The sequence below is a fragment of the Perognathus longimembris genome, chromosome 28 (genome assembly GCF_023159225.1).
Source record: "Perognathus longimembris pacificus isolate PPM17 chromosome 28, ASM2315922v1, whole genome shotgun sequence".
In the NCBI taxonomy this organism is placed as follows: Eukaryota; Metazoa; Chordata; class Mammalia; order Rodentia; family Heteromyidae; genus Perognathus; species Perognathus longimembris.
Genome location: NC_063188.1, coordinates 55460317 through 55569050, shown reverse-complemented (window position 1 = coordinate 55569050; position 108734 = coordinate 55460317). Strand labels below are relative to the sequence as shown.

General features: G+C 37.3%; 2 protein-coding genes and 1 pseudogene across 4 annotated transcripts in view; 2 read left to right on the top strand and 1 right to left on the bottom strand.

The window, feature by feature from the left end:
* Positions 1-3267, top strand: part of LOC125343477 (putative P2Y purinoceptor 10) — a 10348-nt gene extending 7081 nt beyond the window's left edge. The window contains exon 2 of the mRNA XM_048335929.1: positions 2129-3267. Within this exon, the coding sequence (XP_048191886.1) occupies positions 2181-3167 (987 nt within the window). The 5' untranslated portion in view covers positions 2129-2180 and the 3' untranslated portion in view covers positions 3168-3267. The remainder of the gene's footprint in view (positions 1-2128) is intronic.
* Positions 3268-45123: 41856 nt separating this feature from the next.
* On the top strand, positions 45124-84597 carry LOC125343495 (putative P2Y purinoceptor 10). Of its 3 annotated transcripts, none has more exons than XM_048335960.1 (2): positions 45124-45253; positions 83262-84597. In XM_048335960.1, exon 2 carries the CDS (start codon positions 83311-83313, stop codon positions 84352-84354), a length of 1044 nt encoding a protein of 347 aa, XP_048191917.1. In that variant the 5' UTR covers positions 45124-45253; positions 83262-83310; the 3' UTR covers positions 84355-84597. The 3 variants fall into 3 exon arrangements, with proteins under 3 accessions (XP_048191917.1, XP_048191918.1, XP_048191919.1); XM_048335961.1 differs by lacking the exon at positions 45124-45253 and adding an exon at positions 45806-45904; XM_048335962.1 differs by lacking the exon at positions 45124-45253 and adding an exon at positions 79973-80027.
* An 18068-nt stretch (positions 84598-102665) lies between these two features.
* On the bottom strand, positions 102666-105068 carry LOC125343545 (annotated as a pseudogene).
* Between the last annotated feature and the right edge of the window lie 3666 nt (positions 105069-108734).

Genomic DNA, 108734 nt, shown 5'->3' with positions numbered 1-108734 from the left:
AAGTTAGGTGAGTAGAAGAGGAGGAAAAATGAAAGTGCCTTTTAGAGTAACAGAAGCTTATCAAGACTAACAATTTTCTATCTGTGAACACACTGAGGGTTTTTATTTTTAATACACCATTATGCATTGGTGTAGGATTAGAGATTCTGTCACTAATAAGGATCATCTAATACCACTACAGTTTCAAAACAGGAAAGAAAACACAATAGAAACCATAAGAACATTTTGTCCCACCTGAAGTGGAAAAGAAAACCTCTCACTTCCTTTTCTATGTCTGAATAAAATAAGAATCATCCCTGTATTATAACAGAAGCGTTCTTGCACAATTTCCACTTGCAAGAAGGGTGCATATGGAGATTAGGCACTTGTCCTTCTATTTGAGACCCCAATGTTCCATGTAGTACACATGTGACTGGAATGAACTCTCTGGAAGCAGAATTGATGATTACCAAAAGTTGTTCCCATTCTGAAATTTTCCAGACTAGTTAAAGTAAAATAGACTGTTGTTCTGTCATTGTTTTGTGCAGGCAATGTGCACAACTATGTGAGCAAGCCTTTAAAAGCTCTAGATTATCTTTCTTTAACTCTACTCTGATATAAAGCATAATAAACAACTGTACTAATGTCATATAAGTATGACTTTAAAAGTCCTAGTAGGATGCTGGTCTTCATAAAAGGATTGATTAATACATTAAATAATAAATTATATGAAACATAGTTTTGTGCTGAATGCCAGTGACTCATGTGTATAGTTCTAGCTACTCAGGAGGCTGAGATCTAAGGATTATAGTTCAAAGCCAACTTTGGCAGGAAATTTCTTAAGATTCTCATGTCCAATTCAGCACCAAAAATAGAAGTGGAACTGTGGCTCAAGTGGTAGAGCTATAGCCTTAAGCACAAAAGCTCAGGGACAGTGCCCAGGCCCCGAGTTTGAGCCCAGGACCTAACCAAAAAAAGTTTTTGTGGTCTTGTTTTGGTGGTGGCTTACACAATGTTCACATGTGGCTGTTAAATAATGTGACATTATTTCACACAAGTACCAGATTCCTCTTTGAGGGAGAACTGGTCTCTTCCAAGATTCTGTGAGTACAAGTCCTAGTTTACCCTTTAAATTAATACATTAGTGAAATCTTGCACATAAACACGCAATGGTTTTTTTTTTTTTTCTGTTCCTGAGGCTGGCTTCTTTTTGCTCAAGGCTAGCACTCTACCTCTTGAGCCACATCACCACTTCTGGCTTTTTCTGTTTATGTGGTGCTGGGGAATCAAACCCAGGGCTTTGCGCATACTAGGTAAGCACTATACCACTAAACCACATTTCAAGCCCCAGCAATGGTTCTTAATCCAAGGCAAGTAGACAAACTGCGGGAGAACCTCAGAATACTAAGTTGTTAAGATAGAATAATAAGGTCTTGAAAATCAGTCAGCACCATATTCTAATTGCTGGGGTGCTACGATAATAAGCCAGGACTGGGTAGACAGGATGTTAGATGAAGGGGAGATAAGGCAACTTAAAAGATGAAGCTGAATTTCTACCATTAAGATTGGGAGTAGTGATGTATTTGCTCTAACTAGGGCTTTTGGAAAGATAAATTTGGGCAAAAGAAATATGCTCTGATGTTATACTGTTTTTGTCATGCTGATAATAATAGACTGAATATTTCAAGGCTTCAGTGCTTTCGAGGAATAGTTTACAGAATCTGAGAAGACAGTTGTGGGATAATGCTGTCCTTTAATTGATTCACTGAGTGACTTTGGACCAAATAAGCATATCTTTCCTAAACCTATACTACTACTACTTCTTTTTTTGCCAGTGCTGGGGCTTGGGACTCAGGGCCTGAGTACTGTCCCTGGCTTCTTTTTGGTCAAGGCTAGCACTCTACCGCTGGAGCCACGGTGCCATTTCTGGCTTTTTCTGTGTATGTGGTGCTGAGGAATCAAACCCAGGGCTTTATGCCTGCTAGGCAAGCACTCTACCACTAAGCCACATTCCCAGCCCCCTCTACTTCTTTATTTATAATTAGGTCCTTCTAATTCTATAGTGTATGTCTCTCAAGGCATAAGAGATCTTGGTGTTGGCTAAAGAATTAGTTAACTATTACATTCTTGTTTTTGCTTTTGCTTTCAGCTGGGATAATCAATTTGCGGCTTTTCTTGATGAATATACAGACACATTCAAGATGGAGAGTAGCAGTACCAGCAGTGCTGAGACCAACTGCAATATCAGCAGTATGTCATTTCAGTACTCCCTCTATGCGACCACCTACATTATCATCTTCATCCCTGGTCTTCTGGCCAACAGTGCAGCCTTGTGGGTTCTCTGCCGCTTCATCAGCAAGAGAAACAAAGCCATCATTTTCATGATCAACCTCTCTGTGGCTGACCTTGCTCACGTGCTGTCTTTACCCCTCCGGATCTACTATTACATCAGCCACCACTGGCCTTTCCAGAGGGCCCTGTGCCTGCTGTGCTTCTATTTGAAGTATCTCAACATGTATGCCAGCATTTGCTTCCTGACATGCATTAGCCTTCAGAGGTGCCTCTTTCTCCTCAAGCCATTCAGGGCCAGGAACTGGAAGCGTAGGTATGATGTGGGCATCAGTGCTGCCATCTGGGTCATCGTGGGGACTGCCTGTTTGCCATTTCCTATCCTGAGAAGTGCTGGGTTACGCAACAACACTGACTCCTGCTTTGCTGATCTTGGTTATAAGAAAACGAATGCAGTGGTTTTGGTTACAATGGTTACAATTGCAGAGCTAGCTGGCTTTGTGATCCCAGTGATCATCATTGCATGTTGTACCTGGAAAACCACGATATCCTTGAGTCAGCCACCGATAGCTTTCCAAGGGATGAGTGAGCGGCGAAAAGCATTGAGGATGGTTTTTATGTGTGCTGCAGTCTTCTTCATTTGCTTCACTCCCTATCACATTAACTTTGTTTTTTACACAATGGTAAAGGAAACCGTTATTAGTAGCTGTCCCATTGCCGAAAGCACTCTGTATTTTCATCCTTTTTGTCTGTGCCTTGCAAGCCTCTGCTGCCTTTTGGATCCAATTCTTTATTATTTCATGGCCTCAGAATTCCGTGACCAGCTATCTCGTCATGGCAGCTCTGTGACCCGTTCTCGTCTCATGAGCAAGGAGAGTGGTTCATCAATGGCTGGCTAAAATGAAATGACTCTTCAAGTATGACTTTGTTTACCTATGTTTTTTGACTTTTTTCAAAGACCACAATTACCAGACAATTTCTTTAATTGCACTTAGGAAACAACAGAATAAAATGTTTTCTTATATGTCAGTTGTCACAGGAGTGTAATGATGCAGATAGAATATGAGAAATGTGAGAGAACAGGGAAGATGGGACTCAGGTTTCCTCTTTAAAATTCAAGGCACTTCATTAGTTAGGAGACTTTTATTCCTGTCCTGGAGTTTGAACTCAGGATCTGGGTACTATCCCTGAACTTCTTTTGTTCAAGGTTAGCACTCTACAACTTGAGTCACAGCTCCATTTCCAACTTTTTGGGCAATTTTTTTTATTGGAGATAAAAGAGTTTTGTGGATATTCTTTCCTGAGCTGGCCTGGACCATGATCCTCAGATCTCAGCCTCCTGAATAAGTAGGATTACAGATGTGAGCCACCAGTGCCTAGCCTAAATCAATTTTTGACAGATTTTTCCTACCAATTGAAGTAGAATATTTAAACATACCAATTTCTTCATTAAAGAGGATTTTATTAGTAAGATATAATGCATGCAGCAATCTTTTCATACATAAAAACAATCTCTTTTATAAGAACTTATTTCTGAATAAGATTAAAATTCTTCAATCTTTCTAAGACATAAAAACAAAAATCAAACTGACAGAAATAATTGAGGCCACAAACCTGTTACTGAATAAACTACATGGATATTTACTTATTGAAAATTTCTTAGTGTCAATTGTGTTCTGGGTTGGTCCTTTGTTAGATATTTTCATATATAGCATTTCATCTAGAGCTACAAATACAAATGGTTTCATGGGGAAACTTTCAGTAAATGAGAAAAAGGAATCTCAAGGATTTGTGGTAATGTGGCTCAGGATTGAGGTGGTAGGCCAACATTTATCTAGTATGCATCACATATGTATGTTATTCTCTTTGTTTATGTTATTACATTTATTAGGTCAATTCAAAACTTGATTTGTATTAGGTCAATAGTGAACTTGATTTCAGTAGTGAAGAAACAAAAACTAAGCCATATGAGATAAAGGCCATTTTGATATTATTTTCTTGCATTATCTAAAAGTATATGGTTGGAGCGTTAGACTTTCAGTCTTCAGGCTACAAAAGCTACCATGATAGATTTATTGTCCTAAAACTGTTTCATCTGTGGACCTCCAATGATAGTAGGCCCAAATAGTTCACTTTTTCCCACAAAATCCATCTTAAGTCTTAATATAAGTCACACAAATACAATAAGTAGATGAAAGAAAGAAAGCTGTTAAATTGAGTGAAGATCATTCCATAAAAATTAGATTTTTTTCATGTTGCAGTGTTTTTAAAATTTTTTATTACAATCCAGTGTGTTTACTTGTAGATTTACAGACAGTCTTGCTACCACAAATGAGGAAAACCATACAACCTATATTCCTCTGAGTCTGACTTATTTCTCTTAATATATTTTTTTTCCAAGTCTTTCCATTTCCTTATGAGTGGTACAATATCATTCCTTCTGATGGAAGCATAGAATTCCATTGTGTATATGTATATATACCACATTTTCTTGATCCATTTGCCCACTGCAGGGTATCTGGGCTGATTCCATATCTTTGCTATGGTGAAAAAAATGCTGCAATGAACGTCCTTGCGCTGGTAGGTCTAGTGTGCTGTTTGTAGTCCCAGAAGTGGGATTTCCAGGTCATAGGGGAACTCTATGTTTAGTCTTTTAAGGACCCTTCATATTGCTTTCAAAAGTGTCTGAACAAGTTAACATTTCCACTAAGAGTAGTAGCATCCCCTTTTGGCTATATCCCCACTAGCATTTGTTATTGTTAGTTTTCTTGATAATGGCAATTCTAACTGGGGTCAGGTGGAAATCTCAGTGTTGTTTTGATTTGCATTTCCTTTATGGCCAAACATGTTGAAAGGCATTCACACATAGTGAGATATTAACACAGTGAGATATTCAAAAACAGGAAGATATTCTTAGGAGAAGAACACAAAGGCATAATACCTATCTGCATCTGATCATATAAAATAATATTTATCAAAATTAATTCCAGGAAATGGAAACCAGAGTTTTTCTTTGTTGCTGCTTTTTTCTTTTGGTGTTGTGTGTTTATCTGTCTTTGGGATTGTGGGGAGCACAGAAATGGAGGTAGAAGGGTGAACAAATGCAGCAGTGGTACTCACTAGACACTATGTTGAGAATGTACTGCACAACTTATGGGTAGGGATGGAAGGAAAAAATGTGGAAAAGAGCAAGGGAATGGGTGACATTGTTCAAAAAGAAATGTTCCTATTATCTGAGTTATATATTTGTAACCATTCTATGTATCACCTTTATAATAACAATAAAAGGTATGGAAATAATATTAGATTTTTGTTAAACATTGTGGCCTAACTGCATTTTCTTGAAAATTACCACACATCAGACTGAACTAATTTTAGAAGAGTTTTAAGAAAATTTGCTGTGATTAGAATTCACTGAATTCCATTAGAAACAAAATACAGTTGCATAATAAAGGAATATGAGGAAAATCTGCATCCTTCTGGAAATTCTTCTTGTTTTACTTTTTAATTTATTTTTTTACTATTATTATCTGTAGGTAGCTGTACAAAGGAGTTACCATTTAGCCAAGCAGTTTAGGAATACAACACATCTTGGTCAATGTCACCCCTTTCAATATTCTCATGTTAATTTTTCCAACGATTATGAATATTGGTTCGGCATTGTTATGAAACATTTGAACACATGCTGTGCCAGCTATTCCAGTTGCTCTGCTGACCATTTGGGATGATCAGTCCTATCACTGCTGACTTTTGAGACTGGCAAAGCATCAGCTTAGACATATGGTGTGCAGGGAGGAGAAGGGAAGTGGTTGGCCTGAGAATAGCCCTTTGAGCAGATTGGATAAGGAAGAGGAAGAAGCACCTAGAAAAAGGAATTAAAAACACACAACAGGGATTCGGGGTGGGGGGGGGGGGCGAGAATTCTGATTTATGAAGCAATCAAACTCTTCTTGCATATGTGTGTATGTACTTTAAATCTAAGGCTCCTGCCTCACAAGGATCTACAGATGTGCTTGGAATTAATTACAGAACTATCAGAATCTCTTATGTATGTGTTCTTACCTTAAAGAGTAGCTTTTAAATTAACTCATTTGAAACCACAAATTCTGCTATGTTTGTGGAGCAAAAGGAACCTTAGCTTTCTGGAGCCACATCTCATATTTCCTCCTTGCAACTGCTGCATGCAAAGGGCTGTTGTATTCGTCGGAAATTTACATAATGAGTATTTCATTTTGGGCATCATTTAAGTGAAATCTTTCAACCTTATCTGATATACGCATCACTAACATGGGACACAACATAACACACAACCTTCAACTGGCTTTGTAAAAATGCAAGGCTAAAGGCTTATACTGCCACTCTGTACAACACCTGTCAAAATCCACTTAGAAACTATTCAGAATCCCATAGCACCAATGGAATTAGATTCAACCTGCAGATAGTTTTAGTAAAGTATGGTTTCTAAGAATGCAAGACCTTTTTATAACAACTTATATGACCTTAAATATAGTTTATTCCTGCTTGGGTATGCTCTTTACCTTTCAAAAGTATTGTATACTAGTAAAGTGTATAGGTATAGTATTCATTCCTGAAAATAGATTTCACATAGAAAGATGTTGTCATTCTATAAAAATATTAAGTATCAGTTTATTTTTTGAAAATTTAACTCTCTATTATAAAATTTCTTCAGTGAGAAAAAAGTAGTTTCTCCTTACATCATATTCTCCAGGAATATGGTATGCAACAAGGGAAGATTAATGCTGACAATAGGTATTTAAACTCATACTCCCTTTTTTGATAGTAAGAAGTATGGCTATCATACTAACAACTTTGAGCTAACACTCCACATTTAAGTATGTTTCAAGTGTAATATGAAATGATAAGTAAAAGTATGCTATTATTCTCTATGGCTATGGAAAGTTAAATTTCCAAAATCTGAAAATTACTAGTAATTCATCAAGACTTTTGATTCTTTTGACATTTTAGTTATTAAACGCAATTTTATTTTAGGAAGGGAAAATTACTTTCCATTATTCATCTACACATTCCTTTGTGCAAGTAGATTATATATACAATTTTTTGAATGGCCAGAATTGATAAAATATGTAGCAACGGCTTTTACAGGAGTTTAATTTCAATTTTGGATAATAAGGAAGGAGGGTAGCAGAATTCTGGGAGCTTGAGAACAGATTTCTTTAGCCTGAAAAATTACACTTGAACTAGGTCTTGCATGGTGAGAAAGATTTTTTTTTTTTTTTTTTTTTTTTGGCCAGTCCTGGGCCTTGGACTCAGGGCCTGAGCACTGTCCCTGGCTTCTTCCCGCTCAAGGCTAGCACTCTGCCACTTGAGCCACAGCGCCGCTTCTGGCCGTTTTCTGTATATGTAGTGCTGGGGAATCGAACCTAGGGCCTCGTGTATCCGAGGCAGGCACTCTTGCCACTAGGCTATATCCCCAGCCCGAAAGATTTTTTTTTTAGTTGACACTAAATACATAGGATGCCCTGTTGTGATAAGGGTAGAAAGAAAAAAAGATGAAATGTGATTAGCACTGGATTCCATATTTTGGTTGGAAATGTAAAAGGGAGAAGTAACAAGGCCATCAAATTGAAATAGAAAGAACATGAAAGACCTTGGATGCCAAATATAGAATGTAGTTTGAGGGGCAGAATAAATCAAGGTGAATGATAAAATCTGTGGAAATTAAAAATGGTCTTGAAGACAAAAAGGTTGAACATAAGAATGAATATAAAGAAAAACCCAGTAGGAAGTATACATCATTACTTGTTCATTCTGAGGCTTAGGTTATAGAGATAATTTCATACATATACACATGAATAGTCAGGAATAAAAGCAGCCAGGCCTTGGTGTCTCACATCTATAATTCTAGCTACTCAGGAGGTTAAGATCTGAAGGCTTGTGGTTCAAAGTCAACCCAGGCAGACAAGTCAGCTAGACTCCATTTCCCCATCAAGGAAAATTTAAAAAATTTAACACACCTGATTTTTTCACATTCCCATTTCTGAATGTTTATGCTAATCTTTTACATTGCAACAGATTTTGAGGGTTAGTGTGAATGCACATACATACACAGATACACACACACACACACACACACACACACACAGGATTCTTAGATGGCCTCAGCTGTTAAGCATACACAATTGTTTAAAAATTTAAATACACTAAAATGTTAATCTTTGGTGGATTCAGTTATGAATAATTATTAATTTCTACTTTATATTTTTTCTGGTTTCTAGAGGTTCTTTGGCAAGCATGTTATCTTTCCTTACATCAAGTCAGGGACTCACTGTATATTCCAGGCTGACCCTAACTTGCAATTCTTTCTTAGTATTCTGGTGGATTCCCCATCACACCCGGAATCTTTTTTCTTCTGTCTTCCTTCTTCCTTCTTTTTCTCCTTCTCCTTTTTCTCCTCCCCCGGCCCTCCTCCTCCCCTTCTCCCTCCCCCCTCCTGCTCCCCCTCCTCCCTTTTCTCCTCCCCTTCTTCTTCCTTATATGTAAGTAGCAGTCCAGGGGGTTGAACTCAGGGCCTGGGTACTGCCTCTGAGCTTCTTTTCCTTAACGTGAGCCAATGCTCCACTTCCCTACCCAGGCTGGTTCAAACTGTGAACCACAGTTCTAAGTATCCTGAACAGCTAGGATCACAAGCATGACACATCTGTATCCTATCAGAATGTACTCTTTTATGGAAGGATTTAAATAAAAAATGAGGCACTATAGTTTGTAGACATCAAATCACAAAAAATATTGTAAGTTCTGAAACATCCATGGAATGTTATAAAAAGTCTTTTATGTACGAGATCATAATTACTCAGATGCAAAGATCAGCAATGATGCCAACATATTGTATGACCAATATTAGATTTATTAAGAATGCATGGATTTCCTTTCCCCCCATTTTCCACTCATTCTGTGCCATCCTCACAGCTTCTTTCAGATGTGCACGTGTATACACCATGTGTGAGGTAAAGATTATTCCATTATATATACACCTAATGAAATAAAAATTTCCTTCAAACTGAAAATAAAATTAGGTCCAAATACCCCTCAGTCTTTGAAGATTGAGTGAATAAGGCATCAAGAAGCTGTGGCTTTTGCCTGTGATTCTAGTAATTCAGGAGGCTGAGATCTGAGGATTGAGGTTCGAAGTCAGCCAGGGCAGAAAAACCCTTGGGACTCTTCTCTTGTTAATGATCAAAAAAACAGGAATGGAGATGTGGCTTAGGCAGTGGAGTGCCAAATTTGAGCAAAAATGATAACGGACAGTGCCCAGGCTCTGTGTTCAAGCCTTAGAGCTGGCACACATACAAAAACAAACAATTTCTGGCAGTTTTAACTGACTATCGTTGAATAGTCTGAGGAATTTATACGGCACATTGATGTCACTTGATTATTGCCATATGTTCAGAAATATAATCCAATCGTGAGTTTTGATTATTAAACATAAGAGAAATTGATCATCAGAAGGTCTTAAGCTACTAGCTGCCAATAAATGCTTGATGCATGAAATAGATTTCACTTTGCAATGTACAGTCAGTCTCACCTGGGTTTGGCAAAGAGGAACTATTTCTTCACTATTTCTACAGCCAGTCTCTGTCCATGTTCAAGGAAAAGACAGGTATGTGTATAGACAGGCACAATTCAGCAGACATTTTAAAACATGGGCCAACACTGCATTTTAGGGGTCATCTGGCAAAGTTTTAAAACTAAGAACTTTGTTTTCTGGATAGGTAACTATGAATACTTTTGTGAGATAATTAGTAGGCCACCAAGAAATACAAGTCCTTATTTCACTGCATGAAAAAAACACAACAACTTTCTTCTAAGCTACTGAAGACACATGAAGTGTTTGAGGGAGAGGAAATGGCCTTTGTTTTTCTTTGGAAAATGGAACTTTCTTTAAACAAATATTACTGAGCTTCTTTCTATGTCATCTGCAAGCCACAGCAATGAATCACCAGTTCCCGATACACAGGCTATACTTGGATTTTTTTTCATATATGAGAAGATGCCATAGACACAGATTCCTTCCAACCACAGACCAAAGCAGTGTGGCCAAGTCCTCCTTGTGATGGAAAATACACAGGCAAACCATAGGAGAGATACAGCAGAGTAATAATAAGTTTGAAAACCATGTCAGGAAGAGGGAGAGACAGCAGGATAGTCTGGGAAGAAGTGGGCCTTAGCTTTGCTTTGATTGTTTTTCTTTTTGGCTTCTACTTCCATTAGATGTGTGTTTCAGTTCTCTAGTCTGGTTTCATAGGAGCTGCCTTACTTATCTCTGTTCTGAGAGTCTGTCCCCTTATTCTTTTGTTCAGTCACCCTGACAATTAACACAGTGAAGTAGAAGCATGGCTTTGAACTGAAACACACCCGTTTTTTTTTTCTAAGTTTTTATTATCAAACTGAATTACAGAGAGGTTACAGTTTCATACATTAGGCATTGGATACATTTCTTGTACTGTTTGTTACCTCCGTTTTTTAAAAGTGCTGGTACTGTACTACCTGGTTGAACTTTGCAAATTATTTTACCTCCTGTAACTAGGACTTTGTATTGGGAAAATATGACCTTCCAGTGTCAGAAAATGAATAGAATAGATTATATAATAGATATAGGAGATTTTAGTCAAGCATTTTACTTTTGTGCAAAAGGGTGCCCTGTTATTCTCCCTAGAGCTAGGCAGGCACACTGGGTCAGGGTAGTTTGCTTTGTTTCTATCTGAACCCAAGGGGTGACATCCCTATTCCCATTGTTAAGGAGTGGGCTCACATTTCCTTTTTTTTACAATTGGTTTCCAGGGTGATGGGGTAATACAAGGAAGCTAGTAAGTACTCTAACCAGTGAAAGGCTCTTACTTTGTGGATCTGTCCTTTTAGAGACATACATTCTTCTCTTCATGGCTGGCTGGGAATAGGGCTGCTGATGGTTTCAGCTGGAGAAAGCTGGTAAAGTCAGTGGAAAGTTCTTACTCAAGGTGGGGGTGGGGGATCTATTTATATTGGTAAGGACAGACTCACAGCTTTGACCTGCTTACTGGTTGCAAACAACACAGTTGATAGTTACAATTGAAGTCAAGAAGTAAATTCTAGGAAATATTAGTATTAGGAAATATCAATTCAGAATGGTGACTGGGTACAAAAAGGAGACATTTTAGTTTGACAATAAAGATATCCTTTTGTCACATTTCTGAGCCTTGCTTTTTCTCCTATGTAAAAGCATATTAATATTTTTCTCAAACCAGTCATGAAGATTAAATAAACAATGGCAATAGGAAGACTATAATGTACTATAATAATTTGTCTTATTGTTTACTATAAGTGGAAGACACTTTTCCAGATTTGTGATGGCATACTGTGAAATAAGACAATCTCTGCCTCAAAAGTGTTCACCAAGATCTATGTATTTTTATGTTCCACCTTCCCATATACATGAACTTATCAGAATCTACACGATCTATATCTCATTCCCACATGACCATGATTTAAGCTTTTCAAATTAATAAACCAATCACTGACAATGCATTTGTGTTTCCTGAGATTATTGTGAATTACTCCACAGGACATACACACACAAAGCTGTTGGAAACTATGTGACAAAGTAATGACTAATAGGATTTTCAAGTTCTCCACCCACTTGAAGTTCAACTTTCCACAAATCACTTGTGGAAGTGGTTCTGTGTACTGATATGTGTGGGTCTAGTCTTGCTCATATTTTAGTACAAGGAAAAATTATGATTGCTAAAAAGCAATTTGGCAATATGTTATAAAGAACTCTAAAAGTGTTCATGCACTTTGGCTTAGTATCTGGACTTTGAGGAATCCCTTGGTAAATTAACTGTATAAAAATGTTTAGGCAAAGGTTTGTTGTGCTGCTATTTATAGTGATAAACAATTGGAGACAGTGTAACAGAACCAGTAACAGAAGAGTGATGGTCAGATAAATCATAGTATATCTGTCCAATGTAATATTATGAGTGATTGAAATCTTACGAGTGTTTAAGGAAAAATTTGTTACAATATTGATTAAAATTAAATGAAAATTCACATTTACTTTCAATATGCAGTTATGTACATGATTGTGAGCTATGTGAAATAAATCTACAATACAAGATATATTCCAAAGAAAAGTATTTATTCTCACTGAATCTCTGTTGAATACTTACTGTTTATTAGGTGCTTCTCAGATACTGTGCGTATTCAAATGAGCAAGATACTCTCTGCTTTCATGGTGTGTGGGAAGCTGGATAATAGAGCTATTAATGAGTTTATGAAGTGCAGTAAATAAATGGTAGTGAATTGTGAAATCAAATAGCAGAGGAAAGTAAGAGTACATGGCCAATGAAAGATTTGATGAAGTGATATGAATGCAAAGTTGACCGTTACCAAAGGCCTTGGCTCTATACTTTTGCCAAAGAGAAAGGCATATTACCTGTGGATTACTGTGGAGTGTGGAGTCTGAAAGCACTGGAGGTCAAGCTATCCAATTGCCAGCTTATGCAGTGACATAATCACTGCCTATGGTTTGTTGGAGGCCCAGATATTAAGGTGATAAGACTTAGGCCAATAGTTTTCTCAGTTCCTCAGCTTCCTCTCTAGTATCTTTACCACAGTGCAATGGATCTGAAAGAATCAAGAGTAAGGTTTTAAGATTTCTCTGTTCCTATGGCTATCTTCCACCAGGACTCAGGAATCAGTGTTCTGTTTACTTCTCTGACTGGAATATGCCAGTCATGACGTGAGAATTATCATTTAAAGCCAGCCTGGGCAAGAAAACCTGTGCGACTCTTATCCCCAATTAACTGCCAAAAAAGTTGGAAGTAGAGCTATGGATCAAATGGTAGAGTGCTAGCCTTGAGCAAAACAGCTCAAGTTCAATTCCTGGATTCAAGTTCCAGGAGTGGAACACACACACACACACACACACACACACACACACACACACACACACACACACACACACTGAAGCTCCTTGAGCCTGGAAGTGGCTACCAGTTGCCTAAGAGGAGGGTGGGTACAGCCTTAATATCCTAGATCTGACCAGCTTGTATGGAGTCCCATGTTTGGTGAAGGAGAAAGGAATTAAGATAGGCCTCAAAATGTACTATACTACCTAAATACGTGGCAAATTGCAAAGTTGGAGGAACCAACAAAAAGCTTCCTCAGTTCAATTTGAGAACCTTGTCTAAGAGGGTTTTTTTTTTTTTTACTTCTTCTTCCCCATTTTTTTCCTTTGTGGTTTTAGAATCATTTACATTCATTACATTTCTTTTCTGTATTTTTATGTGCTGGTTACTGAGGCTTTGCTCTCACTTAAATTATTTGCTCAAGGTTAGTGCTCTACCACTTGAGCCACAGCTTCATTTCTGGCTTTTGGGAGGTTAATTGGAGATAAGAGTTTCTCTGGGCTGGCTTCAAACTTTGATCTTGATATCTGAGCCTTCTGAGATTTGCAGACATGAGGCACTAGCACATGGCTTTGTGAATTTTTTCCATACACAATTAATCCACTGAGAAAACTCAGGGAAACAATTCATTTATAAGAGGGTAAAATTCCTCAAAATAAAGATAACAAAAGAGGTGAAAAAGACCTCTATAGTGAAAGAAAATCAATAAAGTGGAAACAATAAGAACATCCATCTAAATAGTATCCATTTAGACTGAAGAAAGAAGTTCATAAAGACTATAGAAGGGGGAAGGTTCTTCTATGCTTATCAAGTGACTGAGTCAATATTGTTGAGAAGGCCTTATTATAAAAGCAGCATACCAATTCAAAATACTCACCAAAGTACTAATAAAATTCTTGACAGAACTAGAAAAGTAATCCTAAAATTCATATGGAGCAAAAAGAGCAATATAGAAGAATTACAATTCATGTACTAAAGAACTATAGTGAGCAAACATGGTACTGGTACAAAAAATGCATGAAATGAAGACTAATGGAGTCTACTATAGGACCCAGAAAGTGTATTTGTGTGTGCATGTGTGCTAGAGAAAGACAGAGGTAGAGACAAAGGCATTGTGGAATAAAATATAAGAGGAAAAGAGCATTAAAACAAGCTTTTAGAAATCCATGAAACTAAGTTAAAATTATGTGTATAGGGGTCCTCCCCCATGAATTGCATAAATTTGTTTGGGTTGCAAGTGCCTTTGTTAGGCAAAAGTTCTACCACTTGAAAAGCCAAGTGCAGATAGTTCAGGAAGCAGATGTGAGGACTGCAGTTCAAAGCCATCCCAGGAAGGAACATCTGGAGACTCTTCTGGTTAATCTTCAATTAACTAGAAAGGAAAACAGAAATAGAGCAATGGTTCAACTGGTAGCACACCATCCTCAAGCAAAAACCTATGGGACACTGCCTAGTCCTTGAGTTCAAGTCTAAGTACTGGTTCACACGTGTTCTCTCTTCTACCCCCCCCCCTCGCGAATTCTACCACTTGAAACAAGCCTTTAGTTCATTTGTCCCTTCAAGATTATTTTTCTTTGTATAATGTTTCACTTTTTTCCAGCACTAATCTGGTACTGACATTCTTCTATCTTCTCCTCGGTAGCTAAGATTATTGAAGTATGCTCCCATGCCAGGCTTATTTCGTGAGATATGTCTTACTGAATTGTCCATGTACCCTGGAAACATGATCTTCTTTCTTTCTGCCCCCTGAGTAGCATCATCATGTCCTTCTGTACAAGTTTTTAGAAGAAAAAAACATTAATGGTGAAATCATTGGCAGAGTGCAAATTGGTATACTCTTAGCAAATGAGATTTAAGGCTTTAATTATTAAGCAAGTTACTGTCAAGTTGGGAGCAAGACAAGATCTGACATATTGTATCATTCACATGCAGACATGATTAGGCATCACATGGTACATTTTGAGATAATTCAAAATAACCATGATGAGTATATACCATAGAATTGAAAAAATAAGGGAAAGGATAGGTTGAAAGGAGGGAATGATACAGATCAAGATGTATTGTATATATCTAAACTGCTTTGTTAAGTGGCATAAAAATTAAGAAAAGTGAGGGAAGGTGTGGGATAGGTAAGAATGTTGAAGAGGACATTGATCAAGAGGCATTGTATTTATAGACTGCTTTGTTGAATGTCAATTCCTTTGTACAACTAGTTAAAGATAATACAAATATCTTGAAAATAACCAGGATATTATGGAAAGAACATACAATTTGGAGTCAGATAGTATGAGAGTACTTATGATAATCTTGTGTTTTCTTTATTTCATCATTTCATGTCTTTACCTTTATCAGGAGCTTAGAAAGCCTTAAACGAGATTATATATAACCCTTTATAAGAGGTAAAGTGCTACAGAAATATCAGTCTTCAGAAGACAATATTCATCAAACATTTTACATAACATTTTTAATATTTAACCTTTCATTTTAAGTAGGAATGTAGACTAAAGTAGTTAAAGATACAAATTTAGCTGCATAAATACCACAGTACCATTAATGAGAATAAAATACTGGTGACAAAGAAAATAGTAACAAATATTTATTCATGCAATCAAAATATTAAAGACCATTTAAATAGTGCTGTAGGTTATTAATTACACAGGGAGGGATCATGACAGCTTACTTACATAGAGATAACTAAATTATAAAAGATGATATTAAATTTTTAAACATTTCCATGAATGTATAGATAATGAACGTATGGTTGATTGTCTCTGTCTCTCTTCTTTCTTCTTTTACTCCTTTTTATGTTCTTGTTTGCTCATTAGTGTCTGACAACTATTTTCTCATTGAAATGAACAAGTTTTGTAACCAGAAAGAGAAGGTATCTTCAAGCAAACAAAAGGAAATAGTAGAAAAAATCTTGGAAAACAAGAAGAAAAATTGATGAAAGATCATATTGAAGAAGATACTTGAAAAATATGTAATCACTTCTCACTCTCTAAAGCTTAAAATGTTCAATAAGAGTGTTGTGCTCATGAGAGTAATCAGAGAGACTTGTCAAAGGAAGTCTTCTTTCAAGATAATCTTTTCTATATTCACTTTATACATGAACACTTTAATTAATAGCTCAAGTCTGAAATGATTAACTGAAAGAGTCTTAACACACTATATAATCTAAGTAAGTGACATACTTTCTCTACTTCCCCGCCCCCCTTTCATAGCAACTACAAAGATTAGGCCTGATTGACTGGTATGATTTTATTTGTTAGTGGTAAAGTAAATAACTCAGATGAAGGATATAATTCTTCCACTCCTGTAAAATCTATTTTTCAATTTCAGGTATGAGCAAGGAGGTCCTTAAGGATGCTTCATTTTCACATGCTAAAATCTCCGTATGCCTTCCCTATTATCCTCTCAATTCAATGTTAAAACTCCAAATCATGGGTTCTTTCCTAAGACTCAAAGCAAACAGTGACCTTTAGCAAGTATTCTGTTGTATTCATGCCAAAATCACCAGGGATAATATCCCAGGACACTTTGATAAGAAACCAGTGTATGTTTGTGTGTTTGCCCACATATTTTATTTTATTGCCAGTTGTGAGGCTTGAACTCTGGGCCTGAGTGCTATTTGTGGGCTCCTCTTTGCTCAAGACTGGCACTCTACCACTTGAGCCACTGTACCACTTCTGGTTTTTTCTATGATTAATTGGGGATAAGAGTTACATAGACTTCTTGCTCGGGCTGGCTTCCAACCACAATCTTCAGATCTCAGTTTCCTGAGTAGCTAGGATTACAGGCTTGAGCCACCACACACACTTCATATTCCTGTCTCCATATCTATAGTCACAGATATGATCCTGCTATACTTTTCTGCTCATAATGTGCATTAAATTGTTAGACTATATGAAACATGAAATAATTAAATGAGGAATAACCAATGCAAGAGCAGTGTATTTAGTGAAGGATTGTGTGTGAAAGCTTATGGCTTTGTAGCTTTGGAATGTGTTGGCAAAAAAGGAGCAGAGTGTTTTAGGTATTGTATTGTAAATGTTGTATTGTAAATGGGGATGATTCTAATCATGATGGTGATGTGTGGTAATAGCAACTGGCTAGGGTTCTTCCAAGCTCCATCGAAACAGAACTAACAAGATATATGTGGATAAATGAGAGACTTATGTGAATTGGCTCAGGCAATGAATGAGGTTAAGATGTTGTATGATATTCTTTCTGCAAGCTAGAAAACTAGGAAAGATGATGATGTAATTTAGCACTGAGGCCTAAGAATAGGATGAAGGATGATAAGCAGTGTTGCTACATAATTCCTAGAGGTCAATGACCCATGAATCTTGATATCCAATATATATGGGCAGAGGAAGACTGAATGATACATGTATAACATAATAAAACCATTATTTTTATTTTTTTTGTAATTTCACTCATGGGGGAGGAAGGAAAGGAGGGAAGGCAGGGGGAAAATAAGGGAGGAGGTAACAAGTTGGATAAGAAATCTATGCACTACCTTTTGTATGAAACTCTAACCCCTCTGTAAATAACTTTGACAATAAAGAAATAAATTTAAATTTAAAAAAGAAATTTCAGAAATATGCAATAAGCTTTTTGGGTGTACTAATAGAAAAATTTCCAAACATGAGATACTTAAGGTCAGAATATATTTTGTAAGGGGGCAGCAGACAAATAGGCCAAAACAGCAGTGACAAACTTCCTGATCACAGCCTGTAGGCTCCCATCACTGGAGTGGTCAGATCCCACTGAATCTGTCTACTCCAAGCACAGTTCAAGAAGACTCACTTTTCACTCAAGATACAGGTCCTGGCATATACAGAACATAAGTCCACTTTTGGAACATCTGTTTATAGAGGTTCATTAATATGTGTCCAGAGATTTTTAGTTTCCCATCAAAACTGTACTTGATGTGACCATAAGTACCTAATGATTCCCTGTTGTGTCTCCTGGGACCCCACTTTTTTCTCAGTTCTAACAGTTTAAATCATAGCACATACTTTCTGGTGAAGAACATATAACAACACTATGGCCATCTTGGTAAAAAATTTTGAAAAGATGACCACTTAGAACAACTCTTCTGGGACTTCCGGGAAGACAGTGGAGGAGCAGCAGAGCCCTAGCTGAGCTCCCTCTGACATCACAGTTTTCTCACCCCATAGAAACTTTTACTCCTAGAAAGACAGCCAGAGTAAGTTCTAAAAGTACAGGGATTCTGGCCAGTAAGGAAAAATCGACTTTGCTCATGAGAAAACACAGATTTGAGCTCCAGGTGGCATCCTGCCATGGCGCCAGTGCCTGCGCCAGCACAGCACCTGGCATAGCAACCTGCACTCTGCGAGGCTAAAGCACACAGCGTACACAGGGAGAAATCCTCCAGATGGCGGCTGAGCACGGACGGGCTGAAATCGCAGAGAAAGTAAGAGTACCCCACTAAAGATATTCTCACTCATGCCCACAGAGCAGCTTCTGAAAGGTAGCCCTTCCCCCATCATCAGAGCAAAGCGCCATCTTTGACACTGGCATGGGGTCAGACCAGACTGGAACTAAAGCAGGCCTGGGGAAAGCGAGGACAAAAGAGCCATCTCTGAAAAGAGCAAGAGGGACTGACCAGTGAGAGCAAGCTCCACCCAGGAGAAGACCTCCTGCCCAGGCCAGAGGCTCGTCCTGGACCCCGGCTTAGCCAGAGGTGCCTCTCTCTGCCTGCTGGAATTTCTAAATTTAAAGTGAAAGCGGCGAGCAGCTACCAGCGGCATGGAAACACCAGACCGGGGAACAAACAGTTCCTGAGACAGGTAAATGGTCCCATCACAGAGGAAGCCCAATTCCTAGCCCGAAACGGAGCTGAATTGCATAGCCATCTCTGCCAGGCGGCTGCCCCGCCCAGGAGGGAGGAACCTCCCCCAGGCAAGCAACTCAGCCTGGTAAACCAGGCCAGAGGCGCCCCGCCCTACTGAGTACACAGCCTATTCAAAGCCAGGCTTTAAAGGCCCTGGCCCCACAGCACACATAGGAGCCACGGTTCCTGAGACTGCTCACATCCCCAACTACAGAGGACGCCCAAGGCCTACCTGCAAGCTGTGTGAACCACAGAGACCCAGGATTGCACCAACAGGGGAGAAGGGTCAGAACAGACCCACCCCCTGCAAACTGAAATCAAGTCAAACCAGCCAATCAGGAAAATAGACTGCAGACCATTGCAAAGAAACCAGACACTGGGGAAAGACCACAAAAACAAGGAGGACTCCATTTTTTTTTCTTTTCAAACATTTTTTAAACTTTTTAAAAAAATTTAAAAAAATTTTTTCATTTATGAAACTTTGTTGGTTTTTTGTTTTCCATTTTTACCTGTTTGTTTTATCAAGTTTTTTTTTTTTGGTTGTTCGTTTTTCTGGTTGTTTTCCTTTTTATTTTTTATTTTATTTTTTAAAATAATTTTTCTGTTTTGTGCATCTGTCTTCCAGTATTTTTTCTTTATTTCTCTCTTTGCATTCTCTTTCTCTAAAAATTACTTTCCTATGAATAACACCTCCACTCTTTTGTGCTAACTCTCCATTGTCTATCATTTTAACGTTATTCTTTCTTCTGATTCTACTCTTCTCCACATTCCCACGTCACTGAAACTAAACCAAAATCATCACCCCCCCAATACATTTTACTCTATTCTCTTCACTACCTCTAACTTTCCCTCCTGACTTACTGCCAGGACCTCCAGGTTCCATTGACTCCTGGTTATTGGATAGAGGGTATCCCTCCTTAATCTGAGTGAATAAGAGGGGTTCATAGAGAAAGCCAGTCCTAAAAGAACTTAATATAAGAACAAGAATTGCTCATAGGGTTGTAACAGTAAATAACTGTATTCTTTAGGAACACCAAATCTAATTTTATAGACAGGAATACAAGGTATCTGTATATAATTGTGAACATATAAAATTTACCCAACAGTGCTTGGTAAGGGCTGCTTTGGATTTTAAATAGTGCTCGAAGGTGCTTGTAGATTGGCATTCCCAATGCAAATGGGCAGAAGAAACGCAAGAAAGATGGCAAACAATGGAGTCTTTTCTCCCACTCAAAACAAGCAGGAAACAGAGCAGTCAATCAAAGACATTGAAGAGAACCCTCAAAATGCTCTACTAAGTCTACTGATAAACATGTTAAATGAAAAGTTTGGATCAATACAGCAAACCTTCCATAAAGTATTAGATGATTTCAAGGCCTCAACAAATAGAAAGATAAATGAACTTCAAGAGGCAAATGAAAAGATAGCTACCCAGGTAAAAGATTTGAGAGACAGCACTCAAAACCAAATTAATGAAGTAAAGAAGTCCATGCAAGACCTAAGAGATGACATGGATATCATCAGGAAAGACCAGTCAGAAGGAAAAGAGATTCGAATTCAAGTAGCTAGCCTACAGTCCCGACTATCTGAAGCAGAGGATCGAATCTCAGGAACTGAAGATTCCCTAGAATCTAGGGAGAAAGATCAAAAATCAATACAAATCCAGTCCAATCAAAAAAAAGATCGCTACAGAAGATTCAAGTCAAAATCAGGAAGCCCAATTTAAGGATAATAGGTATTGAGGAAAACTTGGAGAGAGAAATTAATGGGATAGGCAACCTACTTACCAGAATATTAGCTGAGAACTTCCCAAATATCCAGATGGAAAAGTCTACACAGACACAAGAAGCATTTAGAACCCGAAACCGACCAGACAAGAATAAGACATCCCACTGACACATTGTGATCAAAACAGGATCAGTGGAGTACAAGGAAAGAATCCTTAAAGCTGTTAGGGAGAAGTAAAAATCACTATAAAGGAAAAGCAATCAGAATTACCGCAGACATCTCAGCAGAGACCATAAAAGCAAGGACATCCTGGAATGAGGTATACCAAACACTAAATAAAAATAACTACCAACCAAGAATTCTGTACCCAACCAAACTCTCATTCATAGCCGAAGGTCAAATAAAAGTCTTCCACAGTAAGGAAAAACTGAAACAATATATATCTACCAAACCAACTTTACAGAAAATCTTCAAAGATGTACTATACAGGGAAAATAATCAAGATCCCAATACAGACAGAGAAATGAACCCTAAATAGTAAACATCAGATCAAGAAGAGGGAAGATACAGCTTTTAACAAGATATTGATAATGAAAGGAACAAATGACCATCTCTCAATCCTAACTGTCAACATTAATGGACTTAATTCTCCAATCAAACGACATAGGCTCATAAGTTGGATCAAATATCAAGATCCATCTTTCTGCTGCCTCCAAGAGACACATCTACCAAGCAAAAGTAAACATCTTCTAAAAGTGAAAGGCTATAATCAAATCTATCAAGCAAATGGCCACCATAAGCAGGCCAGAGTTGCAATCCTAATATCAGACAAAATTGACTTCAAATTAAAAAAGGTAAGAAGAGACAAAGAAGGTTACTACATACTAGTAAAGGGATCTCTCCTACAGGAAGACATAACCATTCTAAATATCGACACACCAAATGGATGAAGACCCAACTTCATCCAACAAACACTACTGAATCTAAAAACACTCACAGAACCAAACACATTGATAGTTGGGGACTTTAATACTCCACTATCACCCCTGGACAGATCAACACGCCAAAAACTGAACAAAGAAATCACAGAACAAAATAATTGCATAGACCAACTAGACTTAACCGACATTTACAGAATATTCCACCCAGCAAGGACAGAATACACATTCTTCTCAGCAGCACAAGGAACGTTCTCCAAAATAGATCACATCTTAGGGCACAAAAAAAATCTGTACAAATTCAGAAGTACCAAAACCATTCTCTGCATCGTCTCAGACCACAATGGAATAAAATTAGAGCTCAACTCAAACAGCCACCACAGAAAATCCTACAATTCATGGAGACTAAACAACACACTGCTGAACCATCAGTGGGTCATTGAAGAAATTAAATCGGAAGTTCAAATGTTTATGGAACTCAACCAAGTTTAGGACACAACGTACCAGCTCCTTTGGGACACAGCAAAGGCAGTACTCAGAGGAAAATTTATATCTCTGAGTGCATACACCAACAAACTAGAGAAACAGCAACTCAATAATTTAAGGTAGCACCTTCATTTCCTTGAAAGAGAACAATAAGCCAAACCCGAACTCAATAGACAGAAGCAAATAATTAAAATCAAATAAGAATTAAATCAGTTAGAGAAGAAAAATACCATCGAAAGAATCAACAAAACAAAGAGTTGGTTCTTTGAAAAAATCAACAAGATAGACAGAACGCTGGCAAACCTGACCGAAAAACAAAGGCAGCACACTCAAATAAACAAGATAAGAGAAGAAACAGGTAACATCAACACAGAAACAACCGAAATTCAGAAAATAATAAGGGACTATTTAGCAAAACTTTATGCCACCAAATTCAAAAACTTGGAAAATATGGATGATGTCCTACAAAAAATTCATATCCCCAAACTCAACCATGAAGATTTAAACCTTCTAAAATGACCCATATAAAGTAGTGAAATTGAAATGGCAATAAATGATCTCCCATCCAAGAAAAGCCCAGGTCCAGACAGATTCACTGCAGAATTCTACATGGCCTTCAAAACAGAGCTCACACCAATATTTCTCAAATTCTTCAATGAAACTGAAAGAGAACGTTCACTACCAGACACATTCTATGAAGCCAGTATAACCCTCATCCCAAAACAAGGCAGGGACTCATCATGGAAAGAGGACTATAGACAGATTTCCCTGATGAACATAGACGTAAAAATTCTCAGTATTATTCTGGCCAATCGACTTCAACAGGTCATAAAAAAAAGTTCATACACCACGATCAAACTGGATTCATCCCAGGGATCCAAATGTGGTTTAATATACACAAGTCAATTAATGTAATCTACCACATGAACCGGAGCAAAGTAAAGAACCATATGGTTTTATATCTGGACGCAGAAAAAGCATTCAATAAAATCCAGCATCCATTTATGCTATAAGCCCTGGAAATACTGGGATTCCAGGAAACATACCTGAATATAATCAAGGCAGTTTAGGACAATCCAACAGCAAGCATAACTCTAAATGGGGAAAAACCAAAGCCATTCCCTTTAAAATCAGGAACAAGGCAAGGATGTCCACTCTCTCACTTGCTCTTCAACATAGTACTAGAATTCCTAGCCAGAGCAATTAGGCAAGAAGAAAATATAAAGGGGATCCAAATAGGAACAGAAGAAGTTAAACTTTCTCTCTTTGCAGATGACATGATCCTATACGTAAAGAACCCCATAGACATTACATCCAAGATACTAGAGCTGATACAAAACTATGGCAAAGATGCAGGATATAAAATAAACCCTCAAAAATCAACGGCCTTTCTCTATGCTAATGACCCGAAGACCGAGCCTGAAATCAGCAAAACAACTTCTTTTGCAATAGTCCCCCAAAACATAAAATACCTAGGAATAACCTTAACCAAAGAAGTGAAAGACCTCTTTGATGAGAACTTTAAAAGCTTGAAAAAATGAAATTAAGTCAGAGCTAAGGAAATGGAAAAACCTCCCATGCTCCTGGATTGGGAGGATTAATATAATCAAAATGGCAATATTGCCAAAGGCTATCTGCAAATTCAGTGCAATACCCATTAATATCCCAAAACCATTTTTTAATGAAATAGAGGAAGCAATCCAGAAATTCATATGAAAAATAAAAGACCTAGAATAACAAAAACATTCCTAAGCATTAAGAACGGTGCTGGAGGAATGACAATACCCAACTTCAAGCTGTATTATAAAGCTATAGTAATAAAAACAGCTTGGTATTGGCACCGTAACAGGCCTGAAGACTAATGGAACAGAATTGAAGACCCAGAAATGAACCCACAGAACTACGCCTACTTAATCTTTGATAAAGGAGCTAAAACAATAGTTTGAAAAAAAGATAGCCTCTTTAACAAATGGTGAAGGCAAAGCTGTTTCAACACATGCAACAAACTAAAACTAGATCCTTATATATCACCCTGCACCAAAATCAATTCCAAATGGATTAAAGACCTCGAAATCAAAACAGACACCCTGAAAACACTAAAGGAAGGAGTAGGAGAAACACTTGGGCTCCTTTGCACAGGACGGAACATCCTTAACAAAGACCCAGAAAAGGCTACAAATCAAAGAAAGGTTGGACAAATGGGACTGCATCAAACTGCAGAGCTTCTGTCGGGCAAAGGACATAGCTCGCAATATAAACAGAAAGCCCACATACTGGGAGAAGATCTTTACCGGCCATTCAATGGACAAAGGCCTCATATCTAAAATATATGCAGAACTAAAAAAAAGTACCTTACTCCAAGACAAAACCTCAAAGAACCAGTAGCCCACTCATCAAGTGGGCTAAAGACTTACAAAGAGACTTCTCTGATGAGGAAATGAGAATGGCCAAGAGACATATGCAAAAGTGCTCTACATCACTGGCCATAAAAGAAATGCAAATCAAAACAACATTGAAATTCCATCTCACCCCAATAAGAATGTCCTATTTCAAGAAAACTAACAATTGTTGGAGGGGTTGTGGCCAAAAGGGAACCCTACTTCATTGTTGGTGGGAATGTAAACTGGTTCAGCCACTCTGGCAAGCAGTATGGAGATTCCTCAGGAGGCTAAATATAGAACTCCCCTATGAACCAGCAACCCCACTTTTGGGTATCTATCCAAAAGACCACAAACAAAATCATAGTAAAGCCACCAGCACAACAATGTTCATCGCAGTGCAATTTGTCATAGCTAGAATCTGGAACCAACCCAGATGCTCCTCAGTAGACGAATGGATCAGCAAAATGTGGTACATATACACAATGGAATTTTATGCCTCTATCAGAAAGAATGTCAGTGCCCCATTAGTAAGGAAATGGAAGGACTTGGAAAAAATTATACTAAGTGAAGTGAGCCAGATCCAAACAAATATGGACTCTATGGTCTCCCTTATTGGGAATAATTAGCACATGTTTAGGCAAGCCAAGCAGAGGATCACAAGAGCCCAGTCTCTATACCCTTATGAACACATACGATGATGCTAAGTGAAATGAACTCCTTGTTATGGAAACGGTTGTTATATCACAGTTGTAACTACTTTCAACGTGCCATGTGAATCTGTAGCTTCTACTATTGATGATCTTCTTGTATCACTTTCCTCTGGTTGTATCTACACTATCTCTGTAATCTTATCTGAGTATATTGTAAATCGTCTATACTGGTATTGGTTCTAGGAAATTGAAAGGAATACCAAAATCGAGAGACACAGGGTAAAAAAAGACATACAACTACAAAATCAATACTTGCAAAACTGTTTGGTGTAAGTGTACTGAACACCTCATGGGGGTGAGCTACGAGGTAACAAACAGTACAAGAAATGTATGCTATGCCTAACGTATGAAACTGTAACCTTTCTGTACATAAGTTTGATAATAAAAATTTGAAAAAAAAACTATAGCATAGCTAAAACAATACTATTTGTTATAAATAGCATAAGTTAATGTATAATATGAATGAGTATAATATACCTGATTTTAATGTACTATTCTGAGATAATAAAAATTTATACACATACACACATACACACACTTTACACTCTTCCTCTGCTTTCTCTCCTGTTCATATGATTTTGACTCATTTTAAAAATTGTGATAACAAAGGACTTCTGAAGTTTTGTACTTTGGTTTTTCCTACCCTTTTGCAAAGAAGCACAAGACATTATTAATGTCAACACCTGTTCATTAAGACTCAGCAGGACCTTCACCAGCTCATTCATTATAAGTGGCTCTGATAGTTTCCAGGCCCCAAACAGACTAACATTCTTATTAGGAATTAGGGTTTGGCCCTTAATATAGAAACATTCCTACCAAAACCAAGATCCTGAATAACACTCATTTTAAATATCAGAATTGTACAGATTTCAAAAACCAGGATCTTGGAGAGGTCTACAAAAAGTGCTGACATCTGTTTGGAGATTAAATGTGTGGAAACAGATCAAACCAAGTTAAGTCCTGTCAGAAGAACCCTATTATTATCACTTCCTTTCTCAACTTCCCTCTGGAGGAAATACTGAGTAGATTTCTCTGAAAGACAAACAGAACAAACACACATAATCCTTTTCCATTTTGTGAATTAGTTCTATGCTGGAGCCCTCTTAAACTGTGGCTACAGGATTCCAAACAATAGACTCAGTTTCAGGAACTTTATTTCCTTTCTTTAATTTATTTTGAGTACACAGTCACCCCTTTAGGTTCCTGAAGCAACATCCAGGTACAAACATGAAAATGTAAATGACAAACTCATTGTTTTCCAATTGCTGTAGTCTACTGGTGACCTTCCAGAATACATACTCTTTAGACAAGAGCAAAAGAAGCTGTCTTAAGAGGCAGTTGAAGGGGCTGAGAATATGGCCTAGGGCAAGAATGCTTGCCTTCTATAGATGAAGCCCTGGGTTCGATTACCCAGCACCACATATATAGAAAACGGCCAGAAGTGGCACTGTGGCTCAAGTGGTAGAGTGCTAGCCTTGAGCAAAAAGAAGCCAGGGACAGTGCTCAGGCCCTGAGTCCAAGCCCAGGACTGGCAAAAAAAAGAGACAGTTGAAGATTACTGGTGTACAGATCATGAACTCTTACAAGGCCACAAACAAAAAAGAAGTGTTAGCAGAGTTTAAAGAAGTTTAAAGAGGAGCTGGGAATATGGCCTAGTGGTAAAGTGTTCGCCTCGTATACATGAAGCCCTGGGTTCGATTCCCCAGCACCACATATATAGAAAATGGCCAGAAGTGGAGCTGTGGCTCAAGTGGCAGAGTGCTAGCCTTGAGCAAAAAGAAGCCAGGGACAGTGTTCAGGCCCTGAGTCCAAGGCCCAGGACTGGCCAAAAAAAACCACAAAAAAACAAAAGGAAGTTTAAAGAGACTTTGCAAACCAAAATTGCACTCTTGTGAAAATGTAAAATAGGCTATTTTTGTCAGAACTTCCTCTTAAAATTAGTTCTTCTCCATTGTATTCCCTAAAAGTGTTTGTTCATAGGCTATTTGTTCTCACATTCAAAACTTCTTTTCCTATATCAAGAAAACTAACAATAACAATTGTTGGAGGGGATGTGGCCAAAAGGGAACCCTACTTCATTGTTGGTGGGAATGTAAACTGGTTCAGCCATTCTGGCAAGCAGTATGGAGATTCCTCAGAAGGCTAAATGTAGAACTCCCCTATGACCCAGCAACCCCACTTTTGGATATCTATCCAAAATACCACAAACAAAATCTGACCTAGACTTGAGTTTTCTCAAAAGTTCTTTGTAGTATGTAATAGGTGTTTGATAAATTTTTGTAGAATTAATTAACAACTTAAGTAGATTTGAAAAAAAACTCAAATAAATAAATATGTATATAAGTAAACAATAAAGAAAGAAAAATGAAGGAGGGTGTAACAAATATGACAAGAAATGTTCTCACTACCTTATTATGTAACTATACCCTCTCTGCACATCATCTTATCAATAAAATTTAATAATAATAAAAAGAGAATAAAAAAACAAATTACCTTTTATTTTAAAAATTAGATTATATTAGTTATATAGGGACAAGATTTCATTGTTATAGGTTATCTCTGTTACTGTATTTCACTCAATCTCATTCCCTCTTACTCTTCCAGCCCCTCTATCCTGAACATACCAGCCCAAACAAGTTTCATTGCTCAATTTTCATAGTTAATGCTTACCTTTACTATGTAGAGATATGAGGGATTTGTTCGTTTATGCATTGCTTTCTTTCTATTGTATTTTATTTATTTAGCTAATTAATTTATTTTATTTATTTTTATTTTTTGGCCAGTCCTGGTCCTTGGACTCAGGGCCTGAGCACTGTCCCTGGCTTCTTCCCGCTCAAGGCTAGCACTATGCCACTTGAGCAACAGCGCCGCTTCTGGCCGTTTTCTGAATATGTGGTGCTGGGGAATCGAACCTAGGGCCTCGTGTATCCGAGGCAGGCACTCTTGCCACTAGGCTATATCCCCAGCCCTAATTAATTTATTTTTAAAAACTTCATTTTCAAGGTGATGTACAAAGGGGTTACTGTTACATGCATAAAGTAGTGAGTACATTTCTTCTCGAACATTGTTGCTTGCGCCCTTTTTTTTCCCCACTTTCCATTGTTCTCTTATTGAGTGCTTACTGGATTCAAACACTGAGCTGGGTGCTGGGGATGCAGAGATGTATTATTAGACAAATTTTCTGCTATCAAGAAACTTACAGGTTCCAACTTAAAATGATACTCTAGGCAAAATTGGTGACATTTTTATTCCAATTAATTTTCAGTTGAGGCACTGAAATCTTATGCAAATTTTGGCAACTTAGGTGTTACTGGGAAGTTTTGGGAGTATCATAAAATCACTTCCCAATTTTCTCTAATCCTAAAAATAGGTCCATATGGTGTCACTGGGTTGTCCAGATCATAAAGGTTTTCCATATCACAAATGGATTTTAATTGAATATCAATTGTTAACAATATAATCAAATTGCAAACTCTTCAAGCCAGAATCTATATTCTATGAATATTCATCATGTAACAGATGATGGTAACATAAGCTCAGTAAAAGCATTGACTTTTCTTTTTTTTAAAGTTTTTATTATCAAACTGAATTACAGAGGTTACAGTTTCATACATTAGGCAATGGATACATTTCTTGTACTGTCTGTTACCTCGTCCCTCATTCCCCCTCCCCTCCCCCTTCCCCCCCCCATGAGTTGTTCAGTTCATTTACACCAAACAGTTTTGCAGGTATTGTTTCTGTAGTTGTCTTTTTTACCTTGTGTCTCTCGATTTTGGTATTTCCTTTCAATTTCCTAGTTCTTATACCAGTATACACGGTTTCCAATATACTCAGATAAGATACAGAGATACTGTAGGTACAACCACAGGAAGGTGATACAAGAAGATCATCAATAATAGAAGCTACAGTTACACATGGCACATTGAAAGTAGTTACAACTGTGATATAGCAATCGTTTCCATAACATGGAGTTCATTTTACTTAGCATCATCTTATGTGTTCATAAAGGTATAGCTATTGGGCTCTTGTGATCCTCTGCTGTGGCTTGCCTAAACCTGTGCTAATTATTCCCAATAAGGGAGACCATAGAGTCCATGTTTCTTGGGGTCTGGTTCACTTCACTTAGTATAACTTTTTCCAAGTCCTTCTACTTCTTTACTAATGGGGCAATGTCATTCTTTCTGATAGAGGCATAAAATTCCATTGTGTATATGTGCCACATTTTCCTGATCCATTCATCTACTGAGGGGCATCTGGGTTGGTTCCAGATTCTAGCTATGACAAATTGTGCTGCGATGAACATTGCTGTGCTGGTGGCTTTAGTGTGTACTTGTTTGTGGTCTTTTGGATAAATACCCAAAAGTGGGGCTGCTGCGTCATAGGGAGCTCTATGTTTAGCCTTCTAGGGAATCTCCATACAGCTTGCCATAGTGGCTAAACCAGTTTACATTCCCACCAACAATGAAGTAGGGTTCTCTTTTGGCCACATCCCCTCCAACAATTGTTATTGTTAGATTTCTTGATATATGACATTCTTACTGGGGTGAGATAGAATCTCAATGTTGTTTTGATTTGCATTTCTTTTATGGCCCGTGATGTAGAGCACTTTTTCATATGTCTCTTGGCCATTCTCATTTCCTCAACGGAGAAGTCTCTTTTTAAGTCTTTAGCAAAAGCATTGACTTTTCAAGTGGATAAATAGGAGAAGATGGAGTAACTCTGCAGGTTAAATTTACTGCACTGTTAGTTTCAAACGTATGTGCTTAAGGGTACTGACAGACTGCTTTTCTCTTTCCTTTGTTGTTCAAGCCTTCAGTTTCCTATCATACTTTTTCCCCACCTGCAGGGAGATAGTTTCTCACCAAGAAGCTAAAGAGTATGTGTAGTTGATGTGCAATCAAAATGGACTGGACATACCAAAGTGAGATTATTTCACGTAACTTGGGAATAGTAATAAATGAATCACCATAAGCATATTTCTCTATGCAGAATTTCATGTTGATTATATAAAATGTGAAAAGGAAACAGAAGCCAAGTATCTTTCCTGTGAGAAAGGGAGCATGTAATTTAATGCAAATCAGGAGTCCTGGATGAACATACTGTGAAATCTGGCTTAAATTAGTTGTGATGTATTACTTTGGAGAAGTTTCTGAAGGAATTTTTTAAGTCTTTGGTAACTTATCTATAAAATAAATATACTAATACTTATTTAAGGTTGATTATAGCCTTATTTTCAGATATCTATGTAAATTCTGCTTTTGACCTAGACTTGAGTTTTCTCAAAAGTTCTTTGTAGTATGTAATAGGTGTTCAATGAATTTTGTAGAATTAATTAACAAATTAAGGAGATTTTTAAAAAACCTCAAATAAATAAATATGTATGTAAGTAAACAAAAAATCTTCCCTGGATGATTTTCTGAGGAACAAGATAAGAACAAATGATTAGCATTTATATTTTAATAGGCTTTACCACACCCTGGGCAAAAACTCTCATTCTAAGATAAATTTCTAAAAGACTAAATTAACTGACTTATATACATATATAAATGCTTTAGCATTCAACTAGCAAATGTGATTCCATTTTTAAAACTATTTGAAGCAATTTAAAGATAAAAGAAAATCTTGTCTCTGAGACAATGTGCTAAGTTTCAGAAACACCTTACAAGTGTCTTGAATATTCCTTAATAATTTTCATGAGTGTGAAAACAGTGCTCCCACAATTGAATTTCACAGAAATGTCTGACAGGGTTTAAAAGTCAATTAGCATGTTCTGGGCTGGTTAAAATACCAAGAAATTTAGGCCAATTGTTTCTAATCAACCGTTTCCACAAGCGTAATACAATGACACAGATTTCTCTGCAGTGATTCTCATGGTTTAATAGGACCATGAAGTAAAACATGTACAAAGGAAGTGAGAAGGCCTCCTCAGTCGCCTCAAACAGGTGAATGAGATTGGAATTTCTCAGACTACTTTTCAGGCAGAGGAATTTGCTAACACAGGGCAGAATGAGTTCAAATTAATGTGTGTGGAGGAGCATTTCGTACCAATCAGAGGAAAGATAATCACCTTAGTAAGTTTGCTTATATGTATCCAATGCATTTTTTAAAGTTTTTATTATAAAACTGATGTACAGAGAGGGTACAGTTTCATACGTTAGGCATTGGATACATTTCTTGTACTGTTTTTTACCTTGTCCCTCATACCCCCTCCCCCCTCACCCTTTCCCCCCCTGTGGTGTTCAGTTCACTTACACCAAACAGTTTTGCAAGTATTGCTTTTGTTGTTGTTTCTCTTATTTTACCCTTTGTCTCTCAATTTTGGTATTCCCTTTGAATTTCCTAATTCTAACACCAGTACACACTGTTTCCCATACACTCAGATAAGATTACAGAGATAGTGTAGATACAATCACAAGAAAGTGATAAACGAACATCATCACTAGTAGAAACGACAGATGCACATGGGATGTTGAAAGTAGTTACAACTGTGATATAACAATCATTTCCATAAAATGGAGTTCATTTCAGTAGCATCATCTTATGTGATCATAAGGGTATAGCTATTGGGCTCTTGTGATCCTCTGCTGTGACGTGCCTAAACCTGTGCTAATTATTCCCAATAAGGGAGACCATAGAGTCCATGTTTCTTTGGGTCTGGCTCACTTCACTTAGTATAACTTTTCCCAAGTCCTTCCATTTCCTTACAAATGGGGCAATGTCATTCTTTCTGATAGAGGCATAAAATTCCATTGTGTATATGTACCACATTTTCCTCATCCATTCGTCTACAGAGGGGCATCTGGGTTGGTTCCAGATTCTCGCTATGACAAATTGCGCTGCAATGAACATTGTTGTGCTGGTGGCTTTACTGTGATGTTGTTTGTGGTTTTTTGGATAAATACCCAAAAGTGGGGTTGCTGGGTCATAGGGGAGTTCTACATTTAGCCTTCTGAGGAATCCCCGTACTGCTTGCCAGAGTGGCTGAACCCGTTTACATTCCCAACAACAATGAAGTAGGGTTCCCTTTTGTCCACATCCCCTCCAACAACAGTTATTGTTAGTTTTCTTGATATATGACATTCTTACTGGGGTGAGATGGAATCTCAATGTTGTTTTGATTTGCATTTCCTTTATGGCCAGTGATGTAGAGCACTTCTTCATATGTCTCTTGGCCATTCTCATTTCCTCATCAGAGAAGTCTCTTTGTAGGTCTTTAGCCCGCTTGATGAGTGGGCTATTAGTTCTTTGCGGTTTTGTTTTGGAGGAAGGTAATTTTTTTAGTTCTGCATATATTTTAGAGATGAGGCCTTTGTCCATTGAATGGCCGGTAAAGATCTTATCCCAGTCTTCTGTCTTTCTGTCCCAGTCTTTCTGTTTATCTTGCAAGCTATGTCCTTTGCCATGCAGAAGCTCTGCAGTTTGATGCATTCCCATTTGTCCAACCTTTCTTTGATTTATAGCCTTTCTGGGTCTTTGTTCAGGAAGTTCCGTCCTGCGCCAAGGCGCCCAAGTGTTTCTCCTACTTCTTCCGTTAGTGTTTTCAGGGTGTCTGTTTTGATTTCGAGGTCTTTAATCCATTTGGAATTGATTTTGGTGCAGGGTGATATATAAGGATCTAGTTTTAGTTTGTTGCATGTTTTGAGCCAGTTTTTCCAGCACAATTTGTTAAAGAGGCTATCTTTCTTCCAAACTATTGTTTTAGCCCCTTTATCAAAGATTAAGTAGGTGTAGTTCTGTGGGTTCATTCCCGGGTCTTCAATTCTGTTCCATTGGTCTTCAGGCCTGTTCCGGGGCCAATACCAAGCTGTTTTTATTACTATAGCTTTATCATACAGCTTGAAGATTGGTATTGTAATTCCTCCAGCACTGTTCTTTCTGCTTAGGAGTGTTTTTGCTTTCTAGATCTTTTATTATTCCATATGAATTTCTGGGTTGCTTCCTCTATTTCATCAAAGAATGGTGTTGGGATATTAAAGGGTATTGCATTGAATTTGTAGATAGCCTTTGGCAATATTGCCATTTTGATTATATTAATCCTCCCAATCCAGGAGCATGGGAGGTTTTTCCATTTCCTTAGTTCTGACTTAATTTCGTTTTTCAAGCTTTTAAAGTTCTCCTCAAAGAGGTCTTTCACTTCTTTGCTTAAGGTTATTCCTAGGTATTTTATGTTTTTGGAGGCTATTGCAAAGGCGGTTGCTTTCCTGATATCAGCCTCGGTCTTCAGGTCGTTAGTATACAGAAAGGTCGTTGATTTTTGAGGGTTTATTTTATATCCTGCAACTTTGCCAAAGTTCTAGATCAGCTCTAGTAGTTTGGGGGTAGAGTCTATGGGATTCTTTAGGTATAGGATCATGTCATCTGCGAAGAGAGAGAGTTTACCTTCATCTTTACCAACTTGGATCACCTTTATATTTTCTTCTTGCCTAATTGCTCTGGCTTGGAATTCTAGTACTATGATGAAGAGCAGGGGAGAGAGTGGACATCCCTGCCTTGTTCCTGATTTTAAAGGGAATGGCTTTAGTTTTTCACTATTTAGAGTTATGCTTGCTGTTGGTTTGTCATAGACTGCCTTGATTATATTCAGGAATGTTCCCTGGAATCCCAGTTTTTCAAGGGCTTTTAGTATAAATGGGTGCTGGATTTTATCACATGCTTTTTCGGCGTCCAGAGATAAAACCATGTGGTTCTTTAGCTTGCTCCGGTTGATGTGGGAGATTACAGTAATTGACTTGCGTATATTAAACCAGCTTTGCATTCCTGGGATGAATCCAGTTTGATCGTGGTGTATGATTTTTTTGGTGACCTGTTGAAGTCAATTTCCCAGAATTTTGTTGAGAATTTTTGCGTCTATGTTCATCAGTGAGATCGGTCTATCGTCCTCTTTCCGTGATGAGTCCCTGCTTGATTTTGGGATGAGGGTTATACTGGATTCATAGAATGAGTCTAGAAGTGAATGTTCTCTTTCAATTTCATTGAAGAGTTTGAGAAATATTGGTGTGAGTTCTGTTTTGATGGTCTTGTAGAATTCTACAGTGAATCCGTCTGAACCTGGGCTTTTCTTGGATGGGAGATCCTTTATTGCCGTTTCTATTTCAATACTGGATATGGGTCTGTTTAGGAGGTTTAAATCTTCATGGTTGAGTTTGGGGATATGAATTTTTTCTAGGAAATCGTCTATTTTTCCAAGTTCTCGAATTTGTTGCCATAAAGTTTTGCAAAATAGTCCCGTATTATTTTCTGAATTTCGGTTATTTCTGGGGTGATGTTACCTGTTTTATCTCTTATCTTGTTTATTTGAGCGTGCTGCCTTTGTTTTTTGGTCAGGTTTGCCAGCGATCTTTCTATCTTGTTACTTTTTCAAAGAACCAACTCTTTGTTTTGTTGATTCTTTCGATGGTTTTTTTCTTCTCTAATTGATTTATTTCTGATTTGATTTTAATTATTTGCTTCCGTCTATTGACTTGGGATTGGCTTGTTGTTCTCTTTCAAGGAAATTAAGGTGCTTCCTTAAATTATTGAGTTACTGTTTCTCCAGTTTGTTGATGTATGCACTCAGAGATATAAATTTTCCTCTGGGTACTGCCTTTGCTGTGTCCCAAAGGAACTGGTACTTTGTGTCCTAAACTTGATTGAATTCCATAAACATTTGAATTTCCATTTTAATTTCATCAATGACCCTCTGATGTTTCAGCAGTGTGTTGTTTAGTCTCCATGAATTGTAGCAATTTCTGTGGTGGCTGGTTGAGTTGAGCTCTAATTTTATTCCGTTGTGGTCTGAGAGAATGCAGGGAATGGTTTTGATACTGCTGAATTTGTACAGATTTTCTTTGTGCCCTAAGATGTGATCTGTTTTGGAGAATGTTCCATGTGCTGCCGAAAAGAATGTGTATTCTGTCCTTGCTGGGTGGGATATTCTGTAGACGTTGGTTAAGTCTTTCTGGTCTATGCAATTGTTTAGTTCTGTGGTTTCTTTGTTTAGTTTTTGGTGTGTTGATCTGTCCAGAAGTGATAGTGGAGTTGTAAAGTCCCCAACTATCAATGTGTTTGGGTGTATGAGTGATTTTAGAGCCAGTAGTGTTTGTTTGATGAAGTTGGGTGCTCCTGCATTTGGTGTGTAGATATTTAGAATGGTTATTTCTTCCTGTAGGAGAGATCCTTTTACTAGTATGTAGTAACCTTCTTTGTCTCTTCTTACCTTTTTTAATTTGAAGTCAATTTTGTCTGATACTAGGTTTGCAACTCCAGCCTGCTCATGGGGGGCCATTTGCTTGATAGATTTGTTTCCAGCCTTTCACTTTTAGAAGATGTTTACTTTTGCTGGATAGATGTGTCTCTTGGAGGCAGCAGAAAGATGGATCTTGATTTTTGATCCAACTTATGAGCCTATGTCGTTTGATTGGAGAATTAAGTCCATTAATGTTGACAGTTAGGATTGAGAGATGATCGTTTGTTCCTTTCATTATCACTATCTTGTTTAAAGTTGTGTCTTCCCATTTCTTGATCTGATGTTTACTAATTAGGGTTCATTTCTCTGTCTGTATTGGGATCTTGATTATTTTCCCTGTATAGTACATCTTTAAGGATTTTATGTAAAGCTGGTTTGGTGGAGATATATTGTTTCAGTTTTTCCTTATTGTGGAAGACTTTTATTTGACCTTTGGCTATGAAGGAGAGTTTTGCTGGGTACAGAATTCTTGGTAGGTAGTTATTTTTATTTTGAGTTTGGTATACTTCATTCCTGGCTCTCTTTCATGGTCTCTGCTGAGAAGTCTGGGTTAATTCTGATTGCTTTTCCTTTATATGTTATTGTTTTCTTTGCCCTAACAGCTTTGAGAATTTTTTCCTTGCACTCTGATGAAGCTGTTTTGATCACAATGTGTTGGTGGGATGTCCTATTCTGGTCTGGTCGATTTGGAGTTCTAAATGCTTCTTGTATCTGTATAGGCCTTTCCTTATGGATATTAGGGAAGTTCTCAGCTAATATTCTGTTAAATAAGTTGCCTATCCCATTAACCTCTTTCTCCAAGTTTTCCTCAATACCTATTATCCTTAAATTGGGATTCCTGATCATGTCTTGAATCTCCTGTAGCGATCTGTTTTGTTGATTGGACTGGATTTGTATTGATTTTTGATCTTTATCCATAGAGTCTAAGGAATCTTCAGCTCCTGAAATTTGATCCTCTGCTTCAGTTAGTTGGGACTGTAGGCTAGTTACTTGATTTTGAATCTCTTTTGCTTCTGACTGGTCTTTCCTGATAATTTCCATGTCATTTCTTAGGTCTTGTATGGACTTCTTTACTTCATTAACTTCATTACTTTGGTTTTGAGAGTTGTCTCTCAAATCTTTAATCTGGTTAGCTATCTTTTCATTTGACTCTTGAAGTTCATGTATCTTTCTATTTGTGGATGCCATGCAATTCTCCATTAATTTTTGCTTTGCCTCCTCACGCTCTAGAATAATTGACTGAAGAGATTCGAACTTTTCATTTATCATGTTTATCAGTAGACTTTCTAGAGCATTTTGAGGGTTCTCTTCTATGTCTTTGATTGACTGCTCTGCTTCCTGCTTGTTTTGAGTGGGGGATAAGCCTTCATTGTTTGCCATCTTTCTTGTGTCTCTTCTGCCCATTTGAATTGTGGATACCAGTCTACCAGCACCTGTGAGCACCGTTTAAGACCCAACGCAGCCCTTACCAGGCACTGTTGTGTAAATCTTACAATTTCACAATTATGTACAGATACCCTGTATACCTGTCTATAAAATTAGATTTGGTGTTCCTAAAGAATACAATCTCAATATAACAACTGATCCTGGGCCCTGTATTCAGTAGTTACTTATTTACTGTTACAACCCTATACGCAATTCTTGTTTTTATATTAAGATCTTTTAGGACTGGCTTTCTCTATGAGCCCCTTTGATTCACTCGTATTAAGCTGGGATACCCTCTATCCAATAACCAGGAGTCATTGGAGACTGGAGGTCCAGGCAGTAATTCAGGAGGGTAAGTTGGAGGTAGTAAAGAGAATAGAGTAAAATGTATTGGGGAGGGGAGGTGATGATTTTGGTTTAGTTTCAGTGACGTGGAAGTGTTGAGAAGAGTAGAATCAGTAGAGAGAATAAGGTTGCAATGATAGATAATGGAGAGTTAGCAGAAAAGAGTGGAGGTGTTCTTCATAGGAAAGTAAGTTTTAAAGAAAGAGAACGCAGAGAGAGAAATAAAGTAAAAGTAGTGGGAGACAGACACACACAACAGAGAAAAATTATTTAAAAAAGAAGATAAAATAAAAAGAAAAAAACCCCAAACAAACAGAAAAGAAAAAAAACTTGATAAAACAAAGTGGTAAAAACAGAAGACATGGGGAAAAAAAAAAGACGACGTTTCCGAATTGAAAAAAAATTTTTTTTTTAAAGTTTAAGAAATGTTGAAAATATAAAGAATAAGAAAATGGATTCTTTCTTGTTTGGGTCGTCTTTTCCCAGTCTCTGGTTTCCTTATGATGGTCTGCAGTCTATATTCCTGATTTTCTGGGTTTGGCAGAATTCAGCTTGCTCCTCTGTTTGCTGCAGGGCCGCTGCCTTTACAGCCTGCCTTTGAATAGGCTGTGAACTCAGCAGGGAGAGGCACCTCTGGCCTCTTTTACCCAGCTGAGAGGTGCTTGCCTGTGCAAGGCTTCTGCCTCCTGCACTGGGCGGCCTCCTTTGCGGAGGTGGCTTTGGAAAACAGCTCCTTTTCAGGCTGGGAATTGGGCTTCCTCTGTGATGGGACCATTTAACTGTCTCACTTTCCTCCGTCTGGTGTTTCCCTGCTGCTGGGAGCTGGTGGCTGTTTTCACTTTAAATTTAGAAGTTCTGGCGGGCAGGGCGGGGCACCTCTGGCTAAGCCGAGGCCCAGGGCACGCCTCCCGCCTGGGCGGGGGGGGGGGGGTTCTCCTGGGCGGAGTTGGCTCTCTCTGATTGGTCCCTCTTGCCCTTTTCAAAGATGGCTAATTTGACCTCTCTTTTCCCAGGCCTGCTTTAGTTCCAATCTGGTCTGACCCTATGCCAGTGGCAAAGATGGTGCTTTGCTCTGGTGGTGGGGGCAGGGCTGCCTTGCCGGAGTTGCTCTGTGGTCCCGAGTGAGAATATCTTTCGTGGGTACTCACACTTTCTCTGCGATTTCAGGTCATCCGTGCTCAGGCGCCGGCTGGTCTCTGCTGTGTGCTTTGCCTCCGTGGAGTGCGGGTTGCTGTGATGGGCACTGTGCCGGTGCCACCGACACTGGCGAGGCGGTGGGATACCGCCCAGAGCTCAAATCTGTGTTTTCAGACGTGCAAAGTCGATTTTTCCTTCCTGGCCAGAATCCCTGTACTGTTACAACTTACGCTGGTTGTATTTCTAGTGGTGAAAGTTTCTATGGGGTGAGAAATCTGCGGTGCTGGAGGGAGCTAATCTAGTGCGCTGCAGCTCCTCTGCTGTCTTCCCGGAAGTCCACTCCAATGCATTCTTATAGATAAATAGTTTTAAGTTATTAGGTAAACCATCCTTGTACTTAGTTTTCTTTTATGCCCACTATTTTCTTTCTTGAGAGTAGAGTCCATTACTCACTCATTATTGTACAACTGGACTGAATGCTTATAAGAACTAATTTTTCAATACTTGTTGCATAGATAGTACCCTATTTCCTCCTGTTATACCATCATTCAGGTATTGAAGCAGGCCCAAATACAGTGCCTATAGTTTCCTTCTTCTTTCTCTATCCCCCAAAGGAGACACAAAATCTATTTAGTTCTTTTTTTTTTTTTTTTTTGCCAGTCCTGGGCCTTGGACTCAGGGCCTGAGCACTTTCCTTGGCTTCTTTTTGCTCAAGGCTAGCACTCTGCCACTTGAGCCACAGCGCCACTTCTGGCCATTTTCTATATAGGTGGTGCTGGGGAATTGAACCCAGGGCTTCATGTATACAAGGCAAACACTCTTGCCACTAGGCCATATTCCCAGCCCCTATTTAGTTCTTAAAATGATAATTGTTGTCTTTTTCTTCTATTTCAACTGCTATAATGATTATGATGATCTGTTATCTATTTACCTATTTGTATCTTTCTAATCTATGTTTTACATATGTTTTCTATTCTCTTGCCCCAAAGAACTTTGAAGGCAAACTCATGACAACTATGTAACATAATACTTAAATATTAAACTGGTAATCAAAATTCACCACATTTTTTCTCAGAATTTCAAGCCCTTTAGTGAGTGTACTATAAAGCTCATTTGTGAAACTAAGATCTCCTATTTCCTGATTTAGTGGGAAAGCAGGAGAAGACTGTGGAAGAAACATGGAACAAGCAAACAAAAATATGTTAACTGAAATATGGCAGATATAGAGGAGAGCTCAATAATGTAATTCCTTAGAAAGGCTAACTCATAATCCAGCAAAATAAACACCAGCAATATGGTAATTGAAAGAAAAGGAGGTGGGGCCAAAGGGAGAGTGACAGACAAATGAAAAGAGGAAGGGGGGATGCAGTCATAACATTCAATGCATAGTCTACAAAATAAAGGAAATTGAGCGAAAGGTGGGGTTTGGAGGTATGGGGGAAAATGATGAAAGGAATGACATTGATCAAGAGTCATTGAATTCATATACTACTTTGTTGAAAGGCAACTCCTTTGTACAACTACTTAAAGATAAAAATATTTTTTTAAAGATACAAGGAATTTGAGGGATTAAATGTAGCCCAGATTGTGTTAGGAATTCATAAGGGGCAAAATAAAAGCCTAATTGCCTACTCAGTCTCATTGTTCGGTATCTCTTCTTTATGATTATCTTACCTACGCTCTAAAGCACCTGACTTCCTTACTACCTTCTTTGAATGTAGTATTGATACAGTTTTTTTTTTTAAATAAACTAACCCACATCCTGCTGTTGTGTCTTAATCCCAACTTTCAGATGTTCACGACTTGCTCATACACTTCTCAAATCCTTATCAATTTATGCGTGGATTAATACAATAGTCCTTATTGTTTTCCTAGCCTTCAGACACCGTATCTCACCACTCTATCTGCAAATTATGTTCGGGCTATTTATAAAATAATATATTTGATCAAGTTTATCTCTAGTCCATATGGCTCCCTTATAAGGTTGGAAAAATGTGTGTCATCTAGTCTGACATGATCCTCTGGTTAAAATATTTGCCTTCAGTTGACTAGAAATTTATAAGACCATTATGTTAAGTGAAGTAAGCCAGGTTCAGGACAAAGGTCATATGTTGAGATGCCAGACATAAAGGTAAATACATATAGGAATCTTTAAGTTCCTATTTTAAAAATTGACAAAAAATAAAAACAAGCAAATAAAAAAGAAAAATATCTCCAAATATTTTCACTACAAGCATATGAAGGAGCCCTATCTAATAGATCTCTGATTTTCCAAAATATTTATTTATGTTCCTTTACTCTGTACAAGTGTGCAGGTGTGTATAAACCCCAACCACCAAGTATTAAAGTACCGACCCTCCATCGATTTATGACTTTCTCTTTTATATTGCTCATTCCAACCTGAACAACAATATTGCAATGTCTATCCTTAATAATCCACCCCAGATCATAATAGGTAAAGCCAATTTCAGGTCTGGTAGTCAGTTACCAACACTACATCATGCAAAATGACACAGGATAATATAACTGGCTTATGATGAAAAAGGAAACCAGTTTTCACTGTAGTCACTGACTAAAAACTTAGCTTGTATCTGCTTTCAAAACTCAATGCCAGATTATTCAATGATTCATTACATTTAAGTATAGCAAAACCTAGAGGATAATTATTTATTTTTTTAGAGATGAGTATTGGGAATTACCATATTGGTTCAGAATGGTCCAGATGACCAGGTTTAAATGTACTTGAAAGAAATGTGTAGAAAGAATGTGTAGTTTTATATAATTTGACAATTCATAGTATTATAGTGCCATTTATTGTCTAGCTTTAAAGAGAGTTATATCAATCAAAGTAAGGTACACATCTATTGTGGGATGATTTCCTTAGGAAATATTAGGTACAAGGTCTCGGTAGGCAGCTGATATAAATTAATTTGTTGTACAAGTTTGGTATAAGGGGCTGGTAATGAGATTCAAGTAAATTGTAAGCAGACAGTTTATTGGGAGGAGATCACTCTGAAATGTTGACAACCAATTCTAGAAGATTGCGAATGGGAGATGGGAATATGGTTTAGTGGTTGAGTGCTTGCCTAGCATGCATGAAGCCCTGGGTTCTATTCCTCAGCACCACATATACAGAAAAAGCTGGTAGTGGCAGTGTGGCTCAAATGGTAGAGTGCTAGCCTTGAGCACAGAGAGGATCAAGGACAGTGATCAGGACCTGAGTTCACAGTCAAGTTAGCTACAAGTAGCTCTCTCTCATTAGCCAGAGTGAAAAGATGTGTTTTGCTTGGAAACCTATTGATTTTATATTAAGATAAATATGTTCAATAGAAGTAATAGAATTATCTTGAAGAGATAGAGATAGTTCTTTCCTTCTTTTAGTCTTAATTCATGAAATAATATTTGAAAAACTATATAGCTAGTGATCTCTATGAAAATAAGATATTTTTATTAAATTGTGTATATACATAAAATACATACAGGATTATATGTGCACACATTTGTATATCTATATTCAGTTGTTAAAAACAAAATTCTGAGGGGACAGTTTTTATTTCAAAGCTGTGTTTTGCTGCACTTAATGGAGTCACTCAGATGAATGTTTGCTGTATAACTGTTAGCTAATCTTTCCAATGGTGTCAATGTCAAGATTATGAAATTCTAAATGATTATCTTGGGAATCTTTACCACTACCACTTCTGAACAATTTTTATCCATTTTACTATTCTTCTACCATACTTAAGACTAATCAAATAAGATATTGGCAATATTGTTTTAAGAATCAAATATGTTAAATTCAATGTTTTCAAAGATAAAGGAACAAAGAAGAAGTTGTAGCCCAAAAGTATGTCTTAAAAAGTACACTTAGTTTAAAATCAGGAACAAGGCAGGGATGTCCACTCTCTCCCCTGCTCTTCAACATAGTACTAGAATTCCTAGCCAGAGCAATTAGGCAAGAAGAAAATATAAAGGGGATCCAAATAGGAAAAGATGAAGTTAAACTTTCTGTCTTCGCAGATGACATGATCCTATACATAAAGAATCCCATAGACTCTACCCCCAAGCTACTAGAGCTGATCCAAAACTTTGGCAAAGTAGCAGGATATAAAATAAACCTTCAAAAATCAACGGCCTTTCTCTATGCTAACGACCCGAAGACCGAGGCTGAAATCAGGAAAGCAACTCCTTTTGCAATAGCCCCCCAAAACATAAAATACCTAGGAATAACCTTAACCAAAGAAGTGAAAGACCTCTTTGATGAGAACTTTAAAACCTTGAAAAACGAAATTAAGTCAGAACTAAGGAAATGGAAAAACCTCCCATGCTCCTGGATTGGGAGGATTAATATAATCAAAATGGCAATATTGCCAAAGGCTATCTACAAATTCAATGCAATTCCCATTAATATCCCAACACCATTTTTTAATGAAATAGAGGAAGCAATCCAGAAATTCATATGGAACAATAAAAGACCTAGAATAGCAAAAACAATCCTAAGCAGAAAGAACAGTGCTGGAGGAATTACAATCCCCAATTTCAAGCTGTATTATAAAGCTATAGTAATAAAAACAGCTTGGTATTGGCACCGGAGCAGGCCTGAACACCAATGGAACAGAATTGAAGACGCAGAAATGAACCCACAGAACTATGCCTACTTAATCTTTGATAAAGGAGCTAAAACAACAGTATGGAAGAAAGATAGCCTCTTTAACAAATGGTGCTGGCAAAACTGGCTCAACACATGCAACAAACTAAAACTAGATCCTTATATATAACCCTGCACCAAAATCAATTCCAAATAGAATAAAGACCTCGAAATCAAAACAGACACCCTGAAAACACTAAAGGAAGAATTAGGAGAAACACTTGGGCTCCTTGGCGCAGGACGGAACTTCCTTAACAAAGACCCAGAAAGGCTACAAATCAAAGAACGGTTGGACAAATGGGACTGCATCAAAACTGCAGAGCTTCCTTCTGCATGGCAACGGACATAGCTCGCAAGATAAACAGAAAGCCCACAGATTGGGATAAGATCTTTACCGGCCATTCAACGGACAAAGGCCTCATATCTAAAATATATGCAGAACTAAAAAAAATTACCTTCTTCCAAAATAAAACCACAAAGAACTAATAGCCCCCTCATCAAGTGGGCTAAAGACTAACAAAGAGACTTCTCTGATGAGGAAATGAGAATGGCCAAAAGACATATGAAAAAGTGCTCTACATCACTGGCCATAAAAGAAATGCAAATCAAAACAACATTGAGATTCCATCTCACCCCAGTAAGAATGTCATATATCAAGAAAACTAACAATAACAATTGTTGGAGGGGATGTGGCCAAAAGGGAACCCTACTTCATTGTTGTTGGGAATGTAAACGGGTTCAACCACTCTGGCAAGCGGTATGGAGATTACTGGCTAAACATAGAACTCCCCTATGACCCAGCAACCCCACATTTGGGTATCTATCCAAAAGACCACAAACAAAATCACAGTAAAGCCACCAGCACAACAATGTTCATTGCAGCGCAATTTGTCATAGCGAGAATCTGGAACCAACCCAGATGCCCCTCAGTAGACGAATGGATCAGCAAAATGTGGTACATATACACAATGGAATTTTATGCCTCTCTCAGAAAGAATGACATTGCCCCATTTGTAAGGAAATGGAAGGACTTGGAAAAAATTATACTAAGTGAAGTTAGCCAGACCCAAAGAAACATGGACTCTATGGTCTCCCTTATTGGGAATAATTAGTACAGGTTTAGGCAAGTCATAGCAGAGCATCACAAGGCCCAGTAGCTATACCCTTATGATCACATAAGATTATGCTAAGTGAAATGAACTCCATGTTATGGAAACAATTGTTATATCACAGTTTTAACTACTTTCAACGTCCCATGTGCATCTCTAGCTTCTATTATTTATGATGTTCTTGTATCACCTTCCTGTGGTTGTACCTACAGTATCTCTGTAATCTTATCTGAGTATATTGGAAACCATGTATACTGGTATTGGAACTAGGAAATTGAAAGGGAATACCAAAATTGGGAGACACAGGGTAAAAAAAGACAAACAACTACAAAACCAATACTTGCAAAACTGTTTGGTGTAAGTGAACTGAACACCTCAAGGGGAGAAGGGAAAAGGGGAGGAGGGAGGGGGGTAGGAGGGACAATGTAACAAACAGTACAAGAAATGTATCCAATGCCTAATGTATGAAACTGTAACCTCTCTGTACATCAGTTTGATAATAAAAATTTGAAAAAAAAACTACACTTAATTATGTTTCTGGGAGACATTGGTTAGCACATTGGTGAACTCAAATCATTCCATTTTCCTGACCAATAAGTTTTGCTTTGTCAAAAATTTTCCTATTGTTTCCATCTTTTATACTTATAACAGACACTGTGGCAAAATAGAGCAATGTAGTCTAAGACCTTCAATATGGCTTGGAAATACTTACCTCACCCAGCCAGCTTGAAAGACACATTTGACTCACACACATGCATGAGCACACTCAGAAAGAAAAAAAGGAGGAAGAAAGATTATGATAGAGTAAGGAGGGTGTGTGCATAGCAGGAAGCTCCGTGCATTTTTGACACATTCTCTTTCCAAGCACCATAGCAAAGACACATGACCTTTGATGTCAGTAGATGGAAGTGACAGCCATTGCATCCATGGGATCTACTGAGATCTGGAAATCTAGCATCTTCTGTAAGTTTATCAAACTGTGGAATAGCTACCTAATAGCCTTCAGAGTACTACAAATGGATTTCCCCAAGAAATAGATGACTTGATCGTCTGAAGCAGAAAGAGGTCATGGTAAGTAACAACATATACAATGGATAAACAATGGAAAAAGCAAAGTATGAAGTGGCATTTGTTGCTTTAGGATTACTCTTTTTACGTGATTATGATTTTAAATATATCATCATTCATTTTTAAATGGCAAAGTAAATTTCTAAAGGCTGAGTTTATTTTTAGTCACCACTTTCGATTTTCAGAGTAGACTGAGAAAAACGATGGTAACACGTGGCAAATTAAACTCAGATCCTTTGTTGTTGATTGAAGAAGTGTACAAATCATGGAAACTCTGAATTTATCAAAGCCAACACTTGAATTTTCTTTGCCCACAATATCCTCTGGGAATGCTTTCCTAAACAACTGAATGATGCTGACGAACAGTTCTACCTCCCATTAGAGGTAAACGATTTTTTTTTCCTGTTTTGCTGAATAAACCAAATTACTTCCTCTTGTAGCTGTACCAGCCTGCAGTTCTCTACAGAATATCTGGTTAGAAAGGGTAAGGTTCTTGGCTTTCTCTTCATACATTCAAAAATAGAACTAAAACGTCTCTGCAGTGAAAACGACATGTGAATTTTTGCTGCTTCCACCAAAAATATAATTCTGAGTCTGTTAATCTCTTACCTTTAAGGGGGATGTATTGTAATGAAGAATGGAGAATCCAGTGAGGTAATATCTATTTATAACTTTAAGTGGTTAAAATATTCGGTGAAACTGCTGCATGCTTTTCTGAAAGGAAATGTGACTATCAAGTTAGAATGCTCCTTTTTGTACAATTGAATATGCCATTGAGAAAAACCAGGAGTTCAGAGTTATATTAAACACTGCTCCTAACAATTCTGTTAAAATTAAGATTGTTGTTGATTGTTGATTAAATGCATTTCTGTTAGTGTGAGCCATGGGAGAAAGTAAACTTCAAGGTTTAAATCCATGGTATTTGTCAACAAAATTTTCAGCAGTATTCAAATAGTAAATAGATTTAAATGCCTAAATCTTTTCGTAAGATGAGACTTGACAGGTTTTCTTGGACTGGGACATTTTCCATGCATGCATTTTCTGGTGGGATATGTTGGCTTCAAATAGCACAGAAGGATTTTCATCAAGCCTTAGAAGCTGGCACAGCTGTCTGGTCTCAATGGGGCTGATTCTCAACTTACGGTGAACATTTTTTTGGATGTATTTTTAATTTGAGAACATGGGAAACATTTAAGGAAAGTGTTCTAAGTATTTTTGCTGTCTTTGGGGGAAGGAATTTCTTCCATTCTCTTTACTTGAAGTAATAAAACAGTTGTTCTTTTTTTTAATGTATGCTAGTTTCATGCTTGGAATTTGATTAAGTATGTAAAATGGTTCACAATTATATAAAATGATATGTGATCCTACGAATGTTGGTGACACATTCTCATACTACTGTCTTCTCATGATATGAGCAATTCTGTGTTAATTTGTAAATACTGAATTCCATCACATTAAAACAGTTGGAGGTAAAAATTCTTTTAGAGGATACCTCAGTGAAATTTTTTCCTGTTAAATATTAGGGAAATGATTTATTGTACTAGTTTTTTTTTCCCCAGAAACAAAATGAAACTAACAGCTGTAGACTACATGAACATGACTCACAGGATGGGTCTATCTGCCTATTATGGTTGCCAAGTGGCATCATAATAACGTTGGATTTTGAAAGAAGTTCTGCCTAATCTCTCTGACCGCAAGTACGGGTGGGGTTTTTCCTATGTGGAAGTCGTTACAAAGTGACTGATACTTGGGACAGTATATGAAACCTAGGCAGACTAAGAAGCTGCATGGCTCCAGGGTCTTCCAGAAGAGCTGAAGTCAGCAATACTCCTAGGACTGACCAGCCTTAGAAACTGCATTTTAGAGGGATTGTGAAAAGAAGACATCTAGAGCAGACTGGAAAACTTTGGGTCGAGTTTTCTTTTCCTGCCCAATTCACTGTCGTTCTCCCATCCACCAAACAAATTTACTGAGATGGAGAGTGGTTTTTCAACCAGCTGCTGACACTAGATGAAGGAAGAGGGAATTAATCATTTATGTATCACTAGCAGTAAAGTGTATCCCCAAATTAGTGCTTAGTAGGAACTGGATATTTGCTGAATTGTAGACCTCTAGGGGGAAGGAGGGGTTGCTGTTGGCTGATTCTGTGCTGATATCTTGTTTTCTGCAGCTGTGAACGTGGGTGTCCTAGAAGGATGAGAGATTATTCACTAGAACATGAGGAATTTTTGCAATTGGTCAAAATTATTGCTCAATATTGGAAAAATAATACTTGTCTGTATTTTCTAGGGGTATAAAATGATAAGATACCACTAGAGTTAGGTGTACAAATTGACCACTGCTCAAGCATATTATTTTGAGGCTCCCTCGCCCTGATGTGTCTCTCCTTAGTCCTCTCTACATTTCTGTCTATTTCTATTGGAAAATGTCACTATTAGTAATGTATTACTAGAGGTTATTTACTGCCTCTGTAAGTTGTTATTTTTTGAAATGCAAGAATTCCTAATAGAGGTAAAAAGGTTAAGCTAGTGAAAATTTAGTGAATAGCTATATGAGCGAGATTTATCAACCAGCTATTAACAGTTTCCCAAAAAAGAAAAGGTCACACTTAAAAATGTGTCAGTTATTGAAAAAACTCAATGGAGTAAAAAGGAAGAAATTCTAGGGTAATGTAAAGAGAAATTTGTTGACTCCACATATCCTGCCTATTTATCAACTAGGGTATATTTATAATGTATGTGTTTCAAGAACCTGTGGATCTACATATAAATAACCCAGAAAGCAAGCCATGCCAATCATTGGAATTGGTTTTTCTTTCATTGATGTTTGGAAGGATTAACATTACTTCTTAAACTTAATTCCAAGTATGATGTGAAATTTAGTATAGTACTTTCTATAAATACATCAAATTTAGTGATCTATTTAATTCTTTTTTCATTTTTCTATTTAAATTTTTGGGAAAGATTCTTGTTAGTATATGATAGTTTGCACAAGGGGGTTCATTTTCATCATTCCATATTTGTATATAATGTACCCCATCAAATTCATCCCTTCCATCACTCTGCCTTATCCCATATACCTACTTTTTAAATCTCACCTGCTTTTATTGTTCTGTTTTCACATACATATATTCTGCTTTTATCATACTCACCATCCTTCACCCTTTCATCTACATGTACTTAAAATTAGTTTTAATTGACAAAAATTGCTTATTTTTATAACACACAATTTGATATATTGGTCTATGCATATATTATAAAAAGATTGGATAAATCTAATTAACAAATCTATCTTCTTATCAACTTTTCTTTTAGTGATGAGAATATTAAAAATATATTCTCCTTTTGTCAGTTGTGGGGCTTGAACTCAGGGACTGGGCGCTGTCCCTGAGCTCTTTTTCTCAAGGCTAGTGCTCTACCACTTTGAACCACAGTTCCACTTTCACTTTTTGAGGGGCTAATTGGAGATAAGAGGCTTTCAGAGACTTTTCTGTCCAGGCTGGCTTTGAATTGTGATCCTCAGATCTTATCCACCTGACTGGCTAGGATTACAGGGGTAAGTCACCTGCACCCAGCAAACAAATCTATTCTTCAAGCATTTTTATTTATATATTGTTCAGTATGGTTATCATACAGAGAAATTGGTCACTGAAATTTTTCTTCTAGTGTAACTTTGTACTCTTAGCCTCCAGGCAACTTCTGTGAAGTTAGTGTTTTTTTATTGTGCATACTAGTGTTCTTTATATAGCATTTACTTTTCTGTACATAGCTTATTTCACTTAGAATAATGTTCTTCAATTCCATTTATGTTTCTCTGATGCAACTTCTTTCTTTAATGTTATATAGTATTTCATTGTACATATATGCCAAATTCTCCTTGGGAATTCACCCACTCATGACTAGTTAGGTTGTTTACATATATTTATTACTGTGAATGATTGTAGAGTGAAAATGACAGTGTAAATATGTCTTCAATCCATTGATTTTGGCTGTATACTAGAACTAAAATGGATGGATCATATGGACTTTCTATTTTTCCTTTTTGAAGAACATTCATATTGTTTTCTAATGTCTATGGTAATTTATGTTCCTCACAATAGTGTGCAAGTCTTCTCTTTTCTGGTTAGTATCTCTTAATTGTCTACAGACTGGAGCAATGCTCTTTCATTTCTGTGGGAAGTCAGAGAGATCAGACAGCCTGGGCTTAAAACTTCCTGAGTGTCTCACTTGAGTTGGCTTGGACGGAAGATTCAGTTCAGTGGCTGCAAAACAACTACATGTTTGCCAGAGAGACTTTTGAAGGTTTAGAATTGAGCTTCCTAAAGCCAGAGAGTGATACCAAATGAAACCAAATTGGAAACCTAATCCTTCCTTGTGAATTAGAGTCATGGCAACGAACAGTATTGGCAGTAAATATTTGGGAGATTATCTGATGGTTCCTACCAACTGTATTATATATGAAAATCCTGGTAAGTACTCCTTTAAAATTAGCCTGTCTATTGAACAAGCCAATTGTGCTTTAACATTTGAGTCGGATTTTTTTGCCAGTCCTGGGACTTGAACTCAGGGCCTGAGTACTCTCCCTGGCTTCTTTTTGCTCAAGGCTAGCACTCTACCACTTCAGCCACAGCACCATTTCTGGCTTTTTCTGTTTATGTGGTGTTGAGGAATCGAATCCAGGGCTTCATGTATATGAGGCAAGCACTCTACCACTAGGCCATATTCCCTGCCCCCTCAGTAGTGAATCTTCTAAAGATTGTACTTAGAAAATTTTAGTCCCACAAAAATTGCAAAAATTTAATATTGTCGCTAACTATGTGGATTCATCTCATACTCAGAAGTTATGAACTCAATCCCATAAATTTACCTCCTATTTCAGATGCTACTCACAAGTAGTAGATCTTCATGCTACTCATACTTCTCTCTGATCTGGTTACAAATTAGGGAGATCCCACAACCCACACCCGAGGTTTAAACATTTACTCTACTAGTTCCTAGAACTCAAGGAAACACACTACTTACTTTTACTGGTTCATTACAAATTGTATTACAATTCCCTTTCCATTCTGTAGAAGTTGGCAGTTGAATATGGAAGGATGGGGCTGAACAATCTTCAGCCTGACATTTTATATTTTGTTCATTCAGTTTATTTGATGGACACATGGGTCATTTCTTCTCTTTTACTGTTAGGATGGATGCTATCAAAAACATTCATGGAATGAATTTTAGCATGGATAAAATTTTAGTTTCTCTTGATTATGCAGATTAAGATAGAATGGATAAGGTTTATGGTAACTATATTTTGAGTAGCTACCAGCTTCTTTTCCAAAGCAGCTGTGCCACTTAACAATCCAATCAGAAAGGACTTGAATTGTTACCGAGGCTGCTCAGAATTTTTTAATTACTTTTTAATTGTTACTTTAATTGTTAGGGTGATGTGCAGAAGAGTTACACCTACACATGTAAGGTAGTGAGTAGATTCTTGTCAATCTTGTTACTTCCTCCCTCATTTTTCTCCTGTGTTCCCTCCTCGCCAATCTCCCACCCCCCACTCTGAGCTGTACAATTGGTTTATAACATATTGTCTTGTAAATATTGCTGTCGCATTGATTCGCCCTTTGTGTCACCATTTTGATGTTCCCTTCCTTTACCTAATTCAGATAAATGTAAAATTATTTTTAATTATCATACAATAATAGAATGAAGGGGGTTTCACTGCAATAATTCAATTTTATGTATAACATCCCTCCAAGAAGGGAAGCTGGATGAGGGGATGTGCACTTGTGATCCCAGTGAGGACAGGAAGCCTAAAACGAGGCATATGATATCTTTGGGATATACCTATGTCAGAAGTAAAACCCTATCAGAAAACATTATCAAGCAAAAATCAGGGCTAAAGGTATGGTTCAGTGATATCATGCCATACTAACAAGCACAAAGCCCTGTGCAATACCACCAAAATAACAAAACCCAACAGCCTCTGCCCACAACGAACATGAAAAGGAAACAAGTCTTTAAAACATATGGCACTAACCAAAATCAAACAACAGAGATATTCTTGGAAGACAGATCTTACATACAAGGAGCACACATAAAACTACCAGCAGATTTCTCAGCAGAATCTTCAGGAACAACACAAGGATGCCCAATCTTACTTCTAATATTCAACCTAATATTATAAGTCATAGCACACATACAGCAATTACTCAAAACAGGCATTCAATCCAAAAAGGGGAGAAAAACTATTCCTGTTTGCAGATGAGTATCTTCTATGTAGAAAATCCTTAGAAATCTATCAAAGATATTTCATAAATACTAGATGGGTTAACTAAAGTTTCAGGAAACAAAAGGAATTTATATTTTTATATATAAACAACAAACAATGAAAGGAATCAAGAAAACAATCCCATTTACATGGCCATCAAAAAATACTTAGTCATAAATTTAACCAATGAAGTGAAAGAAAGGCACACTGAAAAACATAAAACAGTGAAAGAAATTGAAGGTGACAGAAATAAAAAAATCATATTCTTTTGAGTGCTGGTGGCTCATGCCTGAAGTCCTTCCTACTTAGGAGACTAAGATCTGAGGATTGCATTTCAAAGCTTGGTTTGGCTAGTAAGTTCATGAGAGAGACTCTTTTTATCTCCAATTAAGCACCAAAAAGCTATGACTAAAATAGCAGAGTGCTAACCTTGAGAAAAAAAGCTTAGGGTAGTGCCAAGGCCCTATGTTCAAGCCTCCAGACAAGCACACACAATAAAATTATACCCCATGTTCATCAACTATAATAATATTGCTAACATATCCATAATAGTCCTGAATGTACAAACTCAGTGCAAGCTAATAACATTTTTAAAGGAATTCCTCAAAGTAATCTACAATTAATATGGAATCATCAAAGGCCTAAATAACCAAATAAATCCTAAGCAAAAGAGGAAAGTTGGAGATGTCACAAAACCTGATTGCAAAATCTATTGTAAAACTTCAGGAGTCAAAATAGCATAGAAACTATGGAACAGAATTCAGATTGCAAAAATAAACCCACAAGTCTGCTATGAATGGATTTTTGACAAAAGTGCAAAGAATTTACAATGGGGAAAGAACATTTTATTTAATAAATGGCATTATGACCATATAGTCATATGCTGAATGAAACTGGATAGTGACCTCATATCATATAGAAAAATCAACTCAAAATTTATTACAGAAAAAAATGGGTTTTTAAGACATGCCTTACCTAGACATCATTCAAGGTTGAAGTGTCTTGTATAGTGAAAGCCACAGGGGACTTCAGTGGCTACACATGTTGCTGGGTCCTCCTGCTGTCTTTATCTCTTATTGGGGAAGATATAGTCAGAGGTGCTGGCACTTAAGGATTATTGCAATATCCTATCCACTGCACATTCTCCTTTACCTCAGCAAGTGTTCCAGCTTTGTTTCCCAGTGTGGTGATGTACATTTCAAATGACATGATGACTTGTTTGTCCATAGTTAAACATTAAGTCTCCACTAACGCCTTGTAGCAACCCAAAAGGTGTTGTACATCTGTGTCTTGAATATATGTTTATCTGATTTGGGAAAGGGAAGAGAAATAACAAAATGGTGAGACAAAGGAGAATAGATGAGCCAATTCACTATTGATACTCACAAGACACTGTGTTAGAAATGAATTTTACAACTTGGGGAGCAGTGGGAGTTGGGGAGGAGGAAAATTGGGAGGAAACGAGGGAGGGGGTAACAACGTTCGACAAGAAATGTACTCATTACCTTACTTATGTAACTGTAACTCCTTTGTACATCATCTTTAGAATAAAAATGAAATAAATATATTTTAAAAAGGTGTTGTACAGTATTTATGTGAGTAGAATGAAAGACTAATAAAATTTGCTCCAAATTCCAGTAGTCTACATTGTGCTTCACTTAGCATCCCAAATGTTTCATGTAGCATTTTTGTTGCAGTTCAAGCATAATCACATCTGATAGATTATATGGCATATGTGTAATTGTTGGATCATTATGACTTTTGGTCTCTTGAAGATCAAGGCAAGTGTTCAATAATTCCTGAATAATTTGGTTATTGGTTTCTCTAATTTGCAGGCCCTTTTCAAAATGCCAGTGAGTCCCTGTGAAAGAAGCTGGGAATTATCAAAAGTATAAAATGATACAGTCCAGTAGGATTATTCTTCAAATGGACTAGCTTCTCCTTTATTCACAAGGTTCTTGGATAATAAAGTAGCTCAAATCTAGGAAATTATTGTGTGATTATGACTGTTTGCCTTGGCCATTTAAGTTAGAATTCTCTTTATTGGATCTAGAAATTTTCTACTTACATATATAAAGTAACATTTTAGTAGCCTATTTATCGATTTCTTTTGTAGGACCACCATGATCAACTAGATCATACCATAAGATATCTGTGAATTAAACTGTGCTAATTACAGTTTTAATCCAGTCCATTTTATGATATTCATGTCTACCCTGTTTTTGGCATTAAGTGCAGTAATGTGGCCTTCACAAAGATCTCCCCTCAGTGTCAACAGTTCTCACTGTAATTCTGCCTTACAGAAATCAATCAGAACTCTTAAAAATAATAGATTCTTGCCAGGGGCTGGTGGCTCATGCCTGTAATCCTAGCTATTCAAGAGGCTGAGATCTCAGGATCAAGGTTCAAAGCCAGCCAAGGCAGGAAAGTCTATTAGACTCTTATCTCCAATTAACCACCAGAAAACTGGAAGTGACACTGTGGCTCAAGTGGTAGAGCATTTTGAGTGCCCAAGCCCAGAGTTCAAGCCCCACAACCGAACAACAACAACAAAATTCCCTTTCCATGCGTGTTTTTTTTTTTCCCAGTCCTAGGGTCTTGAACTCTTTTTGCTCAAGGCTAGCACTCTACCACTTAAGCCACAGCGCCACTTTCAGCCTTTCCTGATTATGTGGTGCTGAGAAATTGAACCCAGGGCTTCACGCATGCTAGGCAAGCACTTTATCACTAAGCCACATTCCCAGCCCTACACAATTATTTCTCATAGGTGTGGTGAAAAGTTTGCCTGTTGAGACATTAGAGTTGGATGACCATGAGTTATGTAATAAATATACTGTATCACTCCAGTTACCTTAAGTCTTTCACCTCTTTTCTGTACAGTATTCAAAAGCAGTTACTATAACTTAAAACAGGCCATTTGAGGGTATAAAGGCTTCGTGCTTTCTTTCCTCTATCTTAATTCCCTTTATAATTGCCCAAACTAAAACTGAATACAGAATCTCTGCTTAGTGGATCTCTATCAGTTGAACCCAGGTCTGTATTTCTTTAATCCTTATCTTCTATTCTTAATTCCATTCCTACACACATGTCCAAGGTTTCTCTCTGTGCGAGTTTGGGAAATTGTGTATATAAATTGTGTATAAATTGGTGTGTATAATACCATCTGGAGAGCCATAATTCTGTGTTTCATCCATTAAAACCTACTAGGACTTAAATCAAGTTATGGTTCTAGAAGCAAGAGAAGTTATGAAAGTAGTTTCTGAAAGACAACCAGAAGCAACTAACGCAGGATAGACCATTACAGATTCTTAGGCAAAGACACAGTGAAATAATTAGGCAGACTTGGTGGGCCTGCTTTTACTGGAAAGAAGACAAAATAATTTAGGTGTTTAATATCTCCAGCTTCATTTGGATCTGTCAGAAAACTTCCATTCCAATTTTTAATATCTATTTAATTCCAAACCTTATTTTAAGAGACAAATTCCTGCCAGAGGGAGAATTTAATTTTCCTTGTAATCAGCGAATTGAAGGATGAGCTTGTGTTTGGCTTAATAAAATCTCTTGGCCCTATGGCTACAGAAGATAAGTGTTTCCTTCAGGGGAAATGAAGAAACTTGAAGGTTTTTATTATTTTTTTATTTTTTTAAGTTTTTATTATAAAACTGATGTACAGAGAGGTTACAGTTTCATACGTTAGGCATTGGATACATTTCTTGTACTATTTGTTACCTTGTCCCACATACCCCCTCCCCCCTCCCCCTTTCCCCCCCTGAGGTGTTCAGTTCACTTACACCAAACAGTTTTGCAAATATTGCTTTTGTTGTTATTTCTCTTATTTTATCCTTTGTCTCTCAAATTTGGTATTCCCTTTCAATTTCCTAATTATAATACCAGTATACACGGTTTCCAATATATTCAGAGAAGATTACATAGATAGTGTAGATACAATCACAAGAAGGTGATACAAGAACATCATCAATAGTAGAAGCTACAGATACACATGGGATGTTGAAAGTAGTTACAACTGTGATATAAAAATCATTTCCATAAAAGGGAGTTCATTTCACTTAGCATCAACTTATGTGATCATAAGGTTATAGCTATTGGGCTCTTGTGATCCTCTGCTGTGACTTGCCTAAACCTGTGCTAATTATTCCCAATAAGGGAGACCATAGAGTCCATGTTTCTTTGGGTCTGGCTAACTTCACTTAGTATAATTTTTTCCAAGTCCTTCCATTTCCTTACAAATGGGGCAATGTCATTCTTTCTGATAGAGGCATAAAATTCCATTGTGTATATGTACCATATTTTCCAGATCCATTCTTCTACAGAGGGGCATCTGGGTTGGTTCCAGATTCTCGCTATGACAAATTGCGCTGCAATGAACATTGTTGTGCTGGTGGCTATACTGTGATTTTGTTTGTGGTCTTTTGGATAGATACCCAAAAGTGGGGTTGCTGGGTCATAGGGGAGTTCTACATTTAGCCTTCTGAGGAATCTCCATACTGCTTGCCAGAGTGGCTGAACCAGTTGACATTCCCACCAAAAATGAAGTAGGGTTCCCTTTTGGCCACATCCCCTCCAACAACTGTTATTGTTAGTTTTCTTGATATATGACATTCTTACTGGGGTGAGATGGAATCTCAATGTTGTTTTGATTTGCATTTCTTTTATGGCCAGTGATGTAGAGCACTTTTCCATATGTCTCTTGGCCATTCTCATTTCCTCATCAGAGAAGTCTCTTTGTATGTCTTTAGCCCACTTGATGAGCGGGCTATTATTTATTTGTGGTTTTGTTTTGGAGGAAGGTAATTTTTTTAGTTCTGCATATATTTTAGATATGAGGCCTTTGTCCTATTGAATGGCCGGTAAAGACCTTCTCCCAGTCTGTGGGCTTTCTGTTTATCTTGCAAGCTATGTCCTTTGCCGAGCAGAAGCTCTGCAGTTTGACGCAGTCCCATTTGTCCAACCGTTCTTTGATTTGTAGCCTTTCTGGGTCTTTGTTAAGGAAGTTCCGTCCTGTGCCAAGGAGCCCAAGTGTTTCTCCTACTTCTTCCGTTAGTGTTTTCAAGGGGTCTGTTTTAATTTCGAGGTCTTTAATCCATTTGGAATTGATTTTGGTGCAGGGTGATATATGAGGATCTAGTTTTAGTTTGTTGCATGTGTTGAGCCAGTTTTGCCAGCACAATTTGTTAAAGAGGCTATCTTTCTTCCAAACTATTGTTTTAGCCCCTTTATCATAGATTAAGTAGGCGTAGTTCTGTGGGTTCATTTCTGGGTCTTCAATTCTGTTCCATTTGTCTTCAGGCCTGCTCCGGTGCCAATACCAAGCTGTTTTTATTACTATGGCTTTACAATACAACTTGAAGTTGGGTATTGTAATTCCTCCAGCAATGTTCTTTCTGCTTAGGACTGTTTTTGCTATTCTAGGTCTTTTATTATTCCATATTAATTTCTGGATTGCTTCCTCTATTTCATCAAAAAATGGTGTTGGGATATTAATGGGTATTGCATTGAATTTGTAGATAGCCTTTGGCAATATTGCCATTTTGATTATATTAATCCTTGAATCCAGGAGCATGGGAGGTTTTTCCATTTCCTTAGTTCTGACTTAATTTCGTTTTTCAAGGTTTTAAAGTTCTCCTCAAAGAGGTCTTTCACTTCTTTGGTTAAGGTTATTCCTAGGTATTTTATTTTTTGGGGGGCTATTGCAAAGGGCGTTGCTTTCCTGATATCAGCCTCGGTCTTTGGGTCGTTAGCATAGAGAAAGGCCATTGATTTTTGAAGGTTTATTTTATATCCTGCAACTTTGCCAAAGTTTTGGATCAGCTCTAGTAGCTTGGGGGTAGAGTCTATGGGATTCTTTAGGTATAGGATCATGTCATCTGTGAAGAGAGAAAGTTTAACTTCATCTTTACCTACTTGGATCCCCTTTATAGTTTCTTCTTGCCTGATTGCTCTGGCTAGGAATTCTAGTACTATGTTGAAGCGCAGGGGAGAGAGTTGACATCCTTGGCTTGTTCCTGATTTTAAAGGGAATGGCTTTAGTTTTTCACTATTTAGAGTTATGCTTGCTGTTGGTTTGTCATAAACTGCCTTGATTATATTCAGGAATGTTCTCTGGAATCCCAGTTTTTCCAGGGCTTTTAGCATAAATGGATGCTGGATTTTTTTCAAACGCTTTTTCCACATCCAGAGATAAGACCATGTGGTTCTTTAGCTTGCTCTGGTTGATGTGGTGGATTACATTAATTGACTTGCGTATATTAAACCAACTTTGCATCCCTGTGATGAATCCAGTTTGATCATGGGGTATGATTTTTTTGATGACCTGTTGAAGTCGATTGGCCAGAATTTTGTTGAGAATTTTTGCGTCTATGTTCATCAGGGAGATCGGTCTATAGTCCTCTTTCCATGATGAGTCCCTGCCTGGTTTTGGGATGAGGGTTATAATGGCTTCATAGAATGAGTCTGGAAGTGAACGTTCTATTTCAATTTCATTGAAGAGTTTGAGAAATATTGGTGTGAGTTCTGTTTTGAAGGCCTTGTAAAATTCTGCAGTGAATCCGTCTGGACCTGGGCTTTTCTTGGATGGGAGATCCTTTATTGCCGTTTCTATTTCAATACTGGATATGGGTCTGTTTAGGAGATTTAAATCTTCATGGTTCAGTTTGGGGATATGAATATTTTCTAGGAAATCATCCATTACTTCCAAGTTCTCGAATTTGTTGGCATAAAGTTTTGCAAAATAGTCCCTTATTATTTTCTGAATTTCAGTTATTTCTGTGGTGATGTTACCTGTTTTATCTCTTATCTTGTTTATTTGAGTGTGCTGCCTTTGTTTTTTTTGGTCAGGTTTGTCAGGGGTCTGTCTATCTTGTTGATTTTTTCAAAGAACCAACTCTTTGTTTTGTTGATTCTTTCGATGGTTTTTTTCGTCTCTAATTGATTTAATTCTGATTTGATTTAAATTATTTGCTTCCGTCTATTGATTTGGGGTTTGGCTTGTTGTTCTCTCTCAAGGAAATTAAGGTGCTTCCTTAAATTATTGAGTTGCTGTTTCTCCAGTTTTTTGATGTATGCACTCAGAGATATAAATTTTCCTCTGAGTACTGCCTTTGCTGTGTCCCAAAGAGCTGGTACTTTGTGTCCTCAACTTGGTTGAATTCCATAAACATTTGAATTTCCATTTTAATTTCTTCAATGACCCTCTGATGGTTCAGCAGTGTGTTGTTTAGTCTCCATGAATTATAGGATTTTCTGTGGAGGCTGTTTGAGTTGAGCTCTAATTTTATTCCATTGTGGTCAGAGAGAATGCAGGGAATTGTTTTGATACTTCTGCATTTGTACAGATTTTCTTTGTGCCCTAAGATGTGATCTATTTTGGAGAATGTTCCATGTGCTGCAGAAAATAATTTGTATTCTGTCCTTGCTGGGTGGGATAATCTGTAGATGTCGATTAAGTCTAGTTGGTCTATGCAATTGTTTAGTTCTGTGGTTTCTATGTTCAGTTTTTGTCGTGTTGATCTGTCCAGAGGTGACAGTGGAGTGTTAAATTCCCCAACTATCAATGTGTTTGGGTATGAGTGTTTTTAAGAGTCAGTAGTTTCTATTTGATGAAGTTGGGTGTTCCTGCATTTGGTGTGTAGATATTTAGAATGGTTATTTCTTCCTGTACGAGAGATCCCTTTACTAGTATGTAGTAACCTTCTTTGTCTCTTCTTATCTTTTTTAATTTGATGTCAATTTTGTCTGATACTAGGATTGCAACTCCAGCCTGCTCATGGGGGCCATTTGCTTGATAGATTTGTTTCCAGCCTTTCACTTTTAGAAGATGTTTACTTTTGCTTGGTAGATGTGTCTCTTGGAGGCAGCAGAAAGATGGATCTTGATTTTTGATCCAACTTATGAGCCTATGTCGTTTGATTGGAGAATTAAGTCCATTAATGTTGACAGTTAGGATTGAGAGATGATCGTTTGTTCCTTTCATTATCACTCTCTTGTTTAAAGCTGTGTCTTCCCATTTCTTGATCTGATATTTTATAATAAGGGTTCATTTCTCTGTCTGTATTGGGATCTTAATTATTATCCCTGTATAGTACATCTTTGAAGACTTTCTGTAAAGCTGGTTTGGTGGAGATATATTTTTTTCAGTTTTTCCTTACTGTGGAAGACTGTTATTTGACCTTCGGCTATGAATGAGAGTTTGGCTGGGTACAGAATTCTTGGTTGGTAGTTATTTTTATTTATAGTTTGGTATACTTCATTCCAGGCTCTCCTTGCTTTCATGGTCTTTGCTGAGAAGTCTGGGTTAATTATGATTGCTTTTCCCTTATATGTGATTGTTTTCTTTGCCTAATAGCTTTGAGTATTTTTTCCTTGCACTCTACTGAACCTGTTTTGATCACAATGTGTCGGTGGGATGTCCTATTCTGGTCTGGTCGATTTGGGGTTCTAAATGCTTCTTGTATGTGTATAAGCCCTTCCTTCTGGATATTTGGGAAGTTCTCAGCTAATATTCTGTTAAATAGGTTGCCTATCCCATTAACCTCTTTCTCCAAGTTTTCCTCAATATCTATTGTCCTTAAATTGGGCTTCCTGATCATGTCTTGAATCTCCTGTAGCGATCTGTTTTGTTGATTGGACTGGATTTGTATTGATTTTTGATCTTTCTCCATAGAATATAAGGAATCTTCAGCTCCTGAAATTCGATGCTCTGCTTCAGTTAGTCGGGACTGTAGGCTAGTTACTTGATTTAGAATCTCTTTTGCTTCTGACTGGTCTTTCCTGATAATTTCCATGTCATTTCTTAGGTCTTGTATGGACTTCTTTACTTCATTAACTTCGTTACTTTGGTTTTGAGAGTTGTCTCTCAAATCTTTAATCTGGTTAGCTATCTTTTCATTTGACTCTTGAAGTTCATTTATCTTTCTATTTGTGGATGCCATGAAATTCTCCCTTAATTTTTGCTTTGAATCCTCACGCTCTAGAATAATTGACTGAAGAGATTCAAACTTTTCATTTATCATGTTTAGCAGTAGACTTTCTAGAGCATTTTGGGGGTTCTCTTCTATGTCTTTGACTGACTGCTCTGCTTCCTGCTTTTTTTGAGTGGGGGGTAAGACTTCATTGTTTGCCATCTTTCTTGTGTTTCTTCTGCCCATTTGAATTGGGGATGCCTGTCTACCAGCCCCTGTGAGCACCTTAAGACCCAAAGCAGCCCTTACCAAGCTCTGTTGTGTAAATATTATAAGTTCACCATTATGTACAGATACCCTGTATACCTGTCTATAAAATTAGATTTGGTGTTCCTAAAGAATACAATCTCAATATAACAACTGATCCTGGGCCCTGCATTCAGTAGTTACTTATTTACTGTTACAACCCTATATGCAATTCTTGTTTTTATATTAAGCTCTTTTAGGACTGGCTTTCTCTATGAACACCTTTGATTCACTCGGATTAAGCTGGGATGCCCTCGATCCAATAACCAGGAGTCATTGGAGACTGGAGGTCCTGGCAGTAAGTCAGGAAGGTAAGTTGGAGGTAGTACAGAGAATAGAGTAAAACGTATTGGGGAGGGGAGGTGGTGATTTTGGTTTAGTTTCAGTGACGTGGAAGTGTCGAGAAGAGTAGAATCAATAGAGAGAATAAGGTTGCAATGATAGATAATGGAGAGTTAGCAGATCAGATTGGAGGTGTTCTTCATAGGAAAGTAAGTTTTAAAGAAAGAGAATGCAAAGAGAGAAATAAAGTAAAAACAGTGTGAGACAGATGCACACAACAGAGAAAAATTATTTTAAAACGAAAATAAAATAAAAAGGAAAAAAATCAGAAAACGAACAACCCAAACAAACAGAAAAGTAAAAAAACTTGATAAAACAAACAGGTAAAAATAGAAAACATGGAAAAAAAAAACCGACGACGTTTCCGAATTGAAAAAAAATTTTTTTTTTAAGTTTAAGAAATGTTGAAAAGGGCTGGGGATATAGCCTAGTGGCAAGAGTGCCTGCCTCGGATACACGAGGCCCTAGGTTCGGTTCCCCAGCACCACATATACAGAAAACGGCCAGAAGCGGCGCTGTGGCTCAAGTGGCGGAGTGCTAGCCTTGAGCAAAAGGAAGCCAGGGACAGTGCTCAGGCCCTGAGTCCAAGGCCCAGGATTGGCCAAAAAAAAAAAAAAAAAAAAGGAAAAAGAAATGTTGAAAAGATAAAGAAAAAACAATGGAGTCTTCCTTGTTTGGGTGGTCTTTCCCCAGTCTCTGGTTTCCTTGTGATGGTCTGCAGTCTATATTCCTGATTGTCTGGGTTTGGCAGAATTCAGCTTGCTCCTCTGTCTACTGCAGGGCCGCGGCCTTTAATGCCTGCCTTTGAATAGGCTGTGGACTGAGCAGGGCGGGGCGCCTCTGGCCTGTTTTACCCGGCTGAGAGGTGCTTGCCTGTGCAAGGCTTCTGCCTCCTGGGCGGGCCGGCCTCCTTGGCAGAGGTAGCTATGGAAAGCAGCTCCGTTTCGGGCTAGGAATTGGGCTTCCTCTGTGACGGGACCGTTTAACTGTCTCAGGTTCCTCCGTTTGGTGTTTCTGTGCTGCCGGGAGCTGCTGGCTGTTTTCGCGTTAAATTTAGAAGTTCCAGCCGGCAAGGCCGAGGCCCAGGGCATGCCTCCCTCCTGGGCAGGGGGTGTTCTCCTGGGTGGAGCTGGCTCTCACTGTTGAGTCCCTCTTGCCCTTTTCAAAGATGGCTAATTTGACCTCGCTTTTCCCAGGCCTGCTTTAGTTCCAATCTGGTCTGACCCTATGCCAGTGGCAAAGATGGCGCTTTGCTCTGGTGGTGGGGGAAGGACTTCCTTGCGGAAGTTGCTCTGTGGGCGCGAGTGAGAATATCTTTCGTGGGGTACTCACGCTTTCTCTGCGATTTCAGGTCATCTGTGCTCAGCCGCCACCTGGTCTCCGCTGTGTGCTTTACCTGCGTGGAGTGCGGGTTGCTGTGACGGGCGCTGTGCCAGTGCCGCCGACACTGGCGAGGCGGTGGGATACCTCCCAGAGCTCGAATCTGTGTTTTCAGACATGCAAAGTCGCTTTTCCCTTCCTGGCCAGAATCCCTGTACTGTTACAACTTACGCTGGTTGTATTTCTAGTGGTAAAAGTTTCTATGGGGTGAGAAAACTGTGGTGCTGGAGGGAGCTGAGCTAGTGCACTGCAGCTCCTCTCAACTTCTTCCCTCATTCTCCAACTTGAAGGTTTTTAATATGAAGCTTGAACAGAAAGTTTAAAGACCTGTGCTCAACCTTTTCTCTTGTCATTCCCTCTATCTCAGTTAGGTGCAAGCAACCCCAAATTTTATATTTTTGGAAAAAATTAGTTCTAAAATGATATGTACATGATCATTCAAAACTTTATTTTTGTAGGGCTTTAATACAGAATAGGCAGTACAGTATTTTCTTTATTGCCAAATCTGTCTTGGCTACTGTTTCTTCTTCAGTATGAAAAAGAGTCAATGATACTTTTAAAAAAATTATTATCAAAGTGATGTATAGAGAGGTTACAGTTTCATACGTTAGGCATTGGATACATTTCTTGTACTGTTTGTTACCTCTTGCCTCATTCCCCCCTCCACCTTCCTCCTTTTCCTTTCCCCCCATGAATTGTTCAGTTCATTTACAACAAACAGTTTTGTAAGTATTGCTTTTGTAGTTGTTTGTCTTTTTTTACCCTGTGTCTCTTGATTTTGGTATTCCCTTTCAATTTCCTAGTTCTAATACCAGTATACACGGTTTCCAATATACTCAGATAAGATTTCAGTGATAGTGTAGGTACAACCACAGGAAGCAGATACAAGAAGATCATCAATAACAGATGCTACAGTTACACATAGCACGTTGAAAGTAGTTACAACAGTGATATAACGATCGTTTCCATAACATGGAGTTCATTTCACTTAGCATCATCTTATGTGTTCATAATGGTATATAGCTAGCTATTGGGCTCTTGTGATCCTCTGCTGTGGCTTGCCTAAACCTGTACTAATTATTCCCTATAAGGGAGACCATAGAGCCCACTTTTGGGTATCTATCCAAAAGACCACAAACAAAATCACAGTAAAGCCACCAGCACAACAATGTTTATTGCAGTGCAATTTTTCATAGCTAGAATCTGGAACCAACCCAGATGCCCCTCAGTAGACGAATGGATCAGGAAAATGTGGTACATATACACAATGGAATTTTATGCCTCTATCAGAAAGAATGACATTGCCCCATTTGTAAGGAAATGGAAGGACTTGGAAAAAATTATACTAACTGAAGTGAGCCAGACCCAAAGAAACATGGACTCAATGATACTTTTAATTCTAATAATACTAGAGAAAGCCAATTTCATAAAATCCAGAAGCAATCCAGGAATTCATCCTTAAGATACTAGCCCTACAGAGCCCTTAGTAATCAGATTAGTGTTAGGCAACATTCATACTGTGAAACAGATTGAGCTATATATGTAAATCAAGAGACATACTGTGAAGAATTGGTTATACAACTGAAATGACATGTTAAGTAAAGCAGAAATTCATTGACCAGGCTGTCAGATAAAGCAAGCTTGAGTTTGCAGGCTAATGCTACTATGTGTAGTCAGCAATCCTTCTTTGAGGAAGCCTCAACTGGTTAAATTGATCTAATCAGATTATCTAAAATATAATCTCCTTTAGATAAATTTGAGTAAATACAGGCTTGCCAACATATTTTCAAACATATTAGAGATACTTCACAGCTATGCTTATTACAACTATATTTACAAAACCTAAAAAGTTTTATATATGTGAATAATATATATAAATAGAAATGTTGCCAAGAAAATGTATGTTATATATAAAACATACATAAAATATTCATAGTATATAAAAATATAATATTTATAAAGTATTATCCTACTTAAACCATATAAAATATACTATATATGTGTGACAAAATATTATTCAACTATAAAGGATAATGGAATCCTGTCTTCCAGGAAAGGGTATGGCACTGGAAGACTTTCTGTCAAAGGAAGTAAGACTGACAGAGAGAAAAATCTCACACATTCTTCTCTCATATGTGGAAGTTAAAAATAAGTCAGCCTGAATAACAGAATGGCTATTAAGAGGCTGGGAAGGAGAGGGGGGAACAGTGAATAAAGGAAAGTTAGATATGACCTGTTCACATTGTAAGTATGTACTGAATCCTGTTAATACATATAACTAATAAGTATTAATAAATTTCTTTCTGAAGATAACATGCATATTAGTATTCTTGATAAGGTAACTGAGAAATGTAGTTTAGCCAGGTTGATGTATAAAAAAAGACCATCACAGATACCAACTTCGTTCTTTTCCTTATGGCTATCCAGTTGTCCTAGTATAATCAGACAGAAACAACACTATTACTTCTTTATCACATTTATTGTCCCATTTTCCCCTTATTTATTGTCAAAGTGATGTACAGAGAGGTTACAGTTTCATATGTTAGGCCTTGGGTACATTTCTTGTACTGTTTGTTGCCTCCTCCCTCATTCCCCATTGTTAGAAATAAATTGATCATATTACCATATAAAATGATACTTATCAAAATGAACTCCAAGAAATAGAAACAAGAGGTTTCTTATTGTACTGTTTGTGCTTTTTTTTCTTTCCTTTTTTTCCTTTGGTTTATTCCCTTTTGTCCCTGTTTTTATTTCTGTACCCTTTGTTTTATATATAAGTCTCTGATTTGGGGAGGGGAAGGGGAAGCACAGAAATGGTGGAAAAAAGGGTAAACCAATTCAGCAGTGAAACCCACTAGACACTATGTTAGAAATGAACTATACAATTTGCCAAGGCGGGGAGGGGGGTGGGATGAGAGAGGAAAACCTGTGAGAGAACGAGAGAGTGGCTAACACTGTTGAAAGGATGTGTTCTCATTACCTGACTTATGTAACTGTAACTCCTCTGTATATCACCTTTAAGTTTTTTTTTAATTTTTTACAAAAGATCAGCAAAGAAGCGTCTAAGTTAAATGACCACATAACCCAGATGGACATAGTAGACATATACAGGGAATTTCACCAAACAGCCACACAATTCACCTTTTCTCAGCAGTCCATAGCACATTCTCCAAAACAGATCATATGCTAGGACATTCAACAAGCCTGAGAAAATATGTCTGATCCTATTGGATTACAATGGAATTAAACTAGATATCAGTAGAAAAAGATACAACAGAAAACACTCAAATACATGAAGAATGCACAACACACTGGTAAAGAACAGGTGGGTCACTGAAGAAATAACAAAAGAGGGCTTGGAATGTGGCCTAGTGGTCGTTGCTTGCCTAGTATACTTGAAGCCCCAGGTTCAATTCCTCAGCACCATATATACAGCAAAAGCTGGTAGTGGTGCTGTGGCTCAAGTGGTAGAGTGCTAGCCTTGAGCAAAAAGAAGCCATGGACAGTGCTCAGTCCCTGAGTTCAATCCCCAGGACTGGAAAAAAAAGCAAGAATGGAAGAAATCAGAAAGTTTCTACAATTAAATTAAAATGAAAATATATCATACAAGAACCTCTGAAATACAGCAAAAGGCAGTGCTGAGGAAAGTTCATAGCTCTAAGAGTGCACATAAAGGAAACAGAAATAGCTTAAGTAAATAACCTCATGATGCAACTAAAGCTGCTAGAAAAACAGGAACCAACCAAACCCAAAACTACTACATAGAGATAGTAAAGATTAGAGCAAAAATTAATGAAAAAACCTTACATAGAAACAATGAAACAAACAAAAAAGCTGATTCTTTGAAAAACATTAATAAAATTCAGATCCCCAGCTAAGCTAAAAAAAAGAGAGAGAAGAAATCCAAATCAACAAAATCAGAAATACTAAAGTAACACCCACCAAACATCCAAGAAATCCAAAACATGATGAGGAACTACTTGCAAAATCTATACTCAAATAAGATGGAAAATCTAGCAGAAATGGATAAATTCCTAGAGCCCAGAGCTGCCTAAGCTGAACCAATATGATATAAACCCCTTAAACAGACATCATAACAAGATCAAGGAAGTAATACAGAGTCTTCTAATCCAGGCACTGGTGGCTCATGCCTGCAATCCTAGTTACACAGGAGGCTGAGATCTGAGGATCCCAGTTCAAAAAACAAGCTGCGGAAGAAAAGTCCATGATACTTTTATCTCTAATAAATTACCCAGAAAAACCCAGAGGCTCTGTGGCCCAAGTGGTAGAGTGCTAGCCTTGAGCAAAAAAAAAAGGGACAGCACCTAGACACTGAGTTCAAGCCCTAGGATAAAAAAAAACCCAAACAAACAAAAATCCATAAGACAAAACAACCAAAAAGCAGAATTCTGGGGGCTCACACTTGTAATCCTAGCTATTATGAGGTCTGAGGATCACAGTTCAAAGCCAGCAAGGGTAGGAAAATCCACAAGACTCATCTTTAATTAACCACCAGAAAACCAGAAGTGAAGCTGTGGCTCTCAGTGGTAGAGCACTAGCTTGAGTAGAAGACTTAGGAACAGTACCCAGGCCCTGAGTTCAATGCTTACAACTGACAAAAAAAAATAGTCTCCCCACAAGAAAAATCCCAGGTTCCAATCTAAAATAATTTTTAAAGAAACAAATTGACCATAAATATAAAAGCTTTCCCCTAGACTTTCAAATATACTCCATTTATCCATGTTTATGTTCATACCAGCACCATATTGATTTGATTACTGTAACTTAGTAATGGGGTTTGAAATGTGGAAGTGTGACTCCCCCAGCATCGTTCTTTTATCAAGTCATCTAGTTTGCTATTCTGGAAACTTTGCATTTCAATAGTGATTTCTGGATTACTTAGTCAGTTTCTGCACATAAAGCAGCCAGAGTGTTTACAGATACTGCATTTCACTTGTAGACCAGTTTGGTTAGGCTGCCATTTAAACAATATTGTCATCTTGCAAGCAAAATGTTATTCCATATATCTGGTTTTCTTTCAATTCAACAATATTCAGTTATTTTAAGTATAAAGTTCTTTAAAATATTTGGTTGAATTTGTGCTGTTTTATTATTTATATGCTAATGCATGTACAATTATTATATTCTGGATTATTGTTTGTTGGGGTCAGCTGCACCTTTAAGGGGCCACAGCTGACCTCGGCCTGTCCCTCCCCTTCCTGTCTTTAACAGGAAGAGAAGCCCCTGTCCCTGGGGCTAGCACATGTGGTATGGCGGAGGGGTACCCCAGGGGCCCATCCATAGGGGTCTGGACCTCTGCCAACAAAGGAAGTCTCCTGACATCATTTGAGGGACAGCTCCTTGGGACCAATCATGAGCCCCTCTCTTGTGCCGGCCATTGGGGTATATCTGGGAGGCTCCTCATTTGAATAAATAGAAGCCCTAGAGGTTTTCTCCAGGGGCCCACGCATCCGTGTCGTTCTTGGCGGTTTGGGGGCACCCTGCGACCACACGCCACCGAGGCTACCTGTGGCCATCGCTCCCGCGTGAGCGATAATGGACCACCCAGGAAGGGGCGGACAAGCCCCTTCCCTCCCCAAGGGAGGGGAAGTAGAGAGAGAGAGAGAGCCCATAATTGTTATTGTACAGAAAGGAAATGAGTTTTGATTATTGGTCTTGTGTCTTGAAGACTTGCTGAATTTTCTCATTAATCTAAGGAGATTTTCAATAGGCAGATCAGTAGTTACAATTTTCTATGTGCGAGTGTGTTATTTATAAATACTTTGACTTCTTTCTTATCTAATTGCACTAGCTACAAACTATAATAAAATAGTTAATAGAAGTGTTAAGAATATTTTTTCTTCTTGTCCTTTATCTTAGTAAAGAAGTCTTCAATCACAACCTTTAGGTATAATATTACCTGTAGAGTTTTCAAAGATGTCTTTTTTGTAGTTGAGAAAGTACCCATTTTCATACCTTTAATCATAAAGTGGGTAGTAGGTTTTGTTATTTTGCAGATAGTGAGACAAGTACGTGGATTGTGATTTGTTTTGTCAATATTCTACATTATATTGATGGATGTTCAGATGTTAAAGGAACCTTCAATTGGCATAATTTTTATATGTTGATTAATTCAATTGTTTAGAATTACAGTGAATATTTTGGTTTCTATATTGAACGAGATATTACCCTATCAATTTTTGTTGTTATATCTTTGGATGCTTTTGGTATAAGGTTAATGCTGCCTTGAATGTAGAATGACTTGGAAAACACTCTATCTTATCCTGTCTCTGGAAGAATTTGTGAAAGATTGGTGTCAACTCTTAGTACAACTCCTTAGCATAACTCCTTAGTACAACAACAGTACAACTCCTTATAAAGCTATGTGGACCTAGATGTTTATTGTGGGCGTGTGTTTGTGTGTGTGTACTTGCACTAGAACTTGAACTCAGGACCTTGCACTATCACTTAACCATTTTTCCTCATGGCTAGTGCACTTTCCCTTGAACCACATCACCAGCTCAGTAATTTTCTAATTAATTTTAGGTAAGAGTCTCATGAACTTTTCTGCTTGTGCTGCTGGCTCCAAACTGCGATCTTTTTTTTTTCTTATTTATTGTCAAAGTGATGTACAGAGGGGTTACAGTTTCATATCTTAGGCACTGGATACATTTCTTGTACTGTTTGTTAACTCCTCCCTCACTCCCCTCTCCCCCTCTCCCTTTCCCTCTCTCCCCATGAGTTGTTCAGTTGGTTTACACCAAACAGTTTGCAAGTATTGCTTTTGTAGTCGTTTGTCTTTTTATCCTATGTCTCTCAATTTTGGTATTCCCTTTCACTTTCCTAGTTTTAATACCAGTATATACAGTTTCCAATGTACTCAGATAAGATACAGTGCAAACTGCTATCTTCTAATCTCAGACTTCTGAGTAGCTAGGATTATAAGCAGGAGCCACTGGTACTGAGCTTGTGAGATGTTTTGAATTGTTAACTTCGTGTCTTCTTAATGATAGTCCCATTCAGTTTGTAATGTTTGTAAATTAAGATTCAGTAGTTTGCTTTAGTATATAAATTCATTCCACTAATTTTTAACCTACTATTGTTCATACTATTCTAATAATACTTCTTATTCTATTAGATCAGCAATAGTGCCCTTGCTTCAATCTTGGTTTTAGTAAATTGTGTTTTCTATTTAGTGTGGGTTTGGTCTAGCTAAAGGCTTATCAATTTTGTTTATCGTTACAAATAATCAATTTTGGTTTCAATGAGTTGCTTTATTATTTTTCCATTGTCCTTTTAGTTTACTTATGCTCTAATCTTTATTATTTATTTCCTGACATTTTGTTTTAGCTTGCTTTTCACTTTATAGCTTCCTAAGGCAGACGTTTAGGTCATTGACTTGAGAATTTTGCTTTCTTGTAAAAAAATATATCTTTTAATCTATAAATTTCCTTCTAAGTTTACTTTAGTTTTGTTGAATCAGTCTGATGTGTTATATATTTAATTTCATGGCTGAAAATGTATTTTTATAATTTGTCTTGTGATATTTTTCTTTGATCCATTTTTTCTTTAAAAGTGTGTCTTCAAATTTCCTCAAATTATGGTCAAATACCATATTTTATATGATTTCAGTTTTTCAAATTACATATTCTGATATTATTGTGTGGAATGTTCTATCATCTTATTAAGTTTAGGTGGTTTATAGTACTGTGCAAATTTTGTATATCCTTGCTAAAATTCTGCCAAGATATTCTGCTACCAAGTTGTTTTGGACCAATCATCTTACTGGAGTGCTTTTCCTTTAGCTGAATAGGAATCATAGGCAGTCAAGGAGGAGCTTTTCCAATGTTGGCAATCCTTTTTGAGTGATCAAGTCCTTGGGGCTTACTGGCAGACTCCAGCTTGCAACTCCATACTCTGACAGGTAGATGTGATAGCTCTAGGCATTGAAAGCTATGGATTTGTTTTAGCCACTGGCAGCCCTGGCATATGGCCATATTGTAATCCTAAACTTCACTTGGAAGGGGCAGCAGCTAGGATCTTCAGGTATTCAATGATAAATATTTCTGATCTTGTGCCTAAGGTGTCACAACTCTCAGCTCTTGACTGAAGCTAGGGTAACTGAATCCTTAATCTTCAAGGATTGGCACTTCCATGGAACTCTTCCAGTGACCAAGGATCCAAAGGTATTTCTCATGCTGTCACAGCCTCAGCTTTCTGCCTTTTGTTATCTTCTCTATACTGTCATCATCCCTTCTCATTTCTGTCATCCCTGCTCTTGTCTAGGGCACTCTTTGGAACTCATTAGCTACTGCTGTTAGTATTCTCTTGCTTCTTCACCATCTTCTCTTCATATTGCTACCTCACCCGACTCTATCAGTGATAAAGATAAAAAAGTAGGAAAGAAATTGAACCTAAAATTACAACACCAGCAGAGAGTGTGTCCTGGATAACTCAACAAGTTAGCTGAACAGCCTGTTTATAGCTGCAAAGATAGTGACATGAGTTGTTTTTTTCATCGATCACAGCAAATCTTCATGCTAATGAGGGATTGTGATTGCACCAATCACAGGACTTGAGTTGGGACACCATGGGAACTATTTCCCCCTGTAGCCTTGGTGAAAAAGGCTGTAAGGTCGTCTAAGAGTTTGCAGAGGCTCATCCTTGTTTTCCAAGGCCATATTTTCAGCTATGGTTGAAGTAGTCCTCCACAGCTGCTCAAGTTTCCTCAGAGTGACTGTGATGTCGCCAACATAGCCAACCTGCCATGAGATTAAAACAATTGCCATCTGGGGTTGCTTGGCTGATAGGCTTGCACTTAAGGGACTCAAGGCATCAGAGAAGGGACTAAGAGCTGTCCATCAAGGAATCCAATTTTCCCAGTCCCTAATATTTTAGCGTATTTAAGGGAAAAATAATGATTGAAAGATGAACTTATAATAAAGACTGTCATTAACAATTCTATGCTTCTATCAGTAATAATGATACTGTTCTGTTCATAATATAAATGGAACGACTTGGAAAAATTATATTAATCAAAGTAAGTCAGACCCAAAGAAACATAGTTTTCATGGTTTCCCTCATTTGTTGTGATTAGAACATGCTTGTAAATCTACAAGTATGCACACTAGATGGTAAAAGACAAAAAATACACTTGGACATGGTAAATTATATAGGACACTAGACATTTACACAGTGAGACCAGAGGAGGATAGTCTTAGGAGAGGACACAAAGGCTCAATAGCTATGTGGATATGGCCATATGAAATGATGTGTATTGAAATGAACTCCAGAAATGGAGATGAGGTTTTATGTTATTTTGCTTCTTTTTTTCTTTCTTTTGTTACTGTTTTTGTTTTCTGCACCTTTTGTCTTGTATGTAAGTTTATCTATTTGGGGAAGGGTAAGGAAGGGAGAGCATAGAAATGGTGGAACAAAGAGTGAACAAATGCTGCAGTGATATTCACTAGACACTGTTGAAAATAAACTATACAACTTGTAGGGGGTCAGAGGGAAAAACTGGGACAGAGTGAGGGAAAGGATAACGTTGTCCAAAAATAAATGTGCTCATTACCTGACTTATGAAACTGTAATCCCTTGGTACATCACCTGTACAATAACAATTAAATAAAATAAAAAAGTCATTTAATGGTGCTGTAACATTGCTCAGCACCTCCCCAGTATCTTAGGGGGAAGTGGGACCCTCTAATCTTTCTCAGTTCTGTTATTGAAAGCAGAATATTGAGATTTCCAACTTTTGTTGCCCGTCTATTCCTATTTGTATATATTTGTGTGTGTGCACACACACAAGTCCTGGGGCTTGAACTCCTGAACTGAGTGTTGTCCCTGAGCCTCTTTTGCCAAAGGCTAGCGCTCTACAACTTGGCTTTCCATGGTTTATTAGAGATAAGAGTATCACAGACTTTTCTGCGCAGAGTGGCTTCAACTTGTGATATTCAGACATCAGCCATGTGAGTATCTAGTATTACAGACATGAGCCACTGGCACCTGGTTTTTATTCTACTTTCATTTCTGGTTTTGCTTCATACATTTCAGGCAATTATTTTAGGAACACATATTTTAATAACAAAATTTTTTGATAAATGTGCTCATTTTCTAATTATAATAGTCTGTTTTTAACAGCCATTTTGTCTAAAATCTATTTTGTCGTATTAATTATTATTCTCTGTCTGTCTCTATAGCTCCGTCTGTCTTTCTGTGTCTGTTGGTCCATTTGTCTGTCTCTGCCAGCATAAAGCTATATTACCCAGGTTGGCATAGTACTCCTGGGATCAAATAGTCCTGTTTTAGCCTCCTAAGGAGATAGCACTATAGACACCTGCTAACATATCCAGCAAATTAATAGGTCTCATTAAACCTTTCTTATGTCATTGGGACTTGAGCTCAGGGACTTGTGTATACTAACACAAATTTGACCTCTGAGACATCTTCAGTCCTTTCCCTTTTGTTTACACTTTGCATGGATTATTTTTGTAACTTCATGCTTTAATCTCTATGTCTCTGAGTATACCATTTGTCTATAAGCAATAGACTGTTGAATATCATTGATTATCTTTAACATATTCTTCTAATACCTGCTTTTTATTCCTATAGTTAGTCTGTTTATATTTAATTACAGGTAAGGTTGGATAAGCATTGTTGTATTGATATTTTCTTATTGTAATGTTAGGCATCTTTCTTTCCTTGCCCTCCTTCTTTCCTACCTCTCTCTCTTTGTTTCCATCCTTCCTCTTCTCTCTCTCTGTCCCTCTCTGCCTTTCTCTCTTCCTTTCTTTCTGTCTCTCTCCTTCTCTCTCTCTGTCTCTCATTCTCTTTCTTTTTGTGCCAGAACTTGGGTTTGAACTTATGTCCTGGGTGCTAGTCTTTAGCTTTCTTACTTAAAGCTAGCACTCTACCACTTGAGGCACAGTTCTACTTCCAGCTTTTTGGTGGTTAGTGGGAGACAAGAGTCTCATGGGCTTTCCTGCCACAGCTGGATTCCAACTATGATCCTCAGAATTCAACCTCCTGAGTAGCTGGGATTACAGGCATAAGCCACCAGTTCCTGGCAACATCAGGCATGTCTTCCTAACTTTTTAATTTTTAATTGTTATTATAGAGGTGATGTACAGAGGGGCTACAGTTTCTAAGTCATGTAAAGAGTACATTTCTTTTGGATCAATGCTACTCCTTCTCTCTCTCTCTCTCTCTCTCTCTCTCTCTCTCTCTCTCTCTCTCTCTCTCTCTCTCTGTTTTTTCTCTCATCCCCACCAACAAGTTGTATAGTTCATTTTCTTTTCTTTTTTTTTTTTTTTTGCCAGTCCTGGGCCTTGGACTCAGGGCCTGAGCACTGTCCCTGGCTTCTTCCCGCTCAAGGCTAGCACTCTGCCACTTGAGCCACAGCGCCGCTTCTGGCCGTTTTCTGTATATGTGGTGCTGGGGAATCGAACCTAGGGCCTCGTGTATCTGAGGCAGGCACTCTTGCCACTAGGCCATATCACCAGCCCCGAATAGTTCATTTTCAACATAATGTCCAGTGAGTGCCATTGCTGCATTTGTTTCTCCTTTGTCCCTCCATTAGACATTTCTTTTTATTCGATTTCAACTCATTTGTTTTACTTTTGCTATGCTATTTCAGTTATTTTCAGTAGCTTTTTAAAAATAAATAATGCCTTACCTTACAATAATCTAGTCAGAACCATACCAGTGCAATTTCAGTGAACAAATCTAGAAATAGAAGGAAATGGATGAGGCTGATAAGAATATGAACTAGACAATATAAGTGATAAGGAAAAGAGAGAAGTGGTTAAAGTTTAAAATAAAGCAAGATACAAATAATAGGAATTGACAGTTGTGCATCTGAGTATTAAAAGGTAAAGATGGTGAAAGTGCCACTTAGTGTGAATTGAGTTTATGGCAAAGCAATTATATCAGAACATCCCAACTCACACTTTTTTGTTTCTTTGTTTGTTTGTTTTTTTCTCAAATTTTTATTATCAAACTGATGTACAGAGAGGTTACAGTATCATACGTTGGGCATTGGATACATTTCTTGTACTGTTTGTTGCCTTGTCCCTCATGCCTCCCTCCCTCCCCCCCTTTCCCTCCCACCCCCAGGTGTTCAGTTCACTTACACCAAACAGTTTTGCAAGTATTGCTTTTGTAGTTATTTCTCTTTTTTTACCCTGTGTCTCTCAAATTTGGTATTCCCTTTGAATTTCCTACTTCCAATACCAGTAAACACGGTTTCAAATATACTCAGATAAGATTACAGAGATAGTGTAGGTACAAACATAGGAAGGTGATACAAGAACATCATCAATAATAGAAACTACACATACACATAGGACGTTGAAAGTAGTTACAACTGTGATATATCACTTGTTTCCATAACATGGAGTTCATTTCACTTAGCATCATCTTATGTGTTTCTAAGGGTATAGCTATTGGGCCTTGTGATGCTCTGCTATGGCTTGCCTAAACCTGTACTAATTATTCCCAATAAGGGAGGCCATAGAGTCCATGTTTCTTTGGGTCTGGCTCACTTCACTTAGTATAACTTTTTCCAAGTCCTTCCATTTCCTTACAAATGGAACAATGTCATTCTTTCTGATAGAGGCATAAAATTCCATTGTGTAAATGTACCACATTTTCCTGATCCATTCATCTACGGAGGGGCATCTGGGTTGGTTCCAGCTTCTCGCTATGGCAAATTGTGCTGCGATGAACATTGTTGTGCTGGTGGCATTACTGTGATTTTGTTTGTGGGCTTTTGGATAGATACCCAACAGTGGGGCTGCTGGGTCATAGGGGAGTTCTATATTGAGCCTTCTGAGGAATCTCCATACTGCTTGCCAGAGTGGCTGAACCAGTTTACATTCCCACCAACAATGAAGTAGGGTTCCCTTTTGGCCACATCCCCTCCAACAATTGTTATTATTAGTTTTCTTGATATATGACATTCTTGCTGGGGTGAGATGGAATCTCAATGTTGTTTTGATTTGCATTTCCTTTATGGCCAGTGATGTAGAGCATTTTTTCATATGTCTATTGGCCATTCTCATTTCCTCATCAGAGAAGTTTCTTTGTAAGTCTTTAGCCCACTTGATCAACGGCCTTTCTCTATGCTAACAACCCGAAGACCGAGGCTGAAATCAGGAAAGCAACTCCTTTTGCAATAGCCCCCAAAAACATAAAATACCTAGGAATAACCTTAACCAAAGAAGTGAAAGACCTCTTTGAAGAGAACTTTAAAAGCTTGAAAAATGAAATTAAGTCAGAACTAAGAAAATGGAAAAACCTCCCATGCTCCTGGATTGGGAGGATTAATATAATCAAAATGGCAATATTGCCAAAGGCTATCTACAAATTCAATGCAATACCCATTAATATCCCAACACCTTTCTTTAATGAAATAGAGGAAGCAATCCAGAAATTCATATGGAACAATAAAAGACCTAGAATAGCAAAAACACTCCTAAGCAGAAAGAACAGTGCTGGAGGAATTACAATACCCAACTTCAAGCTGTATTATAAAGCTATAGTAATAAAAACAGCTTGGTATTGGCACCAGAACAGGCCTGAAGACCAATGGAACAGAATTGAAGACCCAGAATTAAACCCACAGAACTATGCCTACTTAATCTTTGATAAAGGAGCTAAAACAATAGTATGGAAGAAAGATAGCCTCTTTAACAAGTGGTGCTGGCAAAACTGGCTCAACACATGCAACAAACTAAAACTAGATCCTTATATATCACCCTGCACCAAAATCAATTCCAAATGGATTAAAGACCTTGAAATCAAAACAGGCACCCTGAAGACACTAAAGGAAGGAGTAGGAGAAACACTTGGGCTCCTTGGCACAGGACAGAACTTCCTTAACAAAGACCCTGAAAGGCTACAAATCAAAGAACGGTTGGACAAATGGGACTGCATCAAACTCCAGAGCTTCTGCACGGCAAAGGACATAGCTCTCAAGATAAACAGAAAGCCCACAGACTGGGAGAAGATCTTTACCGGACATTCAACAGACAAAGGCCTCATCTCTAAAATATATGCAGAACTAAAAAAATTACTTTCTTCCAAAACAAAACTGCAAAGAACCAACTCACACTTTTAAAGGCCTGTGTGATATTATAGAGACAATAAGAGAATATACTTGTCAGGGAGTGATAACTCCAGTTCAGTGTCCTAATCACAATAACTACTAATGTAGTAGGAAGAATCATTGGCTTCTAATCCCCGTTCCATCATTTACTAGAAGTTTAATCTTGGGCAACATTTAGACCATTTTCCACTTATTTAAATGAGCACTTAGAGGAGCATCACAAAGATTAAACATGTGGCATAGTGGAAGGCTCAGTAAATTTGATTGCCATTAAATACTGAATCCAATTCGGCATGTTTACATACTTCAAAAATCAAAAGAAAATTGAGGTTAATAAAGACTAGAGAAGCCAGGAGTAGCTTCTGATGTACATGAAACCATCAGGACTTCGGAATGTATTTATATTTGATATTCCTTCACAAGTCAGAAGGAGAATTATACAAAGCAAGGTGGAATAATAGCAATCTTTGTTATGATGTTAGTACACACACATTGAATGAATTATCTTAACTCTCTGTACACAATAATAATACACACTGTAGTTGAAAAAATGTGGATCAAATAAATTCAGAAAAATATGTTGTAAGAGGAAGAACATATATTCAAACTCAGGTCTGTCTAGGGCCTTTATTTGGAACTACTTTAGTGTATTGACTATGAAAACGAAAAATAAATAAATCCAGAAAACGGAATTAAAACATACTGGTCTCAGATAAAAAAGAAGTTTAAATAGGTGGTTATGGGAGAAAGTTTATAAGTTTCTCCAATTTCTAGGGGAAAATAAAATCAGAAATATGTTTTCCCTTTAAAAATGAAAATCACTCATAAATTAAAGTGCTTACCAGCTGGATTTTGAAACCTTATGAAAACTTTCAAGACTAAAGCACTCTTTTGCTTTGATTGAACTCACTGCTCTCATGTTTCTGACACTCAAGAAGTAGGATTGTTGATACAACATAATAGTTTTCTCATACCTGAGTTATCTTAAAGTTCTCTTGAATTTTCAAGCATCTTTATTTCAGTGCAAAAGCCACAAAACAGTGACTATTTGGATATTAATAATAACTTTTAAATTTAATTAGTTGGCTAAGAATAAATTCATTAGGCTTTCCTCAAATATTCATTGTGGTAGAAAGAATAGCTCTTTAAAGCTTAACTTCTCAGGCATTAAGACCACTGCTATATTTTTCCAACTGCAGAAGTTCTCAGTACTTAAATACAGAATTTCAGTGCTGTGTTTTCTAAAATCAAAACACAATGGAATATTTTTGTCATCGTTCCTGTTCTGTTTTACAAAGGCATTTTTCACATGGAGAAATAACTGAATTAAAGGTAAATAGGCCAAATTATCCTACACAATGATGAAAATTAAGCCACAATTTTGTATGCCATCAATATACACAGTGTCATTTGCCATTAACAAACACAACTGAGTCAAAATTCACTTAATCATATTTCTTCCACTAGCTAGATGAAATTTTACATATTTGAAACACAAATACATATGACCCTGTGATGTTATATAAAAGAATATCCTTTGGAATTTTGTATAGGGTGTTTTCTTGGGGGATAATATGGCATTACCCATCAACAACCTAGCAATTCTTAGAAGTTATTTATGAAAGAGTTGTTCAAATAATCAAACCTGGGTTTGGAAAAATGTTACCAATTTTTATGAATGATTCTAATAGGAAAAGAAAGAAAATTTACCACAAGTTTCATTAGTTAAATAAATTATACTATGCAATTTTAACATGCATTAAAATTATTAATTAGATGCAATTGACATGGGAGGATATATTACCATGATACTGATGATTGAAGGATTAGATGTATTTTAGAAAGCTGTGTGCATACAAGTCAAATGCAGTTAAACAAAGAGCCACATATGCATTCATTTATCAGTGTCCATGTGTAGAAAATTTGTTTGGAAAAGAGGCACGAAAATGTCAGCAACAAAACTTCTGGTTTTATATAAAACCAGACCACATGGAATCTGATTGAAATATATTTTACATTAATAAAATTTGCCTTGTTTATGTTTACTTCTGTTTTCCAATGTGAAATTCTAGTCGTTGTGTGAAGAAATAATAAAAAATTTAAAACAATATCATGTAAATTTTTAAGGCAGTTTCTTAAACAATCTTACCATTAGGGACTAGAAAAATTCATTTTAAAATACAGTATTTGTCTTAGAAAATTTAGAAGGAACTAATCCCTCTTGCTGAAATAGTTCACTGTCAAGGTTAGTGGTCTAAATACTGGCATTGGTTCATTTCAGAACATTTGTTTTATTATTAGATAATTGCATAAATATGGTTTTCATCGTAGAAGTTCCTGGAAAAGTAGAAATTTCTCTGTAGTGGGAGGCAAGAGATCCTGGTTCAGCTGTTGCCACTAATTTTCCGTGTGAATTTGGAAACTTTACTCTCCTTTTTTTCTGGCCTTGGTTTCCTCATAAATAACTGAACCAGAGTTTGATGACCTTTAAGAGCTCGAATATTTGGGGAAGCCAAGCAGTCTTTAGAGAACTATATGAGAAAATAGGCTAAGAAAAAGAAATTAAGCCCAACGTCTCTAAAATATTCTTTAGAGGCTTCTAATTTTCAACCCTCATGGATCCTTACTGGTATTTCTCTCCCTTAATTTTTAATGATATTTTAAAAATAATTCCATTAAATATCAAGGTATTTGAATGTTGTATGATTCTGACACCTGCTGGTCACATCAAATATCACAGCTAATTTTGAATTCCCCTGACATTTTTTTTCTATCGCTTCCTTTATTCTAACGGAAACTATTTTTTCTATCCCAGATTCATTTGTTTATCATACAACTAGTTAACCAACAAACACTGAGTGGACTCTTGATGTATTCAAGACACTTTACTAGACCTTGATTTTGGATGAAAAGAAGATGTAAAAGAATGTGTCTTGGATATGTAGGAGGTTGCTATATATTTAGGTGAACAAATTAGTTTCCCTGGAAAGGAATGTAATCACATCATGCTGGATGTGTTAAGTGCACTTCTCTGAAGAAAATGTATGGACTATGAATACTCTGAGGCCAGAGAAGTGATTTGTGTTTTGCCAAAGTCAGAAAAAGCTTTATGGAGGAAGTAAGCCTTGCCTTTTTAGGAGGGAGGAGGAGGGGACTCTGTTTTCCCATGTGTGAAATAGCCATAGTATCTTATTGTTGCCTAAGATTGCTGTTGGAGATGGTTAGACAGAGATATACAAAGTACTTAGCATTATACCTGCCAATAATAGATATTTAGTGATTGTTAATCAGTTTATAACAAAACCAGAAGTGATCTTGAGTATTAACACTTCCTTAACATTATCTCAATAACTGGTTTTGGTTCTTTCATGTGTGTCTTTTAAATTTTTAGACTGAATATACAGAATATAGTAGCCATTATTTCAGCTAGTCTAATGGATACATAAACCATAAAAAGGTGATCGACGTTTCCTAGACTAATTGACCAAATTGGCAACAATCAACTCAGTGAAGAAATAAATCACTGAAAAGTAGTTGTCTGTATAACTTGGTTGCTTGATTGAAGTGAAATGTCTGTTCAGTAAGTAATCTCTCTGAGAATTTCATGTAGTTACTGCAAAGGCATCAAATAGGGTGCTTGACATTCTGGGATGCATGTAGGTTCACTGTATTTTTACCAGTTTTTAATTGGCTGGATTTAAAGTTGGGTAGACATTGTCTTAGACCTTATTTTGGTTTTCAAACTCATATTTCAAGAGTTGTCACAAAATATGCATTAATTTTTGTACTTAAGTACTAGGTAGTAAACAGTAATACTGCCTTATTTTCCCTCTCATTCTGGAAAATGCTCAACAAACTAACTGGTTTTGCAAGCAATAAAAAGTAACAAAATATTAAAATATAATTTATCCCTTTGTTTCTGTACTCAGAAGTATAAATCACATTTCTTAAAATATCAAACATTTGGTAGTTGAACTTTCATCTTTAGGGGTAAAATAATTTGTACTTTAGTGGCATTGGGCCAAAGACAATAATGTTGTCAAATTAAACAAAACCAAGAAGAAGGACCATAACATATTAGGAATGAGTTTTTAACCAGATAAGGAAGATTTAAGAGAAGACATGATTGTTATCTTCAGATGTTTGAAGAAATTTCATGTACAACAAGGATTAGAATATTTCATTTGCCATTGATAAGAATAACTAGAATGAAGCAGCAGGGGAGCATATTTTTAACTCACCAGAGGAAAAATATTCTCAAAATTCTAATAATTACACTTGTAATTGTTCACACTGATAGCATTTTCATGGACTTGTTCTGTGAGTTGAAGTGGAGATAGCTCCTTTTTGCTTCATCAATGATAAGTTATTTTCTAGTCTTTCACATATTCTGGTAATTGCTCCAGGTGGTCACAAGGATAGTCCCAAGGACTGTGGAATTGCCATAATAACGTTAATAAACACAGAACTTTAGTCAAAGTAGCATTAGAAAAGTGCAATATCATCAGGGCTGATTTTGCCTTTGTGGAAGTTTTCAGAAAGGCAAAAGTTATCTGAATTGCACTTTTTTCAAACCGTGTTTCCGAGGCCTCCTTTTTTAAAAAAAAATTTTTTTTTATTATCAAACTGATGTACAGAGAGGTTACAGTTTCATACGTTAGGCAATGGACACATTTCTTGTACTGTTTGTTACCTTGTCCCTCATATCCCCCTCCCTCCTCCCCCTTTCCCTCCCACCCCTGGAGGTGTTCAGTTCACTTGCACCAGTTTTGCAAGTATTGCTTTCGTAGTTGTTTGTCTTTTTTTTTACCCTGTGTCTCTCAAATTTCGTATTCCCTTTCAATTTCCTGCATCCAATACCAGTATACACGGTTTCCAATATACTCAGATAAGATTACAGAGATAGTGTAGGTACAACCACAGGAAGGTGATACAAGAACATCATCAATAATAGAAGCTACAGATACACATGGGACGTTGAAAGTAGTTACAACTGTGATATAACAATTGTTTCCATAACACGGAGTTCATTTCACTTAGCATCATCTTATGTGTTCATAAGGGTATAGCTATTGGGCCTTGTGATGCTCTGCTATGACTTGCCTAAAACTGTACTAATTATTCCCAATAAGGGAGACCATAGAGTCCATGTTTCTTTGGGTCTGGCTACTTCACTTAGTATAACTTTTTCCACGTCCTTCCATTTCCTTACAAATGGGACAATGTCATTCTTTCTGATAGAGCCATAAAATTCCATTGTGTATAGGAATTCTAGTACTATGTTGAAGAGAAGGAGAGAGAGTGGACATCCCTGTTTTGTTCCTGATTTTAAAGGGAATGGCTTTAGTTTTACACCATTTAGAGTTATGCTTGCTGTTGGTTTGTCATAGACTGCCTTGATTATATTCAGGAATGTTCCCTGGAATCCCAGTTTTTCCAGGGATTTTAGCATAAATGGGTGCTGGATTTTATCAAACGCTTTTTCCGCGTCCAGAGATAAAACCATGTGGTTCTTTACCCTCCTCCGGTTGATGTGGTGGATTATATTAATTGACTTGCGTATATTAAACCAACTTTGCATCCCTGGGATGAATCCAGTTTGATCATGGTGTATGGTTTTTTTGATGACCTGTTGAAGTCGATTGGCTAGAATTTTGTTGAGAATTTTTGTGTCTATGTTCATCAGGGAGATCGGTCTGTAGTCCTCTTTCCGTGATGAGTCTCTGTTTGGTTTTGGGATGAGGTTTATACTGGCTTCATAGAATGAGTCTGGTAGTGAACGTTCTCTTTCAATTTCATTGAAGAGTTTGAGAAATATTGGTGTGAGTTCTGTTTTGAAGATCCCGAGGCCTCCTTGTCTAGACCCTATTCCATGTGTCATTGATGAAAGCCCAGACTTCATCAGCTATTCAACCATCTATAAGTACCAACTGAAAACAGATTTCTAAGTTTTCTTTTAACTAAGGATAATTATACATGTCCCAGTAAATCTCAAACCTTGGAATAATCATTGGACACACTGTACAATGGAAACATGGAATCTCAGAGTGATGGAATGTGTGGAGGGAGCTTATTTTCCATTGAGATCTTGCCTGTTTGTTAGTTCTATAGGTCTGATTAATTGCTTTTAAAAGGACAATAAATAAATTAATTAAAAATACCTAAGTAAAGTCTGTCAAAATACTATGTAAAGCAGTGATAAAATAATAGAAGGGGGCTGGGGATATGGCCTAGTGGCAAGATTGCCTGCCTCCTATACATGAGGCCCTGTGTTCGATTCCCCAGCACCACATATGCAGAAAATGGCCAGAAGGGGTGCTGTGGCTCAAGTGGCAGAGTGCTAGCCTTGAGCAAAAAGAAGCCAGGGACAGTGCTCAGGCCCTGAATCCAAGCCCCAGGACTGGCCAAAAAAAAAAAAAAAAAATAGAAGATGCATGTTTTCTCTCAAAAAAAGAGGAAAATTTAATTGAAGTGGTTGCCAACAGGTCAGTCTTGTTGATTCTTGAAAATATTGCCTTTGTTATTATTATTGCTTTGGAAATCGATACACTATTTTTCATTTTACACAATTAAGAGTCTGGAATATACGAAAATGCACAATTGAATACTTCTATTTATTTATATGTGCAAACATGGATTTGCTGTATATATGAACATGCTCTTGATGGTGTTTTTCTTCTATTTTCTGCAGAAACCGTCACTCTCATGCTTTTCCTAAGGAAGAAACATAAACGCTCAAGATGGGAAGTAACAGTACACACAGTACGAGGGCCAAGTGCACCGATTTGCACATGTCATTTCAGTACTCCCTCTATGCGACCACCTACATTATCATCTTCATCCCTGGTCTTCTGGCCAACAGTGCAGCCTTGTGGGTTCTCTGCCGCTTCATCAGCAAGAGAAACAAAGCCATCATTTTCATGATCAACCTCTCTGTGGCTGACCTTGCTCACGTGCTGTCTTTACCCCTCCGGATCTACTATTACATCAGCCACCACTGGCCTTTCCAGAGGGCCCTGTGCCTGCTGTGCTTCTATTTGAAGTATCTCAACATGTATGCCAGCATTTGCTTCCTGACATGCATTAGCCTTCAGAGGTGCCTCTTTCTCCTCAAGCCATTCAGGGCCAGGAACTGGAAGCGTAGGTATGATGTGGGCATCAGTGCTGCCATCTGGGTCGTCGTGGGGACTGCCTGTTTGCCACTTCCCATTTTGAGAGGCGCTGGGTTAGGCGACCACAGTGAATCCTGCTTTGCTGATTTAGGTCTTTACCATATTAACTTGGCTTCCTCCATTGGCATGGTAACTGCTGCTGAACTTGGAGGGTTTGTGTTGCCTGTTGCAATCATTACTTATTGTACATGGAAAACAAGAAAATCTTTGCAAGAATCCCAAGTTCCACCTCAGAATACCAAAGAGAGGAAAAAGGCTTTGAGAATGGTCCTGATGTGTGCAGTGGTGTTTGTTGTATGTTTTACTCCTTACCATCTCAACTTCCCATTCTTTATGATGGCGAAGCAATATGTCTTCTCAAACTGTTCCTTTATCAAGAGCACCCTGGGTTTCCACATCATTTCACTGTGTCTCGCAAATCTGAATTGTTGTCTTGATCCGGTTATATATTATTTTATGACCTCAGAATTTCGTGATCAATTTTCAGAACACGGTGGCTTGGTTCTTCAGTCGTGTGTGAGATGTAAGGACAGAGCTTTGGAAATTCGTCAGAGAAAGGAGGATCTTCAATCAATCTCTCTTGACTGTTTGGATGACTCCAATACAATGTAATCACATAATTAGCAAGAAAAATCTTTATGCTCTATCAGTGTAGTTATATCATTCTTAAGATTTTTCTTGAAAATGATGTTGCTAGAGTGTGTTAAGGAAACATGACCCACTCTCCACACCATCAAAATGATCCTTTGAAGGAATTACCGATGCCGATATCATGTCTAAATGGAAATACATTTTTCTATAGACTTAGTGACCAAATTTATTTCATACTTACTGGGATGAGCAACATCCCACTTCTATCCACTTCTAAGAGAATATCCACTTCTAAGAGAAGTGGAATATCAGGTGAAAACCAAGTGACATGAGTTATACAAACACTGAAAAATATATGTTAGAAAGATATAACCCTAATTATATTCAGGAAATATATGCTATTTGGGCTAATTCAATTAAAATGGAAAGTCCATTTGAGACAAATATAAATTGTGGGAATTAATATCCTTATAACTTGAAATATTTGAGCTTTCCTTTTTCTTCTCTGTAGGAACAATTCAAATGGACCTTAAATATTTCCAAAATACCATGGCACTCACCCACAACATGTAAACCTTATGTATACAATAAAAATGTGTTCTAACATGCTTTATAAAAGAGAATCAGAGCTTAAAATAAATCCTCTTTGGATGCCTTTGAGTTATGTGTGAAGTGTGCATGCTTTCATATACTGGCACTAATTGAGAAAATGTTTTGTTAAATTTGTTCATCATAATTAACTGCTCTCTGCCTAGCGGATTGCTTCATATACACAACATCAGACATAACTTGGTACATTAAAATCCATGACTTAGCCAGGTACTGGTGGCTCACACCTGTAATCCTAGCTATGCAGTAATTTGAGAACTGAGAATGGTGGTCCAAGGCAGCCACACAGGAAAGTGTATGAGACTTTTATCTCCAATTAACCACAAATAAGCTGGAAGTGGAGTGTGGCAAAATCCTAGCCTTGAGAAAATTTAGCCTCAGTGACAGCACCCAGGGCCTGAGTTCAAGCCCCAGGACACACACACACACACACACACACACACACACACACACACACACACACATCAATGAGTTAATGAAGAACAGACACAAATAGTTTTCTAGTAGCAAAAGTCCAATCAGACCTTATTTTCCACCAGGAAAGATATGTTGATGAATCGAATCCTATTGTAAGTATAGAGGAAACTTACGGTTTAAAAAAGTGTCTATGGTTAAGTCATTTTGTAATACAAGTCTGTTCCCCTAGAATTTTTGAAACTGAAAATCATATGTTGGGTTTCATTAAAATTCCAATTTAAAAAGCTGTGATGGTTTTTAAATTTATAAAGACATACTGTGTAGCATTTATAGGGTTAGAAGTTCAGTAAATACTCTGTGTGATTTTCATAATTATGAAATCTAGTGCAAGCAAAAACACATAATATTTACCACTTAGGGGGCATGGTATATGATAAAAGCACTAATGTAGACACAGAAGATCACAAGCCTAATTTTAGGTGTGCCAAGGAAAGTTGTGCAATTTAGAATAAGTTATTTCTCTCTGGGCTTTAGAATTATTTTATGAGGATTGGACTAGATGGATAAATAAGAAATATATGTTTTAGAATGTGTTTTCTATCATAAAAGTACTTTACAAATGTATACTCTTGTTCTTAGTACTGGTATTATTGTTATTTTTTAAGAAAGTTATCAGTTAATGTATTCTTCATAAGCAACAAGGGTCATCATTATAAACATCACAGTAGAGTATACATTGCTTCTCTCAGGGCTATTGAAACCCGTTTGTACTTACATTAAAATGACCTCACTGAATTTTATTTCCCTTTGACTGGGTATAGTACTATATGTTTAGCTTTTCAAGGTATCAATTCTCAGTTCTTGACACTGCTCTTAGATCTGTATTAAGTAGGCTATCATTTTGATTTGTTCTTCCTCATTTTCTGTGGCTTTCAAAACACATGAATCAGACAAGTTAAGAAAGAGTTCTGACTCAAAAATATGAGTAAAAGCTGCTTATTTTATTTTATTTGGATAGGATGTCTGCTGGAAAAGAAAAATCTCCTATGGAACAAAGTGTATGAGTTGAAGTTTATGGATATTATGACATCTATTTTGGCAATTGAGGACTGCTTTGCTTCCTTCTTGGCTCTGTCAGCTGTGTTTAGATAGGTGAGGTTGCCAGATATTTGAGCCCCAGAGCACTGAGATATCATTAGCTGTTTTTGACACCTAGAATTTCATCAAATGTAAACATTGCCGTATATATGTGTGTACAATTAACTTTTCAAAAATAGTTACTTGTTACATCAAGAAGTAGTATATTTAAAAATATTTTGGTGCTCTTACTGAGGTAATTTTATATTTGCCACAATGCTCTTAAGAAAATGTGTTCACTTTGACCATTGCTTCCTTCCTCTTTAGGAGTACTTTGCAAAAATTCCCCTATGCATTTAAAGTTCTTTTTGAGAAACACTAATTCATTTTTTGAAATTGGCCTGTTGTTATCATGAATAATGAACATTATCCATTAGGCTTAGAGAAGCAACAAAAAAGACTGGCTTTCAGAATTTCTTGAAGTAATCAGAATTCTCCAGAAGCCTGTAATTTAATCTTACTTACTTACTTAGGATTTACAAGGTCACCTTGATCAAGTATTTCTAAAGCTAAATATACAGCACCGTTTCTCTATACTTTGCTCTCAAAAACGCAAGTGAGAAGGAATTTTAAAAATAGTATTATTGCTTCTACAGATGTGACTGATTGATACTAAGTGCAGTTGGGTTCTTTTTCCATCTGTACCCCCTTTTTAATCTGTGTAATCTTTTACATCTTTCATTCTGAAGCTGTTTTTCGTTGATCTTCAATGTGCTGGTAATAGCTCACCTTTCTGCTTCACAAGATATGTTAAACTCCAGCAAGAAATATAGAGAATTTCTTTAAACTTATGTAATCATAAAGACATAGGGTTGGGTTAAAAATGAAGTCAGAGCGGTAGGCACCAGTGGCTCACCCTTGTAATCCTAGCTCCTCAGGAAGCTGAGATCCGAGGTTGGCGGTTTGAAGTGAGCCTGGGCAGGAAAGTCTGTGAGATTCTTATCTCCAGTAAACTACTCAGAAAAAGCCGGAAGTGGTGCTGTGGCTCAAGTGGTAGAGTGCTAGCCTTGAACACAAAGAGGCTCAAGGACAGTGCCCAGGCCCTGAGGTCAAGCCCCAGGACCAGAGAAACAAAAAAGAATAAAAGAAAGAAGGAACGAAAGGAAGGAAGGAGGGAAGGAAGGAGGGAAGGAAGGAGGGAGGGAAGAAAAAGAAAAAAATCAGGGAAGGTGGACTGAGTGCCATTCTGAACTTCTAACAACACAGAGGATGTTAGTGAATATTCTGACAACCTATTAACATCATAGAAAACATAAGGGTTTGAAGCTTGCAGTGCCCAAGGTCAGAACAGCACTGATTGATGCCATTTAATGGTAACGGAGAGAACCCTTTATTGAGGAACCTATCGTAAGATACTTGGCTTCAGTCCTCCAGAAGAGAGAGCTGTGATACAGGTCAAAGGTCTCTGACAAAAATCAAATATCAGAGCTTGATCATAGCTTTACAAAAACAACTGATAGCCAATAATGTATAGTCATTGTCCTCTGTAGATAAACTGTGCATATGGCAAGCAAGTTCTTCAGAATTTTGGGAAGAAATAGATTTGAGACAAATTTAGAGGAAAGAGGAGTGATAAAGGAAAGAATAGTTTACTAAGTAATATTGTTTGAACAAGGGTACACTTGTTGAGAGGCCTTTCAAGTATTAAATAGTTAAATTACTATAGTTCTTAAAGTTCCCAGCCTGTTTACATGTATTGAATAATCAAATATACACCAATATGAAATGTGTAAAACCTCAGTCTTTTGAAAATAATTGACCATGATTTTTACGTCTTCCTTTTCTCAGACTTTTTCCCTATCATACATAGCTTTACTTTTTTGCCTATCTAGACTTATATATCATTAAAGACTAAGCTTAACTTCTACTTTTCTATGAAAATACATCATATTTATTTTGTTCTTTGTCAGATTAAATTTGAACCTAATTTTTACAGGTAAGACATTGGTAGTTTCTTTCTAGTACTATATACATTAAGGCATTCAGATTTCTCCATTTTTATGGCCTGAAAATACAATTTAGTTCTCTTGGCATCATGTAAATGGAAGAAGCTCAACAAATGACTTTTGAATGTTTTAAAAGAAGCTCTATAGGTTTTGCTTTCGGAGCCAAAACACTAATGAAATGAGTTGACAATAAAAATATCAAAACTGTACATACTGATTCCCTTTCTCTTTAATGGACCATGGCAATCACTAGGAGCTAGGAGCCTGAAAAGGCATAATTAAAATGAATATGTACCATTAGAGTCACTATTTCTTCTAGTTTAGTTGAATTTGCTGAATTTAATTAAGACCAAAGTCTGTTTGGCTTTCATTAACAATATTACATTAGACTATGATATTTGTAATTTTATAAAATATATTTCTAAGTTATGCTTTAAAATTTGTCTGGAAAGTTATATCATTTTTTATTTGTTTTTGTGATTGTTATTGTCAACAAAGGGTTATCTATGACTTCTTGTCTCACTAGGGAAGTGGAGGTACGAAAAGATGGATGAACAATAAAAACAATATCTTATAAGAGCAATCACTTTTTCCAGCTTTCATGTATCTTCCCAGTTTTTTCTTTTTCTTTCTAGTGAATTCAATAAAGTACTGATTAAAGGAGATCTGTGTGAATTCCATCAAAGTTGTTTCCAACACCACTTTCACACATTTCCTCTTAGAGATGGAGTCAGCTCTTCTTGCATTCACTCCAGTAAGACTTCTTGCTTGCCATTCTGATGTCACTCTGTCTCTTTTGGCTCATTTCTTCCCTGTGGCTGGTAGTGGCTGCATGGTTCGATTCTCATTAAAGTTCAATTGTTTTCATTTTACCTGGAGATAAACAAGAAAATTACTCTCCTGATCACATTTTATTTATGTATTATTTTGCCAGTCTTGGGGCTTGAACTCAGGGTCTGAGCACTGTCCTTTGTTCCTTTTTGTTCAAATCTAGCACTCTACCATTTGAGCCATGGCACAACTTCTGGCTTTTCCTGTTTATGTGGTGCTGAGGAATTGAACCCAGGGCTTCATGTATACAAGGCAAGCACTTTACCACTAGGCCATATTTCCAGCCCCCTGATCACATTTTAGATCCCCAACATTTGTGAAACTGGTAGTAGAAGAGCAATTATGGGGCTGGGAATGTGGCTTAGTGGTAGAGTGCTGGCCTCGCATACATGAAGCCCTGGGTTCAATTCTTTAGCACCACAGATACAGAAAAAGCCGGAAGTGGCGCCATGGCTCAAGTGGTAGAGTGCTAGCCTTGAGCAAAAAGAAGCCAGGGACAGGGCTCAGGCCCTCAGTTCAAGCTCCACGACTGGAAAAAAAAAAAGAATAGAAAAGCAATTATGGAAGGGAGTGGAAGACCACAAAAGGACCAAATATAGATGAGTACCAGGATAAGAGTTGGCATACAGGATAAGAATGAATTTGTTATTGGTATGTTACCTTATAGGTTGATTGCCTCTTCTCCTTAAATTGTACTTAGTATAATCTTCCACTTTCTTTCCTCAGCTCAACTCCGTTGACCTCCACTGAAAATGGCAGGAAAACAGAGTCCTGGGTATGGTGTTTAGTGTAACAGAATACTGTGTCATTCTACTCTCCTTGCATATAATTCAGTTTGTCTTGCTCTTTGTCAGATATATCTTGGGCTTTTGGACTTCTGTCTCCTGACTCCTTTTGACAGACTATTCTTCATCTTCCTTAGACCATTTTAATCCTAGCTTCTTCTTAGTTCCCACTCAATCTCAGTAATGATTCTCCTTGGTGCTTATATAAAACCAACTGATTGACTTACACCTAGTATATTTAGCACACTTGGCTTAAAATCTAAATTGGGAAGGGAGTTTAGAAAATTTTAGTAGCCAAAGGCACAGAGTTGGAATAACTCAAGTATATAAATAAAAAAGAAAGAAACCAAGAAAGGAGAATGACAGAGAGAAGAAAGAGACAAAGAAGGAGGAAGATGAGAAGAATTTGTCCTGGGTGGAGGAAGATGAAGAAGAAGTGAAGGAGGAGGAAGAGGAGGAGGAGGAGGAGGAGGAAGGAGGAGGAGGAGGGAGGAGGGAGGAGGAGGAGGAGGAGAAGAAGAAGAGGAAGAGGAAGAGGAAGAAGAAAAGGGGAAATGACAAGGAGGATAGTCTATGCCTATAATCCCAGCCACTGGGGTGGTAAAAAAAAAAAGAGGATGGCAGTTCAAAGCCAGCCTGGACAAAGTTTCCATGATACCCTATCTGAAAAACAAACTAAAAGCAAAAGAACTAAAAACATGACTCATATAGCACAGTGCTAGCCTTACAAGTATAAGGTCCTCATTTGAATTGCCAGTACTGCAAAAAATAAAATTTAAAAATGTGGCATGGGGATACAGACAAGCACAAAGTCTCTAGGGCAGAGGTATGAAAGCTACAGAAGACTGACAAAAAGTTCAGCTAAGTGATGTGATGCTTTACACCTCTCACTTTTGAGCCAGGAGTCCATACTCATCCTTTCTTTATCTGGCTCAATGCAGTCAAGTGGAGCAAACAGGGAACAGGTCAAGACTAATCAAACATGGAGTGACAAATGCTTAAATTTTTTCCTGTCTTCTTATCAATGTTTCCATTGAAAAGATCTCCAGAACTATAATGTAAAAGGCAAGTGGCAAATCAATACATATATTAAAATTCAGTTTTGTTTGTAATAAGTACTGGGAATATAATATATGAAAATCAAAATAATAAGTATCTCACTAGCAAAATAAAAATAATTTTCCCTCCTGTGCTATTTTATGGTTTGCAATATATGTATTTTTACTCTGTCTGACTACTCACCTGACACTCTAAAACTCATACTTCACAGACATCTTGAAGATTGTCTTTTTCTAAAAGTATGAGGGATGGGGTGGGTAGGACAGGAATGGGTGAGAATGTTGAAAGAATTGACATTGACCAGGATATCCTGCATTCATAAATTGCTTTGTTAAATGGCAACCCCTCTGTACTCAAAAATAATAGCAAAAAAAGAAAATAGAAGAAAAAAATATAAGTCAAACCTGGCACCAGTTGCTCACACTTGTAATCCTAGCTTTCAAGACGCTGAGATCTGAGGATTATGGTTCAAAGCCAGCCTGGGAAGGAAAATCTGAGACTCTTATCGCCAATAAACTACTCAGAAAAAGCCAGAAGTGGAGCTGTGGATCAAGTGATAGTGTGCTACCTTGAGCACAGAGAGGCTCAGGGACAAAGCGCAGGCCTTGAGTTCAAGCCCCAGAACTGGCATATATATATATATACACACACACATATATACACATAAACATATATATATACACACATATATATATATACATACACATATATACATGTGCATATATTTATATATTTGTAAATTCATAAACTAGCTAAGATCTTTTAAAAAATTAAATTATTTGACAATATCTGTACATTTTTATGAAGAGACTATTGTGTTTTGATTTTTTGGAAGTTTAAAATTTTTTATTTTATTCTAAAGCTGATTTACAGAGGGGTTACAGTTACATAAGCAAGGTAGGGAGTATATTCTTTTTGAGTAGTGTTACCCCATCCCTCCTTTTTGCCTGCTTTCCCTTTCCCCCACCCCACCCCCCAAACAAAGCTTCTAGTGAGTATTGATGTTGCAGTGGTTCAGCCTTTGCATCACCATTTCTGTGATTCTCCTTCCCTTCCCCAAATCAGATAAACTTATATACAAGACAAAGTGCACCAAAATCAGAGACAGTGACCACAGGCAATAAACCAGAGGGGGAAAAAAGAAATAACTGCAAATAGGTAAAACAATAACAACAAAAACTCCTCTTGCTCTCAGATCAGGGAATTGATTTGGGTTACTATCATTTTATGTGTTCATATGTACATAGTTATTTTGCTATTGTGATCCTTTGCTAGGACTATCGTAGGCACATGTATAGAGTAAGTAATGCCCAAAGCAGAGATGCAGGGTAATTTTGTATATTCATCATTTTATATTTTTATCCTTTCTTTACAGTGAGTGCACCCAATTTCCTCTTTTCTACCTATTTTGAGACATGCAGTGCCAGCTCATTACCATAGACACCCTTCTCTGACATTACTCTCCTTTATCTAACTGCAACATTACACCTCTTTACTAACCTCTTTCCCAATCCCTCTCCCATCTGCTGTCCCCAGTCTCTAGTAACCTTTCTCCTCTCAACTTCTAAGAGATATTTTTTTAATTCCACATTCATGTGATGCTTGGGTTTTTTCTTACCTGATTTATCTCATTTAGCATGAGTTAATACAATAAAAATATTCCATGATTTAATACAGACTGTTTAACAACTCATTTTCTAACACCTTCCCTTTCTGGACTACTGTCATTCAGCTGTTCTCTAATCTCTGCTGCTTGCTGCCACCCAAAGGCCATGGTGCTTTCGCTTCCTTTTGCCTATCACATTCTTTCTTTCTGACAAAGTTATTGTAATTAAAATCATTATTATTAGCATTCTCAGTTTCAAATTTACTTATGCACAGAGGCTGTTCCTGATTGAATGTAGGTCAGTCCCACACTCTTTGATACATTTTGTATATTTCCTTTACAATGTAATGTAAACATATTCATTTCTTTGTCCCCAAATGATCTATGAGCTCTGATCGATACGGACTTGGTCTCTTTTGCTAACTACTATATCTCCAGTATGTAGCACTAGACATGGAACTTACGTACTCAATTTTTGTTGAATGAATAACTGAGGAAATACCATTTGGTACAAAAGATGAAAAAGGAGAGGTGACAGTTACAGTGAAGATTCTACCTTTATAGTAAGTTTGTGTCCTCAGTTTAACATTTTTTGAAAATGCATTGGCTCTAGAGAACATTTATTCCTTAACATCATGATTTCCGTACATCCCCAGAGTCCTGTTCATCTGAACACTTACTGGTGAATTGATCAATGTTGGGGGGCTCTGGACCCCCTTTTTCCCTTATCTCCCTGGGGAAATGCCTGAACCCAAACTATGAAAGACACTCAGCCCTACCCCTCCCACCGTCAGAAGGAGTAAGGCGTATCTTTGTGGACTTTGCTGAGTTGAGGAGAAATGCCAAAATCCCCTTCCCCATCAGCCCCCCTCACGTGTCCGACGCAGGAAGAAAATTCTGGGGAGCCAGTCTGGATGGTCTACCAGTCTCGCCCACCTAAGGGGCGGGCAGAAGAATTTATTACGGTGACAAAGGTGGAAGGGGAGGGACTTGGGGTGACTAGCTAATTGGCTGAACTGGGCTGCCCATCAGGTGATGTCATGAAACTTCCTCTGTGGGCGGAGACTACAGCCCCCCAAGGGCTGGGCCTCCACCATTAGACACATGGCCAAGCCGGGAGGCCAAGCCAGGAGGCAGGGACTGCTTGCTTCTCTTCCAGTTGAGGCCGGAAGGTGGGAGGGGCTCCCTCCCACACTGCCCCAGGGCTGGTTGAAGGGCAGCGTGAATCCCCAACAGATCAATTCTTCCTCTTATTGTACAAACAGGTCACGATTCCATAAGTTAGGTTATGAGTATAATGCTTCTTGGACAATGTCACCCCTTCCTTTGGTCTCCCCAATTTTCCCGCTTTTATCTCCACCATCAAGTTACATAGTTCATTTTTTACATAATGTATATTGAATCCAATGACTGCATTTGCTCACCCTTCCTTCCTTCATTTGTGTGCTCCCCTTTTCTTCTCCCCTTAAAGCGTGTTTCTACTTTCTGGTATTCATTTTGATAAACATGTCAGTTGTTCATAGGAGTTACACATTTGGATTTTTCCCCTTTAGTCAAGCTGTGTGTATATGCAGATAACCCTGTGCAAAACATCACGCATGTCTGTGTTTGAGATCTAGTGAACTATACATTCTCGCTCATTAATTACTTAATCAAGAACAAAGGCCTATATTTTGTTGAAATTAAAAGCCATTCAATATTCATTACTAAGAAATAATATCTTTGACTTTCCATCACAGTGGATACATAAATTCTCTCAGGAAGAATGACATTAAAGAACTTGTGACTTTGTTTTTTTTTAATCTTCTATGAAAAATGACAAAGAAGCTGCACTGCTAGAAAGTTTGTTCAAGAACCCTAGGGTCTCACTGTCTCTGCATTGCATTCTATATTCAATAGTATGCTTAAAATAAGATATCTGGATTTGATAGAAAATGACTCATGAAAGTCTATTTCCAAGGGGTGATAGTTCTGGAAATAGTCATACTTTCAAGGAGAGGGAATTGTATTTTAATAGGTGTGGAGCCTATAGTGGCAAAATCAATTGCCATTGGGCAGCTTAACCACAGAATGCTTGCTTCTGTTCAGGATAGTTTCTTTTTATAGACTTTCCAATCAAGAAAGGTTTTGCCAAACTGGAAAGGGTAGGGGTGCTCTCATCAAAATATGCTAGTAGAAAATGTTTTTCTTTGACAGCACTCCCTTCTCACTTTGTAATTGAGTGATCAACACTTTCAGACCTGTAGGGTTGGAACCACTTGAAGCATGAATTTCAGGGGAGGATAGATTTTTTTAAGATGAGGTTTGTGAATTGTCTGTCTTGTGTTCCTACAATCATGTTATTAATTTAATTGTATTGAAATTTTCAAATAGCCACATATACTCTTCTAGATGGGGTTAAGGTTTAATTTTGTTTCATGTTCACAACAGCTTAAATAATTATTCAATCAATTAATTAGTGTTAGTTTTGGGGCTTTAACTCCAGGCCTTACACTCAGCATTTTCTATTCATGGCTGGTGGTCTACCACTTGAGCCACACTTCTACTTCTGACTTTTTTTCTTGCTAATTGGAGAAAAGAGTCTCCAGGATTTGTCTGCCCAGGCTGTCTCTGAGCCATAGTTCTTAAATGTCAGCCTCCTAAGGAGCTTGGATTACAGGCATGAGCAACCAGTACCCAGTCTTCACAATAGTTTTTTTTTTCTTTTTACTATCCCATTGTAATACAGCAAATAATTAGTAAAACTGAAATGTGAAATTAAGTTTGTTGACAGAACCTGCATGTTTGGTTACCAGAATTATTTTACTTAAGGGGCAAGGCTCAGTGGCCTTGATGTAAGAAGAAAGCTCTACATTAATTTTCCCCTAGCACATTGATGTTTTCAAACAAGGAATGTATGTATAAATACTTACTGTATGTAGAAGAAGAAATGAGTATTTGGACCTTGTATTTGTCTTCAGAAGATGAAATTGAGTGGAAACACTAATGTTTTAGTGTCAGATTTTCTTTTCTTTTTTTTTTTTTTTTAAAGATTTTATTATCAAACTGAATTACAGAGAGGTTACAGTTTCATACATTAGGCATTGGATACATTTCTTGTACTGTTTGTTACCTCGTCCCTCATTCTCCCTCCCCCTTCTCCTTTCCCTTTCCCCCGCCCCCAATGAGATGTTCAGTTCATTTACACCAGTTTTGCAAGTATTGCTTTTGTGGTTGTTTGTCTTTTTTTACCCTGTGTCTCTTGATTTTGGTATTCCCTTTCAATTTCCTAGTTCTAATACCAGTATGCATGGTTTCCAATATACTCAGGTAAGATACAGAGATAGTGTAAGTCACAGCAGAGGCTCACAAGAGCCCAATAGCTATACCCTTATGAACACATAAGATGATGCTAAGTGAAATGAACTCCATGTTATGGAAACAATTGTTATATCACAGTTGTAACTACTTTCAACATGCCATGTGTAACTGTAGCTTCTATTATTGATGATCTTCTTGTATCACCTTCCTGTGGTTGTACCTACACTAGTGTCAGATTTTCTGATAAATTTGTTTATTGGAACTACTGATTTTTGTTATGTCTTTTGCATTCTGTGATTGTTATTTCTATGTGTTGTATCAACTTGACTGATCCATCAGTTCCAACTCAGCTCTTGCTTTCTGGACAGGTGATTCACCTTTTGAGCCTTGTCCTGGCCATTTGTTTTCTTCAGTTTTGGAATTATATAAATAATTATTTGTGAACCCAAGATCATAAAGGTTTATTCTTATATTTTTTAGGAATATTTAACATATTTCTTTCTTTGCTCTATTCCCAGGTAACTTTTGTATATGGGTTGAAGTAAGGATCTCAATTATTTCTCAAATGCATATGAAGTTTGTTAAAGAGAGACTGTTTCTTTTTTCTATTGAATGGTCTTGATGGTATTGCTAAAAATCAGCTAACAATAAGTAGAGGCTTTTATATTTGGACTCAGTTCTATTCTATTTAGCTATTTGTCTACTCTTCTTGACAGAATCATATTGCTTTGATTACTACAGATTTGTAGTAAGGTTGGAGGTACAAGTTCTTCAAATTTGTTCTTTTTGAAGATTATGTGGTAAATTTTTATACTTTTGCAATTACATGTGGTTTTTCAGGTGTATGTTTTTCACTTATGAAGAAATAGAACGCGGGATTTTGATAAGGATTGCAATGAAGTTATTGATTCTTTGGGGGACTAATGCCATCTTAAAAATATTGTCTTCCAGTCCATGAACATGGAATATCTTTCTATCATTTAGGTCTTCTTTATCTTCTTCCTGCCATGTTTTATGGTTTTCATTGTATGAGCCTTCGTATGCATGTTTAAATTCATACACACATATTATTATTCAGATGCTCTTATAAATTATTTATTGTTAATTTTATTTTCAGATAATTTTTGCTGCTGTATGTAAATGGATGTGATTTCTTTTGTTTATCTTAGATTATGTAATTTTCCTTAACTTACTTATTATTTCTAACCAGATTCCTTATAAATCTTTAAGATATTTTTATGAACTATATCATGTCACCTGGGTTTTGGGTATTATTGCTTTAAATATTTGTTTTGCTTTGCTGAAAATAGAGTTTTATTTTTGCTTTCTGGTTTGAATATCATTTTTCTCTGTGGATTTTTATAACTAAAACCTCAAACACAATGCTAAAGAAATTGGTGAAAGTAGGCACCATTCTCTTATTATTGTGTCTTTCATTCTTTCACCAATGAACATAATGTTCGCTGTGCAATTTTCGTGAATGCCTGTTGGGTCCTAATTTGCTGAACGTTTATGTAAATTGGTTTTCTCAGTTCCATTTTCCACATCAATTATTTTCATCCTTTTTTTCCTTTTTTGTTAAATTTTTATTATCTTTAAAATATTGTACAAAGGAGTTTCAATATATCTTGATCAATGTCACCCCTTTCAACATTCTTACCCATCCCTCCTCCACTTACCCCTCTTCTCACTCTTCTTTATTTTGTACAATGTATTTTGATTCTTGACTGCATTCTCCTCTTTTTCTCTTCTTCACTCATCTAGCCTTTTCTCCTTGGCCCCACCCTACCCCTTTAAAGTATCCACTTACTGTTTTATTTTCGCTGAACTTTGAATTTGGGAATTCTAAGAATTTGAGGTCTTTACTATATCTATACTATTTGAGGTCTCCCTTGAGTGGTAGGCTTTACTAGTGAAAATCATCTAACCTCTCCTTTTGTATTTTTTTCTTTTTGGTTACACATTTATTTTTACCACACCAAAGTTTATTCACAGACATGCACTTTACCACCTGAGCTATGTTGTTGTTATTATTGTTTTTGGTTATATGTGAGAAATGGTCTCACCCTTAAACTTGGGACAGTCTACATCCTTATTCTCTTATTTACATTTCCCATCTAGCTGTGATAATAGGTGCATATAAACACATCCAGTTTTTTATTAATTGAGAAAGGATCTCACAGACATTTTGCCTGGGCTGGCCTCTAACTGTGATCGTCCCAATTTCTGAATCTTGAGTAGTCACAATTATAAGTGTGAGCCACTGTGCCCAACTCAGTTTGGTTTTTAATTGATATATTTTTTCCTGGTGCTATAACTTCTTATCAACTGTCTCTTGTAGCTCTTTAAAACACATGTTTAAAATTTTACCTACTGTAAATGACAATGTTTACTCAGGGAGAGTTTCTGTTCATTAATCTATCCCCCATCCTAGCCCATAGGAATAAATTTAATTTTCTTGTTGCTGTGCATGTTATTTATTTTTTTGAAAATTGGTCATTTCTAATATAATGCAATAGCTCTTGGAACTCAGCTAGTAGATATAAAATACATTCCCAACTGAGGTTTGCTTTTGTTACATGTTGTAGTTACTATCATTTGTTTTGCTCTTTTTAAAAATATAGTATATTTTCTAAACCATTATTTGAAATCTGTGTTGTTTTTTCAATGTGATCGCAGAAGGTTATGTTTCATTAGCTTAGTGAGTGGTTAGTTTGTCTTTACTGTGATTCCTGAAACACCTAATGAGTAGCTGGAAAAACTTGAGTCATAAGATCAATGTGAAATAATAAAGATTTAAGATCTCAGATCTTTCCTAAGAATATAACTTGATGATCCTTGTTTGTAGATTTTCTGACCTCCATCTATATATGGCTGCCTTAATTTCCAAAGGATCACATTCCAGACCTAGATGCATTGCTATAAAAATCTGTAGATTTGTAGTCATTGGTAGCTTTTTGAACAGTGCTTATTGCTTTCTACCATTTTCTCCATCTTAGATGTGTTAATGCTACATGTTTACATTTGAGATACCAATTTGGGAAAAAAGGGGCTAGTCCTTCAAGCGACTTTTACATAGGTTAAACTTGGAAATAGAAGCTTATTAATTCCCTATAGTTCTTGGAAGTGAATGAAAAGCTGTATTGCTACCCCCTCAAAACTAGGGCCATGCTATATCAAGTGTGTTAGATTAAGAATGAATGCAAAAATTCTGGGCTGCAAATATGGCCTAGTGGCAAGAGTGTTTGCCTCCTATACATGAAGCCCTGGGTTCTATTCCCCAGTACCACATATATAGAAAATGGCCAGAAGTGGCGCTGTGGCTCAAGTGGCATAGTGCTAGCCTTGGACAAAAAGAAGCCAGGGACAGTGCTCAGGCCCTGAGTCCAAGGCCCAGGAATGGCAAAAAAACCCACAAAATTCTGATGTTTCCTGTAATTGTAAATTTAGCATTTTTTTTTTTGGCCAGTCCTGGGCCTTGGACTCAGGGCCTGAGCACTGTCCCTGGCTTCTTCCCGCTCAAGGCTAGCACTCTGCCACTTGAGCCACAGCGCCGCTTCTGGCCGTTTTCTGTATATGTGGTGCTGGGGAATCGAACCTAGGGCCTCGTGTATCCGAGGCAGGCACTCTTGCCACTAGGCTATATCCCCAGCCCCAATTTAGCATTTTTTAACTATTAGTTTGGTTGCTGTATACCTTTGTGTTTTGCAGGGGTGTATAAAGTTATTTTATCTTAGCTCTGTTATTTTTATTTTCATGAAAATGAATGTGTTTATTATGTAAATTAAGGCATATTAAACATATGTCAAATTGTATTTATTTCACTTACTCTGTAAGAGCTATCCTTTTGATGTTATTCATTGTATCCAGACCTTGTATCCAGAGAACCTCACTAAATTGTAGCTCCTAGGTAAAGGTGGACCTTTAAGACAGATCATTTCCACTATAGTTCTTAAAATGTTTCATAATATGTTGTTTATCAGCTTTCACAGACTGTCTTAAAATAACACATAAGCACTATGCATATTTATGCAGTACAGTGAGATATTCCAATAAATTTACAATGTAAGCTAAATCTTTTTTTCTGCCAGTCCTGGGGCTTGGACTCAGGGCCTGAGCAATGTCCCTGGCTTCTTTTTTTTTCCTTTGGTTGAAGTTAAAGTATTTATTGATGTGTTTAAGCTCTGTATATTCTCCACAGATCATATTAAGGAATCTGTAAGTGAAGTTTATGTGTTCCTAGTGGGACAGGCATAGAGCCAAAGGAGAGGAAGAAGGGAAAAAAGAAAACAAAACAGTTACAGGAAAAATGGAAATACAGGTTACCTGAACGTCCAGATTAAAGGAAAAGAAAGCTGTGAGCATCAACATTACCTATACAAGCATTACAAAGACTCATGTGAAGGAAGTAAAAGTCTTCAAAGCTTTCCACAAAGTCTAAGAGCCAGTTTCAGGTACAACCTAGAACATTTGCCTTTCACATGAACAGGCTCCCTCTGCTCTCTCCTGGGCTCTCAGCTATTTCTTGGGGTTTGAGTGAGGAAGAGGCCAGGAAAGGAGAGCTGACCTGAGTAAAGGTAAGGAGTGCAGGAGACATCCAAAGAGGGAGAGGCTGCACATGGGGACATACTTCAGAAGGGAATGTGGAGAAAGCTGCAGTAAATAACAACAAGTGGCTGAAAAACATCATACACAAACTACAGGCTAGTTGCTGTGGGTGTTCCTGGCTTCTTTTTGCTCAAGGCTAGCACTCTACCCTTGAGCTACAGCACCACTTTCCGGTTTTCTATATATGTGGTGCTGAGGAATCAAATGTAGGGCTTCATGTATGCCAGGCAAGCACTCTACCACTAGGCCATATTCCCAGAGCCCACATTTACAATGTATAAGGATACTTGAGAGTAATTGCCATCTTTATGACCTCAAACATTTATCATTTCTTTGTGTTGGAAACATTCAAAAATCTTATCTGCTAGCTATTTCAAGAAGGAAGTCTGTATTCAAATGTATTATGTATTCAGGAAATATACTTAGAAACTAAGGACATTTGATTTTCTTTGTTTTGCCTCTACCTCCAACTATTCTCCTGAGCTTTTTTCCTTGCTCTGTGTCACTGAGGCTAACTCATAAGGACTTTATCACTGGGCTGCCTTTTCCTCTGGCCAGTAGGCAGTATGTGTCAAATGTATCCTGAAGAGATTTAAAGGTGTGATTTATAAAATGACAATTAAGCTGAGTTGTACATGGTGATTAGGAATTTACTGAAGAAGAGGAAAGAAATACTAAGTCTCCTCAACCCTTTAGCCCCAGAGACAATAATGATTAGTTGATAGTCTCTGGGGTGCCAAAACATCCTTTGTTTGTCTGCTAACTCTACCCAATACTCCTTAAAAGGTCACTTTATTAAATATCTTTATGCGAATCACCTGAATTAAACTTTGTTTCCTTCTGGGATTCTGATGTCTACAGAGACTTTAATATGCTAATTGCATTACCAATATCTCAATAGAGGCTATTAGCTGCCAACATTTCCTGAAACCATTTGTCCGCAGAGCACTTCAGGAAAACAATAATAGTTATTTGTTTATTTGTAAGGATAGCTCCTAGAGCAGTACTTACAGAAGCTCACTTTTGGAAATGCTGCTAAATAATTATAACAAAGCTACCATTTATTAAATGTTTCATAAGACACTTCTATGGCTTAATGCACATACTCTTCATCAAAGCTTTACCATGTGGATTGTATTATACTATTGATTCTGAAGTCAGTCCTCAAACCCCTAAGTCCCTACTTGTGGTCAGTTGACACTGCTGTAGCCATGATTAATTGATGGAGAGTAGCTGTGTAATACTTATGAGGGCCCAAAAATCAAGGTCTCAACCTAGCTAATAGGCAGTGCAGTTGATATGACCTTACTGCCTGATTTGGAAGAGTATTAAATGTTGATTAGTAAATAATTAACAGTGAAATGAATAGGTATAATAACCCAAGAGATATTTTTACAAAAATTCTAGGACCTAAACTTACTACTTGGGGGTATAAGTATCATTCAGTACTGAAGTGAAGGGCACTGTCTCTTAACTGGGACACTCTTGAGGGCAGGGTCCACATATTCTTCACCTTGAATTTCCAATGACCAACATGATAATATTCATATGGTAAATAAAAGTAAATATTAGCTTTAAGACTTTAATATAACAGACAGATCTCCACAGCTTCATTTTTTTTTATAAATTAACTCTCTTGGGCACAAAATACATACATTAAAATTTTCTGCAAGAACATAAACTATTAACAATGGCTTTTATGGGAAGGACTTAGGGACTTCATGCAGAAAGTAGTAATTTTTTACTATAGGCTGTACCTACTGGTTTTTTTTTTTACAATATGTACATTCTACAATAAAACTCATACAAAAAGAAAAATTCCTATTTGTGTTTTTTTTAAACATCCAGGCAGAAATTTATAAATTGTGAACTCTCCCAAATATACTGATGTTTCATACTGTGTAGTTTCCATGTCTATTATTTTCACTTTAATAAATATAAAAGTGGAAAATGAAACATAGGTGTAGGGCATAAGAAAATGAGACACATATATCAGTCTTCTCTAAAGTTGAAAAATAAAATGTTTATGATACTTAGAAAAATTTTCCAAAGGCTCAAATCACAATGATTAATGGTTTCTCAAGTATTATCAGTGATCTGTCTTGTCCCTAAACATTATGTTCCTATGTAGAGCTTTGAGATTTTTTCCAAAAAGAGAACTGTTATATATTTTGTGCACCAGGGACATGACAGACCTAAGAGCAAACCCTAGTGGCTCATTCTGATCTTTCAGGGAAACCTCCTTTATAATTTTAAAATAATGATCTCAGTAGGAACATTAGAGGTAAAGGAGTAACTGTTGTTATATGTGAGTTGGTCATAGGATTATAAATGTAATTTTTAGTTCTCAGTTGCATTTCTACTGTCTATGTATAAATGATAAAGCAATAACCAATAACTTAAAAAGTAGTAGTAGTATTTCCTAGGTCTGGGGTACGGCTTTTTGGAAGAATATCTGCCTAGCAAGCAAAAGGCCCTGAATTCAAACTCTAGTAACATACAAACGAAATGCTAGAGTTCCTGAATGATGGCATATGTAACAGTAATAATAATACTAAAATAAGTTATGTAAAACTTTCCAATTAATACACAAATAGTATATATGCTTATATGTAAGCATGACATTTTGAAGTGAAGTATGTATATACTCTTGGAATGGCTCAATGAAGCTAATTAACATATGCATTTACATAGAGATTTCTTTTTTGTGGTAAGAACATTTTCTTATCAACTTTTAAAATAAGATACACTGTTGTAACTGTACAACAAAGTTTATTCAAAATAAATGAAACCCTTTTCCTTTTAACTAACATCTTGCCAACCTCCTATCTCCCTGTCTCTGCTAATGATCATTCTACTGTTTCTACCAGATGAAACTTCTTAGATTCCACATAGAAGTTAAATCATGTGGTGTTTATCTCTTGTTCCTGGCTTATCACTTTGAACATAATGTATTCTGGGTTCATCCATATTGTTAAAAATAACATGATTTCTTTCTTTCTTAGGACCAGACAGTATTCTATTTTTACTAGATTTAAATAATACCCTTCCTGGAACTTGTAAAAGCATGTTTTGATGGCAGCCTACCGTACAACTGTACTGAGAGTTCTTAAATTAAGCAACTGTTTCTCATGATATATGTTTTGTTTTCTTGGTTAGCATGTTCATCCAGTGATTTCCTTATACAACTCTTTAATTCTTCAATTCCTCTCCTGTAATTGCAGAGATGGGGATGACATGTTGGAACTCCATAATCTTTTCTGCAATCTTTTTTTTTTTTTTTTTTCAAATAGATGCAAGAAATCTTTAGGATTCTGGAGTTAGTACATCAGTTCATGAAATTTATCTTGGGCATCTGGCAAGTCCATTTTATTAATGGTCAAGAGTGAAGGTTTTGCATGAAGTTCTTCTTCTTCTTTTTTTTTTTTTTTTTTTTTTTGGCCAGTCCTGGGCCTTGGACTCAGGGCCTGAGCACCGTCCCTGGCTTCTTCCCGCTCAAGGCTAGCACTCCGCCACTTGAGCCACAGCGCCGCTTCTGGCCGTTTTCTGTATATGTGGTGCTGGGGAATCGAACCTAGGGCCTCGTGTTTCCGAGGCAAGCACTCTTGAACTAGGCCATATCCCCAGCCCCATGAAGTTCTTCTTTGTACAACTCCAACTCTTTGTCAGTAGTATAACCAGTTTCAAAGACAGTTCTGTATTGAAATCCAGAAACACCAACAACAAAAAGTAGTTGTCTTGTTCTTTCTATATGCTTGAGGAATTTGTGGCCCATTCCCTTGTTCTTATGTGTTCCTTCTATCAAACCTGGGAGATCAGCTACTGATATCTGTTTGAAGTCACTGTACATAATCTTTCCAAGCTCAGGCTTTAATGTTGTAAATGCATAATCTGCAATCACAGGTTTTGCACAATAAACCTAACTTAGCAAAGAGGATTTTCCAGCATTTGGGAATCCTACTAGGCCAACATCAGCTATCAGCTTTAAGTCAGGGTGAATTGTTCATTTTTGACCTTTCAAAGGTAAGAAATTTGTAAGTAATTTACCACCAAGGCCACCTTCCGCTACCAAAAGTCTGTCTTCCTCTTTGTTGAATTCTCCATTTTCATCAGTTACTGAAATACCCAGAGGAACAGGGGTTTCACAGTCTTTTCCTTTGGAGCCTTTCAAAGCACTGACCCGACTGTTTGCTCCTTCTCAGGCCACAAACCGTTTCTGAGGATATTTGTCTTTCAGGTTCTTTAATGACATCCTTCTATGTGTTACAACCCGTACATCACCACCTTTTCCACCTTCTCCACCTAAACGAGGATAACGCATTCTACCACTTCCTCCTTTGGTGAAGACTCTTAGTTTATCAATGAATTTTCCATACTTTCTGAGCAACTTGCAGCTGCTATGCACCATGAGGGCTCCGGGACAGCACAGCCTCCCGCGAAAGCTCCCTCAGCTTCATTTTATCTTTATTATCACATCCTTCACTGCCCTGTTTTTTTTTTTTTTTTTTTTTTGCCTATCATGGGGCTTGAACTCTGGGCCTGGCCACTGTCCCTGAGCTCTTCAGCTCAAGGCAGGTACTCTACCACTTGAGCCACAGTGGTTTTTTCTGAGTGGTTTATTGGAGATAAGAGTCTCATAGACTTTTCTTCCCGGGCTGGCTTTACCACAATCCTCAGATCTCAGCCTCCTTAGTAACTAGGGTTACATATGTGAGCCACTGATGCACAGCTGCCCATTTTTTTGTGTCTACATAGTTTATTAATTGTTTTTATCTTTTTGAATGACACATAATAATTGTACCTATCTATCAGTCACAATGTGATATTTTGATTCACAAACTCATTGGCTAATGATCAATACAGGGTAATTAGTATTCCTATCACTTACATTTTTATCATTTCTTTACAATGAATACATTCAAATTTCTCTACTACCTATTCTGCTATTCACAGTGTATTATTATAATTATTCATCCTGTTATGACATAAATCACCAGAATGTATTCTTCCTATCAAACTAAATCTAGAGCAAATTCTACCTCTTTTCTCCTCTCTACTCAGTCTCTAATAACCACCAGTCCACTATCAACTCCTATAAGATAAACTTTCTTAGATTCTAAGTGAGGCCTGACTTATGCAGTGTAACTTCCTAGTAGGTCCAGGCATGTGGTTGCAATTAAATGATAATGCTTTACCATAGCTCAATAGTATTTCATTGTGTGTTATACAAGCCATATTTTGCTTATATATTCTAATGTTGATAGTCTTTGAAATTGGTTCAGCATCCTGGCTATTGTGAACAGTGCTATACTAAACACAAATGGAAGTATCTCTGAAAAGCTCACTTCATTTCCTTGGGGTATATATCTAGTAATATAATTGATGGATTACTCCATACTTGTCTTATCATATGTTTAATTATTTCTTTATCATTTTAGTCTCATTAAACACTTATTTTTGAGAACTCAGTGAAGCTATCATGGAGTTGTAAAATCTTTCTATTTTAATAATTCTTCACGCCATGACAAAAAAGAGAAAAATTACTATTTCAGTATTTCAGAGACTATGAATTGAGGCAACAGATTTTAGCATAAACTTACATTCTCCAAATGAATTTGTGTACATATAGCATAGATAGAGCATGCCATGTAAATATGTATACAAACAGGAAAGTGAAAAGTGACATATACAATGGTAAAAAATGAGCAATATCTTCTATTTTACCCATTATTTAGATTGTGTGGGTTTAGTTCTTTTGCTGAAAAAATTATACAGACATGAAAATTACTTTAAGTATATTTGAAAAAAATAGCAATTATTTTCAATAAATTCCCCCAACTTTCTTTGTCTCCATAAGTCTAACTTAATATGATATTAGCAGAAGTTAAAAAAAATAAGAGGGAGCACAGAAAGGGTAGACAAAGGGTGAATCAATGCAATAGCAATACTCACTAGACTGTTGGAAATGAGCTTTACAACTTGGGAGACAGAGAAGTCGGGTGGAGGGAAAGCAGGAGAAAATGAGGGAGAGATTAACACTGTTTGAAAAAAAATGTACTCATTATGTATGTAGCTGTAATCCCTCTGTATATCACCTTTACAATAAAATTTTTAAAAATGTATTGTTTAAGACCCAAAAAGCAAGACTTAAAATGTTTAAGATTTCTAGATTTTATGAAAGCAAGATTCAACTCAGATGCCCCTCAGTAGATGAGTGGATCAGGAAAATGTGGTACATATACACAATGGAATTCTATGCCTCTAACAGAAAGAATGACACTTCCCCATTTGTAAGGAAATAGAAGGACTTGGAAAAAATTATACTAAGTGAAATGAGCCAGACCCAAAGAAACATGTACTCTATGGTTTCCCTCATAGGGAATAATTAGTACATGTTTAGGCTAGTCACAGCAGAGGATCACAATAGCCCAATAGCTATGTCTTTAATAACCCATAAGATGATACTAAGTGAAATGAACTCCACGTCATGGAAACAAGTGTTATATCATTGTTGTAATTATTTCCCACATGCCATGTGAAACCATAACTTTTCTTTGTTTCTCTTGGATTCCCTTCCTGTGGTTGCAACCCTGCTATCACTGTATCTCATCTGAGTACCCTGTGTACTGTATATATGTGTATTAGAACTAGGGAAGGGAAAGGGATTATCAAAATTGAGAGACAAAGGATAAAAAGACAAATGATTCCAAAAGCAATACTTACAAAACCATTTGGTATAAACCAACTTTACAATTCTTGTGGGGGAGAAGGAAAGGGGGAGGGGGAGGTGGAAAAATGAGGGAGGAGGTAACAAGTTGAACAAGAAATGTACTCACTGCCTTACATATGAACTATAACCCCTCTGTACTTCACTTTGACAATAAAGAAAAAAATAAATTAAAAAATCAGACACACACAGTTCCATGAAACTTCACTAATTTCCTCCTAGGATTTTCTGACAAATAAATTTCTGAATTGAAATTCGGAGTTAAATCCTTCTCAAACATCATTATTGATTGAAATGAAAGTTTGTTCCTATGCAACAGAAAGTAAGAAGGACGTGTGGAGTGGCTTTCCTCTTGCTTCTGCTTCACCTACATGACTATTCAGCGCAGTAAACTATCTCAAATTCCATTAGCATGATTTTGAAATATATCTTAGACTGAGTTATATTATCTGGATATTCAGATACTATCTGTTTCAATCTAGAACTGTACCATTGAACTCTTACTGAAATGTGTCTGGTTGTGAGTTCTGTTCTAACCACAACACTGTGAGCTACTAGAAGTGAGTGTATAGCACAATGGTTAAATGCCAAAGATCTATAAAGAAAGTTGCTGCTGACTTTATTGCCTGTGTGATCTCAGGTGAATTAGTTAACATTTTCAGTCTCATTTCAAAAGTGAGGTTTATAACACATTCGTCATCTCCATTGGTTGAATGACATGTACACATAAAATACCAAGCATAGTGGTACAGCAAGTGTTCTAAAAAGACTCTATTGTTCCTAATAGACCGTTTATTTATCAAATAAACACTAAGATATTAACCATTCTAAATATTTTGAGGCATATATTTTTTATTTCTCTATATTCTGTCACTATTATTAGTGTACTCATTAGTAATCACTGCCGTTACACCATTGTTAGTATAGTTGTTTTTTTTTGTTTGTTTGTTTTTGTTTTTTTTTTTTTTTTTGGCCAGTCCTGGGCCTTGAACTCAGGGCCTGAGCACTGTCCCTGGCTTCTTCCCGCTCAAGGCTAGCACTCTGCCACTTGAGCCACAGCGCCGCTTCTGGCCGTTTTCTGTATATGTGGTGCTGGGGAATCGAACCTAGGGCCTCGTGTATCTGAGGCAGGCACTCTTGCCACTAGGCTATATCCCCAGCCCCGTTAGTATAGTTGTTAATCTATTCTTAAATCATGGCAAATATAATTTGCTTTGGACTATTATAAGCCTCTTTGTTTCAAGATGCCTTATATTGCACACTTGTGAAAATTAAATCTGTGGTACTCTATGGAAGAAGTTCTGAATTATTACCTTACTTGCTTAGGGTTATATACTCATTACTTGTCTGAAAAGTGAACTTTGGTTGCTGCTCAT

Excerpts from the sequence above, each read along its gene's own strand:
- LOC125343495 (XM_048335960.1), top strand. The coding sequence starts at position 83,311 with ATGGGAAGTAACAGTACACACAGTACGAGGGCCAAGTGCACCGATTTG.